At 42.7% G+C, this 111,771-nt stretch overlaps 2 protein-coding genes and 1 long non-coding RNA gene across 3 annotated transcripts; 1 reads left to right on the top strand and 2 right to left on the bottom strand.

The window, feature by feature from the left end:
- The first annotated feature begins 10,810 nt into the window (after positions 1 to 10,810).
- Positions 10,811 to 37,009, top strand: SLC5A9 (solute carrier family 5 member 9). Its single transcript, XM_061344873.1, has 15 exons — positions 10,811 to 10,985; positions 12,750 to 12,947; positions 14,276 to 14,347; positions 16,736 to 16,840; positions 18,664 to 18,828; positions 21,458 to 21,563; positions 22,118 to 22,198; positions 22,996 to 23,201; positions 24,200 to 24,335; positions 25,209 to 25,316; positions 25,492 to 25,642; positions 26,846 to 27,014; positions 27,993 to 28,208; positions 34,158 to 34,305; positions 36,238 to 37,009. The coding sequence occupies exons 2-15, from the start codon at positions 12,819 to 12,821 to the stop codon at positions 36,441 to 36,443; spliced, it is 1,998 nt and encodes a 665-aa protein (XP_061200857.1). The 5' UTR covers positions 10,811 to 10,985; positions 12,750 to 12,818; the 3' UTR covers positions 36,444 to 37,009.
- LOC133207748 (uncharacterized) lies at positions 30,829 to 33,420 on the bottom strand. Its single transcript, XR_009724151.1, has 2 exons — positions 32,790 to 33,420; positions 30,829 to 32,731 (listed from the first exon to the last, which is right to left on the bottom strand). It is a non-coding gene; the product is annotated as an uncharacterized LOC133207748 (long non-coding RNA).
- Positions 37,010 to 44,446: 7,437 nt separating the features above from the next.
- Positions 44,447 to 92,664, bottom strand: SPATA6 (spermatogenesis associated 6). Its single transcript, XM_061344872.1, is given in 15 exon segments — positions 44,447 to 45,089; positions 50,917 to 51,121; positions 55,828 to 55,916; positions 56,586 to 56,635; positions 59,621 to 59,721; positions 69,331 to 69,506; positions 71,244 to 71,284; positions 72,767 to 72,854; positions 74,494 to 74,772; positions 78,000 to 78,080; positions 82,571 to 82,695; positions 84,031 to 84,072; positions 84,950 to 84,998; positions 86,528 to 86,665; positions 92,502 to 92,664. Coding segments are annotated over 14 exon segments (1,488 nt in total). The 5' UTR covers positions 92,550 to 92,664; the 3' UTR covers positions 44,447 to 45,089; positions 50,917 to 50,940.
- Between the last annotated feature and the right edge of the window lie 19,107 nt (positions 92,665 to 111,771).

Below are 111,771 nucleotides of genomic sequence, written 5' to 3'. Positions count from 1 at the left end.
TGGGTCTGGGAACAATATGGGCCTAGAGTGTTCCTTCAGCACATGGCTTCCCAAACTCCATGTGTTTATAGGGAAGTCTGGGATACAGCAGTGGAAAACTCCTTGTGAAACATGGCTCATGTCAGACTGTCCCCTGCAGTCCTCTCTCTGGAGGGCACCATGCACAGGTTGCCCAGCCCCATCAATGTGCAGCCAAGGGTATGAGCACAAATACACCAGATGACCATGAACAGGGGAAGGTGAAGCACAGCATCCTTTTCACACATCAGATAGGGGGGAACAGGGTTAGCCTCAGAGGAAGGTGACACCTCCACTTCATCTGAGATCCCCTGGCAATTATTCCCTTTTGTTCTGTTTCTTCTCTGTAAGTGGGGTAGCTTACGTATTCCACGTAAGTTGATGTATGAAAGACAGAAGGGAGGAAGAGAAGTGAAAAAGGGAGGAATGAAAGAAGGAAGGAAGATGGAAGGAAGGAGAAATAAGGAAAAAAAGGAAAGAAAAGAAGGGAAAAAAGAAAACAAGGAAGAAGAACAAGAAGGAAAAGGAAGAGAAGAAATAAAAGGGAAAGGAAAAGAAAAAGAAGAAAAAGGAAAAGAAAAGGGAAAAGAAAAAAAAAGAAAAAGAAAAAGGAAAAGAAAAAGAAAAAGAAATAAAAGTAGAATGTGCAGCCACACATTTCTGATGACAGCTGCACAAATGTGCCTTATTCTGGCAGATCTCTCAATTAAAATCAAGCCACCCTAATTTAAGGGGAAAATAAACACAGGCCTGATGTTATGTGCTTTGCTTTCAAAAGGAATCAGCCTGAGGAGAGGCAGCAGGGCTCTTAGCTCGGGAGGGCGGGTTGGGAGGGAGAGGCAGATCTTGCTGCATCAGCTGCTGCCCCCTGATGCAGCACCTTGTCCCTGCAGCAATGCGGGTTCCAGGGGCTATGGGGATGGGGGAATGGGGAGGACAGTTCAGTGCAGTGGCTCACTGTTCCTTTCTGACTGAGTCCATAGCAGCCAGAGCTCAAGAGAGAGCTCAGTTTCTGCCCAGCACTGTCCCTCGCAGTGAAGAATGAAGAAGTTGAAGACACATCCATGTGTTCACATGTTTCTGTCCTCCCACGTTTTTAGTTAAAAATGAGGGCACTTTGCACGCAGCTGTTCCAAAACTACTGATGAACAGGATAAGGGGCTGCCTTTTGAGTGAGCAAGCTGGGTGTCATTCACGTGGAATTCACAGGGTTGCTGCAGTGCTCCGGCTCTACTGCAGTGCTCCTGCACTCTCCAGGATGGGAAAGATGAGCGCTTCCATGACTGCCTCATGGCTACAGCCCTACCTAATAGCAAAGCTATCTTAAAAGCCCCTGTTCATCCTTCTGCTGTTGTCTTTCTTGCTCTTCTCAATGTATTCATGGTGAAATAAAGAATCCACCTTTGGAGGAGAAAAGAGCTGAAATCAAATGAGTTACCTCACAAACTGAGCTCCAACTGTCTCCTATGCTGATGGAACTATTCACAGAACAGTAGACACTCTCTGTGCTCCTTAGGGACCAGATAAAATGGCATAGGCAAACATCTGTAGTTAACCCTGGAGGTCTTGCAGACCGGCACAAGCCAAGTACAACCACACCAGAAACCAGCAGCACAGGGATGCAGAGGTCCGAGGGTCTGGGGAACCCTAAAAGGGTCACTTACCCAGGCTGGGCATTTAAAATGCCCATTGGCCGTACAGAATGAATCTGCCTGAAGTTTCAGGGGAGGAAAAAGATGAAAGAATGAAAAGAAAAACAAAATGAGAAACGTGCAAACCCTTCAGCATGTGCTATCGTGGCTTCAGCTCAGGATTACAGAGGTTCAGGAGATCAAAGCAGCAATGATCAGAAGGGGCAAACCAGAGACAGCACACAGATAAAAGATGAAAGCCAAAGGAAGCTTGGATAGAGGGCTGCCATTGGTAAATGAGGAACTGGGGTTGGATTAAACTGATAACACTTGATGTGTTGTCTAGTCCCTTGTTTGGCTCCGTTGGTTTCTGTAGAGCTGAAGCTCTGGGTGTCAGGGGCGAGGGGATGGATGTTGATGAGCAGCACACAGTATTTCCATTTCTTTAGCTTGCCGAGAGAAGCTTCTGTGTCTGAGTTACCTCTGTGCTGCCTGCAGAAGGCTGCAAGGAGCCGGGATAGAAAGTACCCCCCTCGGTGTAAAACACTGCTCAGGGGGACACTGCACCCAGACTGAGCTGTGCTGCAGGCTCCCTGCAGACACCCTGTGGGATGCGCTACCTACTCAGCCTTACCCCTTTGTGCAAGGGTCCAGCTGGTGCACAGTGCTTCCTTACACCCTGGATCAGGTGTGGATCTGGTCCTTGGGCAATAGGGGACTGCTTTAAGCTGAGGGGGCATCTTTGGGAATGTTATGTATTGATATAAAGTGTTCCTACTGCCTGACCTGAGAGGACAACCAGTTGCATTAGCAGAACTAATCACAGCCTCTTGACAGAGGATCAATCAATCAGTCAGTGCATCTGGGAATGGGTGGATCCCCTCATTTGTGCAGCTCCTTAAAGAAAGCTCCTCTGGAAGCTCCCTATGGTTGTCCTGTAAGAGCTGGGATTTGCATCTTTCCTTTCTTTGTGACAGCCCCTAAAGGCCATCAGGTGGGAGGAGGAGGAGGAAGAAGAAGGAAAACAGGGAAAAGAAGGACAAGAATATTTCAGAAGAGGATGTGGAGGTGGAGATGTGGTGTGGCACAGTGAGATGGCTCTGTTGCAGCACTGACTGGGAGGGAGGGAGGAAGGGGCCTTTCTGAGCAGTGGGGACTGAAAATGAAAAGCAAGAGATAATGGCAGGTTAATTCTTGCTTCTGCATCTGGTGGTGTGGGGAGTTGCCCAGCAGCTTGATGGGGTGTGGGGGAGGCTTTGGTGTGGAGGGGGAGCAGGGATTGCTCCCTGTACTCTGAGCTGCTCTGCCTAAAATATGTTTGGGAAGGGGAACTGCATGAGTGAGTCTGAAGCCATTTTCTAATGCGATGCCACATCTAAATCATGGAATGGTTTGGGTTGGAAGGGATTTTAAAGCTCATCCAATTCCAACCCCCTGCCACAGGCAGGGACCCCTTCCACTAGAGCAGGTTGCTCCAAGCCCCTGTGTCCAACCTGGCCTTGAACACTGCCAGGGATGGGGCAGCCACAGCTTCTCTGGGCACCCTGTGCCAGCGCCTCAGCACCCTCACAGGGAAGAGCTTCTGCCTAAGAGCTCATCTTAATCTCCCCTCTGTCAGTTTTAAGCCATTGTCCCTTGTCCTATCACTCCATGCCCTTGTAGAAACCCTCTCCAGCTTTCTTATAGTTCCCTTTAAGCACTGGAAGCTGCTCTAAGGTCTCTGCAGAGCTTTCTCTTTTGAGTTACTTTGTGGTTCGAGAGGTCAGGTGTGTGTTGGTGGGAGATGTGGCCTGTGAATTGGTTGAGTTCCTTTCTCCTACGCATGGAAGGACGAGCACTGTGTCCTCCCTAGCCCGTTCCCCCTGCCCTTGCTGGGGCACCGAGTGCATTCACCCCCTGCTCGGGGTGAAGAGCGGGGAGCTCTCACCCCTGCGCGGCGGTGAGGCCATGCCAAGGTCACCCCAGTGCTCGCAGGCTGCGCTTGCAAGGCCAGAGGAACCCCGAATTCCCCCCATGTGCGTGCCGCTGGGCAGCGGCAGCTCCGCGATCTCCAGCTGCCATCTGGTGGTAGCTGCGCCGTGCCGGAGCCGGGCAGCGAGCGCTGGGCATCCCTGGGGACCAGGGACCTGCCGGTCCCACACGAGTGCATGGGAGATGGCAACGAGCTGTCTGAGCTGAAGGGACCTCGTCTCAAGGTGCTTTGGGGTGAATCAATCCTGTTCCACCGGAGCACTGAAGGACAAGTGGGGTTTGAGTGCTGCAGTGAACTTAATGATTTATTGGAGGCTAGCTTGCTCCTGGAGAGCTGTTAAACCTGCCTTGGGGGAAGTGGGGAAAAAGTGGGAATCTATCTGTTAAAGTGTGCTTCTGCTGCTTTCTGGTCACTTAGGTGCAGAAAAGCAAGCTGGCAGAAAGGTTATTGAGAGCTTGGGTCTTTAAAGGGTTTGGGTTTTAGGGTGTTTTTGTTTGTCTTTAATTGAATTGCGTAACTTCAGAGCTGTTCTGCTGCATATTTGCTAAAGATGACACAAGTCAGACATGTCCCAGGTCTATCACATGAATACAAGCCATGTGTCACAGTGTGAACAGTGGGTTCACTGCTGTTTGCAGCACTGGTTGGGCAGGAAACACCTTCTCCCTGCCCGCAGGCCCATACTGCAGCTGCCCCTCTTATCTCGGACCTTGTCAGGTACATCACGTAACGCGGTGGCCAGGCATGGCCTGTTGTGTGACCTGCAGCAGACACCCATCCCTCCACATGCAGCTCAACACATCACCCCTTCTGCTTTGGGTTAGTGGATAGAGCTAATGGCTATGCAAGTGTCCCAGCCAGCCAGGCCCTCTGACCCCTGTTCCCTCCTTCCCTGCATGCAGGACACTTGTAGGTGGGAAGAGAAAAGCAACAGATGCTGCCAGAGGTGATCTGAGCAATTTCTTTCCCTGGATTTGGAAAGGAGATTTCCTGGGGTGATCACAGGGAGGAGGTGGCAGGGATCCATTGGTCCTTCTGAGCATCGCATCCTAGGGGATGCATTGGTTAACACCAACTAAACATGATAGAGGACTAGTAGTTTTGAATGTATGAAGGCCTTACAAGCTTCATGAAAATAATTGATGGAGCAGAGGAGAAAGACCCTTTCAGTCCTACCAGCAAGGATACAGTGAGCTTTAGCCCTCATTAGCTAAGGGAAAATCCACAGCAGCAGTGTACTCTGACCACTAGAATGGGTGTGTGAGATCTCAGCCCTTCCTCTGACACCAGACCCTCCTATCATAGGGTATACATCCAAAGGAAAGCAAGTTTCAGCAGTTTAACTGCTCACAGAAGAGCTTGTTTCTTAGGGTCTTCCTGGGGACCTGTAATTGGAGCTGCAGCTTGGAAGGCTGCACATTGAAGAGCAGAGATTGTGTCAGGAGAGCAGGGGAGTGTAAGAGTAGAGCCTCCCCTGAGCACCAGCAGCATTCCTGTAGAACTGGTGAGGCTTATTGTTTTCCCTAAAGTCCCAGTTTCTGGAGCGATGGGACTGCTGTAAACATCCCATCCCCGGTTTCATGCCAATATGAGACTTGCTGCTAGAACTCCTTGTGGTGGAGGGAAGTGTAAAAAATGCATCCTTTGGGAAGAGAAACCAGAAGGAATAAAAAAAAACTTTCACTGCTAAAAAAGAGAAGAAATCTCATGATATCCAAGCCAATATCATCCTGTTCTGGCCCCAACTCAGGCATTTTTAAGGCTTGGAGTTGGCAGTAACGAAACTCCACTGACGTGTTGGCCAAGAATAAGGGCATTATTTCTTGTGTCCTGGCCACTGTCCCAAACCGGATGATTCCCTTTCCATGTACTCCAAACCCTTCCCTGGAAATGCAGCTCCATGTGGGGCTCTTTAATACATTTTGTCCTCAGCCTCTCCAGGGCATCATGAAGCAGCAGCTTCCTCCCACGCTAGGTCTCATCACACTGCGAGTTGATGGCAGTAGTTCATCAAGCCTGATGTGTTCCTGAGGACACAAGCTGCTCGACCCAGGTACAAGAGTGGTATGAGTTATTGCTGTAGTTGTTATTTTCATGGTGAACATTAGCACTGGGGGTGTTGCTGGGGAATGTCATAGTCTTTGCATCTCTTTCCAACCTCTTTTTTTATATGGCAGCTACAAAACACAGTTTGAAACTGGACCAGAGACTTCTCACTTTAATTTTAGTTTTGTTTTAAGGAATCTCATCCCTGGGGGGGGAGCTGTCATTTTGGGATGCTGATCAGCTTTTGCAAGTTGACAGGGAGCAAGGCTGCTTTCTCTGTAGCGGTCCCAAGTTCTTTCGCCTAATCAAGCTGGCGCTGCTGGCTGTATGTGGAGGAAGTGTAACCCTATCTGACTGCCTGACAACTCCTACAGTTCCAGGCTTTGTTTCCTCAGTCCCCACAAACTGTAACAAACCATTAACTTTGATTTCATTCTCCCCCTTCCTTCATTCTGTCAGCAACTATTTTGGCTCAGCCTTCCTCTGGTTCTTTTCTTTAGGGATAGGAGCTCTGAAGACGGTACTCACTTCATATATATCCTTCATCCATAGAGCTTTTTGACATCTGTTTTATCGACGAGTCAAAGGAAATGCAGCATCCTCCAAAAATTCTTCTTTCTATAAAAAAGTTGTATCTTATCTGTCCAGTTTGCTTTGAAAAGTGTTCCAACTAGAAATGAACAGACAGACTTTGTGGGAAGCTGTTGCTGAAGCTAAAAAAAGGGTCTTGGAGCTATAGGGTTTGACTTGAAACCCATGGATTTCATTTCCAGTTCTGTGAGTCCATAACAAAGTAGTTACAGGGAAATGACAATGAAGGATAATTGTCTTTGAGTGAGCCTGGATGTGGAAAGATATCAGCTGAGTTCTTAGACAGCTCATTGGAGCAAGAGGAGCTGCCCCAGACCTCAAGGCTGCATTCAAGGGAGAGTCAGCAGCCAAATCATGCTGGTGAAGATATTTTCCCTGGGGCCCTGATGCAGACATGGGAACAGACACTGAGCGAGAAGCTGCACACGGGGTAGGGAATGAAGGAGCACTGAAGACCAGGGGGAAGACCTTGTAGCCTTAATAAATGCCCTGCAGAGCTCTGAGGCAAAATCCCTCATAAATAAGATGGATTTTCTACATAGACACCAAGTGGAGATGGATCAAGCTGCTGATATCTGCCTGAATCCACAGTTCCAAAGCATCCAGAGTGTTGATGCCTGTCATTTTGTCATGGGGCATTTTCTCTTGAAATGGACCACAGTGGAAGTTTAAATGCATTGGATCAATTTAGTTTTGTGTAGGGAGTGCTGTTTTACATCAAAATCATTCAATAAGGACACTTTTCCCCACTGTGTGATCTGTAAAATGTTTGTGCAAGGTCATATTGGGAAGCGCTCTGTTCCCTGCCCCACAGGAGCTTTCCAGCTCATTGTGCACCACCTCCACTTTACCAGTGTTGTTCTAAGATCCTTGTGATTCTCAGACAATTGATTGCAGGAGAACATAAAAGGAAACTGGCTGTTCCTGTGGTACATACCAAACATGCACTTTGCAGAGGCTATGAAGCACCACTTTACCTGCTTTGCTGTAGAGCATGACTTTCCCAGGCAGTATGGCTTCCTCCTCCCACTCTCCCCTTTGGCTGGCTGTCATCTTCAGAGGCACTCAGAGAGGATAAAATGAGGTGGGCCTGTTCTTCCTGCAACTCCTCCATCTCTTTTGCTCATTGATTCATTATTACTGTATCTTCATCTTGCTGGAAGTGGATAATTGTCACAGCTCACAATGGAGCATCACCATGAACACAGCGATTCACAGCTTGGATCCTGGGGCTTATGTGGCTTTCTTTTCCTTGGTGTTTCTCACATTTGTACTCCAAGCCTGAGCCATTGCATTTTCCAGAAAAACAATACCCGGGCTCCTAATACAAACCATGAGTGGATCTCTTCATGTGTTAAGTAGTCTTATAAACAGATTTATTCCCGGGGCCTTTACCCAGACTCCTGCATGGAGTTGGTAGAGACATTATGTGATAGCTAAATCTTCATTAGTCCTATCTGTTTGCTTTGTGCCTTCGTGACAATGATGAAAGCTGTAAATAAGTATGTGGTCCTGTCTTAACAAGGATAGCGTATCCATCAATAAGAACACTTACTCTTCTGAGATCTTTCCAAGGCTGTACAGGGGAGTAAATTAAAGAGAGAACAACATCCTTCATCGAAAGCGTCCTTGTTCTGTCACTTCATGTTTCACCCTTGCTAGTATCTTTCAAAGTCTGGCTGTTACTCAGAAAAGTCACTCAGTAAATGTGACATATCTTATCCATCCTGAGTCTATTTGGTCCTGGAATGACTTTTCTAGGCAGCTACGGCTGGAAGTGCGGGTTGACACACCTGTGGTTTCCCACCTTCACCCAGCAGTCATGGAAGTTTCCCAGTGGAATGCATGAGGATAGAAGGGGTGACGAGGGGAGTTACAGCAGCTCAGCTGCGCAGGGAGGTGCAAGCCTGTGTTTGAGATGGCAGGTGAGTCACCTGAATAAAAGTACATGGGATGAGACTCCGCTCTCTGTAATGCTTGCTTCAGACTAGACTGACTGGTTGGTAGCACCATGCTTAGCCCAAGGCTAAGCCCTCCCACTTAACTGTCTCAGTTAAGTGCAGCAAAACCTATATGCTAGCTTTAAACTGCCCTGAATGTCAAGATGATCTTAGAACCATAGAATAGTTAGGGTTGGAAAGGACCTTAAGATCATCAAGTTCCAACCCCCCTGCCATGGGCAGGGACACCTCACACTAAACCATGCCACCCAAATTATCCTTAATATACACACAGATGACAGGGTCATGGGTCCATAGTGCTCACGAAGGAGTTATAAGTGATCTGTGGGATAGAGTGGGAGGGGGGGAAGCACTGGTCAGTGCTCACAGCTCCCTGCTGAGGAGAAAGCCCCAAACCAAGCACATCCCATCTGAGCCCACCTGCCTATGCACCAGCATTGCATGGCTGGAACTGAATAAAAGCACCCTCAGTGTGATTCTTCCCCCACCCCAGGAGTGGACAGGAGCAGCCTGCAGCACACAGAGCTGTGAGCTTTCTCCCTGGTGTGATGGATGCAGAAAAGGACCTGCTGCGGTACCGAGGTTCCCATCGCGGTCAGCTCTTCTGCAAGGCATTTACACCACTGCCTTCAGCACAGGTACCCCTGACTCACCCCAAGGTTAAAGCAAAAGAAATAATGCAAGGAGTTCTGCAGTGATGGACTCGCTCCAGGCTTGTGGGACCGTCCAGGAGTGAAAATCAGGATGTGGCCTGCAGAGGGAAGAAAAGAGCTGCAGTAGCATCGCCACAGCTTCCCGGGGGTCTGCTCTTGTGCTGTTCCTCGGGAGCAGGCTCTGAGCTGAATAGCTTACCTTTAAACATGAAATACATTTAAAGCCCATTCATATCAAAGCAAAATTAAACTGCTGGATTTCATTCAGGAGTCTTTCCCCCTGAGAAAGGGCTGAGAAGAAAGAATGGTTTAGCTGAATGCGTCACCCATCCAGCATGCAGCAAAAATCCCCCCAGGAGGTAAGGTGGGAAGTGAGGCTTGGCTCTCACCGTGCCTCATTGCATTGTTATCTGTATAGAAGCCAATTTCTCAATCCATTTAGAAATGCACTAATTGTCATTGGAGCTATTTGCTGACACCTGTGAAGCAGCTCCATAATGAAGAGGAAGTCCATTTATTCGTTAACATTTGGGGAAATAATTGCCTGTCACTTAACTGAGCATCCTTTGCCCCACAAGCACTTGCTCTCCAGCACGCTGTAGGGATGGGGTTTTGAGCTGCACACTTTGAAACGCCACTTACAACCTCCATTCACTGAAGGGCTCATTCTCAGCCACTGTGACACGAGCGAGGGAGCACACTCCACAAGAGAACACCAAACGTGCTGTCACTTCTGCTGCAAGGAGAGGGGAGCGTGTTAACTGTGCTGCGGGAGGGCTCGGGCAGCTCTAAGGTACTGCTGGAACTGTGATGTTTAACAGGGCTGCTGCTCCTCTGCAGCCTGCCCTGCGCCTCTGCTGCGCATCACGATGGTGCTGGGAGAGGTGGCTGCAGGGCTTGGTGCCCATGGAACCATCTCTGGCCAAGGAGATGACACACAAGGTAGCCCCAGCCCCACTGTGTGAGCTGCAGAGGCTGTCTCTGATCTGTCTTTGCTAGCCTTGCTCTCAAGCCACTATGAAGGCAAAGGAAAGGCCACATGAAGCCAGGCATGCACCAAGGAGTGGTGGAGGAAAGTGTTTTTTGGGAGGTAGATGAGGGATGGGGAGAGGATGGAGATCTGTATTGCCCAGCTTAGCCTTCTGTGCCCATTGCCTCCATGAGCCAACACCTTCACCAGTGACTGTTCATGTCCTGCAACCTCTTTGTGCCCTTTGCTCACCAGCTCACTCCTCCCCAGCATGCCCAGCACTTCTGCTACCACCACTGCTCCCACCAGCACAGATAACATAAGCCAACCCATCCCTTAGCTTTGTGGAAGCAGCATTCAGCTTTGCCTACATGACTGAGAGGCTTTGAGCTGCTCTGCTGCTGGGGAAGATGGGTTTGCTATAGCTCTTAACAAGAGCATTCGAGGTGCCTTGCCAAGCCCCCTGCAGATAAGCAGGAGCAAAGGAGTTGCCTCCCCCAGAATCAATAGTGATCTGCCCTTGGGCACCTACTGGGCTTCTACTGCTGCAAGATCTTTCACTCCAATGGCTGCCTGCTTGTTTGTCAGCTGTGTTGAATGTGTATTGTTTCCTGAGCACATGAATTACCCCCATCAGTTCCCAGGGCAAGGAGTGCCACCTCTCCCAGGGCTGGAATAGCTGCCAATATTGACTTCAAAGTGCACGGTGTGGGAGATAAGCACTGCCCTGCTGTTGGGACATACCACGCACCTCCGCACCTCGCACTGTGCACCCCACTTCTCATCCAGAGCTCCTGCTGGGAGCCAGGGTGAGCATCACACAACACTGGCATGTGTCATCCCTGCGGCTGTGGGCAGGGACAGCAGCCACATCCCATGGGAAGTGTGGGAGGAGCGCCCCTTTGTAGCCAGCCCCAAGGAGTGGAGCAGCTCCAGCCACAACAGGATTGAAGGCACGAGGGCCACAAGATCACTGAGCAGTGAAGAGGGGACTGATGCAGATGCACTTGAGGTATGGTCCGGTTTCGAGGTGCAGCCACTGTGATCCTATCCTGGTTCACGAGCAATGGGGTTGGCCATTATGTCTTAGGATGATCCAGTTGGTGTGGTAACACCCAACAGCACCCTGCCAACGTCATTCTGGTGAGTCCATGCACTTGCGATAGCACATAGCTGCTGGGAATGGCTCATGAGATGTATTTGCTTTCCAGGGGTGCAAGCTTTGGAGTGTTTGCAGATAGTAATTGCTGCTGGTACAGCACCTTGGGAAGGGTGTGCAAGTGCTTTGGGTTGGGCTCCCCGCAGGGGGCAGGATTCCTCATTTGGAAAGATTGGATATACCGGCTCTGTTTGCTTCCTGGTCAGGAATTCAATGTGTTTCAGGATTAGGTGACTGTCTTTTTGGTTTTGGGTGCTGCGGTGTGAAGAGGGAAAAGCGTGTGGGTGAGTGTAAATCAGCAGGGAGAGAGCTCTGTTTGCACCTGGGGATTTAGGCTTCCGGAGTGTTAATTTCTGGTAACTGTACTCCAGTGCCTTGGAGCATTTGAGTGTTGAAAAGTCTCTTGTGGATAATGAGGCTGAGGGAAGATGCTGCTCTCAGGGAGCCTTAGACTGGAGAGCAGGGATGGACAAGGGCCTTGTTTTAGCATTGCAGCTAATGAGCGAGTAGGTAACCAGCACTTGCAAGAAAACACTGGGAGAGAGGAGGATAAAGCCAAATGAGAGGTTCTGTTGCCTTTCTTGTAACAAACAAAGCTCACCTAAGTCTAAACTGTTCCAACTGATGTGTTATGGGGTGGGTGACCGTGAATGGTGGAGGGTGGATGAGATAGGAGATGGTTCTGCTTGGAGGATCAGGGGACTGCCTGCAGAAGGCTTGGGTCCTGCAGCCAGCTCTGTAATGGCTCTGCAGACCCTTGGCCATCCTCTCAAAGAAATCCCAGTGCAGGAACAGAGAGATGGTGTGTTTCAGTGTGCTGATAGTGCCAAGGAGAGCTGGGCTGGTGCCAGAGGGTCCCCACTTTGCCTCCAAACCGGGCTGGTGCCCTCAGCTGAGGTGTCCTGTCATGCATGACATGCTGCACCACTAGAAATGACTCTGCTGCACCAAGCAGTTGGTGGGATGGGGAGGAGGAGCTGTGGTTTGCAGCTTGCTGCTGTGATAGTAGATGGCCCCCTTCTACCAGCCTAAGCCTGCTGCTCCTGCTGCCACTGCTGCTTTCAACCCACATAGGTGACCTGGCACTGGCTCAGCTTGTCCCAAAAGCAGCTTAACCCCTTCCTGCTGGCCATGTGGATGCTGCAGAGCTTGCCAAGAAAACTCAGCAGTCTCCTCATGCACTTCCCCCTGTTGCTACCTGCAAAGTGAATGTGCAGTGTAACGTGCTCCTGTTCGCTGGCCATCCATTGGGGATGTAGGTCTTGCTGCAGTACGGAGTATCCCAGCCTATGCTGGACCAAGGGAGGAAAGGGACATGGTGCCCTTGCATGTGGCTGGTCCTGCACCAGGGGTTGAGTGCGAGTGCTGCATCCATCCCACACAGGTCAGTATCCTTACTACCTGCACCAGGAAGAAAGACCATCTCCCTCTATGGCAGCTCCTATAGGAGGATCTTTCTTCTATAGGATGCTGTGGAGAAGGCAGTGTAAGAGAGAGTTGGGGGAAAGGCAGTGTGACACTTCTCCATTTGCCATCCCAATGGCTGTCACCAATGGATAAGCAGGCACAAGGGGGGACCACTGGTGAAGGACACAGGAGCACCTGGGAGGGATGCTCACACCACAGCTCTATGGGGGAAGGTCCTCATTGATGAACTATGAAGCCAAAGCTCCTGCTGGGAAAACATTAGCCACTGTCTTGCCTAGGTCCTGCTCCCACTCACACCTTCTCCTGTTAATTATTACAAGGGAAGCAATGAAGACCAACGTGCACCAAAGTCCAGAGTAAGAGGGAAAATCAGCAGTTCACTTGTAGCCATGAGCCAGGAGACCCCGACCACCACAGAGCTGCCTGTGCTGCTGGGGGACACAACAGCAGCCTTTGGGGTGGCAGACTTGATCGTCGTGGTTTGCTACTTCGCCTTTGTCCTCACCGTTGGGATATGGGTGAGTCCCCAAAGCGACTGGGTTTAGGTCTTCATGAAGTGCAGAGCTTCTGATCCTCCTGGGTACAAAGGTGTTTGCCTGCAGAAGGCATCCTCTGTGCATGCTGTTATCCTGTTGAGCAAGTCTGGGGGTGACAGTGACCTTCTTGTGAACCTCCACATGGGAATAACTGGGGGTCATTCCCTGAAGTTCTGGGGATGAGATGGTATCTACCTCCCATGCTGCAAAGTAGTCTCATACCAGGAGCGGGCAGGGTTGGGGTGGAGAAGACTGAAATGGGACTTTAAACAGCTTTGGGAAGATTGCTGCTAGTTATTCATGTTGCTTTGCACAAGCCTCTTTCATAGAGACTCGTATTGTTCTGGTTGGCTCAGGTGTTTTATCTTTCCCAGTTGGCTCATTCAGGTGAAGTCATTAAATAGGTACAAGCAGCTTCTTTCCAAAGCTGGACTATTATAAACCTGAACAAAGAGGGGTGAAAAGAATGGGTGAAGCCTGGCACTCTTTACAGGTACACAGTAAAGTGTTTGGAGCTGATGTTGACACTAGACATTTGGGTTTCTCCTGGCCTGGTGGCAGTGCTGCTCACCACTGGCTGCTGCCATGTGCAGCAAGCCACAGTGTTGTGGTGACTGACTGCAGGTTCCTGCTTGCTGCAAACAGCAAGCACAGGCAGCATCAGCCACATCAGAGGGGCTCGCTGGCCTATGGACATCTTATCACTCTTGGAATCCCTGCAGCTCTCATGCAGTTCCCACATGGGGCTGTGTGACGTGGCCATACAATTGTGGGGCTGCTGGAAACCCTGAATCCACAGCAATAGGAAGAAGCAGGGCAGCATGAGTTGCAGCAGGGCATTGTTAATCATCCTGGAATGCCTTTGCATGTCATGCCCAATTGCAGTACTTTCTGGCATCCCAGGCTGTCCTCTGATTCTCACCCATGTGTCCTGAAGGTATTCCCAAGGGTGCGGGACAGCAAAGAGGGAAACGCTTCCTCTTAATGCACACCACCATCAGAAGGTGAGCAGCTTCTCTTGGAGCTGAAAACACTTATCTTCACATGGCTGAGAGCAGACAAAGCCCTACGTCTCTCAAAATCAGATGTCTTTCACAGGGGCCCTGCTTCAGCTTGTGTCAGAGCCATGCACTACATGCGCTGCTGGGAGTAGGGCGCGACGGGTGACTACAGTGACACCCAAGGGAATAGGGCTAGGGTGGTGCAAGAGGTTGCTATTGGGATGTTTCAAGGCTACTGGGATGGGCACTGGATCTGACTTGAGGGTGGGTGAATGGGGGAAAACACTTTTCTTTCTCCTGCGCTTGCAGTCATCGATACGAGCAAGCCGGAGCACCGTTGGAGGCTATTTCCTAGCTGGACGATCCATGACTTGGTGGCCTGTGAGTAAAATGCATCCCTCTGTTTTACATGGTTTGAAAGTAATTTTGGATGTAAGCAGGGCAGGTCTTGTAAGGGGCCCCAGCCCACGTGTATTTTGACTGTAGTGTTTAGATGAAGAGGATCCACCAGGAATCACCCCATGCAGCTTTGCTAATAGGCTACAGCATGGAGCTGCTGGGCCAAAAAGGATAGTTCAGAATCCTCAGGTTTTGTCAACTTGGTTTCTCTGCTAAAATCAGCAGTAAAAATGTTCACACTGATGGAAGCGAGGAGCACTGACTGCCTAGCTGGGTTTGAAACTCTTTGGCCCCAACTAAGCAAAGATGCTGTTGTCCCCAAGCCAAGAGAGCAGTAGGTAACCTCGGAATGTGCTATCCATTAAACAGCATTTAGAGACTGAAGAAAAAATAATCCCAAAGCCCAGGACTTTCTGAGCCCTTGCTATTTAGAGTGAAGTTGAGATTACTGACTAACGATGTAAAGGGTATAAACTTCAAACCACCAAAGTATAAATCTTCACTATGAAGAACAAACATCTATTGGAGATACCTTTCTTAGGTGTGAATTGTACATATAAAGATAGTTTAACGTTTGAAAGGAATAAAAACACCACAGGAATAGAGATGCCTCTCAGCCAGTGTCAGACTTCAGCACCATATATCTCTCCAGTGAGTCATGCGTAACAGAATGCACTTCTCAACCAAAACACTGTATTTTTGTCTTTTTAAACTTAGGATGTACGTTGCCCATAAATTCATTACGTTAGATTGTCAACCTCCTCCATCAGAGACACATACAGCTCTCTAAAATCTGTTATTTCTTTAATGTTCTTTATACTTCTGTCTCAGCCAAGTGACATTTAATGGAAAAGCTTAGCTTGATGCTTTTCTCTAATTCAGAGGAGGGAAATTAAAAGAACCAAAATGGAACATTTTTCACCCCAATATCGCTCTTTTTTTTTTCTAAAACAAAACAAAAAAACAAACTCCAAACCGTTCTCATTGCTTTTGGCTCCATCCACAAGCAGTCACAGGGTCTGTTTGGTACAGGTGAGCTCTTGGCCCTCCTCACTTATCGTTCTAGGTTCAAAGCCACCTCTAGTGCTGTTCACTTCTCAGTTCTGTTCGTCAGAGCTGATTCTGCCTCTGCAGCACTCCTGAAGGCTCAGCTCCTTGTGGTCTTCCCCTTGAGTATGTGACTGGCTTGCATGTGTTTTGTTAGTGGGGTGACAGATTTCTGCTGTGTGTCAGACACCCTCCACTAAGCCCTGATATTGCATTGCTGCTCCTGTGCAATGCAGTATTTCTGTGTCTGACAGAGGTATCCGGAGAACTGCTCGCCTTCCCTGAGAGCACCACCTCAGCTGCAAATTCATGTTGTGGCAGCCACCTCTCTAATCAAGGGTTTTCTTAGACAAGAAGGCAAACCCATTGGCGGGAATCAGTGTTGATGCCATATTAATGTTTTACCTTTCTCAAAGGTGAGAAGCAGATCAAATTCCTTCATTCCTTGTTTCTCATGAAGCAGTAGAAAGAGCAAGGAGAGAAAAGCTCGTGTCAATCTAGAGACAAAAAGGCTAGACTTGTCCTTTGGGTGACTTTACATTTGACCCTGCCAGGGATCTGATCTTGGCACACAGAAAGGTGAGGCTTTGTGCCAATAAACGTGCTAATTAAGTCACATAGCCTTTGCCCTTTTTTAAGTGCCTTGGTGCTTGCATTCTTCCAATTAGGGTGTCAATGAGCCATGCTAGGGACACCCTACCATGCCCACAGCCTACAGTTAAAGTTAACTTTAGGCATTAGCATTTTCCGGCTTACTGCAGAGCTGAGCATCTTTGAACCTGTGTGTAAACACAGAAGGCCTTCATATCTCTAACATCATCTCTGCTATGGTTCAGGAGCATCCTCCCTTAGGAGGAGGTCCAAGAGAGCGCTCCTGTCACCATGGGTGTGTAAACCACCACATGCATGTTCACTGCAAGACTTAAAGAGGTACAGCAAGGGTCAGCAAGGTTAGAGAAGGCACATTGCTGGCTGAGTAACAAGGGAATGGAGAAATCCTTCATGTTTCATGGACACTGAGGTGTCTATGTCTGTCACCAGACTTTCCTTACCCACTGTATGCTCCATAACATGCATGTATCTCAGGAGAACCACTGACAAAGTGAACCCCCATTCTGAGATTAAGCTTTGCATTGGAGTGGGGTTGTGGAATGGAGCAGGTACACCCGCTGTAAGATACAGAAACATAGTTTTCTTTAAAGGGAGAAGGAAAACCCACCTCTCCATAGCACCCAGTTACAAGGAGATGGGGCCCTTGGGAAAATGATACAGAAGCTCCTCAAGGTGACTTTGTGGGTTTTGTGCCTGTGCCATGTGTTTCAGATTGGAGCATCCCTGATGTCAAGCAATGTGGGCAGTGGATTATTCATCGGCCTGGCAGGCACTGGAGCAGCTGGGGGCCTTGCTGTTGGGGGCTTCGAGTGGAATGTAAGAGTTATTTACGTTGTCAACTAAGGTGTCACTGTTTACAGGGGGATTAGGGGCTTGTCTCCAAAATCAGATGCTAACAGTATCAGTGACTGCAAGCTCTCATGCCTCAGGAGAGAAGCCTCCAGACGTTCAGACAGCCTTAAAAACGTGAGATCTTCATTTTACTTTAAGGGGAATCCGCTAAAACTGTTAGCCTTTGAACTTCGCAGAAGCACATAGCCATATGTTTAAGCTTTAGTCTGCACTCATGAAGATGAATAAAAGAGAATGAATGCTGAAAAGGTGCCTGGATCATCACAGGATTCTGGGTATAAGGGATTTGCAGAACAGCAGAATGTGCTCCTGCATTCAGTGTAAAGCCATGAGAATCAGCAACATTGAATTCACCTGTCTCAGGGGTGAACATCTGGGTGTGAAGGCAGGTCTCATTCTGGCCTGTTGAAGTGGCCTAGAAAACAGCCACTGTCACCACAGAGAGCATGAAAACCAGGTCCTTTGTGTGTGATGCTAATGGAATTTCTCAGCTGCAGTGATGAGGAGTGAGATTAGTGCCAGCCTCACAATAAACATCACTCACCTAACTCTAAATCTCTTGTCTATATCTCAGAGACCATTAATAGGGCCGGATGCTTGCCAAGCACAGGCAGAGCCCACAAAAAGCTCTTTCCTGGGATATCTATTCACTGCATTGGGTTTTTTTCTTAACCGTGAAGATCACCTTTAAGTCCTTTGCAAAGAAAACAGAGCCTATGTTAAGCCTTGTGCACGTAGGACATACATACCAATATCGCTGTGCTTTAAGTAAATCTATTAAAGTCATTTTAGAAGCCCATGGAAACAAGATTATATGTCAGGGCAAGTCTAACTTCATGAGTTTAGATTCATTTCTTCCAGATTGGAAAGGGACCTTAGGTATGCCATTATTCTCTCCTTTTGTCGTGGGACATTACTCAGCTACAGGGATCATATAAGCAACCTTTTACATAAGCCAGTTTCCACCACTGCAGGAGCCATGGCCCTTCTCCTCGATCACTCACAATCTCTGCTCACAGAGATCAGTTTCATTTCTGATAACTTAGATAACTGATCAGAGTAAAATCTGGACAAATGTAAGGTACTTGGGTGAGAGGTGATGGCCTGAGACAGCCGGAAGGTAAGGTTTGATAATCCAACAAGCTTTTATTTATGTTCAAGAACACCTGTCAGCCTTTTGCTGGGTTTCAGAGAAGAAATACATGATGGGAGATGCCTTTACACCTTCCAAATACCCTTCACCCGTGGCAAAGCACCTGAACTGCCCCTTTATCTATCAGTGACAGAGGCACATCAGTGTCAGCTTGCAAGAACATCCCAGCAGAGTCTTGCTGTTGCTTATTTTTATGCCTCGCAGGGACAGTCTGCTGCCTCAGCCTCATCACTTGCTAATCAAGCAACAAACAGATGCTCCCATCCTTCTCTGAATCACTTAACTCTTCACAGGCACATCATCAGTGGTTTCAAAGGTCACCAAATACATCAGAGATCCAGAGTGATAGAATACACCACCTTCCCCAAAGAGACCAGTAGATGGAACAGGATGTGACACACCGAGGCACACACAATTTAGGAGGATAACTTCAAAAGCTTCTAACTATATTGTAATAATCCCTCCGTTTGTCCTCTCATCTCCTGAGCAGGGAGAAAAAGACAGACTGCTTCCCAAATACATTGCATGGCGCTGTACCTTTTTGTTTTCTTACAAAGTCCAGTGAAATAACAGAGGAGAGGGATGTTTCCATGTGTTGAATCACGTGCCTTTAATTTCCCTGTCTCCTTAACAGGCTACCTGGACACTTCTGGCTCTCGGCTGGATCTTTGTGCCTGTTTACATCGCAGCAGGAGTGGTCACCATGCCCGAGTACCTGCAGAAGAGATTTGGAGGGCAGAGGATACAGATCTACATGTCCGTACTGTCCCTCATCCTCTATATGTTCACCAGGATATCGGTATGTACCCAACTGAACAGCACCCTTGTGTCTAGGGCAGGGGGAGGTCATGCTGGTACCCTGCAGGGCTTCTCAGAGATAACTCCAATGCCCTTGAAACGACCATCTCAGCTATCAGAAACAGTAGCAGTGTGTTAGCATGCGGCTTTGCTCAAGTAAATACCTGCCTCTGTATTGATCATGGAGACCTATCCTAAGACAGAACCCTCATTAAACAGCAATGCACAATGAGAACTTTACAGGAACATGGCAGCTAATTATTAAACAGTGCAAGTACCATAAGCTGTCTGCCTGCTTTTTCTCTTCTATCAGAACAAAGCTTAGGCAATAGAAACAGGGAAACTGCAGCATTACCCCATCTGAGGATCTGCCTGTGTCTTGTAGATCTGAAATTATCCTAAGTTATCATAAATCTGTGGTTATTCTTGAGGCTGAATGCAATCAGCAAACTTGGTTAGGGTGCATCAATCCCACTGTCCATTTGCAAACAAAGATGTTGAACAAGATTGGTCCCAGCACTGACCCTGGAGGGACACCAATCATGACCCATCTCCAGTTGGACACTGAGACATCCATATCTTTCTTTCTGTCACTTTTGTGGCATAAAAATGGTATGGGCAAAGGGAGGTAGGTTCTAGCTTAAGATAAACCTCAGCATCTTCCCTGGATTGCTTGTAGCATTGTACCCTACTGGTAACCAAAAAAAGCAGTGTAAGCTGCTGGATATTTATCTTCATTTAAATGCCATTAGTAAACAGCCAGAACTTACGCATAAGAGATTTGTTAAGAACTACCTGTGCCCTTGGAGGAAGAGGACTGTACTTCAGACTCCATTACAGGGACGGAAAACGTCAGTCCTTTGTCCCTAGCTGATTGTCCCATGGCCAGTATAAGTCAGTTTTCCCTAGATCCTGATGAAGTATTTAGATGTCAAATTGCCTTGGAAGGCATTGACTGGAGATGAGGGACACATGCACAGCTCTCTTCAGGGTTCTTCTCACAGGGCTATTGTATCTCAGGTCCTGGGAGGTGAATTAAGAGGATTTCCAGGGTGGGAGTATGGAATAAATCTCCTCCTCTAGTGGCCAGCTCTTGGTTATGTCACCTATTGCTGCCACCACCTCCTCCAGGAGCTTTGCTCTGTGGGATTGAAGTATGGCCCAGGATGAAGTCTTGCAAAGAGGCACTTGAAGCCCCTTTACCCATGAGGGGTACAGGGAAGCTCTCTCCAGCATCACGACGTGCACAGCTACAGTCAATTTACGTGGTGAAAGCAGACCAGTCTTTCAAAACGACCTTCAGCAGAGCAGTCTTTGCCAGTGCCTCACAGAGCACGGCCCTGGCCACGGTCGCTGCTGTCTCATCTCAGTGCTTTCTCCTCTGTGCAGCTAATTCACGCGTGGCTGATGGATGTGGCTGGTGCAGTTTATGGGCATGGCAGGTGCTTTCTGTTAGGCAGTGCTTTTGTTTGTAGAGAGCTCATTTAGCGGCTGGCTGGACAGCAGGCAGGAGCTACAAGAAGGATCTTTCTCCCTATGCTTTTTGCCCACACGTAGATTAGCAAGTAGGGCACTGCAGAGAAAACCAGAGACCTCATTAAACAGTGTTGTCAAAGGACTGATCCTGAGTGGCTACAGAGGTGTTTGTGTGTCCTGCTGATAAGTCAAATCACAGAAGACACTGGGTTCCTGTGCTGTACTGACAGTGTTTGTCCTGTCGCAGGGTCAGGAGCTGCACTGGGTGCTTGCTTTTAAGGTGTTTATTTCAGGGACAGCAAATAGGAATCCTGCCCCATCTCTTCTGTCTCCCTTGGCAAATGTATTTACCTGTAGCTCACCAGATTTGCAGGTGTCCTTCAAATTGGTTTCCCAACATAAATATCTCCCATACCACTTTCAATGATGCTATCTGTATAACTCCAGGTCTTACCCAGTTTCTGGTTTCACTTTCTGCCAGTAGGTTCAGAAAAAGCAAAGCTGATGAGGGTTTGTGTATTTCCAGTACGGTCCTCAGCAGGTATAACCTGTTCTTCTGGAGTCATTCTGGTATGCTGAACTTCATGGATAGAAAAGTGAGGTGTTGACCTGTTCAGAGAAATAAATCATGGCACAAGACATCAGTGATTCTTTAGGGTCCTTCAAGCAGGAGTGTCTCCTGGCCACTCGGCCACCAAAATGTAGTCTTGGGAAGAACCCATTTCCCTCCCGTGTCTGCCTGTGGATTCCTGGGCTCCTGCTCCCCATGGATGGTCTTCACAGTCAGCAAAAGGAATGGCAGTTTCCACCAGTACCTCCCTGTGGCAGTGAGGGTTGCATGCCATAAAGGCTGCCTGTAAGAGAGTCTTTATTTTGATGGGTTTTTAGACCCTTGGCATAGGACCTTGATCTTTTTACCCCCCTGCTCCCCCAGCTTCCAGATGATGAGAACTGGAGGGATGATTTTCCTTACTCTGAGAACAAGAAGGTTCCCAGCCAACAGCCCCATCCTTTCTCCTCCTCTTCACCTTTGTGGTGTCCTCCCTGGTCAGTGCTTTCAGCCGCAGAGGGCTGCAGGCTGCTGTATTATATATCCCTTGCACGAAGCACTACTAACGCCCGACTGCCCTTGGGCTTGTTTTGTTCTATTCCAGACAGACATTTTTTCCGGAGCACTGTTCATCCAAATGTCTTTGGGCTGGAACCTCTACTTGTCCACTGTGGTCCTGCTAGCAGTGACTGCTGTCTACACCATAGCTGGTAAATAGCTGATTCTAAAAGAAACGCTATAAACTGGAACCTAGGATGGAAGTTTCTCCTTTCCTACATAGGGGAAGGTATCTGGGTCCTGGTCTGAGAGAGTAGTTCCTCTGGTTGCTGGTAGTACCTGCCCTGTCACTCCCAGCTATTGGAGACCTCTGAATATTCCTCTCTCTCTTCCTCATCCAAGGGAAACTGGTATGAGGGAACATCACTGTATCCTAGGGGATTTTCTACACTACAGAAGGCTCCCGACTCCCCTTGTGCATATTTGTTGTTATCTTCTCTTTTTGCAACATTAGCAACTTCAGATATTAAGATGCTGAACTGCCTCCAAGTCCTCTCATGAGCATGGAAAAGCCCTTCAGGCCATTCCTCATGGGAGGGCTTATGACACCTATAGGCTCCTGGGGACCAGCTCAATGCTGGCTTCTCCCAATGGGTCTGTCCTGAAATCACAGTGCTGGGGCCAAGGAAATCCTTTTCCCAGGTGAGGTGCCTGTTGCATTGTGCATGGTGATGCATTCTCCTGTTGTCTTTGGTTCTCCTGACAGGTGGTTTAACAGCAGTGATATACACAGATGTGCTGCAGACCCTCATCATGGTTATGGGAGCTTTCGTCCTCATGTTCATAGGTAAGGGGAACCTACAGTGGCATCATACACTAGTTTAATGGTCCCAAGGTCATTAGACCTTAGCAGGGTGCCAAGGTACTTCACCTTTCAGTACCCTTTCAGTACCATGAAAGGTGCCCTTTCATGTCTGGTGCCAAGGTACTTCACCCTTTCATGTATGCTGCAGAAATGAGTTTTAACAACTCTTATTTACCAGGTCATCAGACTTGCTTCATCCTTTTTAGTAACTGTGGAGAAGAGGTTCTGGTTCACCTTGCCAGTTTGGCTTTACTAAGGGTGGTAAAGCGCTTGCAACACTGCCCTCCCAGAGCCAAATTCAACTCTCACTGTGCCCATGTAAATCTGGAGTTATTCTGCTCATTTTACCTGTTTACTTTGGGAGTTACTGTGGAATCTTCTAGGTGTAACTGGGCATTATAAAAAAACAACAGGGAACTGACCAGCATCAGTCTCTGCTTTGAGCCTTGGCAAACAGTGTGTCTTTTTTCATGTCATATCTTCCTGCTTTAGCTCTTGGAGGGATATGAGCAAAGACTAGAAGCTGAGGACATTGTGGGGGTTAGGATCATGGAGTTTTCCTGCACTGATGCTCTTCCAGGATGCACTGTAAAAAGCACAAGGACTCTGGACAAAATCCAACTGACTCCTGTAGAAATCTCAACTGCTGAAAGTGAGGGTGGAATGAAAAGCAAGGAGATAAGAGGAAGACGGGAGAAAATAAAAGTAATTATGAGTCTCAGATAAGGAAACAACGTCAGGATGAGCCAGGCCTTAAATCACTGCCTTTTTCTTTTCAGGATTTGAAAAAGTTGGCTGGTATGAAGGACTTCAGGAGAAATACAGCACAGCGACACCAAAGGTCATAGTCCCAAACACAACCTGTCACCTCCCACGTGTGGATGCTTTTCACTTGTTCAGGGATCCACTCACAGGAGACATTCCTTGGCCTGGCCTTATATTTGGACTCTCTGTGCTGGCTGTTTGGACCTGGTGCACTGATCAGGTAAAGAAAGTCTTTCCCTCTGCAGGAAAACTGCCACACGTTGATTTCCAGTCCAGTCCTCAGCTGGTGGATCTGTGAGCTAAAACATGACTGTGTCTCACTGTGCAGGAGTTACTGCCTTCCTGCTGGTCTAGACCAGAATATCTCATGCAATTTAGTGCATAAAGAAAAGGTGGGGTTTTTCCATCTTTATCCCACTGCGGGCTGGTGCATACTGGGAGTCTTCACGCAGTTAGTGTGACAAGGGTATGAAAATGTGGGTCTGCAGCTGGCTCTGCAGTGACCTTGTGTAGAGCTCCAGACAAGGCATTCATGTTCTTAGAGGTCTCATGTTTCTTATTCAATTCCAAGCTACAAACAAGGAAAACTCTTGTTTCTTGAGACACAGTGCTTTTGTGCAATGAAAGGAAATAAAGGGATATAAGGAGGAAATTCTTTCCTGTGAGGGTGGTGAGGCACTGGAATGGGTTGCTTGGGGAGGTTGTGAATGCTCCACCCCTGGCAGTGTTCAAGGCCAGCTTGGATGAAGCCTTGGGTGAGATGGTTTAGTGTGAGGTGTCCCTGCCCATGGCAGGGGGGTTGGAACTAGATGATCCTAAGGTCCTTTCCAACCCTAATTATGCTATGATTCTATGATTCTATAACCTACCATGGAACTTTAACCGCAGCACCTACAGCCTGCTCCATTCCTTGTCTCTTGCTGCTGTGCCGCAGTGGTCTCCAGTCCTCAAGGTGGCTTCATTTCAGTCAAGGCTGAAATGATTTCTATAAAGGAAATTTCCACGCTGCCCTCTCCTACAGCCTGTGCACTGAGCTCTGAGCAGTGGCAGCAGGCTGCAGTCAACTGAGATGGGAAAGTTGCCATTGGCATGAAAAACACCCTGGGATTCTGATGGATGAAAGTCATCCATGAGAACAAGAGACAGGGAGAGAATGGATCCTGCTCTCTCTTTAGTGCTTTTGGTTTACTCTTTGCTCCCTCTCTGCACTGATTGCAGGTGATAGTCCAGAGGTCTCTCTCTGCCAAGAACCTCTCCCATGCAAAAGGTGGATCAGTGCTGGGAGGATATCTGAAAATCCTCCCTATGTTTTTCATTGTCATGCCAGGAATGATCAGCAGAGCTCTTTACCCAGGTAAGCCTTCCTCAGGGCTTTATACCTGCTTTGAATACTAACACCACACAGGCTCACCAGCACTTTTGCACCTCAGAAACTGCTGTCCTGCAGGCACACTCCTATAGATTCCTGTAGGACAATGGTGTTCCTGTGCCCTTCCTCTCCACCTCCAGTGCTTCCACAGTGTGAAAGTCACTGAAAGTATCTATATGGAGCATTTTTTGCCATTAGAGGTATATAGCTCCCTCCTGTGGACATTGTATGCGTCTATCTAGAGGAAGTCACTGAGATGGAATAGAGAGTGTAGTGAGGCTGTTCTTCAGGTCCTATAGGCTACTTTCATTAGGTGTTTGGTGGGGGTTTTAGCAACCTACCACACAGATTCATTCAATTCCTGGGGGACTATGGAAAACAGCCCTGTTTTCCTGTTGTCCCCTCCTGTTTTCTCCCAAGGAGGTCTCATTGCTGGATTCTCCAGAGCATGCCACTTCCCGGGAAGAATACCTCTATTTGTTAAGAGGATTGCTCCTGGAGGGAAATGTCTCTCTCCCAGTCTCCTCAAACAGGAGTAAGCCTGTAACATCCCTGGTAACAGGTTCATGGAAGTAGTCCAGTTCCCACAAATAACAAATCATCAAGGGCTACAATTATGCAACATCCAGGATAGTTATATCTGTACCCTGAACAGGTTGCAGGATGCCATCTCGAAGCTTCACCTTTATTTGATGATATAAGGCATTCTTCAGCTCCATTCATTCTTGCTGTATTCCAGCTGCACCTCTGAATTTATACAAAACCACACAAGGCATCAAGATCTGTTCCCTTGAATTAAACTGCTTGTGGCTCCATAGGGTTTGCACTGACCTCTTGTTCCTTTCCTGTCTTCTACAGATGAAGTGGGCTGCGTGGACCCAGACATCTGTAAAAGGGTCTGTGGAGCTGCTGTGGGCTGTTCCAACATTGCCTACCCCAAACTTGTGATAGAGCTCATGCCTGATGGTGAGAAACCTTTACACAGGTGGAGGTGGGGTTGAGCCATGTGCTGGTGGGGGGAATCAGACTGCCCTTACCCATCCTAAGGCTGAGGATGCAGTTACCAGACATAAGGATGAAAAGAGCGCTGAGAGGCCGAAGGTCTAATCCTGGTTTTCCCTTCCCTTTTTTGCTCCCCCAGGGCTCCGGGGTTTGATGATTGCTGTGATGATGGCAGCCTTGATGAGCTCCCTCACGTCCATTTTCAACAGCAGCAGCACTCTCTTCGTTATAGACATCTGGCAGCGGATCCGCAGAAAGGCTTCAGAGCAGGAGCTGATGATTGTGGGCAGGTCCTTACGTTTCTTTATGTCTCATTGCTCTCATCATCTGTTTCGAAGGCAGCATTTACATTCTCCAGTCTGGGCTCACTGAGGAAAATATGGTGCCTAAAATATAGAGTGGGAACACAGCCTGGGAAAGAGCATTACATTTTCCAGCTTCATCTCGGACAGACCTGGCCAAAGAGAAACACCGAGTGTACCACTGAGCTACCGAGATCATTGCCTCTCTCTTCTCTAAACTTATCATAAATACTGAGTTCAGTGCAACTTTTAGAGAAGCCAAAGGAGCTCTGGAGTCACTGCCACCAGAGGTCTTTAAGAACATATTATTTTTGCATCAGACAGGAGTGATGCATTGCAGCTACTCCTTTCTTTTTCAGGGAAAAGTGCAGAGCTGGGCCTCCCAGCTCTCTGTCGCTGTGGTAAGTTATAGTACCCTTTGCGAGCAAGCTTTGGTCCTGCATTATATCAGGAGCATATAAAGTTCTCCTCCTGATAGCAGAATTTAAGCTGTTTTCTGAATGTTTGTGGTGCTTTTGCTCTCCAGTCATGAGCATTAAGTTCTAAACTTTGCTGTGGGGTGGCTGAGGGCCGCAGGCAGTCTCATACTCCACCACCATACAGTAGTGAGAGGGGAAGAACATCCTTCTTGTTCAGCAATATGGAGAAACCTTTGTAACATACAGGGTAAAGCTGAAGGAGAGTTACAGTATGCATCTGAGACCACAGAAGCAATTCTAATAAGCAGTAAATGAGTTGGAATTTGGCAAAGACACTAGACTAAGCATCCTATCTGCTTGGAAAGGTAGCGGAAGGACTGCTTCCATGCTTCCACAAGCTTTCAGCTCCCTCTCTCTATTACATCAAAGAGCTAGTCCTTCAAAGAACGTGTCACTCTCATACCAGGCTGAAAGGCTTGCACTGATCCAGCCCACGGTGGGAGCCACCATGTCCTGTGGATCTCTCATGCATGTTGACTGGCAAGCCCTAGCGCAGTTCACTCCGAAATCTGTGAAGTTCACTTTGGGAGTTGGTTGAATTGACTTTCTAGAAGGGAACAATCTCCCTGCACAGGGAAAGGTTCTTCTTGGGAGTCTTATGTGGATTTTTCTCAGGAAATTCTGAGAGCAATTGGAAATTTTCCTGAAAAGCTTATTTTCATGTGTGCTCCAAAACCTGCAGAGCTAATACGGTTTTATCCTCATATTCCAGAGTCATTATCCTCATCCTTATAGTCATCAGTATTCTCTGGATCCCGATCATTCAATCGGCCAACAGTGGCCAGCTCTTTGACTACATTCAGTCCGTAACCAGCTATCTGGCCCCACCGATCACAGCTCTCTTCATCCTGGCAATCTTCTGCAAGAGGATTAATGAGCCTGTAAGTAAAGTGTCAACAACCAATTAATATACATATTTAGTTTGATTTGATAAAAGAGATAACTCTTCCCTCAGTGTCTGAGACTCCAAACTCAAAGTCAGTCCAGCTAATGTGTGACAATTAGACTTTCCCTGGCATGCATTCATAAAATCATACAATCATAGAATAGTTAGGGTTGGAAAGGACCTTAAGATCATCAAGTTCCAACCCCCCTGCCATGGGCAGGGACACCTCACTCTAAACCATATCACTCAAGGCCTTGTCCAACCTGGCCTTGAACACTGCCAGGGATGGAGCATTCACAACCTCCCTGGGCAACCCATTCCAGTGCCTCAGCACCCTAACAGGAAAGAATTTCCTCCTTATATCCAATCTAAACTTCCCCTGTTTAAGTTTTAACCCATTACCCCTTGTCCTATCACTACAGTCCCTATTGAAGAGTCCATCCCCATCATCCCTATAGGCCCCCTTCAGATACTGGAAGGCTGCTATGAGGTCTCCACACAGGCTTCTCTTCTCCAGACTGAACAGCCCCAACTTTCTCAGCCTATCTAGTGGACCTTAGCCCAGTCTCTAGTGTTGTATGTGTTTGTTTGCTTCCAAGCAGCCTCTGCAAGTGGTACTTCTTGTCAGTCTTATTGGAAAGCATGGATGTCAAAGTTGTTCTGCACTTTGGGGATAATGTGTCATTCTAGCTGGGGGCATGTTGTTAAGAGGAGACTCTTGCATTGTCTGTGCTCTATCTGTTCCATGTTCAAGGGCAGAAAGAAAAAATGAGGACTTTTTTAACTGAAGATACCCTCCTTTGGTGCATGTCAGTGTGGGTTTCCATCAGGTGTAAAAGGTCTTGGGAAAGGGAAGAGAAAGGAAAGTGAAAGGAGAGGAAAGGAAGGGAAAGGGGAGGAAAGGGAAAGGGGAGGACAATTTCAACCAAAGGTAACATGCAGTGACCTTGTCTTTATGCTTGCCTTTTCTCAGGGTGCTTTCTGGGGCCTCATGTTTGGGCTAGCTGTTGGTCTTGTTCGGATGATCATGGAGTTTATTTATAGTGCACCGTCTTGTGGTGAGGAGGACAGAAGGCCAGCTGTGCTGAAGGACATGCACTACCTCTACTTTGCCTTCATTCTCTGTGTCCTCACTGCGATTGTCATTGTCCTTATCAGTCTGTGCACCCCACCAATCCCTGAGGAAAAGGTGAGTGACATGCAGTGGCACCTTTCCTCAGAGTCCCCCTGTCTGGTTTCCAAAAGATATCTGAAATCTGTCCTTTTCTTTTCCTCCCATGGTTAAGAAATGGTGTGTAATGCATATGCTGTGAAGAAGCCCTTGCTCCTCAGCTTTCTATTCCCCAGGTTGCATAGTGTTAATGCTTCCTGAGGCACTGAGTGCTCCAAATTGAGTGTGAGTTCCCATGCTGTGCCTAGAGCTGGGCAGACACCACAGCCCATCATAGCTGGAAGAGAAAGGAAAGGAGAAGAGGAAGGAGATGAAATTGCATTACAGAGCACTGCTGAGGAGGAATTAAATATATCTAATTGTAGCATCTACCCAGTTTCAGCAGAGCCAGCATCAATCTTGCAGGCAAACAAGATTAATATCTTCTGCAACATGGGCATTTAGGAAAATAACATTTTGTCCCAATATGATCTCAATTACATTTAATAACTTTGAGTCAGGCACAACTTTCTTTTACTTAACGCATTAAAGTGGTGCAGAGTTGGGAGGCTTTATATAATAAGACCTTAAAGCAGCTATTCCCAGTCCCAAGTTTTAAAGCAGCTGTCAATATAACAAATCCTGCCATCTACCTCCAAACAAAGGTTACTGGAAAGGTTTAAAAGACCTATTTTTTTCCTGTCTAACTGCATGAGGAAACGCAGGTGATGCCATCAGAGCATTTTCTATCTGTTGCTTCCTCATAACTTGTAAAGCATTAACCAGTTCCATCAATGTTTGATTGAATGTTACCCAGCTCCTAAAGATTACATGAAAGCAGGTGCTCAGATAGAGAAGAAGGAGGGAGAGGGAGACTGTCTTTGTGTCTGCTTTGAGATAAAGTCTCAGCTTTTATTAGCTATCAGAGGATCCACATGGGAGAGAGAAATACTGACAAGGAGGCACCATTAGTTCTGCTGCTTACGTTGTTCACTGCTGCTCAGGGGTGGCCAGATGGTTGCCAGCAATTAATTACTGTGGTTTAATGAGTTCCCACTCATCATCTGACCTGTGATAACTAAACATGTGCAGTGCTCCCTGCCCACAGCAATAGCAAGATAAGATGCATTAACACAGCACTGGCAAATAGTGAACATCACACCAGCAGCTTAAGAAATGAAGAAGCTGGCCACAGTACCTACAAACTTTGTAGTCTGACCTTGGAGGTAGAACATTTAAGGTACATTTTAAAAGGGAGAGTTCCGGATGAAGATGTGCTGTAATAGCATCAGGGAATGAGAGGTTATGAGCATAAGGGATTCCTTAGAGTAGATTTTCAGTAGCGGTAGGTGAGTTTATAGGTGTGGGGCTTAAGGGACCTTATTTGACATGGTCTTCATAAAGCCAGTGCTCAGAAAAGGTGGATTTGGACTGGAAGTGGTCCAGGAAGGAAAGCCAATGGAACGGTCAGGGAGGATAGGATTTTGTCTAAAACTGTGTGCAGTTATCCCAGAGAAGCAAAGGATGAGTTGGTGGAGGTGGTGACTGCCCCACCAGGTACATGTAGAGATCCAGGGAGGGAGGAGAGCTTGCTAAAGGGGCAGAGGTTGCTATGAACAAACATAGGCTGGGCATTTTGGGGGAAGTTTTCCAACAAGGGATGTTCAGGATAACCTTTCGGTAGGCAATGGACCCCACGTACTGCTGAGCTCAGTGCCTGACCTCTGTATTAATGGTTCTGCTGAAGAAATTTAATGAGAATTAATGATATTGCCTGTGGCAGTGAGAGGCTGGACACAGAGACCCAGATAAATCAATCATCGGATGATAGTGATGACCATCCATGTCCCATGTGCCCCCCTGCCTTTGATACCTTCTTACCACAATGACAATGATATGGGCTGACAGGTAATTTGTGCCACACAGTGGTAGCTAATTCCCTTTTCCCATAGCTCGGTAGCATGGGAGAGCCTGCTCCTCTTTGGTTTTACTCTGATTTCCATTCAGGTTCTACTATTTATCCTCAATTTCAACAGCAAAGTTCTGACCTTGTTCTTCAGAGAGCAGCTGAAGTGAGGGTGTGGGTCTTAAGCTGAGGCAGATGCCAACGTTACTGGGTTATTGCCTGTGTGGCACAAATCAGAGAGGGCAGCATTAAAACCAGCATTGTTCATTTTCCCCTCAAACTCACCCCAAGTTTTGCCTTAAACATGAGTGCAGATGTAGGTTTGGACCATGGTTTCTCATGGTGTCCTGCAAGCAGGGCTTGTCTCCTCATCTCAAGCTAGTCTGTGGCTGTATTGAGATGGCTCAAGGACAGAAATGTTCTGGGGAATCAGGATGGATGTGTCAGGCTCTAACCCTGGGTAGAAACCAGCACTTGAACTTTGTGTTTGACCATTAGTGACCTCTAGTTGCTGGGGTTTGGCATGCAAGCAGGCAAACCTGTGGTGAAGAGCCACTATCACCCATGATAGTGTCTGAGAGGGGCAAGCTGGTATTGGGTGTCCTGGTTGAGGATATCTGAAGCTCTGGTGCTTCCCAGTCCCATGTGCTGGTCAATTCACTTTATGAGCCCTGGACATTTCCCCTGTAAAGATTGCATGGAACTAGTTCTGCCAGTGCAGTGCTTTGAGGTGTAATGATGAAAGACATCACATAAAAGCTAGGAATTACACCATTTATTTTGTCAAGGAAAAGGAAAAGAAAAACAAGCCACCAAAGAAAAAGCCAAGCAAATAGAGCGATAGATCTTCCTGCAGCAGATGTAAATCAGCATAGCTCCATTGTCTTCAAAGACCAGGAGCAGCTGTTGAGCACAGTTATGCCACTTTACACCAGCTGAGGATCTACCCTGGACAACTTTAAATATTGAATCTCAATGCTTTTGAGATAGTAAATGCGCAAAAGGAGAACAGAGATTTGTATCTGATGTTAGTGGTACAGCTAATGTGTCTGGCTTTAAATGAATTACAATCCAAGAACTGCAAGCTGTAGCATTTTCTCCTGCTGTTTTGGACACTCTCCCATCCCTGTGGTGATTGATGCTTTGCTGGAAAACAAGTATGCAAGGAATTTGTTTGGTATGCTCCTGAGTTCATATGTCTTCATTGTAGGTAGTCCATATTGTGTCGCACCGTCCTTGAAAGCCCTGAAAAAGAGCTTACAATTAGATTTGAGACTGTGAAGCTGAAACACAACTGTCAGGTGCCAGATGGCATTTTGGAACAGAAGGATTTATTCTAGTTTACAAACAACAAAAGGAAAACTTTGCTGAGCTCTTGCAAACTCCCCTGTGCAAGGAGAATGGGAGGTGGGGAAAGGGAGAGGAGCAGCCTACAAAACACAAGTGCTACACGAGTTAGGTGACATCCCCAGGGGTCAGGGCTCACTCAGGCTGATGGATTGGCAGTTCCACATGATGTGCTTTGGGATCGGGGATGTCTTCCCTGTGTCTTGAGCTCCGGCTTCAGTGACTCCTTTAGGTGTACAGCCCAGCACTGCTTTGGCTGGCCTGAACCCACACCGTGTACTCTGAGGTGCTGCAGCCGAAGGTCTCACATCATATTTAGTGCTATAATAGCAAAGCACATTCGGCTCCTATGGGAAACAGGCACTAAGAGAGGAGTAAACTAAGGTGGGGGGGACACAGGGCTCTCTGAGCAGTGCCCATGCCTGGTTCTGCAGCGGGGAGCAGAGCTACAGGGCTCTAGAGGACCAGACAAGCAGCTACCCCCTGTTCCCCTGCACTTGGGCATAGCAGGCGCAGGCAGCATTTCCAAGGTCAAAGTCAGTTATGCTAACACAGCTCCCCTGTCAGCAGTTCTTATTTATGTATTTGCTTGCTTTCTCCAGGCATGCAGAACAAGCGCCATCATCTGCTTCTCCCATCCCTATCCCTCTGTGGGTCTGTGCCAGGGAACTGTACCCATCTCCGTGGTGGCCTCTATGGCCACCCAGTGCTGCCGTTCTGCCTCAGCATGCATCCTTCTGGCAATGGCAAAGAGGAGAAAGGGGGACTTACTTAGGGAATTCAGCCACCCAAAACCCACACAGGCAAGTCTGAATGTTGGTGTGATGCTTCACCAAGGAGCCCTCTAGAGCGATGGTTTGCTTTATCTGGCCATGGTCAAAGTACCAGCACCTGGCTGGGTCACTGGGCTAATGTGTATGAGGTTACCTGTATGTCTATGCTGCTTTCAATTGGGAATTGCTCCTGCCTGGCAGAGTCTGGGCCGCAGGTAAACGTCAGCCCTTGCAGATTTTGCTGCATTATAAAGAGTCACTCATTCAGAGACGCATAGGAAGAAGAAGGAAAAGAAAGGAAAGTTCTGGAAATCCTCTAGTAGCCCGAAACTTTGCTGTGTTCCAGTGACATTTCCTAAGTGATTAAAAAGAAAAAAAAATCCCTGAGAAAGATGGGGATCATCAAATCAAAGCAATTTAGCACATCGTGACAAGAAAGATTAGCCCTGCCCAATGCTCATCTTGGTTGAAAATGATTTAAATAAAGCTATAAATCTTGTGGAAATTATGCAACATTTTGTGTCAGCTGGAAACTCCTGCCTAGATCTGTGTGTATAAAAGTCAGGAATTAAACTCACGTGTCAGGGACATCACTTTACTTTGTAAGTGACCCATTTGAGATGTTCATTTCCATATGGGCAGAGCAGGGAGGCAGCCGCCCGTCAGACTTCACCTGGCCTGTTGTCTCCACTGCAGCTTTGCTGTCCTGGTCCCATCCTGTGGCTCCTTTGATGGGCTGGAGCTGGGGGACAGTCCGTGGCCCTGGGTAGCAGCATTCCAATGGGACTGATGAGCATCATCCTTGGCCAGAGCATGCAGGGGTTAGGATGAGCTGGTGTGCCATAATCAGCCAGAGCAGCAGCAGGCCTGGCTTAAATTCCCACTGGAGCCCTGGGATGATTAACTCCATCCCACAGCTGCAAAAAGACCACTGTGAGGTTTCCAAGATTAACACCTCCTGTGCACTCTCTGCATCCCAGGGAGGAGAAGAGTTTCAGACCTGCTTTTGTAAAGCAGATTGCAGCCACAGCAGCCTGCTCATCATCTTCCATCATCTTCATTGACAGACTGCAGACAGAGGTAATGTCTTGTCTTGGCTCAATAGAGAAAAAAAGAGGAAAGGCTTTTGGACAGCCAAGTCTTACTGTATATGTCCAGAGATGATTTTTTAATGCTTTTAACTGTCTCTCTTGGTCTAATGTATGGTGTAATCCTGCATGTGAACTGAGACACAATACTGCTACTTTTCCCACTCAGAGCCCCGACATACACTCATTTGGAAGTCCACTTGTCCCAGCTGTGGGGTTTAATGTTCCCATTGGGTTTTCCTTTCCTATAAAATGACAATTGAAACAGAAGATCCTCCAGACCCTTCCCATGTCCCAGAGAAGGAGCTGCTCAAACACCAGTGTTCCCATGGCCATATAACTGCATCGTGCTCCTATAGCCATATACCTGCATGTTAACACCTGACTGCTCTTTCTCTGCTGATGGTACAGTAGCTGGCTGTGATTGACTGTAGCCAGAGAGGGTTATTTTGGCTGCTGCTTCCTTTTTTTAATTGATTTTATTACCCTTCCTTGTTGGAGAGCTGCCATTCTGGATGCAGATCATCATTATTTCATGTCAATCAAGTGACCCTAGCAAATGGGAAACTGCTTCTTCATTGTCTACTAAAAGGTTATTCCTGGTGAAGACAGCGATGGAACAGGTTAGTTATAAAAATACAAGGAAGGAAACTAGATTAACTCACATTATTTCTCAGCTTTTTAGCTCCAGCCTTCTTTTCCAGTGTTGGGACCTGTGCAGAATGGAGGTGAGATGAAGTGGGTCAACAACTGTCACCCCAGAACAGGTCTCTCAGCACCATCTTGGATATGCACCCCCAGAGAGGGAGACAAGAGGCATGCCAATTTGAATATGACAGGCAATAGCCTGTTTGTTCTCTGTCCCACTTTGCAGCTCGCTTCCCTGACGTGGTGGACAAGGCACAGAAAAGCACCTGCCATTGACCTGAAGGATTACAAGAGTGGAGGAGCACAGATCAACACAGCCAACGGAGAGAGTGACTTGGTCGAAAGTGCAGATTCCAGCGATAAGCAGGAGGCAGGTAGGAATACACTGAACAAGCACAATCATGCACCTGCGAGTGCACAGCCAAGATCTCATGCAAGTCCCTCTAAAGCTCATGACAGGCCATCTGTTACATTCACTGGAATTGGGGCATGGCTTTATGGTATACCAGTTATAAGGACGTGACAAATGTAAGTATTGTGGTTCTTGGTCCTCCCAGTGTCTCTCCTAGCATTTACCTCCATGTTGCAATCCTCTGAATGGCTCAGGAGAGCTACCAATCCTGGAAAGAAAAGAAAACCATTCAGTAAAATGACTTTTCCTTCCTCCTCTCTAGAACAACTTATTTACCTATGCAAACTACCCCATTCCAGTTATGCCCAAGTTAGTGGTAGCATTTAAGGCCTTCACACTTAATGGTGTGCTGGACTTCTTAAATGGGAGTCATTGGCCATTTATGAACACCCCTTGGGAGTGCTGGGACACTGCTCCTTGCTCCATTGACACTGGGGCTTTGTGCTGCATCTATCTGTCTGTCCCACCAACATGCTCTTGAGGAGATCCACAGCACTACTGCAGGCATAACCAAAGCTACCACTAGCACTACAAAAGTTGTGGTAGGCTCTGAAATTTCAGCTTTCAGCACATAAAAGTGGCATTTCATTGCCACATCATTGATAGGAGACAACCCCCTTGTGTATGTGCTAGAGATGCTTCCTCCTTACCTCTGTGTGGGCTCCGTGGACCAAGCTCACCCAGTGTTGCTGTAATGTACTGTATCAAAATAGCATCATGCCCCAAAGGGACGATGCGACACTAGGAGCAGACATGCACTTCGTGGATGTTCTAAGATAAATCCACAAGCCTCAGCTTTCTCATTTACATTAAGCCAATAATATCTTTTATCTTCCCTTAGGATATAAGCCATGGTTGAAACTCAGACCCAAATTGCTTAAATAGCTGTGTGTCCTACCAAGGGTACTTAGTAAGAAGACAAAGAGTCAAATGAGCTCAAAGAGGTGTCACGAGACAGAACGGTAGCAGGAGATGCTACATAGGCAAGTTCTTTCCAGAGTGGACTGAGGTTTATTCTGCAAATCCATTCAAAAATGCAGCTTTCTGGTTTTGAGCTTAACCTTCCAAGGTTACAGAGCAGAAATCTCAGAAGAAAGGTCTATACATCAGATGTCTTCACTCCTTCCTTTTGCTGGTCAGCCCAAATGACACCGGTACCAATCACAGCCAATCTAAACAGAAACAAACAACTAAAGAAATCTCTTAGTATATTTTTTGACCCAACAGAGTGAGTTTGGGTTTAAGATGAATGCAGCCATTCAGTGTTATTTATTATTTCTTATCAATTCCTAGCTCACTTAGCTAGCTCGGATTCTTATAAACAAGTGTCTTGGTATTTTGGTAATTAGTACTGATGGGAAAGGAAATGTGAAACACAGCAGCTGACAGTTTAATGAGGTTTCTTTTCCCAGGTAACACCTTTTACGAGGCCTTCTGACATTCTGCCTCTCACAAAAAGTTTATATTTGGAAAGAACAGGCAGTGAAATACACGCGGCGCAGGGCTGACAATTAAAGCGCGCACTTCACCCGGCATGTCACGTGTAATGAATGAGCCAGGGTGTCTCTAAATGGACCATCATGCTGTCAGGAGCTCGTGAAAGTGGATGGAAGCTGGGTCAGGGAGGAGGGGGAAGAGGTCTGTTAATTAACTAATGAACGATTGGTGTTGCAATCAACAGAGTGTAATCAGGCTGTGCTGTACATGGTTGAGCCAGGGAGCTCGCTTTACCCTTCCCTTCCCCATCTCCTGTCATCATCTTGCATCTCCCATGCAAGGTGCATCTTGAACCCTACTCCAGATTGGTTGATGCACTTCCAAACTAGTGGAAGGAGGGAGGGAAGAGTCCCAGCTAGATGATAACACCCAGTTTTTGGTCCATCTCTCACAACAGGCAAGCCTCCCTGCTGGAAAATGCTGTACTTGTGGTTCTGCGGTCTGTCCACTGGCCCCAAGCCCACCCTGTCCCAGGAGGAGAAAGCTGCCCTGGAGCAGAAACTCACCAGCATTGAGGAAATGCATCCATGGAAGACTGTTTGTGATGTGAATGCTATTCTCCTGCTGACCATTAATGTCTTTCTATGGGCATATTTTGGCTGAGGTAGGGCCAGACAGTGCGTGGCTTTGGTTTCTCTCAGGGGTCCTCATCTTCTTGTCTAAACTGGAACCATGCAGTGACAGAGACCCTTGTGATGGCTCCCAGATGTGCCAGAACAACTTAGTGCAGCCCTTGCTTGGAGGCACTGCTTGCTGGAAATGACTGCAGGGCTCAGTTTCTCTGTAACATAAGTTGTGAGTAAGACTCAACACATGCAGGATGCAGGGGGTCTGTGAGGCAACATGTGGTGAAATCAGGAGGCTTGGGGTCAATTTTAAAGGTCTAAGCCAAACAAGGAGCAAAGGCTTTGGAAAGCCCAGCTGTGGCATGGCTGAGTCCTCGCTCCCTTTGTGCACCAGTTCAGGGCTGATTTTGCACTGCTGTATTTAGGGGAAGGACTTTTGTTTTACACCAGTGTGGGGAGGCTTCCCACCCTCCCCAAGCCCTGTCACCCTGCCCACTTTGCCATGCGATTGGTCTTACAACAGCCTGAGCCTGTTTACTCATCAGGCCGCTCCTGCCCCTTAACAGCATTGCCAGCAATAAAGGTGCCTTAGTAACAAAGCCAGTTCTGACTTGGGGTTATTGTGGTTATGTATACTGCACTGATGCACAAAGGTCTCCCTGGGACAGCAGTGACCTGGCTGTGGTGGGGAAAGGAAATATCCAGCAAGGCTGGACCTTGATTCCAAGAGCAAGTCCAGGCTTCTCTGCCCCATCTTGTTACTATCACATAATGTGGCATGGCCATGACTTTTTAAACCACCTCCAGAAGAACAGAGCAGTACCCACTGTTAATATCTTTGATAGTTAGGATGCTCACCTGGAGACAGCTAAAAATGTCCATAGGGATGTAACCCTCCACTCCAGCATCCAAGGGACACATTCAAGCCATCCGGCATGGGCTGTGCAGGGAGGTAAGGGCACGCAGTGAAGCACAGCTATAAAGACAAAGAAAATGAGTCATGGTCCAGCAAGGAGAGGAGAAACACAGCTCTGTACCCACCTGGATACATGATTCCTTTGTTCATCATCAATTTGGATGGCAGCAACTGAATCAGCCGTGCAGATGGGGTCTGTGCTGTGATCGTGCAGGTCAATGCAAGCATTTTCTAAGGGGAAAAAATAGATTTCCTTTGAATAAGGGAGATCTCAGCCCCACCAGTCACCTGTGCACCCCCATGGGAAGAGGCATATGACACAGCTTGCCTTGCCTTTCCGCTACTCAGTATTGAGCAGGTGGTGCCCAGATCAGAGGGTGCCTCAACACATTTAGAGGAAATCAAGTTAGCAGCTGTGATTAATAGCTGGTAAATGTCTAATCATAACGGACACGTTTCTAATGCATTTAGCAATACCAGGGCTCCTGCCTCCTTGCCTGGAGCAGCGAGGTGCTGAGTGCTCCTGAGCCACAGAGCCCCTCAGCAGCACTTAGCTCAATGTCTTTATTAGCTCTTTATGGACCACACATCCGCTAAGGCCATGTGGAAAGCAACGCAGAACAGGATGAGGAATATCGGGGCAGGGTTTAAAAGGTTTGAGGTTATTCTTTTCCCCCAAGAAAACTTCAGTTTTGTGGCGAATAGAACTGAAAGTTACTAAGCCTTTTCTTTTTAATGACACAAATAGCTTTGATCTGTGGTTATATGACCCTGACCCATTTCACCCCATGGACCCTGGAAGATGATGTTTCTTTTAAAGTGATACTGTCTTATGTCAGTTAAACAAAGTAATTCACTTATGAGAGATGTGACTGCAAATCTGAGCTTGGACCACAGAAGAATGGAGACATCTGCATTGCCAGATGCAGCCAGCTGTGTGCCTACAGGAGAAACACATTTCAATGGGAGTTTTATTTGACTTGAAGCCACTAAATTGAAATGAAAGATAAAAGAATGATTGGAGAGGAGGAGGCTGAAATGGTTTATTGAAATAAGCCAAAGTTCTCTCAAAACATCTTGACCTTTGCTTGTATTATCTAGGAAAGCGCCATATTTAGCTAGAAAAAAAAAATCAAATAGAAAAAAAAAGGTTATGATTTTCCTTCTGGTTGAAGATTGGGGATGGGGGGTTTGCCTTTTCATGTTTTTTCTCATTTTAATGCCACTGCTCCTTCCTTTTCTTCTTCTACACCTATTCTTTCTGCTTATATCCATGTGTAGCTCTTCCCCTGCACCTCCCAGCCACTTGAACCCATGGGGTCCCTCCTGCAGCAAGCAGACGCATGCTCACCCCAGCAGCTCCCCATTAGCACGCCTGTGTGCTAAGGAGCTGCAGGGACAAGGACAGGGACTGGATGGGATGGTGTGGGGTGATTCTTGACTCCCTACCAGTGCAGGGTGATGCTGTGGCAGAGAGCAGTGCTGTGAGCACACAGCTCTTTGCACTGATAGGCTCTGAGGGTTTTAAGAGAGGAAATCCCAACAGAGGCTCTGCAGGTGAAGTGATTTATAAGCTCCAAATAAAGCACTCTTTTCCTAAGAGGGACAATCAAGGCCAAAAAAACCACAGGCCCATGACAGTCACATTCAACACCTGTGAAGTGCTTTATCTCTCAATGCACTGTGCACCCAGTGATGTGGGGGTACTTTCTAAAGCTGTCAGAAGACATACAAGTGCTGAAATGCCTCTGGCAGGCTTTGGAGGAACCTTTATAGAGATACATGAAGTGGGACAAGCGCAGACCCTGAGCAAAAGCACACATCAAACACCCGGTGCTGCAGGTGTTGTGCTGCGCTAGAAGCAGCTTTGCACTGGCGCTGCTCAGCCCACACCATGAGGACAGAACAAGGATCCAAGCCAGCCATAGCCCCACAAGCAAGTAATGAGCAAATTCATGGGGTCCAGGAGGGTTTTTAGCAGTGCCATGAGGAAATGCAGGTGAGAAGTAAGTCAGAGCCCAGCAGATCCACGGCTATGGTGATGACAGACTTACCCAAGAGTGGATGTGTTGGGCTGCAGTGCAGCCTTGGTGCTGGGTTCCTCACTGGGGAGTAGCTTGTCATCACCCCAGGAGCATGACACAGCCTCGCTCCTCACAGCACGGGATGAATTGCAATATCCTAGCAAGAACACATCGCTTTCAGAGCTGTAACCAATATACAAGTCCATTGGCAGCAGATGTTATTAATGATGCCAATACATATTTTCTTATTAATCTTCCATACTAGGCTTGTGTCTATCTGCAAATGATTATCATTCATTTTCCTGACAAATCTATCAAGATCATTTATTACTGTTCAGCAAAGGATCTTCTTTTAAACAGAGATTAATAACGTTGCATTTTATCTGGCTGGCTGAGCCAAAGGAAATGAAATTAACAATGAGCCCTACAAACATGTCATCACTTTAATTTACCGGAAAATACTTAAAAATGTTATTTAAAAGAATATACGCTGCGGTGGGCACAGCTCATTACAAAGGAAAGAAATGAAACCACATGCATTTTAGCAGGGTGGAGAGTAAGCTTGCTAACAGTGCACCCTGTTTCCTCTGGCTCCTTGCACTTGTTTTCTGAGACAAGGAGAAGCAGCTCCTACAGCCTCTGTTGGGCAGATGGGCACCTGCCTAGGTGAATTGCAGCTGATTGTCACTGTTCCTGGGTTAAAGCAGACCCTTTAAAACATGGGAGCACAAAGATCTGCATGCAGAGAAACAGGGCTTTATAACCATGGAAAGGCAAAAGAAGGGATAAAGCCAAAAGGAAATGATAAAAGACAAAATATAGAGGGAAACTTCACTGGGGTAAAGCTCATGGAAAGGAGGGCATATAGGCTACAAAGGCCCAGCATCTGCTGCACTTTTGGTCCAAAGGAAGAAAACAAACTCAGTAAATGTACACTGTTTAGATTCCTTTCTTATGCATTCTTTCACTTCCCTTTCCTTTCTCTTCTCTTCCCTTCCCAAGTAAAATAAGTATGCACACAAGAACGTATCAGAAACCCCCTCCTACTTTTACTGCCAATAGTAATGCAAAACCTTAAAACCAGCTTTGCCTTTGCATTGCTTTGTTCATACTCATGAACTTACATTTTGAGACCTGTATTTGTGTGGGTACCCACCACTGTGCCTTCACAGGACTTTCCCCACATCCTGGCTCTGGGCTGTGACATCTCCAGCAATGGCAATCCCACCACTCCCCTCCACAGCCTTGTGCCTGGGGGGTGCTTCCCCCCCATCCCAGATAATTCAGCCCACTTCTCCATTTCTCGGTGCACAGTGCTCCCAACACCAGCACCTCACACTCCTCTTCCTTGCCAAGGGGGGAAAGGAGAAGGTTGTTTGAAACAATTTCACATGACATAGTCAAGAAGCATCTCTCCTACAAATACCAAGGTTAACTTCTTACCTGTGGTGGATTCATCTTCTCTTACCCAGTTACCAGGTTGGGAGCAGTGTTTTAAGCCCCAGACTAAAGAAAATAACTCTGGTAACCTCAAGCTGTAGCAGTTTCAAACTGCTGACATATCGGCAAGAGGATTTCCAGGTGTGAATTCCTGTATCTCTGCAGAGCAGCAAAAGCACACTCACTGAACTGGCGGGTATTTAGCCAACACTGTATTGCTACCTAAGTCTTTCTAATTAAAAAGTCATCAACATAGCATAGGTCTTGAAAAGTTTATGACAAATAAGAAAAGCCTGAATATACCCCAAAGCAGGGTTTGGCTTCTCCTCAGATTAAAAGGTAATGAGTTCATAAGTGAAGCATGTTGCCCATCTGTTTAAGCTAGAGCCGTATCTCCAGTTACCCTGGGGACACTCTGTGGTTTGGTAAGTGGCAAGAGCTCAGCTGCACACGTCCAGGTCATACACACTGAAGTAGGACCAGAGTCAGAGCTTCTAGAAGGTCTAATCTACTTTGTCCTAGCATTTACTGGTAGAACTTGTGATCTTTGACTGAGCAATAACCACAGTGCATATGGCAGAATGTCCCTGCCTATTTCCTTACCAAACTAACATATTTCTTTTAGCGTAATTATCAATTTTGGCATAAAGACTGCAAGCTAAGAAACCAGTTTCTGGTTAAGATGCTCTAAAAAGTGTATATATACATATATATATATGTATATATATATAAAGCATACACTCCTTCCTTCTAGTGTGACTGCATCTTGCTCTGGCTTTCAACTGCTGGATTTGATCAAGCCTTTTATGCTACATTAAGCAGTTGTCTGTTATGAACTTACACCACATACATAAAAATCACAGACAGTGCATGCAGAGAAACAGGACTTTATAACCTTGGGAAGACAGAAAAGAGATAAAGCCAAAAGGGAATGGCAAAGGACAAAATACAGTGGTTGTGAAAACCACATATACACTTATTGGGGTACTTTTACTTTCCCCATTTCAGACCAGAAAAATGCTCAAGGAGTCTTTGTTGGTGCTGCCCATCGTTGCCCCAGGTTCCACCACACATGATGCTACTTCTTCCCACGTGTACCGTGACCGTCAGAGCGTGCATTTCTCCACCTTTCTGTAATCAAATGAGTCTTGAAACTCCTACAGGAGAGGCGGAGAATGCTTCTGCCCCAGAACAGCCCCTCAGCCTAAGTACTGGGCACTCTTCAAAGTCTGCTATGGAGTCCTTCGAGGAAAGCAGGGAAGTCTGTGGGCATCCACTGGCTCTTTAATTCCTGACTTTAGATCCCATTTAATACCTGAAGCCATCTTCACGCCTTCCCTCCCCTTGTCTCAAACACCTCTGCGAATCAACCTTCACCACAGTACACGGGGGGATGTTATTTAAGCATGTGCCATCTGGTCAAAGGCTGGCATCAAGGTATCGCTGTACCATTCAAACACAGCCCAAGATTTCATAAGCAAAAACTGAAACACCATGCAGTGCAGTATTACAGATAAGCTGTCCAAGCAAGACCAGATGGCACCACCATGCCAAGGACAACAGACAGATATTAAGTTGTCAGAGTACAAACCAAAGTCAGCCTGAGCTGCTGAGCTCATGCCATCTCTGTGCCTGGTTCCCAGGATCGACAAAGAAGCTGTCCCCTAGGACACTGCAGAAATAGACTCCTGCAAAGGGCACTTGAGCCACACGATGTACCCTGAGGAGGTCAGTGCCATGCAAGGGGAAGTGTGAACAGTACACACGTGTTAAACAGTACAAACATGTATACAAAACATAGGACCAACTGCACTTACAAACAATCAGTTACTGCTCCACGGTGTGGTTTCTCTACTAGACTACTATCAGGTTGGGTTGACGGCACTCCTGATTCAGTATTGGGCTGGAGATCATTGAGGACAATTCCTCTGCCTGCTCTCTGGTTTATACTGGTTTATTACTGCGTGTGTGCATGTGTGAGGGGGAAGGACCACGGCAACCATTTTAAGAAACCCCTAATTTTTGCTGCATTCTGTCAAAACAGGAATGTTGTCCAAAACATTCAGCTGTGACTCGCTGCTGTAGCTTCCACAACGCAACATCCAATTTAATATGTGAGCCTCATAACCAACTCATCCAGTGCAATAGTTCACATCAGTTTGAAGAAAAAAAATCCTGCTGGAAGCACAGGCAAGGAGCAGTGTCAATTTTTCATTAACCTACAGCCACTGTCTCTGTAGACTCACAGCTATAAGTAAGATTACTGTTATAATTTCTTCTGGTCCCCAAGGGGAGGGAAGAAAAACTTCCCAAAACTTTTAAGGTCATTAAACCCCCTCCTCCTGCCTTTAAATTGGAGGCAGTTTCAGTTTACTTTCATATTTCAAAATCAAATCTCAGCTTCAGCTTCACATCAAAGCAGAAATGTCAGTTGCTTTGTTTCTACATCTTCCATGAAAGAAGTTCCAGCTTATACATGAGCTGAATGCCAAGTAAATAGATTTTTCTGGGGAACAAAGGCAGCCTTTTTGTTTGTTTTAAACATATGTAAATAGAGTCCCAGGAGCTGAGCTGCCTGTCACTTCAACCAGGTTTACACTCATGTCACTCCAGCTGGTTATTTCTGACCGACCTTAGGTCAGCACTGCAGAAGTTCCCCTCCCTTCTCCTCCACACACTCAGCATCAAGGAGCCACTCCAGCCCTTTCCCTCCACCCTCATACCTCAGCAAAGGGGAAACAGCTTCATATGTATCCCTGTTTTTTGTTAGTTTCTTCTTTCCTTTTTCAGCTCCAGTTACAGAATCACAGTAATGCTCTGGTGCTCTGTCACAGTCCCCAAGACAGTTCTGAAAAGCTTTTGACAGATCAGATCAGTATCTGACAATATATGGCTACCATCAATAAGGTGTTGGGGCTGTGCTCCTACACACTAGTGTATTAAAGACTGATGTAACTACTCGTTCATGGTAGGGAGAGGCAGGGAAGAAACAGGAATGGATTGGTAAGAAAAATGGCAGGAGGGCACCATCAGTCTTGAGTTTTCCCTTTCCAGTATCAGGCATTTCAACAGTGGAGAGTTATTTTCCACAGAGCCAGAAGACAACAAACAGGAGCACAATCCCCTCACACACTCATCTTCCAGTACTCGCTTTTCTTTGCAAATCAATGCAAAATTAAGAGCACATAATGCTTGTCGTTTCCAAATGGCTTGGGTTATATCTCAATCTTCAGCACTTGTTTGGGGTGTAATACCGGGTAGCACTGAGGGATGCATCATTTCACAGGCTCCGCATAAGCCACAATTGAGAAAAATCCTCAAGTACACAAGAAACCTCAATTTTGATTGGCCAAGTCACCATAACTTATTGATAATTCAAATCACTTGAGTATTATTCAGTGTTTTCTTCTCTCTGCTTTTTTCATCTTTTGACAAGTTTACAAAGAAAAGAATGGAGCAGAGCTTAGCTGCATTACATCCAATATGCTGCCTACACAAACGCCAGAGAAGCTAAATGAACCCCAGAACATATGGCACTCTGCTGACAGGGCTCAGAAACTGGTTCTGCATGAGCAACAAGGAACATCTTGAAACACACAAGACATATGTGTTTTAGGAAGAAGATTGAAGTGTTTCATAATAAAACAGGACAAAGTGAAATACAAGTGCTGTATAAAATTTTAATTAAAAACTGGTTTTACCCCTCAACGTGAATATACAATATGTTCCCCAGATGGATTTCATATTTAAGTATTATCCAAACCAAAAACGTAAATGAGACAAATAAAGCCTTCAAAAATGGCACAGAGGCTAAAATGTATGTAAACACTAGATGACTGTGGTGAAAACAAGGCGGGCAGGGAAAGCAACCTCTTAGCAAATGCTTACTACTGGAGTTCTGAATGAACCAGTTCATACAACTATAGTTAACAACACAATTAGCTAACCGCTCAAAAATTCAAGTCAGTGTAACAATACAAATATAAGCATTAGAATTCACCCCCATTCAGCAATGTAAATAGTGCTTTTGTTACTTCAAAGTTTCACAGGTTATTTCACACATTGATTATTCATGGTATACTAATGCATAACTTGTGGCACGCCATGAGAAGCCACTCTCAAACCACTCTCAAAGCCTTCAGCTTCCCACCCCACCTCTCTGTGAAGCTCTGTCAATGGCATCAGCTCTGCAGGGTTACATAAATGCCTGACCACAGGACAGGGTTTTTGTGCTGTATTCTCAGGATCGGTCAATTCTTATGAACCAAGAGGGATGCTGTTGTGTAACAGCAAACTCCTTTCCCTGAAGAGCTGAGAAGAAGGCTCAGATCACCACTTCTCAGACTGCTAGGTCAGAAGCAATCACCCAGTGCTGAATGGAAATACACATGAAGAAAGAACACAATCTCCAAACTGATCAAGCAAAGAAAAAGATTACAGTTCCTTTATGTTGTCATCCTGACAAATTATCACTGCACTTCAGAGAATTTCTCACTCAAGACAAACAGGGAACAAACTGCAAGTTTTTGGCAAGCCAACACTGGTAACAAAAAGAGCTACAGCTTCATCTTTTAAGGGCTTTGGTTGATGATGTTTTGAATTCCATGGAGAAAGCAGTAGAAACCAGTGCACAAGTGGGGCTTGTGCTTAGTAGTTCACTATGTAATAGAAATACTAGCTGTTCTTGGTCACTTCCCACCACACCAGTTTATTCATTGAAACCGAAAGGAACTGGGCAAAGACTGGTTCTCTGCTGCTACCAGAGACCCTCACCTATCATAGAATCATAGAATAGTTAGGGTTGGAAAGGACCTTAAGATCATCAAGTTCCAACCCCCCTGCCATGGGCAGGGACACCTCGCTCTAAACCATATCACCCAAGGCCTTGTCCAACCTGGCCTTGAACACTGCCAGGGATGGAGCATTCACAACCTCCCTGGGCAACCCATTCCAGTGCCTCACCACCCTCACAGGAAAGAATTTCCTCCTTATATCCAATCTAAATTTCCCCTGTTTAAGATTTAACCCATTACCCCTTGGTCCTACCACTACAGTCCCTAATGAAGAGTCCATCCCCATCATCCCTATAGGCCCCCTTCAGATACTGGAAGTCTGCTATGAGGTCTCCACGCAGCCTTCTCTTCTCCAGGCTGAACACCCCCAACTTTCTCAGCCTATCTTCATATGGGAGGTGCTCCAGTCCCCTGATCATCTTCATGGCCTCCTCTGGACTTGTTCCAACAGATCCATGTCCTTTTTATGTTCAGGACACCAGAACTGCACACAATACTCCAAGTGAGGACTCACGAGAGCAGAGTAGAGGGGTAGGATCACCTCCTTCGACCTGCTGGTCACACTCCTTTTGATGCAGCCCAGGATATGAGATATCATTTGTCAGTGAGGTAGCTCATCAAGATCATCCACAGAAATATTATTCTATGTTCACTTATTTTCACCAGAAACAAGAAGCTAAGTTTCATTGACTTGAAAGTTTCCCCAATTCCTTTACTACTAACCAAATTTCTTGAGATACTCTCAGCATCCTGATAATGATCACTCCATAAACACTGAAGAAATGAACATCATGGTAGGTTTTCCTGTGACCCACAGATTCCACATTACAAGACTTATACAGTTATATGAAAGGTGAAGAATTTTGTTGCATAGCTCAGCATTTCAGCAAAGACTTTGAAGCTTGAAAATCAGGAAGAGTAGATTTAATAAGCTATTCCATGCACATGGACTGAAAAGGCAGAGATTCCTTTCAACTTACTTTCTCTGACAAACCCATGGCACACCACAACAAACTTTTCCACTGTCAAGTTGCACACTTCATTGCACCCCTTGCTCCTGGGGAGAAGATGAGAACAAATGATGTGATAGATGTTAATAGCGCTGATTAGTACACACGGCAGACAGCACTGAGACATCAGGATGACAAAAATGATTTGTATTAGAAAAGAAAAGATATCATGAGAACAATCAGTCTGAGTATGATGAACCCAAATCATGCAAGAGACAGAAGCTGAGCAGGATACCAACGGCAAAAATTAGCGCCTAAAAGCACATGTAGTAAAGTACTTCATTATCTTTTTCAGCCATCTCTTAGACTTAATAGATTTCTATCTTGATAAGATTAACACTTGCTTAATAACTGTCTAATTAAAACATAATAAAACTGGGAAAATTAAAATAAAGCCTCTTTAATAACCTGGAGATGAGATGGGACTTTTCAGCCAGGCTTCCACAAAATAATTTCTGCAACAGTCACCTCAGGATCCCAAAGCACTTCACAGTCATTTAATTAAACTTCAACAGAGCACAGACTCCCCATTTTACAGCTGAGGTAACAATGAGAGGGAGTTTGGAAGACTCTTTAATACTGAGCAGAGCTAAATGTTCTGTTACTTTACCAAAAATATAAATTCCCAACAACTCTAGGTAGAAATCTTTCTCCCCTCACCATTTTGGCAGCCTCTGAAGCAATAGCAAAATACAAACATGTGGTGCAAAATCTAAAGAACAGCTCTCATCATCTTCCAAGCTCCTCAGATTTGGAGTATAAACACTGCTGCCCATCTACAGAATCAACTAGATTGGAAAAGACCTTTAAGATCTGTCACTTCAGGACTGCCAAGATGCTCCTATGTGTCCCCATTACTCATCTTCTCCTGTACCTAGTGGATCAATTTAAGCTTCTCTTCTTCTAGTGGAAAACTTAGATAAGGGAAATCATTAGAGTCTGACATTTTTGCCTTCAATCCACAATAGGTCAATGACTGAGTGATTTCCAAAGCAACTACCACTCACCATCGAAGGATTTGCATTTCTACTGAACACAAGTAGATAGTTTGTGTAAAGCCACCCCAAGATCCTAAACTGTTGCAAGTTATTTGTAGGAATGAGGGGAGGGAGTAAGTAGGAAGCAGACTGACTTAATTAAAATGAAAGTGATTAAAATACTGCACTGAGTGCATACTGCAAGCAACACTGGATGCTGAATAGCATTTGGTGAGAATACTCATGGGTTATAATAACTTGGGGAGGGCAAGAGAAAGAGACAGACTCTACAGAAAAACACTAATTCCTTCTTAATCTAGCCCATTATTTCTAGATTTGAGTAGGCAGCTTTCCTTTAGGAAGTAAAATGATGGGGGTGGAATTATGCCATCCCACTGTCACTAACAGACCACTTTGTGGATGGCAAAAGATAAGGAATGAGCATAGAAAAATGCTATTTAAAGATCCACTCAGGAACCTGGAAATTTGCATTTGATAGAAGGGATTTAAATTGTATTAGAAGGCAAGGTGCACTAAACAATTACAGTTTATTACTACGTTGGTTCGCTGCCTGAACCTATACTTATCACATACTGCAGCAGCAAAGGAGCAGCAGTGCTCTGTGCACTTGAGCTGCATGCATATTAATAAGAGGGTTAGCTGAGCAAACAGGGAAGGGGCCAAATGCTTCTGAAAACAAAGTGGCTTGCAGATTTTATGGACAGATCGGAGTAATTTGGGTTTTAAGTCACATTTCAGAGAAAAGTTTTCCATTAACCAAACCAGATTTCCAGCACAGTGCTTGGAAAAGAACACTCTCTGCTGTATCACAGCATACAAGCTGTGGAATGACTCTGACCCAAGAGAGAAGCACATATCCTGCAGCAGCTGATTCAGAAAGACATTATACACACCATCTCCCCTCGCAGCTGGAGCAGGGCCAAAGACACTCACAGTCTATCTGCTTCATTTGTTGTTATGCTGCATACGAATGCTACACTGAGAATATTCATGCCAGTCAACAACTTCTTTTTTAATTCCCATCTAGTTTTTAACTTTGATGAAAAATTTTTCATCTTTGCTGACAACCTGAAGGTTGCCATATTACTGTATGTTTCCTTTCTTTAGCCAGGGGAATCAGACATACCCTAGCCATTCCTCTGGACCTCTCAGAAACACTACACTGTTTTTTCACCATGGCCTTCAACTTCCTTCACCTCCTCTTTGTGTCCTGACTCATCCATTAAAAAAACCCCAAAGCCTCAGCAGTCAGGCCTTCTAATCCATAGAACAAGGACTACAATCTGCTGGACTGCCAGGAATGGAAGTCATTCTGTCATAGAAGCAGATTAGGCCAAAGGCGAGCAGCCAATCTTCAGAAGACTGGAACATCTACTAAGCTATGATACTGGGGAGGGAAAACACAGAGAATATTGAATGAAAACTGTTGGATACCATAAGAAGAAGAATAAATCCTATGGCTCAAACTTATGTAACTGCAATAACCTTCGGATTTCAGTAGATTCACTTAAGCCAAAAGCTTGGAAAGTATCTCTTAGAATGTGACCTGCCTATTTAAGAGCCATTTGAATATAGGTACCTACTCTCCTGAGCAGCAAGGAGAAAGAAACTGTTCCTTTATGGACAAACATGGGGTCACAGGAACAGGCTGATGAATGAATACCAGGTACTGGTAGAACAATACTCCATGGCCACCATGCCTTCAGTGGCACAGCTTAAGTATGTTTTACTTTTCACTTCTGCAAAAAAAGTGCACTTCTACTTCCTAGAGTGACTCAACACTTATCCATAGCATAAGACTGTGCAACTAATGCCCTTTGAAAGCACTAATGTGCTAAATGGCATCAGGGACAGGAAGTTATCAGTGCTAATCCACTTCAACTGGTTTAACAGTTACGAAGAATAGAAATGTCTATATGCAAGACACTTCCTCTGAGAGTCCCCATTCCTGAAACAGAAGCACAAAGCCTTTCAACATGCTTTCCCACTAGCATAATTGCTCACCAACTGCTTTCTCAATTCAATTACGTTGTCTCAGCACTAAAGGATGGAAGGCAGAGTAGACCAACTTCTTGTTTATCTAGGCATGCTGGCAGGTTACAGTCATATGTTCTGCCATCTGTGCTGCTAGCTTTATCCTTTATCCAATCATAACAGGTAAAATGGCATTGGTGTAACTGAATCTGTTCTCTCAGACAGAGAAGGAGCCAGAACAGGCATTTGTTTTTTCCCCCCATTCTGAAAGGAAGCAGGAGATGGACACTCTTGCCCTTTTAAAACATTCTGCTTTTCAATACATGGGCAATTTGCCCTGGTCTGCTAATGTGGGATCTGCTCAATGTAAGGCTGTAAAGGTTCCATCTCTGGGGAAAGCATCGAACTGCTGATGAACATTTGGTGGCCTTTAGCAAAAATGATGCTATTTCTGCCAACAGGATCCCAGCAGACTGGGAAGGACAGGCTCCAGATTAGGTGGGATTGTGATGCAGGAACATCAGAAGGCCTGCACAAAGTATATGAGGAGTTTGCTGACTAGCTGCAGCCTTTCCCCCTCCACACTCTTTTGTTATTCATATTGGTTAAAATTACAAATATATTGGCAAATACTGTGGCTTCATTTAAGAGAAGCTGGAAGCTCTCAAATGCACAAGGTGTGTGAAGATGACCTTTCTTCGGATACAAAGGCTGCTGAGCTGTGTGGGTTTCTTTTAAAATTTGACAGTATTAGGAAATTTGTGACTAAAGGTGCTTGAAATCACTTTGAAAACAGGTCTATAGGTCAGTATCAGAGTTCTCAAAACTAAATAATCCAAAGCCAATATTCTAGAAAACAATTCCCTTTGTCCCACATGGGATGCTTTTAAGAGAACGCTCACATTCACCTTCCTTTTTAGACCCCCTCTCTGAACACTATGATATATTGCTTTCTTAGTCAAGTCTATGTCACTAAATAGCTTTAATTATTAAGTAATAATTGGCTGCAGCAAAAACCTGAGTTAATATCAGACAGCAACGTCCAGCAGACCTATTACTCTTCAAATGTTTTCAAATGAGCCTTCTTTTCATAGTCCCACAGGAGTAACTAACACTATCTTGCTTAACTGTGGATGGGCTTAGTTGCTGTTATTTCTTTGTCTGATTTCTTGTTTCGAGGGGGAGGAAGAGAAGGAAGAACAAGGTGAGGAGCAGAGTTAATAGTTTCCTTTGGCAGCCCAGGCCAAAACCCCATTTCTTGAAAACCCTGCCCAACCATAATTACACCTTAAAAATAGAGTACAAATATTTGTTACATAAAAATAGATCTCATAACAAATACGAACACTGCATGCTGTGCATTTCCAGGTGAACTGTTATTAGGAGTGTGTTTTTTTGTCTGAAGCAGTGCCAGCAGCTTTTTGGTACATGTTTCTGTATATTTTCTCAAGACTCTCTTCAAAGATGGCTCTGTGAGGCTTCCCTTTGTATACAGATGCACGATTAGACCAATATTCACCATTATCCAAGTGAACAGTAGTGCTCTGCTGCACTGGTGAACTGTCAAAAGAAAGGAGAGAACAAATAATGAACAAATCAAGATAAGGAATAGGAATCAGAAGGCCAAAATTAGAGCTGCTAAACACAGATTACCTTTCACAAATTGAAATGAAAACTGCACTGCAGCTACTTCTAAGAAATGGGAGCCTCATGTTATTCATACACACAAATTCTCCCCCACTTATCTGAGTGCACTTGATAATACCTCCCAAATAGAAAGCAAATTAATTTTCAAAGAGCATGCAGTAATCTTGCTGTATATTGATAGGCAGCGTGCTAGGTACTAAGCCTATGCAAGAGCAACACAGTAGGATTTTTGTGTCCTTTCAAGGTTAAAATGTAACCACAAGCAGCTATTTCAATATGAAGACAATCTATCAGAGGTATACTAAATTACTGTGGTTGCAGCTGGAAAGTGCTCTATCGGAAGCATCTTGGATTAAGTATTCTCCCAAATACATTATGATATAGTGGCAATCGAATGTTCCTTCCCCACCCCATCTTCTGTGTCACTGTTTTAATATTAAGCACAAATAACAGCCTCATATTTCAGCTGCTTTGAGAAATTATTTCCTAGATCTACGAAGTGAAATTTATTCTCTGAAAATCATTACAAAACACTGACAGAGCTGAAGTATGTATAGTGAAACTCCATGACTATTTGCCTTCTCTTAAAACTTTCCAAACAAAGGCTTGTGTCACATAATGAAACGAGCATTTTCCTGTAATAAAGCATGAAACAAGTAGTTAAAAAAATCATAAGCAGAAAATGGCTACTGAGGTGATATTTTTCACATTTGCCCAAAGGTTCAGTCACTTAAGACATGCAAAACTTAGGACAGTTATCTTCACCCTTACATGACTGTTCTCAGGCCGCAAAAAGAAACCAGAAATATGAAGCTTACAGTGTCCATCTTTGCTTAGGAAATGGATTACATATTGAAGGGAAGCTTTACATTTTCTTACACATATGTAACTTATTAATCTACTATGGTCAAACCAGTACTTAAAACATTGTCCTCAAGTGACATGGTGACATGGACAGTGGGATTGAGTGCGCCCTCAGCAAGTTTGCCGATGACACCAAGCTGTGTGGTTCGGTTGATACGCTGGAGGGAAGGAATGCCATCCAGAGGGACCTTGACACGCTTGTGAGGTGGGCTGATGCCAACCTCATGAAGTTTAACCATGCCAACTGCAAGGTCCTACACCTGGGTCGGAGCAATCCCAGACACAGCTACAGGTTGGGCAGAGAAGAGATTCAGAGCAGCCCTGCAGAGAAGGACTTGGGGGTGCTGGTTGATGAGAAAATGAACATGAGCCGGCTTCAGTGTGCGCTTGCAGCCCAGAAAGCCAACCGTATCCTGGGCTGCATCAAAAGGAGCGTGACCAGCAGCTCAAAGGAGGTGATCCTGCCCCTTTATTCTGCTCTCTTGAGACCTCACTTGGAGTATTGTGTGCAGTTCTGGTGTCCTCAAAATAAAAAGGACAGGATCTGTTGGAACAAGCCCAGAGAACACCACGAGGATCATAAGGGGGCTGGAGCACCTCCCATACAAAGACAGGCTGAAAAAGTTGGGGCTGTTCAGCTTGGAGAAGAGAAGGCTGCGTGGAGACCTCATAGCAGCCTTCCAGTATCTGAAGGGGGCCTATAGAGATGCTGGGGATGGACTCTTCATTAGGGACTGCCGTGATAGGACAAAGGGTAATGGGTTAAAACTTAAACAGGGGAAGTTTAGATCGGATATAAGGAGGAAGTTCTTTACTTTAAGGGTGGTGAGGCACTGGAATGGGTTGCCCAGGGAGGTTGTGAATGCTCCATCCCTGGCAGTGTTCAAGGCCAGGTTGGACAGAGCCTTGGGTGATATGGTTTAGTGTGAGATGTCCCTGCCCATGGCAGGGGGTTGGAACTCAATGATCTTCAGGTCCTTTACAACCCAAACTATTCTATGATTCTAAGTTAATATCAGTAAACACCTGTGACACAACTGAAAGAAACCTTTTGTCAAAAGACTCACAAATATACTTCTATCTAGCTTCATCAAAACACGAAGTTTTCACTTTAAGAAAGGAAAATGGTGAGGGAAGAAGAGGAAGACGTAGGATCAGTTTTCTAAATTCCCATTTCTAAGTTTCCACTGTCCCATGAAAACAAAAGAAGGAATAGCTTTTGCTTTCAGATTTCTAACATTCAAATATTAGGGTGATGCCAACCTATACCATGCAAAACAACAAGATCTCTACGTGGCTCTAATATCAAAAAGGAAGGCAGGCCACTTCCACACTTTTTCAAAAGAGCTCCAACATTTAACGTCAGTCAACAGCATGAAGCAAACTTAAACCTGTTCATCATCCCGGAGAGGGTGAACTGTGCTCACAGTTTGGACACAAACAACCCACCTACCAAACAGCAAAACTGAGAAAAGTTATACAGGCCCGTGTTAAACGTAGACAAGTCAATACCCTTGGGACCCACGAACAACTGAAGTTTTACCTCCTCTTTTCTTCAGTTGGTGTTACCTCACTTGTGATGAAGCATTCTCAGGCCAACAAATAAGCACGGTGCTAGAAGTGGCACTTGTAGCTATACAAGAAATGACTCTGACACTCTTTTCCCTGGTATTCATTTCCTGCAGGCAGCCTTGTGCTTGACTTTTCTTTCTCTTTGACTAAAAGCTTGATCTACATGTAGAGACACTCAAAATCCAAGCACTTTAACTGCAGTAAAGGAAATACTCAAAAACCCAACAGTAACTTTCACAGGTTCCTTATTCTGGTACTGACAAAGACTATAAAAAAAAGATATAAGCTTAAGTTTACCTTCTTTTTTTGGAGGGGGGAGTGTGTGCATTTCCATTAGTCAGATCTTGCACATGAGATACTTAGCACTGGTGTGCAAAAGGATACAGCCAAGCTAGAGAACAGTCCCTCTGTTGCCTCAACTGGAAATCAGCTGACAATCCAAGCTAAGCAATCTGGGAATTACACTTACAAATTGTATTAACAGCAAGACTTCTTCACGCAACTCTCTGCTCTGAAATACCTGTCATAGGCTTTTGTTCCCTCATACATCTCCTTTACGAGTCACAGAAGTTCTTTTCTGAGTGAATTATGTGCTAAATATTTCACAAAACACGGACCTTTTCCTTACTCGCAGTGGTTTTCAATCATCTATCTGCTTTACTGCCAACATTTGGTCAACAGTACCATGTCCTTCTATGAACTTTGTCTCTGTCCTTGTATCCTGTTTATGAGCACTGTGGCAAACACTCAGCAGTCACTTTCCTCGAGTCCTTTCATGTCTCACCCTTAGTGCTGCTGGCCTCTAAACCCAAGGAGCAGTCTTTTCCCAATCTGAGTGCCACATTTCATATCTCATCACTTCAAGATTCTGTAGTATTAAGGTTTGGGTTTTCTTTTTTCATGGTCTGCAGTTTCAGCATCAACCTCAAAGTCCCAAAGCTGCCTCAAAACAAAAACTTGCACTTTTTTTCTCACAAACACATCCTACAAAATGTAATTGCAGCAGCTGTCAGGGCCAAGGTTAAGGGAGCAAAAAGGCTACAGAAAGATTAAAGGAGTGAGCACAGGAATACCAACAACTTCAACAGCAACTTCACATACATGTGGAAAACTAACTAGCTCCCTTGCACCGAGGTGACTACAGTTTATAGGAATTAAAAAAAAAGAAGCCAAGAAATTATAAATGAACATCTTAGAGCTAACTGATTGCAAGCTGAAGTTTGCTACGATACCCGTATTGACTTACCCTCCTTTCAAGTGCGATTCGGGAAGCCTTTGTTACAAAATATTGCATCACACTTAATTATCAAAATAAACCCTATTTATTCTTATGTCAGGATCTCTCAAATTTAGCACCACAGTTCCAGGACTTCTCTCTTTATATAAAGAAAATCAGAAAATCCAAAATCCAAACAATCCAAATCCATACAATCCAAGAAACATTTTACATTACTTGGTACTTTTCCTCCAACAAGTACCCAAAGTGTTGTACAAAATCGTGTGCATGCACAGAGAACATCAATATTGATAACTTCTACTAAAGACGTTGTCAAAGTCAATTCAACTGGTGCTTTTAAGTAAAATATTCAAGAAAAACCCTAGTCATAAATGTGAGGAGTACACAGAATAATTAACCTACATAAACCAGGCTTTCAAGATCTCAGGCTTTCAAGACATCTTCTGAAATATGGCAAGCTGAATCACAAAACCATAGTATATATATTTGCTATGTATTTTGAAGCTGCTTCTCTTTTGCAAATGTGTTTTGGAAAAAAAAGAAGAAAACAACCAAAGAGCCTGAAGCCATATCACTGAATAAACTCCAATTTATTTTTGTACTCCCATAGGTTTAAGAAAAAAATAACTAATTAGTTATTTTTAAAGTGTCATTTGCTCTCTGGTTGATGAAATCTAAAACATGCTGCCCAAGGATCATTTTTATGACCAAGTCCAGTTCCAAAATGAGTGTTTTATGAAGACTATACTGACACACTGCCAAACAGCATGAAAGGCGTAATTATAGTTAACTGCATTTTGCTTTTGGTAGGAGTAACTCCTACAGAAGCTTTTCCCCAGTGCAATATATTACACAGCTCAAAATAGGAAGAGAAATTTTTAGCTAAATTTAAAGGGCAATATCAGGATTATGACTGTTCTGTCTTGGTCAGAGAAAAACTCCATACCCGTTCTGTTGTTCCCTCATGGATAAGGGTGCTTTAAGCGCAGATTCTCTCGTCTTAGTCAAGCCTCCTTTAGATGAGTTACTCTCATCCTGAAAAAAAAAGGAAGAAATCAAATTCTCATTACCTTGGTTTCTGATTACAATGATCTCATTTCAAAAATTCTTTCCATTTAGTACTATCTTTCCATTTTGACTATTAAAGTGCTTACATTTCTTGGGGGAGAAAGGGACAAAGTGTAATGAGCCAAATGCCATTTATGAACACTTTTAATTAAGTTCAGTACAATTCAGCTAATAATTTTCAGGTAATAAACTGGAAAGAATTTCTAGACAATATAGATCTAGAGAGCTATGCAGACAGCACAAGCTTTAGTAATCCCCAACAAACACATGGGTAAAATGCTATGAAACTGCTCACTGCCTTACTTTTGTTTCTTGCAGAAAAGGGGGGGAAAGAACCTAAAACTTACTATTTATTAGCTTTTCTGATGAGCCATCATTATCCATTTAATGCATTTTACCAGACTGAAGCATTCCACACATCTAAATACTTCGATTCCGTATACAAGGCTGAAAACATACTTAGCCAATTAAAAAAAATACCAATGATACACTTAATGACCCTTCAGTGGTATTCTTAGTAGTCACTAGAAAGCAGTCTGATCTTCTAAATGCTATCTAGACATTAATTAAGCCATATTTGCCTTCTTAGGTAAGTAAGAAAGACAACATTTCATGTGAAGGGAGCCAGTTGCTCACCTGAGGCAGGATGGTAGAAATTCCACCACACACAACCATGTGTCTTTACTCTGAAGAGCAAAGACACTACTTAAGAGGTGATACTAAGTGTGGCCTTCAGCAGAAGCCAGTTGTTGTAAGGATTAGTAAACAAAATCATCTTTCATGCTATAGAAGAAATAACTGGAAACAAAGACTGTGCAGTAAAAATCATCACACCTGCTGGTAACGCAAAACTGAGAGAAAAGACAATGAATATAGTGGAAGATGGCAGTAAGATGCAGAGCAAACTAAACGGCAGGTGTATGGATGAGCTAAAATGTAACATGATTTATTGTGGTATAATACGAGGTAATAAGTGTATTTCTAAACAGGAAAACTCTCTTCCTTCAGCAGTCACAAACTATAGAGCACTGAAGAGGAAATGGGGTACAGTGGTAAATAAAACTGCAGCATTTGCCAGAGGCAAATTATGTTGTGGAAAGCAAAAAAAGATGGAAACATTATGGATACTGTCAGAATGTCACAGCAGAAAGCTACAGTGGGCACCCTAAGGAATCTGCAGCAGAGCTCTAGTCACACTAGTTTTATAGAACATTATGGAAACAAAATTTTGGAAAACACAGCTGAATGCTTCTGGGAATAGTTATTTAGCAGAATGAAACAAAATAAGAGATATTTTTTTTAACCTTTCAAACTTTGAAGGAGAATCCAGAGTGAAGCCAAAATCTACTTGCCAGGCTGCCAGTGCACTTGCTTTACTATTCCTTCAACTTTCAAGATGACTCATTTACCTTATCCATCCACTCATCCTAGATTTTGTGCAGTCTGGGGAAGAACAAACCAATCCTGGTGTATTTTACAGTACTCGCTGCAAGTAGGCCTGATTTTCATTTTGTTTTAAGCAGGTCAGCTGCTGTTAGCACAGCTTTAACGAGTTAGCCGTACACAGCCACCAAACACCATGCGACTTCTCTGTAACATCCTCCCATTCCTTTTGGTTGGTGGAAGAAAGTGGAGTAAGAAAAATGGTCCTTTTTCAACACCGTTCTGACCATGTTGCTAATTAGACTCAAAAATATTATCCAGAACCCTGATTTTCTTGGGCACAAACATGTTGAGGTTTTCCAACAGGAAAGGAAACAGAAAAGCATCATCTCTGATTTTTAATCCCTGTGAGTATTCAGCAAGGGTTTGATTCTGGAAGTGACAAGGTGTGCTAACAGAAAGCCAACAGAAAGTCCCATGCTTCAAGAATCTAACAACATGCTTGCAAAATTGTGTGCATCTGTGCAATGTTGCAGTAACAACTGAGTATCTGTATGTTTTAATCATTCTAAATGTTTTAAATTATATAAGTAAGTAAATAGGAAGAAAATGATGGAATTCTCCTTTACCCATTATTGTACTTAATGGTCTTTATGACTTTCTGAACAGACCATATAATCAGCCATCCAGCTGTCCTAATAAACTAGTAAATCTTTTACCAAAAAGTCATGGTCTATTGCTCAAGGAAAGTAGTCAAAGACCACTGGAGGTAGTTCAGGCTGTGTAAACTTTCATTACATGTAGGTGCTAGACCATAATGAAATCCAATTTGTTATCTTAAATTCATTGAGACATCAGAGAAGCATTTGACATGATTTGTACCTATTTTGGAGTAGCTGAGACACAGAAGTGTGATGGGCATCTTCTATTTGAGAGGCAGCAGCTCACAAGATAACAATGGCAGTATACAAACCCAGGGAGGTACAGCATGAACTAAATCAAACAGTCTTAGCATGCACGAGAGAAGAGGTTTTGAGTTTAAAACAAAAAGCACGACAACTAAGCTGAAAATGAAGGTTGAACAGAAAAAATAGTCAGATTAAGAGAGCATGAAGGCAACACAAAGAGCTGCCTAGGACGGCTGAATTTGGGGAAATAGATAAATAAATAGAGAATTCAGAGCTAAGACATTTTTTCAGTACATCTTGAAGCAGTGGATTGAGGCAACACCCTTCACTCTGCCATGGGTTTACTGCAGTAGGTGGAGTCACTGTGTCCCAGCCAGCAAAACTCATGTGCCAATGTGTTATGTCTGCTGTTCCGTGTTGAAGTGTGAGGTGGTGGGGGAGGCTCCCACACTTCTCACTGACACAGTAAACTACATCAGAGGGGAAACGTGGACAGCTGGGGACAGTAGTAACTTAAAGTTGCAGGACCATTCAAAAGCAGATTTCTATCAACACTCCCTTTTTTCTAAGAGGAGAAACTGAAGCAAAAAAAGATGTCTTTCTCCACTTTGGGAGACTCGTGTGTCTTCTAACCGATCAATAACATTTGTGTCTTAAGACTGTCAGACAAAAATAGTCATTTCATCAGAGCTCCTAATCTTACTCATAGCTAATCTCACCCTTATATCCTTTTATCTTACCTTTCTTCTACCTCACCTCACACTTAAGACCCTGAGTCCTTTGCAGATGAGCACTACTGTTATTCAGTTTGTACAATGCTTTGGGATTGTGCTGGGTCACAACTGGGTTTCTCAAAATGGCAACAGTGAAAATTTTTAGCTGTCTAAAATCACACTTCAAGATTCCATCAGTCTCAAGGACGAAATATTCTGATCCCGGGCTATAATCTTATTAGATAAAGAGCTCTGCTCACCGAAAGTCATGTAATTAAGGGAAAAAAAAGCACACATCTGAAGAATAACATTAGCTCTACAAACAGCTGGATACAAGCAGCTGCTGATGTGCAGCTGCACAACATGTTAAGCCTTGATGTTCTACATATCTGTAACATATTTTTTTCTTTGAATTGGAAGTGGAGAACTAGATATATATATAAGAAAGTATTTGTTCTCAATAACCCATGAGAGGGTTACCTATAGCAACTACAAATAAGCAGGCTACTCAAAACAGTGTGAAACAGTTCAGCTTAGGGACTAGATTCATATTTCTACAACAAAGGCTGCCTCAAAAGGACAATGTTATAATAAAACCAGGACTGCAGGTACAGTTCTCTTCCTCAGCCATCTTGGAGAAAAGAAAGGATTTAGTTTGCAGTCAAACTCACAATTAGGCGCTGTCTAGCACTGTGTGTCCTCAAAATATTTTTCACTCTCGTGTGGATCTCCTCTCCATTTGCTGGTAAAGGCCAACCAGAGGTAAATCTGGAAGAGAAAAAACAAAGGGAAGAAACATTTCCTTGTTGAAAACACAAACATGCTTTTGACTCAAGTTTGTTTGTGTTTTTTTTATTCTGCTGTTGTTTTAAATCATGAAGCATGCATTACTTCTTTCTATTTGGAACATACACAATGTTTAGGTTTGTTTCTTTTGCTCCTCTGGGGTACAAGTAAAGAGTGATTTCAAAGCAGTGCACAATACCAACAAAAGATGTGAAACAGAAAATGTTGATGATTTTGTAACTTCAGTAATATTTCTGTAATGTTTGCATTGTCTCTACGGGATAGAAAAGTTATACAGTTATTCTGTTCTCAGTGATCAGGTTTTATTTTCCTCTCTTTAAAGGAAGTATAATACACATCAAATTCTTTTCACTGGAATAAATCAACAGGAACATAACCCCAACGAGTGCAAATTGGAAAGCCCATGGAGTAAAAAAATTGCAAATTCACAGTCTTCATTTCAGAAGATAGAACTGCATTTTAAGTTGCTTTTTTAAATTAAAAACCAGGTAGCTTGCTTGATATGAGTGACTTCAAGCTAACAGCTACTTTGGGATTTTATCCTTCTATGTTTTGCAGCACATTTTTTTCCACTTTTCTAAAACCCAAACTACTCATAGAATCATAGAATAGTTAGGGCTGGAAAGGACCTGAAGATCATCTAGTTCCAAGCCCCCTGCCATGGGCAGGGACACCTCACACTAAACCATGTCGCCCAAGGCTCTGTCCAACCTGGCCTTGAACACTGCCAGGGATGGAGCATTCACAACTTCCCTGGGCAACCCATTCCAGTGCCTCACCACCCTCATCTGTCTCAGCAAATTCAGAAGCTGGCTGAAATTATCCTGGGCTGCATCAAAAGAAGCCTGACCAGCAGGTCAAAGGAAATGATCCTTCCCCTCTACTTTACTCTTGTGAGACCCCACTTGGAGTAAGGAAGAAGTTCTTTACTGTGAGGGTGGTGAGGCACTGGAATGGGTTGCCAAGAGAACTGGTAAATGCTCCATCCCTGGCAGTGTTCAAGGCCAGGTTGGACAGGGCCTTGGGCGACATGGTTTAGTGTGAGGTGTCCCTGCCCATGGCAAGGGTTTGGAACTAGACGAATTGAAGTTTCTTTCCAACCCAAACCATTCTATGGTTCTATAAATTTCATAAAAATAGTTATTTTCAGACCATTAAGGGAGGCAAGTAGGATTTTAAGAATAGGATCATTTACACACCAACCACAAATTAGTTCACTCAAAAATATATCTGAGAAAAAAAGAGTGAGAGGGGTCAACAGCAGGAAAGAATTATTGGTATAAACTGACAAAATGATTACACAATCTCAGCACAGTGGATAGCAAAAGGGCACCAAAACAAGATTGTGCATCTTCATTTCAATGTTTCCTAACCTCTGAGAACCTGACTTGGCACCAGGAAAATAAAAACTCTCAGTGTGGTATCATGTTAGTATGAATGAGGGTCACCAGGAAAGCTGTGAGCTGGCAAGCCATACCAGTGCAATCTGAGCTGGTGAAACAACAGCCAACAGCAGTACTGGGCTGCCATACTCTGGGTGGAGTAGGAGCACAAGAAACAGTGACATGCTTTGATAGCTGGCTTCACAAATTTGATGCAGCAGAGAAACATCATGATCCTAAGGCCTGAGATTCCACAGTGGGCTCTGGATGGGGTTGTGGGACTGGGACTGCAAGCCCTTCTGCCCTCTTCTCTCCAGTTTATCATATTCCCTGCATTATCCAGCGTGTCACTCTGAAATCCCCAATCTGATCATGCCTGGCTTAGTTTACCTTCAATAGACTTCCAGAAATTTCAATACAGCTACAGAACTGTACAGCTCTTTCTAAAAAGGACAAGTCGAGTACACACAGAAAGCTTTAGTACAAAACAAGTAACTTGTCAATGTTAAAATTAACGGAAGCAGGATCCTGAAAATAGGAAGTGTCAGTCTGCCTTGAAGGTTAAGGCAGGGCAGGGAGTTCTTTGCAGTCTTTTGAATTATTCCTTCTATTAACAGAGAGAAACAGAAATGTAAGTAGAAAGTGACCATTTCTCTGCTTTTAAGTAACTTTATTCTATTTTCTTGTATCTTATCAACTTATTTGGACTTATTACTGCTTACCTTTATGAAACATATATCTCTGTTCCAAATAGCCCCAGTATTTTCAGACTATTTCTGAGTTTCTGTAAATTAAATTGCCTTTTTCTGAATGCTGAGAAATTACACAATATTGGAAGCATGAATCATATATCTATAGGGGGATGTATTCTCCACATTTCTAATGTCATTTAACATTGTTTATTATTGGATCATTAAAGGCAAGAATTTTTATAAAGCTGGTTATAACAATTGCATTAGCATCCTGAACACTTACGAATGATTTCAAACCCTACAGCATGTATGGCAAATCCATACTGTTCAATTCCTTTGCATAGTACAATCTAACGAGCTGTTGCATTAAAAGATCTCACATAACTTTTTGTAACCGAAAGCAAAATGGTTAGTGAATTTTGTTAGTGGAGGAAAGCATTGCCTTTAAAAGAAACAAAAGTCTAAGTCCCTTAAGCAGGCAGGAACATTCATTTCCCTAACACAGTCAAACCCAGTTTGATGTACTGCATTATAATGCATGTGCTCTATCACTGGCGGTGGTTTGAAAGAAAAGCCCATCCTTTTTTTCTTCTTTTTATAAAGAAGAGAGGTAAATGAAAGGGACAGAGAGGTAAACTGAAAGAGACTATCATCTTATGACTTCCCATTAGCATTTCCAAACATTTACTAATATTAAAGAACCCCCAAAATGCATGTTCAAAAATCTGCATCCTAGATGCGGTAAGAGTGAGTCATTTCCCATTTGACAAATAAAAGATAGACCCATGAAGTCATGGCATTTTCTTTTATTTATACAGCAGCTGCTGCTGCTCTTCCAGCATCTAGGTTGCTGCCACAGAGAAGTTGGAATAGATTGCCTTTGGGAAATAAATGTTATGAAATTCATATGTAAGATTCAGATCATTGTTATTAATCTTAAATTTACAAATATCCTTGGAGATAAATGTATTTACTTTTGGAAAAAAGAAAACCCAACTTGCCATTGTATTCATTTAAAAAATAGTGGCTGTGTCTGCAGAAGAAGGAAAAGATTTAAGTACTTCATTCAAGAACTATTAAATTTCTTTCTTCGGGTGATTTTATGGATCAATCCACTAGTGTGCGCTGCGGTATAAGAAACGTTAGGCACTCACACATCCCCCCCAACTTCATTTACTCCCCCTAAAAAAAGAACAAAAACGAAAATCAAAACCTGGACTGTGATTAAAACAGTACCAGCTTCTTTTAAATTAGCTCTTCCAGTATTGTTATTGTCTAATTTAAGTAATAACTACAGAGTCTAATTCACATTTAAAGTCACAATGTTAATATTTACATCAACTAAAACTCAAGCTAAAACAAAATCATGCCTGAAATCTAGCAGCCCTACTCTAAAGTGAAACCTTTTCATGATACTCTAACTCTCCTATTGGAAATATTGTATAAAACAGGCTTTATAGCACAGCCTCTTAGAGTATAAATAAAGAGATCCTATTTGCCAAAAATCACCAATAACGAGGTTTTAAAATGACTAGCTACCTATTTATGTGATTAAGGTGTCACTATCATATTGCAATGCTGAAAAGAAAGTCATTTCATTTCAATGACAGTTTGTCCTGATAAACGAAATAAACTTCTACAGCTGTATTCTTTGTCATACTTTCAATTTTCCTTGGGACTTGCAAACATTCTGCAGTTACATCAGTTTAAATTGTTTATTGATTCCAATAGATTGTATAAACACTTTGGAAATATAGCTCAGTGACCTAGAAAGAGCCAGATCAATCAGACAACTTCTCAAGATTAATTTCAAAGATGTTGTGTCGAGTCCAATTGAGGAAACAGAACCATTTTCCCTGTAATGTGACTAAAGGCATTTATTTTCTTTTATGAGATAAGGATTTTTTTTAAGGACATACAGAAAATATCTACCTTGATGAAAAATAAAACCCAAAGAAAACAAACAAACAAAGAAGCCAAGCAGACCGTTTAGATCCTCTGCTAAAGATTAAAGTTGTTTTCATATATAATTTTATGTATTAGGATGAAATACTCCATTAGAAGTACAAACAGGATACATCCCATGTACTGTAGTCAAACAGCAGCTTGCAAACCTGAGAGCTGTAATAAACAGGAATTTTCAAATGTCAGACAATCCAGTCATCCTCTTGCACATAGCCAAAATGTTAATATCACATTTCAGCAGGAGATACGAATACATTTCATATCAGTAGAATTAATGCAGAAGCCTACTGCAGAATATTTGCAAAGCCTAGCATGACCCCTTCCCCCACCATTACACCTTCTAGCCTCTGAATAACTCGGTGCATGTGGCTTCCATAAAGAATTCATCAGCTTCAAAGATACAGACTTCATGCTGAGCAAATACACATACAAGGACAAACTATCAGACAATGGAAATCAATTAAGTCCTGTAGTACCAGATTCTCAATTGGAAAGAACGCTGCTGTAATTGGGGGAAAGAGGGAGAAAGAACTCTAAAAGCTAACTATAACCTGAAGAAAACACAATCTGCAAGAACTTAAACATGGAAGAAGAGAGATTCTCAAGAAAGCCCAATAAATCTTATTCTGAAAGAGAAGAGAAACCTCACAGATTTTATATATAAGTAGGTACTTACGCAGCATACACTGTAAGTGGAGAAGTTGCTTTATTCTCATTTAAGAGCATGTGAAGTGGTAATTCAGTATGATGAACTTGGTTCTCAGTGTATACTGGTCTGCACAGAGGCACAACAGAAAGGTTGGGCTACACTTAAGAGTTTTACTGGTCTACTTAGTAAAGGATGCAATTTTGTTTTGCTTTCTCTTAAAATGACTGATTGCTATAAACCTTAGTGTAGATGCCGCACAGAAGTGGTTTAGAGACTATGTTGGTACATACCAGTTTCTGAATTGTAATGAAAATATGCCAACATAAAAATCCTTACATTCTCACAGTATTTGAAGTGGAAGAAGTAGGCTGGTTTCACAATATCAGAATACTAATATGAAGCTGAAACAATTACACACAGACAAGGCCTTAAATCAAAGCACAGAAGCCTAAATATTTGGAAGCAGAAGCTGACAGCTTAGCTGTATACCTCTTCAGTAAGAAATGGGGAAAAAAAAAAGAAAGAGTAAACATATCTCATCCTTTCTATATAGTTCCTCTTATTTTCACAAGCCCTGTTTACAGTTAGTCCTTCAAGTAGTAAAGATGCATTCAGTGTTGAGTTTTCACATCAGTAAAGGCTTTCTTTTCCCTTCCAAGTTTCAGATCTAGCCCTTAAAACTGTGATAGGATGAATCACCCTCATGTAGAAAGTGAAGCTTCTGAGATTTCAAGGAAGGCCAATACCCTAGCTGAGCAGCTGCCCCCAAAAAGGTTGAAGTTATGCTGGTACTAAATCATTAGTATGTCATAAATGGGCTGCAGCTCCTTATTCTCTTTGGAAGCTTTTCCATTTCTTTCTATCTTCTCTGAATGTATTAATTTATACACAAAACAGCTTTGACAACAATCAATTTCAAATTTACTTACCACTGCAGCAAAATTAACCAATGAAGATGACAAATCGTGCAGATGTTGCTCAAAAATATGAAACAAGGCTTAGGTACTGCTCAGTTTTGTAAACTATTGTATGAAATAGCTGATCTTCAAATGCTAATTCCAGAAGTTAACTTAAAGAATGCAAAATAAGTAAACTTCCCCAAAGAGGTGAGAGTGATAAACCCAAAAGATTCAAGAACAAGCTCACTACCAAGCTAAATTCAAAATAAAATCAGATATGATTACTTATAAATGACTAGAGACAGACAGGAAACCAAGCTGCAGCCTCTCCTTATAGCAAGCTTTTTTTTCCAAGAAAGCTAATTTTTTCAGTGTTCTATTTGTAGTGGAAACTTGTCAGAACATAAACATACACTTTCACAGACGTAAACCCTGTCTTAGGATGTATGCCACAGTCAAAAATACCAGGTGAACTACCTCTGCCTGGATTTTACTCTGCAACAAAATTAGTACCCTAGATCCTGGGGTGACACATTTCAAAATCACTGAAGCCAAAGCTTCTGAAAACTGGAGTTTTCAAGGCCTTCATGTAGGATCTAGCATTTCATTAATATTTAACTATTAGGATCTATCATTATATCTATCATCAGTAACATCTAACGATGCTGGTATTTCCCTAGCACTTGGAAAGAGATAATATAAAAAGATGGTAGTAAAACAATAGAGGAATATTACAGAAGGGCATCTGATCCAGACAGTTAACCTCTGTCTTACTTCAAAGAGAACTTAGGTTTCTGTTAAATTTTATAGTGGATAAGATCACATATCTGAAGTGCAACCAGGAGAACATAAAAAAAAAAAGACATTGAGCTGCACTTCACTCTGGAAACAAAAGCAAAAGCCTGCCATTTCCAGAGTAAGAAAAAGAATCCTTTGATCCCAAATGCATGAGAAGTAGCTTTGCCTCTCAACATAACAGAAATGGTCAAATACTTCTATGATTGCTATAGTCTCTTCAGAAAAGGATTTCTCTTGTGCCAGCACGTAGCTCCATTCATAGGGCTTCTTGACCTTACAGAATCCATTTCACTATTTCTCCTTTTCTTTATGAAAGGTACTTTGCTGCAGGTTTCAGTGCTGCAAGGAAGGCTTAGCTTGTAAGTCCCCAGGAAAAATACCGTCTTCTAGGAGTGCCATGAAGATGTATATACACCATAGATTTTGCTTTCCTGGAGCAGCACTGAGAGAATATAGTACTAATGCTCTTTTGCAAAGCATACAGGATACCTATCTATACACAAAAGGATACTTATGTATGCACAACCAACCAGACCATGGGGACAAGTATTGATATACTGCTGGCCACACATCATGGGCAGGAACTGGAGTGTGTATGTACCACTGGTCTGCACAGCAACTAGAATCAAAGTGGGAAGTGGAGTTATGCAGCCACACTCTACTGAGAGTCAGTTTGCAACACCAGCAAATGTTAGGTGACCTAAACAATGAAAAATGTAAAACTAAAATATGAAAAATAAGTATTCAAAACTTTGCTGCCCTGATTCAGCAGTAAATCTATTTACAGTTCTGCTTCTGGCTCAAACCCAGGGGAAAAGGGGAGAGGACTGTCCTTGTGGGCCCTCAAGCAAAGGGACTGGAAACTGCTAGAAAGGATACAAAATGGCTCAGAGGACCTTATGCAAGACCCCATTTTCTGTACCTCGGAAAAGTATTGCAGTGATTTCACAGTTATTCAGCAGCTGGCTTTGGCAAATACTCCGAAGAAGACACACATTCACATCACACTGCTCTTTTAAAAAGAAAAAAAGAAGGAAAAAAGGGAACTAAAGGTCAAGGTGGGGAGTCAAGCTCCATATTCACTCTGGGTTGACTAACATTAAAAATATAAACCTGGATATGCTAAGCTCTTTGTCTTTGTAATTCAAAATAAAATTGAGGAAATAAACATCAAATACTGTGAGATAAGACTCTATATTCTTGCGAATACACTAACACTGACGTACTTTCAGTAGTACTGATTTTCTCTGTATTTCTATGATCTGAACAACAGCGTTTGCATGCATTTCCAAACATTGACCTCTGCTCCATGTTTGTCATTCCAAGTATAACTCTCAGTATACAGTCAGCTAACTGTTCTCTCAGCAGCATGAAATAGACAAATTTTTTTGAGCCTATGCCCTTTACCTTCTCATTTTGATAATTTCCTGATGACAAAATTAAGTGCTTACATCTTTAACATAAAGAGTAACATAAAGAGATCTTACATCTCTAAAAAGCTGAGAACATTTGTTCTAATCAGAAGAAAAAAACATAATTTCACAAGATCACAAATCTCTTCTGAAGAGGGGCTCATAAAGAGAAAAAGCAAGAACATTCAGACAAGTTCAAGATTAAGTGACAGATGACTAAATTACCATGCATGTAACAGCAGCTCACAACATACAAGACTTTTCTGCTATCAATATAAAAGACACTTCCAGCTTTAAATATAATGCATTTTAAAATGTACTCCCCTTCCCAATCAAAGTCCAGCTAGAAAAAGGATTAAAGAAGTCCCCATTACAGTATCTCTTCCCCAGACATGGGGAACTAATGCACTGACATTTATCAGAAGAGAGTGGGGAGGTAGACAAGATGACAAAGAAACCTCCTCCAAACTCCAGCTGCATCCTAATCTCTGTATAACAGTTCTCAAGGAATACTATATACACAGATCACCAAACAAGCAAGTTTTCAAGCAGAGGAAGATGTTAAAGCACCAACTTGATCTTTATGAATATTAAAAATTCAATCCCCACCTGCCATCTGTCATTTTTCTTTTTAGAGAAAAAATCTGAGACAATTTTTCTTTGGAAAAAAGCATTAGGCTGTGTGTAGGCTATAAAAGGCACCTTGTGAGCATTGACTAACTGAAGTACAACTGGTAACATAGGTGAAACAGTCTGGAACGAGTGTGAACTAGCCACCAGAGTACATCTCCAAGTAGGGCCTCAGAAAACACTTCAGCATTTAGGACAGGACATCAGTTTGATCCTCAGCTTCTCCCAATTATTTTATGTATTTGCTTATTCAGGTCCAGCTTTGCATATAGATTTTCTGCTCCCAGAAAGCCATCCAGTTTTTTGCTAAACTGAATGTACAGTAGAGGCATTGTGCACCAAATACACTCAGCAGGAGGCAGGGAATACTTGCCTTGAAGGACTGGAGGAATTAAGCAAGAAAAAATCTGTTGGTTTTTGACATTTCTTCTATCTCATGAGACTGAAGCTGTAAGACTTACCCAAAATACTAACCCAGGGACTGAAATCCACTGAACACAGGGATACTGGAAATTGTCTCCATCCCAACCCCACTGTGGTCAGTGGAGACTAGTAAAACTAATTTAAATATAGCAATTAATATACACACAACTCCTGCAGAGACCCACACTTCGACTCAAACAAAACAAAATCTTAAGCTGTCAATTAATCAGAAAGACTGGAAAGTAATACTAGATTAATGCTAGCCCAAGCATGTTACACACACTAGTCATGCATCTGACTACAGCATAGCCACAAGTATGTGCTTACAAAAGGTTTCCAGGTACCACCCATTATGCCTATTTCACATGTAGCTACAGTCACATTCCTGAGATTCTAATTGACTATGAAACGATTACTTAAGTATTCTCTGTTTCAGATGGACATTTGGCAGCCCGAAATGTGGGGCTTCATTATTGCAGAGAAGGTTAGCAGCAGAGATGTTAAAGATCCTTTTCATTGCTGTATGATTCATTAAGCAGAGAGGGGATGGCAAACACTGCACCTGAAGAGAAGTCAAACAACAATACAGCTGTTGGGGAAAGACTTTTGGTCTCTTCAGCCTGCATACCTCCAAACATGCAAACTACAGTCATGCAAGTACCGTTATCATCTGCTCGTGTTAGCAACTCTAGAATTTCACAAACAAAACTAGGCCATTACCTTTCCCTTAGAGAGGATTGATTTAGCACAGAACTTAGAGAATGCTTCTGGAGTGCTGGAGATGCTGAATGCTCTAATGAACCAGCAGAATGGGACTGTCTGTTGCCTGGAGTTGAGATCACATCCTCATTGCAAACATCAGAGCTGCCAAAGTATTTCCCATGAGGAGATTCTGCCTGTAAAAAAACCCCACCAAACCTTGCTAAATTTTGTTATGAATATCAAGATGTACACATTTCATATTTCTTTTTTTCAAACCAAAAGGCTAAAGGTTGCACACACATGTGGGAATATCTGTCTGCTGCAGAAAGAACAAGGACCCTCATTTCATAGAAAGAGCCCTGGTCTAAATTAAATCAGCAAGTGTCAGAGGATTTTGCTGGTATCTTACACACCATCTTATGGCAAAATCTACTGCAACAGCCCTTTTATCACCTTGTCTGATTGCACAGTTTAAAGGCTTACCCTTCCCAGAAATCTCACAGATTCAGAATGATGCCAGAGAGTTTAAAAAAACACAAACCTTAGACTTCTCCTCAGTCTGATACCCCTTGTTCTTAGACTTTTTCTTCTTTCATGATTTGATGTTCCTCGAGGGAAAACTCAGGCCCATCTACTCATCATCTACTCACTCTTCATTACACTCATTACTCCTTTCATGACTCCCCTTAACATGTAACACACCACTAAAAAGTCTCTGTGGGTTACCACCTTTTATCTGACATGGGGACTTTTACAGGAGCTGTTTCCCAAATCTAAGGAAAACAAACAAAACCCACAACAAAACCAGACCAATAGTAATCAGGTTATTCATAAGCTCTTTCCAGGCTGCTGGGTTATTTTCTCTCAGCTTTGGGAAACAGCTTCTTTTAAACAAAGCTGTATTATATTTCTGGCAAGAAAAAGATACATTCTATTCAGCCCTAATTTTGTGAGAATCACAAGTGATTAGTGGCATCAAGAACATGATGACTTAACCTGCAGCTATCTGCATAAAATCTACTGCTCCTAAAATCTGCTTTCCCACTGGGGGAGAGCAGAGGGATGTGGGAAACGACATGACTTTAAAATGGCCACCTTAAAAAAAAACCACCAAAAATACATATTTAGTATATTTAGTAGAATTTCCCTGTTTTCTTTACAGTATCTCATTTACAGACATGGAACAAGCTAGAAGTGGCACAATATGTTAGAATTACATGGTAGGCAAAACTGCAATCCTTGGTAATAAAAGCTTAGAATCTGACAAAAGTGCACTTAATATATGGCAAGGTTTATCCTTATAATTCACCTTCTTTCCTCCTCCCTGTTATCATCAGTTTTCCCAGCCATTAGGAAATCCAAGAGGGCATACATAATTAAATGCCTAAACCCATGATTCCTACAGTACTTCGGGAAGACAGGCAAAAACAACTAAATGAGGATGGAAAGAATAAAAACCACCAAAACCAAAGGAACCCTGACATCATTCTTTAGATCCATGGAATACACGAAGCAGCTAAGATCTGAAAAAGGAAGGATGTGAAATAACAGAACAGTGACTGCCCAGTTGCACAAGTGCTACCCTTCTATATAATTCTAGAGTGCAGTTTGCTCTCATAAGGACCACAAAGGCAAACTGCCTTTAAAAGCTCTTCTATAGCCTTGCCAGAAGCCTTAATGCCAAGGAGAAGCAAGGCCTGTACTTACAAGCACAAACATGGAGTGTTAAGTTTCATTTTTCTACGTGTAAATAAGCTGTCAGCAGCCCTAAACTGGGTTAGATCAAATTTAACATGTCCCTTTGCTTGCTTTTGCTACTACAGTAGATAAAGTTTCAAAAATACCTATGCAAGAAAATATGCACGACAAACCTTCTCACTCAGAGCTTCCCAAAAAACAGTGCGTAAACAGTAGTATTTCAGAGTACTCACTTTGGCTTTCCTGGGTCTGTAGCTGCCAAGAAGAGAAGAATCTGGAGAAAGAAAAAAGATGTATCCCAGAAGAAAGTAAAAAAAAAAATATAATCCGAATGTCCTCAATTTTATGAAATCTACAAAATAGCTTACCTCTCCTCCCAAACAATATTAAAGTTGTTTCTATTATTATTACTATTATTATCGTTGTTATTATACCCTCTGAAATTCTAAACAGGCTCAGAATATTTCAGGAGATCACCCTCTTTAGCTGAAAACAATTCCCACGTTTAATGGAATATAATATTTATAATAATTAACTGGTGTATGCAAGTGTCCTGGCTTTTGTTAATCTATTAATTGCCTAAATCAGTACAAAATCAGGCTCCACCATTCCCAAAAATTCTCATGTACATTACACTACTTTACTAATCTTCTCTGGACAAGCTTCCTTATGACTGCTTTTCCCTCCTCTTATCATCTGTTAATTTCATCCCACAACTGATGCACAAACATGAGTATTAAGCCCATGGGAAAGATATGTGAGGAAACTATTAGGTCAATATTGGGTGAGGATGTTTCACCAATGTCAATACAGGACTCATCCCTGCGAGACTGACATTAAGTTATATCTGCTTTCTTGATCATTTCTACCAGTCTGTAGTGACCTAAGCTCAAAGAGGTACTTCTATGCTGTACCACAAGGTAAAGACACCCCTCTATAAGCTACTTGCACAAAAGCCAAAAGGACTAAACTGTACTGTCAGTATTAAGGGTTTTAATCCTAGGAATCTGTTTTGTTCAGAAGTTACAGTTAAGCTTCAAGACACAAGCAGGTAACCAGTGAATCCTCTCGAGGTAGATTCAGTGTTACTACAAAGAACAAATGTAAAATAACAAATTCACAATAATTTCCTACATAACAACTTGTAATTAGTGAGGAGGCACAATAAGAATGAGGCAGAGCACACATAATGAACAAATACTGATGAGATGTGAAATACATTGTCAGACATACGCAATAAAATCACATTTTAGGGTACTACTTTAAATTTTTGGTCTGACACTTCTTATCAAACTCTCACTTACTGACACTAATGAATAATGAAGCAGATATTGGAGCACATCCTGGATTATCATTTATAATGGCAAGTCACTGATCCACTACTCACAAATACTGCTGAAATAAATACTCCTTTCTGAAGTAAAAAAGCCCTTAAACTTCAAAATGATCAATACTCCAAGCCTGATCAACACATCTACAGGCTGAGGTGCAGATCTGCTGCACTATCCAACTCGTTAAAACAAGTGGAGTGAAACAGAGTCCTCACCTGAGCTTTGCCATTTTCTACTCCTGCTTTCATACTACACAGGACACATTTCAAGTTTCATGAAGTAGTATTCAAAACCACCTTTTGCAGCAGTAGCTTATGCAGTATTCTTCCTATTGCTTGGAAGAAAGAACAGCTTTTCTCCATTATAGACCAACATTTCTGCAGATAACAAAAGCATTAATGAGATGTATAGCAGAAAATACTGACCATGGTCTACCTTGTTCCAGGCTTCTGCTGCACTTTCTCGTGTGTGACAACAGGTATGAAGTTTAGCACCAGGACTTGGTTGTTCAACCTGAAGCAAAGATACTGTTAAAATAATCAGTATCAGATGTACAAGTTCCTACTTTTTTGTTTTTGTTCATAAGGTCATATCCAGTCCTGTCTGAAATATATTTTTTATTTAAATACTATTTGAAACTGATTTTACTACACTTTGCTTACATTATATATACTATTAACATTACTGAGCATAAACAGAAACAGTGCTAGGAAGGTCTAGAAAGCTCTGAATATCATATTGTTCAAAGAAAAAAAATGCAGATAGTTTTTCCTTCATCTATCATGTCTGCAGTTTTTGAACCAATTCTTGTATCTCATACTTAATCCAAACAGTTCAGATGTCACAAAGTGAGATCTGAATCCCTTCCTAATGAAAAAAGCTACATTTAACATAATCTAATTTTAATCTTCATTTAAAACAAAATCTCCAGGCCAAAAGAGTCCTTGGCAGTAAAGCTGCCCTAAGGGGAGCATTCTCAATCTACTAAGGCCATGGAAGTCAGGATACAGTACATTCAGAGAAAAGCTTTTTCCTTTTTTGTACAAATATAACCAAGCAACTGAATCAATAATCAGTGCTATAATTAAACTAAACTTCACCTATAGATCAAAACACTGAAGAATTGATTAAAAGGAGATAAAAGTAAAATATCTGAGAAATAGAGAGAGACAAACAGTATGTTATGAATGATTAACGGTTTATTAAGGCTAATCTGAATTTCTGAAGGTACCCATATATAGAACAAAACCTGGAAGAGTTCTGAAATTTGACAAGATATTATGAATTTATTTGTACATAAACAAAAAAAAACCTCCTTAAATAAAGTGAGAAGCAAACTAATTAAACACTAAATTCTCAATGGCTTTGACAACTTTCCAGAATTGTAGACAAATCATAATATCACAGCAGAGAATCAGAACAATCCCATTTCTGCCCCTACACAAAGTGATTTTCTAAAAAGAAAGGAGTGTTGCAATTATATGTAGTACTAAAAGGGGGAAAAACAAATATGAGAATATCATCCTCCAAGAGGAGGCGAAATCTGCCCCCTTCGTATTAAAGCACTTAAACACAGTTTCTTTAAATAAGTACCTAATTTCAGAGCAATTTTTCACATATGGTTAACAAAGCCCTTATGCGGGTGCTAAAGTCAGTTTGATTATGAACCAAAGTGTTAGTGTTATGAGTCAAAGTGTTAGAGATGTGGCTCTGAGCAAAGGAAGCGTTTCAAAGATCACAGGATGCCAACATAAAAAAAGTTGAAAGAGAGGAAGTGCAAATGTTCAGAATGTGACTAGACATTCTTTCTTTAAAGTCTTATTCAGGAATTTTTAATACCAATATCAATTACTTCCAAGCTGAATTTATACACCTATTATCCTGTCTAGTGTGCTGGAAGAAAAGAAATGGAGCCTTGGAGAATTTAACCAAGATATTCATGAAAGAATTTGATCTTTGTCTGTTACTAACGCGGATAAAAGAAATTTTATTTTAGTTAATTTTACATTTAAATCACTATGCGACAGACTGTTAAGGAGAGAAAAATTATTCATCTAAACTAAGAGCTGAATGAAATTTTGGAGCTATATTTAGCGAAAGAACAATATTTGATCTGAGCTTAAGCTGGAAGCACTTTGGAGAGAATACAAACCCGTCTAACTACAAATGGAGGTTTATCGGTATCTCTTCTGAATTCATAAGGACCAAGTTTTAAATGGGCCAGTCGTTGCCTGGCGTCTTGTGATAGCTCACACATTCGTCTTTTTGTGTATGGAGATGGAGAACGTGATTTAGAAGCTATTGTAGGCTGCTCGTAGCTCTTTGTTGCTAAGCTGTGCCTGTTTTTCTCAGGTGAAAGAGTATTTTTCTTTGGCAACTTTGTTTGCAATTTTCCATTTGGGGTTGAGTGATGTACCAAATTCAAATCATCCTAAAGTGAAAAAGAGAAATTATCTGCTTTGACAGCATGTGGAACAAAGATCACTGAAAATAATGTAAACAGGGAACTGATTTCCCCTCATACAACTATAAACAAACAGCAATTTAAAATGCAACAACGTATTTTCCATTTTCTCTGAAACCAAAAGAAGGTTAAACCACACATTACTAGATGTTAGTTAAGGTAGAGTGTCTGATTCTCACCCAGTTAGCTTTCTCACACAGTTAGTGTACAGAGACTGTGAAAAATTAAATTGAGTTTTGTTACAACTTCGTTTCACACAAACTCTACCTGGGTCGCACAGACACAAATTTGAAGTATTTTTTCATCTGTTTAAACTCTTTTTAACCTTTTAGAACTCTTGTCCTTTAAAATAAAATATATAAATTAAACTAGAAGCCTGTTTAATGTTTTAATTTATGTGCATTTAAAGTTGCCTAAAGCCTTACAAGAAGTCTCAGTGCATTCTCTGAAATTTGTATTTTCTTGGATCATAGTGAAGTTACTAGCTTTTCAAGGAGTTATAATAAAGAAGCTATGTTTAGTGAAAAAACAGCCAAACGGAAAACATCCTCCCCAAAAAAATACCAACAAGAAATGTTTGAAGACCATCTTCCAAAGATCGTCTCAAATTGTGTGAATGCTTCTGCCAAAGGAGAGGTAAAGCAGCTGTTTATTTTTACAGCTGGCACTTGACAACCACAATATGAATTTTGAGGCTAAAACTTATAAAAATCCCACTACTATCAAATATTGCCTTAAAAGTCTGTCTCAGAGTTGGCATTGCTTTTAAAACACCTACATACAGCAGAAACAAGTACCGTGGAGGAACAACCAATCTCGCCACCTCCCTTCCCACAGCCAGCAAAGCCTATCTAGCAAACAGGGCTGTCACCCCCTCCAAGTAACTATTAATGTCTTCAGTGACTGATTTCATATTCTGGGAAGCTGTTTCCAACACTGAAGTTTTGTTGGAAATACATTATCATTCCTCTGTAAACTCTAGCATTAAACGAGCAATAAATTATTCTACCAGCTTCATAGGTCAAGGCACTCCAGATTCTACAACTCTTATTAGGCTACTTAGGCAGCAGCATTTTAACTTTGAATACCACAGTACAGATATAATTAGACTTTTTGTTCAAATTTGGCACAAATTCACGAATTATAAAAGACAAAAAATAATAGTATAGCAAAACTCTTCTTCCTGTTGGAAATTCCTTTTCAAGCTTGAGGAAACTGACATTAGTCATAAATCTGAATGTTGCACAAACTGCTTTAGAAGAACTCAGAAATGAAATGTCCAGCTTGACTTCAAGCCTTTCTCTCTACACAGAATCACAGAATGGTTTGGGTTGGAAAGGACCCGAAGATCATCTAGTCCCATGTCCTGCCATGGGCAGAGACACCTCACACTGGACCATGTCACCCAAGGCTCTAACCTGGCCTTGAACACTGCCAGGGATGGAGCAGTTACCACTTCTTTGGGCAGCCTATTCCAGTGCCTCACAGGGAAGAACTTCTGCCTAATGTCTAACCTAAATCTCTCCTGCTCAAGTTTAAACCCATTGCCCCTTGTCCTATCCTCTGTCCTTGATGAAGAGTCCCCCCCCAACACCCTTATACGTCCCCTTTAGACACTGGAAGGCTGCCACTGGAAGGTCTCTACGTAACCTTCTCTTCTCTAGGCTGAACAGCCCCAACTTTCTCAGCCTATCTTCATACGGGAAGTGCTCCAGTTCCCTAATCATCCTCATGGCCCTCCTCTGGACTTGTTCCAGCAGTTCCATGTCCTTTTTATGTTGAGGACACCAGAACTGCACACAATACTCTAAGTGAGGTCTCACAAGAGCAGAGTAGAGGGGCAGGATCACCTCCTTCGACCTGCTGGTCATGCTCTTTTTGATGCAGCCCAGGATACAGCTGGCTTTCTGGGCTGCGAGTGCACACTGCTGGCTCACATTCAGTTTCTCATCAACCAATACCCCAAGTCCTTCTCTGCAGGACTGCTCTGAATCACTTCTCCTCCCAACAACAAAAGAGGCTGAGGTTGTGCGTTTGTTTTGCATCAACACAGTTTGAATCTGGCATCACTCGGACTATTCATGCCAGTATCTTTCTCACTCCTGCAGTAGCACTTGTGCACCTGTAGCGAGCTGGAGTACAGAACTGGCCCAAACAAACCCAGACCTAACTCTTTAACCTTAATTTCAATTTAATCAGAATTAAGTTGTGCTTCTGGCTTACACCAATTGTGAAACTAGGCCTTCACTGCAACACATACACATTTTATATCTCATTCATAACATATTAAATACTTTTAAGGACATTTTAAATTTCAAATCAAACTGAAGTTAGTTTTCTGACACTGTTTTTACTATTTTTTAAAAATTCTTTATCTAAGTGTCTCAATACATTTTGTTTGTCAAATTTGGAAGAAACTTCTCAATAACTAATTAGCAATGCCACAAACACTTTCCTGACTTTCTTTGCATGCAAGCCTTCCCAACAACCATTCCATTTTAATGAGGGTGAACCATGTTTCCAGTACTACAGCAAAAAACAGGAGGACATACGAATAACTTTACATGACAACTTGTGCCAGGAAACCCAACCAAAATTCCAATCTGTGAGACCAGAGTAAAGTGCTACCAAATGACCGAATACACAGGAGATTTTTTTCCCCTAGTCTCTTCAGCTACTTCAACTTTGATTGTTGCAGAAGCAGCATTTCCAGATTAATATTGGTGACAGCCATTTCAACAAAAAAATCTTCATTTTTTTCACCTTCATTCCTGTTACTGATACTGTTATGGAAAACAATTAAATTAATTGGCTTGGTTTTTATAAGATACCTTTTCTGACTTCAACGGGCTTTCATTGTCCTTAATTTTAAGTGTCAGTAAGAAACGGTGGGAAGGCATCTTCCCACCTATAAATACACCGGGGATTGACACTTCAGCTGATCATAGAACACAGCAGCTGATAATTGTTTCAGATTCAAGGAACTCTCAGCATTTGCTTGTCATGCACCAAGCCCACTCTTTACTCATACTTGATTAAAAATTTAATCAAGTTGTCAAGCACCCATGATAACTGCTTTAACCACAACAAAAGAATGAGAAAAGTTTGAAGTGAGCAGCACATGCAAAAATTGGACACAAGGCTATCAATATTAAATCTAAAAATTAAATTTCAAACAATTAAATTATGCTAACCTGTATGTGACTCCTTCCTGAGCTTAACAGGCTTTCTGTAATAAGGGAGCTTGTAGAAAATCTCAGTTTTGGTGCAATTCCCTAGAAGAGAGACAATAATTGAACATCAAGCTCCAACTCAAGATAAAGGGTATCAAAGAGGTAAATGTCACCTAATGTAACAAACCATTCCTAATTTTCAGCCATTTCCTTTGTTAATTTCAGCCTTTAATAAAGATAATTAGAAAAGACAGAACAGCAATGGTAAATGTCAAGATGCTAACATTTGCATTTCTGACAATTCAATTACAGATGATTATATTGCTTTCGTACAACAATTAAGGTCTGACTTTTATTTCAACACATATCTTAGTCAAAAGCACTTTTAAAGATTTTTCATGCCATGTTATATAGCATCAATAAAAATTCCAGTCATGCTCTGGAAGTTTCATTAACTCTAACTTTGGAAACTTATTTATAAACAGCCTCAATTGTGCAATCTTTTTTTGGTAAAAACATACAGAAAATTGGTCAGTTACACTGCAAATTACCATCAGTTTGTTAACAGAATGATTAAGAAAAGTCTTATTCTGTAACCATTAGATCAGAGTCTGATTTCTATGGATTGTCTCCCATATTCTATAACCACGTTTCACTTTCTCTCGATACCCTCTTACACGTGTGGCTGGCAAGAGGCAGCTTACCAACTTAGAATCAGTGAGGTCCAACTGGACCTCCTGGACAAGCAGCACACTTGTACTAATGGCTAGCCGGTGTCTCTGCCTTTATGTGGCTAACAGTTTCTGTTCAACTCATCTTTTTTTACTGCAGCCATGTCTAGAAACATAATAACTCCAAGAGCTCTGTCTCCTGTGAAATTTATCTAGAATTGACCAACATATACAAATGTACTGGGTGTAAATGGCAGACATTACAACACACAAGTTGAGTGACATTAAAAAAGGCATAAAAGAACTAAAGGCCACGTATGCTATAAAAAGTGGGGAACATCTATATGCATCTTATCCAGCTCTGCAGAAGCAAAGGCTGAATCAATCATCCCTAGAACTTTCTACCCTCTCTCCTTTCAACACAGACAGAGTTTGCTGCCCTGAGGCATCTGTGTGCATGGGCATCTGTGCACATGAATGCACAAAATCACCGAGAAACAAAAAGGAGCTGTTCTCTTTGTGACTCTGCCCTATGTTCTTAAGAATTAGTAGGAACTTCGTAAGTGAAGTCTACTGCTGAACCAAACTATGCTCTGCCACCAGACTGAACACACACTGATTTCCCACAAGGGAATATGATATGACTCCAGGTTAGATTACAGAAATGAAATGACAAAAATGCCACGAAATCTCAGTCATAACAATTAACTGAGCCCAGGATTCAATCAAGTCAAGTTATGGCACATAAAAGGGACTTTAAAGCTGACCGTCTTTAATCAACTAATTTTATTACTAATGAATTGTCAAATGCTATCAACAATTTAAAAAAGGACATATCAGAATTAGTAAGTCTTCTATAAAAAGCAACAACTGAGCACCTACTGCTCTTACAGAGACTGGAAATGATTACAGAATTGTTAAATGCTCCTACCTAAAATAAATAAATAAATCACGCAAAACTATATCTTCTTCAAAGAAATGGCTTGTGGACAGCAGATACGGGATGGCACTGGCATACACAGGGCAAGGAGATGTCAAAAGTAACTTATAGGCCAAAAACAATCAGAGAACTTCCATTTTCTGCAGTTCTCAAACTAGGGATTGCTGAAGGCTATTCAATATAGCATTATGAAAAGACTGCCATATGGCCCCAAACATATCTGTAAATGAAAATCCAGCCAGAAAGTTGTTGCGATCTGTTCTTCTGCCTCTGGTTTAGTGGTATCTACAGCCTTGATCAGGCTTCTCAATCCTTCTGTATCAGCCATTAAACAGAAGTGATAAGGATGTAATAATAATTTGCTCATAGAAAAAAAAATTAAAGGCGGTTCATATTTAGAAGAACACAAGTTAGAAAACAAGTCTAATATGTGCTTTGACTGTCAGGAGAATAAGTACAAGTTTGTAGCATAAAAAGGTATATATGAATATAACAGAACATCTTGCATTGGTGTGCTAACGAAAGCATAGCTAAAAAGAAACTGCTTTAAGTAACATGGGAAATACTGCATGAGGGTGGGAATGGAGATAAGACCATCTGTAAGAAGTCATCAACAGTCAAGGCTTAAACGTATCCTGCAAGGCAAAGGTTGCAGAGAAATACAGAAGAGCCAGCAAAAGCCTCAGCTGGATGACACTGGACCAGGAGAGATAACTCAAGGCATGTCCTGTATGTGTATTGTGTTTGTAAGCCTCGTAAGACATTTAGCCAGAGACATTATCAGGCAAGTGCCACATTTCTGGAGGAGTTCTGATCCTCTAAACTTGGGATTCCTTCCAACTGACAGATTAGCAGCGTTAATCAGACACTGCTTGTCACTGCCTATCTGAACTCCACAACCGTAACCTTGCTGTTGCTACCTTTTTTTAATAAGAGACAAATTTATTGGGAATCAAAGTGCTGCTGAAGCACAGCTGTCAGTCAAAAATACTCAACATCTCAGCTAGCTATAAATAACTTCCCATGAAGGAATAACATGGCTTTGACTGGCATAGGAACAATGTGAGGGTTCTCATGACCTTGTTTAACACTTTTGCCTTTTGCTTAGCATTCATAATTCTGGTGTGGACAGAGTTAGCAGGAGATACTTGCCAGTAAAGATTAAGGAACATTAGAAGATGGAGGCATTTGAGACTGCACTTCTACTGGAGGTAAAAATTCTCTCACAGCTATCCTATTTGGCAAGCAAGGAGAGGAACCACAAGTTCTTTTTGGGAGCTTCCCTCCAATTCCATCCAACACAGATTCTTTATTATTCAGAAAACTGGGGTCAGTGTGCCAAATTCCTTTCTTAAACTGTTTCTGCGATGGAGATGGTATGGAGCAACAGCTGCTGCAGTCCTCGTTCCAGGGCAGAGATGGATTTCATTTACACTGTTCCCAAGGACATGGAAGCACATTTCTGTCTTACATCTGTCTTACACTTCTTAAAGCTACTACAGTGTCATCATTCAGCTACACATCCAAATAACTCTGATCCCATCTTCTAGAGCTCACAAATTACAGCACCTTCTCTTTATTAGAAGGTACCTAGTTTTTGTATTAAAGATCTCAGTCCAACAAACTTCTTTATTGGTTCTGCTTGTACAAAGATTCCTCATATTGCATTCACAAAAAATCTGAAACCATTTTGCTAATACCATCTCATATATTACTGCCTCCCTATCTGTGCTTTTCCAACGTTAGGAAAGTACCTATTCTACAAGTAATAAGGAAGCAATACAGTCCCATCCCCTCTCTTGAGCCACCACTAACATGCACAGGATAAGCCGTATCAAACCAATTTTGCTATTTTTGCAGGGTCAGTTTAAGCTGCTGAAGAACCATACATTTTGTATCACAAAATCACAGCTTTCATTCATTTAAATGTAACACAGCATTAAGACAACAAATTAGCACTTCTAATTGCAAGTGACTGGGCAATTTCCAAGTTGCCCTTGCAGAGGAAAGATTATACCAGCTAAAAGGTACCAATGACCTTTAGTCATAATTTTCCTCCAGACATGAGTTTTCAATCCAATCAAAATGGACAGGGTAAGTAAGCCCCTGTTTTCCCAACCCAACTCTCCTGCCAATCCACCAGTAAAACTTAATGAAAATAGGATAAAACAAGCCACAAAACACACCTCCCACATCATCATCTTCAAAGTGCCTTCCTGAGTTATTCCACTGACGCCCAAGATTCAACAGTCAAACTCTACGAAAGGGCAGTGTGATATGAATTCATTTTCATTTACTACATACTTGAGTTGTTATCTCCAGAAAATTAACATTAATTCACTGCAGTCATTCTGCCAATTAGCTGTCATTTATCATAGCTTTTTTTGAAACTGTAGAAAAGGGAAGTCACTAAACTAGTGTGAATGGCCCAAACTTAAGAAACAGGCTTTGGAACTGAAAAATAATCATGCAGCACTAAGCTGAATTTCAGTTCCTTACTGTTTTTGTGGTGATGTTGCACCTCAGAGAAGCCCACAAGTCAGATGACATAGCACTATACATTTGTGCTGTCACTGCCTTAAAGAGTACCAAAATTGGTCCGAAACAAAATCCTTCAAAGGCAGACTGGGGAGGAGAGTTACATAGTTTTTGTGTTGAGAACTGTGAAGTTGGTGTAGTATTTCCCTCTTCTCTTGCACCCCTTCCACTCCCAACTGCATCATGGATTAAATTGTATGGAAGCCATGTCATGATGCCACACTGCAAACCAAGTGGAAACTAACTTTTTCTCATTGAATAATTTCTTGAAGCATTTTGAAAAGTGATTATACCTTCATCAAAGTTCAACTGTGAATTTGTACATTCAGCACCTGAAATGGCAAAATCTGTCAGAAGTAATCACTTTTCATTTGAAGTAGTTCAAGGGGCTTCTTCAGTGGAACACACTGTACCATAAATACAATTCACAGATATTCACTCACTGTAAAAGAAGAGGACCTCTTCATTAAAATCTCACGATCAAAACCATGGTGCCCACGGGTAAGCTTAGGGTCAGGAAACAGGAAATCTCTTGTATTTTCTTCATATGTAGCTAGAACATTTCCTACTAAAAAGAAAAATATGTACCTTAACTGGAAAATAGACAAAGTGACATAGTACAGACGCACACACAAGACCACACTGAGACTTGGTAAGCTTTGTTCTCTACAAATTAACAGCAAGGCTCTAAAACTCATATCACACTGGGAAATAACCTTATCAAGTTAAATCAGCAGCAATGTGCAGAATCTACTCTGAAAGTATGATTCATAATTACTGGAAAAAAATAAGTGAGATTGTCTTAACTGTTCTGTAAGAGACATATGAGAAGTCTTCTCTAGGCAATTCTTAATTAGTTTTCCCTTTTTTTTCACTTCCATGCCACAGAAGAAATCAGTATTCTTTTTTATGGCAGCAAATCCCTTATCAAAAGCTGCATCATTCCATACTGCGGAACAGTAGTAGTAATAGTGGGCACAGTAATAAGAAAGAAATGCAAGCAACATTCAAATAATTATCCCAAGGTTTTGTCACTATCCTGGTTTACTACTTCTCTAAGAAACCTGTTTTCTTTAGGGGAAAACCTTGAATGTATAGTACAAAAAAAAATAAAAATTGTGCTATTGCATTCATCAGCTTATGTTGGGCTGACCCCTGAAATGTAACTCCTTATGAAAGATCTTTTACCCACCCACAACAAAAATCTGTGTTTAGTACATTTCTACATGTAAAGAGCCTGGCAAGTCACCCAAGAGAAGAAACTGCTTCCTTGAAAGTACTAAGGACAGGAGACAGCCAGTGCTTTTAATACCAGTTTCCAAATGAGTCCTCTTTAAAACTTGACTTTATTTCCAATAAAATGCAGATTTACATTATTCATGGGAACACTTGAATTTCATTAAAATGGATTTTTATAATCACACAAACCAATAACGGAAGTATGACAAATCGCTATTTATTATCTTCACATATCCCAAGAGACCTGTAATACTTATAGTGAGGATAAGAGTTTTCCCAATGGTCACCATTAAAATGGAAGGAAAAAAAGTGCCATTCTGAGAACGAGATTATACACTCTGAAATTTCACAGACAGCCACTTTGCAAGTGAATTGTGATGCAGTTAATTAGTGTGCACTGGATGAGTTCAGTTTATTTTCCATTTTTAAAATATTATCACTTTCCTAAGCTTGAGTATAGTACATTTTAATATTCAGTTATTATTCTCTTTCAAGAATGAGATCCTCTTGATCTATTAACATTTTATATTCAGAGGACTATTTGTTGAAGAGCCTTCTATGTTGTTTGTGTCTTGGAAGAAGTGATTGTGCTGTAATGGGGCAATGTCCTCATGGAAATTCACCTATTAAACTGCATAATTTATGGAAGAGACTGATACAATACCTGGAGGAACAAGCTGTATTAGTTCAAGTAGTGTTGTGTCAACTAGAAAGGGAAAAAGTTTTTTCATGAGTTAAAATATGTAAGATGGAAAGTAATTCTCCCAGTCAAAACCCAAGAAAACTGGCTCACTGATTTAAGCTCCACAGCACTGTACATAGCTGAACTACCTCCACTACACCAACAATAAGAGGAAATTAAGAACAGCTTGCATAATACCACAGAGGAACACAATGGCATTAGCAGCATACAAATGACAACTCTAAATTTGACTTAGAACTTGGTAAGTCCTATCTGCTGCCAAGTTTGTCCTTCCTTTTAAAGATGAAGTAAACTTTGACGCCTTTCCATGTAACTCCCAATATGAAGGAGCATATTTGTGGAGTCTGAGTTCAGTGTTGTCTCATTACAATTCATTACGCTCCACATGTGGCAAGAGATAATTTTCTTAAGAAGTAAAATGAACAATTTTACAAAAAAAAACAAAGGTTTATGCTTATTTGAAAATTAATAATAATAATAATAAAAAAAGATCAGATACAGGAATCTGTTATCTATCTGGATAACCCGCTGCATTTTCCATTAATGATGACTTTTTACCCTTTTCCTGTTCTAAAGCATGTAGCACACATTTCTATAGAGGCATTTCATTAGATAACAGTATTTTGGGTAAGTCACTAGTATTCAAAGACAGAAAAAAAACTCTACCTGCACTGGCCAGGAATCTTCTGTTCTGAAAACCCAGTAATGTTACCGTTCTACTTAGTACATGATATATTGCATTGGTTACCCCTAGCTTTTCAGAGAACAGGATCCCGACAGAAAAATTATCACATACTTTAATCCCCAAAAAAGTCTTTGGAGCCTATACATGCATGACATTAATGCATACAACATAGTATAGATAAAAAGCAGAACCTACGTTCCAGTAACTCCACAAGGTCTCCAGGATCAACTATATCAGCAAATGTCTGGAAAAGAAATTAATAAAAAGTAATAATGGACCAAAGTAATCAGATAGAACTCTAGGGAAAAAGAAGTTAAAAAAAACACCTCTAAAAGACAATATTCTCCCTTGCCAAGATGGTTGCCAAGAGTCCTATCCCCACTGGTAAAAGAAAGGAAATTGAAATTATCATTTGGCACATGATCAAATTCATTGAAAGCTAGCAGCTCTTGTCATACGCTTTCTAGCCATTCAGGGTTAGCTCTCCATATTTAAATTAAGAGGTATTGTGAAGAGCTGAACACATAGAGATAAGTATTGTCTGAGAAAATTTTGAAAGAGAAAGAGAAATTGCTGAACGTACTAGAATTCTGATAGATGAAAAATATGTTCTTTAACATATTTACGCCTTGAGCTTTATTTCCATGGAAGTGACTATTCATGTACAGAGTACTGTTCAGGGCTTTTTAACCTGAATCCCATGTGAAATAGGTGGCAAGGAATAAGGGAGGATGATGCACTGGATACTCAGTAAGTAACAGATTTTCTTCTAATTCAGTACAAAAGTCTCAGCAGAGTGGTGCAGATCACTTTCAAGGTACCAGCCACTAAAAAACACAAAGTACTGGTGCTGCACAAGTATCTAGACCTGAGCAATAGCTATTTGTCAGAAGGCAGATATTCTCAGCTTTCTTGACCACCTCTTTTGTAAACAGATGGATCCTGGTGTCTTCCCCTAAATTAAACTGAAAGCAGTATTCAATACATCTCCCTTAAGCAGTCTGTGGTATGTTCGCCTTTAAAGAACTATGGTCTTTTCTACACTTCAGTAGCTGGTGAAATTATCATTGTTTGTATCTTACCCACATCACCAGAGCATCACTGATGTTTACTCAGTCTGGTTTTCGAAGTGCTGGGGGATGCTTAAAGGAAAAGAACTAGAAAGGGCAAAGTATTATTATTCATAGGTAGTCCAGAATCCAGATCATATCTGCAAGATACTGTGTTTCATTATCCCTGTGGTACTAATAATGAAGCTAGCAGGGACTCAGAATAAGTAATAAACAACTATAAATTAGAAGGCCATAGTACCAACCTGGGAATTCTGGTGACAAACCATGAGAAAAGTATCTCAAAGGGAGAAAGATGTCACCAAAAAGGCTTGAGTTGCTATTCTGTCTTTCTACTAAATTAAATTAACTCTCCTATATTGTGTAGCCTTTGTTCTTCAACTTGCCATAAGTTTTAAAACAACATTCAGTTCCTTCCAAGCCAGGAAAACAGGCACTGAGAATGGACAGTTCACAGAAGAATGAACAAACACTTATAAAGTCTCAACATACGTTATAATCTCTAGCATGCAAAAATCTTGAGTAAAACACGTGCATAACATACACACACCTCCTATGTGCTGAAGAAAAGCAGGCGTTATAATACTGTGTGTGACTCCCATCCTCAGTGTGACTGCTTGTGCCCAGCGGTTTTGCAGTTGAGTTTTTGTGGAGTTTGGGATAGGTTTTACTTGGCTTGTATTAGCTATTGACACTATCTTACCTTCTCAAATACTAGTTTTTCTTGAAAGAAGAGTGGAAACGCTGCCGGGACACATTGAGTTTTTTTGCGCTGCCCGAATACAGAGACACTGAGATAAAGCTCCTCTTTGACTTTCAGCAGCACTCCAGGGCAAGTTACCTGTAAGAGCAACACATTCATTAAACCACCCGAACTTCAATTACAGAAGTAATGGCTGTTTTCAAGACAAAAATGAAATGGTTGAGGCTGAAAAGGTTGATTTCCAAGAGTCAGATTATAACAGACTAGAGTGAAAAAAAAATCCTTTCTGAAGCAATTCTGTTTGTACAGACTGACTAAGAAAAATGATCACCATTTTAAAATAATCAGGACCAAATTCTTCTCACTGCAAGTAAACATACTCCAGTCTTCAACCACAAGTGAAACCTGGCATCCTAATCACAGGTTAATACGTTTAAGGCATAGACTAACTATACCAGAGTCAACCATCAAGGGTCACATGAGGTTCTATATGGAGTCATGTTGAATAAGGTCTACATGATGCCAAGATACAAAGAACCATTCAAATTTTAGTCTAGCTACAGGGAGAATGACACTGGTAAATGTACATGTTTAGACATTTGTACTCTGTTCAGTCACCAGAAAAGGCAAGTCCATTTGCAAACATTTTATTAACTTTGCCTTCTAATATGTAAATAAGAAAAACCAACTGTTCCGTTACTGTAGTGACAGGACAAGGGGTAATGGGTTAAAACTTAAACAGGGGAAGTTTAGATCGGATATAAGGAGGAAATTCTTTACTGTTATGGTGGTGAGACACTGGAATGGGTTGCCCAGGGAAGCTGTGAATGCTCCATCCCTGGCGGTGTTCAAGGCCAGGCTGGACGAAGCCTTGGGTGACATAGTTTAGTGTGAGGTGTCCCTGCCCATGGCAGGGGGGTTGGAACTAGATGATCTTAAGGTCCTTTTCAACCCTAACTATTCTATGATTCCATTAGACACTTACTTAGCACACAAAGCTTCACCTGAGAAGTTTGGCCAAAATGCAGGGTATTCAAGGCAGGGAAGAACCCTCATTAGTCTCCCTGATACTGCCACTTAACTTTCTCTGGACAATTCTTATTCTTTAAGCAAGAAGAAGTTGGTGTGTTTTGAAAGGTCTGATGAACATTAGATGTTCTTTCTTGAGTTTTCACTGCAAGGATGTACAGAACTTACTGTAAAACTATCTGCTGTTTTCTTCCCAGCCATGTGGTTTTATTCTATTAGCCAGCCAGAGAACTGTCACCTTTCAGTTCAGTTCTACTGTTCACTTTTTATCGCAATACAATAAATATGAGGTTATCTCTTCCAACATAAGGTTACTGGAGAAAGTGCTCAGACTTTCAATTGCCAGGTAGAAAGACAAAGGAGAAGAGTGACAGGAATGAAAATAAATTCTTTGCTTAGCTTCCTACTCCCAAATGAATGTTTTACTTGAGAAATTCTAACCAGATTTAAAAGAAAACTATATAAATAGCAGAAGAACAGCCTCAGGTGAAAGAAATACGAGAAATCAATGTGTGATAGGTTATTATAGATATAGTGTAAGAAAAAAAAACAACACCTGCTTCTACTCATAAAAATCCGAGGAGGAAAAAAAAGGGTTTCCACTCCATGTAAATGAGGGCTTCAAACCTGCAAAAGAAGTGCCAGAGTAATAGATATCCCAGTTGAAACAGACTGTCAAGCATGAAACAGCTTGTATGACACTCATGCAGTTGCAAGCGTGAATAGCAGGGCGTGAAAGAGACAGATTTCATTCATAGAAAGCAAGATCCTCCAAACTACATACTACATGTCATGTTAGCTTAGTTCTTGCTTTTCATCTTGACACTTCTGTAGAATTGACTATCATTTTTAGCTGGGGTTTCGTGCCTTTCACCTTAGAGAATGCAACCAATATTTGCCTATTTATTGAAATGAAAGGTTTGAAGACATCAGAGAGGACAAAACTGCAAATACCAGGTGCCATTTATTCTGGCTATCCTGCAAAAGAAGATTAATCCTTGCAAATTGTCATATGGGGCAAGATAAACCATGTGGAAACTTGTGCTTTTACTACCTTTGAGATAAACTGCACAATTTGCTGCCTCGCCTGGAACAACAGATCTACATGTTCATGTGACTTTAAAACAGCTCCAAAAACCGAATGACACATGTATTCCTGCAGTTCATGAAATCTATTTTGTAATATGTGATGCATGGAGCCTCACAACACTTAGGAGACAAACTGAAGCTCTCATCTGAGTGCAAACTGTTCAGGCAGGGACCATTTTAAAAACTGCCATAGTATTATCTATGGATTAGCTAAGGAAGAGGGATATCAATGCTGCAATTAACTGATCTTACTACTAGCCAGGAGGTCTATGATGAATGCCTAGGACAGCATTACTCTGGACTTCCCTGCAGCAGTTGCCAGGAGGATGGAAAATGTGTACTAGCCTTATTGTTGGGACATCACAAATAGCCATAAAGAAATCACTGAATTCACAGAAAGTTCCACCTGAACAGGAGAAAGAAATTTACTGTGAGGGTGACTCAGCATGGGAATATGTTGCCCAGAGAGGGTGAGGAGTCTCCTTCCCTGGAGATGTTTAAGAGCCATCCGGAGACAATCCTGAGTAACGTGCTCCAGGTGACCCTTCTAGCCTCAACCATTCTGTGATCTCATGATTCTACTGATCCACAACTCCCTATGGTATCCATTTGTCACATGCAGTTCTGAAACTGTAGCTGCCTATGTAACCAATGACAAAGGTAGGCCTGGAAAAATACCTTTAATTGCCCATTACCATCAAAACAAAGAGCTCCCTGTGAAGGGCCATGGCCAGTATTAACTTCTGCTGACTGCAAGCTTCCAGAAAGAACAGCATTTGGACTTAGAGTTGCAAAAATAATCTTCGTCATGTGAAGAGATTTTAGTCTCCTTACCTGACAGTAATCCACAATGCTATTAATTCACCTCAGTGCTTAAGCTTTACCTACCTTCCCTGCTGCATTTGTGAGTTCGCCATGTAGCAATGACATGAAGAATAATGTGAATTTCATTCTGTTCCTACATGAGCAATCTAAATGCCAGCAGCAGAGGAGGGCACCAAAATTAGTCTCAAAAAAACAAATAACAATGAAATCTCAGTCTGAGCAATCATGAATTATTCAATTTTAATTAATGCCAGGGTAAACCAAATAAGGCCTTTAACTGAAGTTTTCCATTTTAGAAGAGCAGCCTTTCAGAAATGAAAAAAACTAGCAGTAAGATAAACCAAAGAGCTGGCAGAGTCAGGCTGGAAAAGATCTGGGAATTTCAGTAAGTTAAAAGGAGCAAAATCCATCTGCATCCTAAAGTAAGGGAAAACCAGAGAGGACAGAACATCTGACACAAGTGGATAGGTTTCAAAGAGGTTTAAGAAATAGACAGAATGCTGTAAAATAATAGGAAAGGTAATCATAAATTTGGACTTTAGTCACAAACAAAGTAAACAAGGAAAAAGCAATGGAAGTAGCATAAACAACCAAGATATGAAAACTAACAAACCTATGTCCCAAAACCAACTGAATAATTTACCCTGGTTTTAATAATACTTAACACAGGAGCAAAAACCCAAACAACTTAAAGAATGAAATGATGGTAACAGAAGTTACCCAGTATGCCATAGGCCTGGACCAAGCAGCCACAAGGAGGCTGAATCAGAGCCTAAGCTCTGAAAGCATGTAATTTTTCTTGTGGAGTCTATACATAAAAAAAGTCTATGTTATGAAAACAAGGATATCACCATCTGTTGAAAAATAACAAATGCAAGGACCACGTGAGGCAGAAAAAGAGATCTGAAAAAATTTAACCCCATCAACCAGAATATTTAAATATATAAAAGAATAAAGATGTGAGGGAAAACATGACTAGAAAAAAGCCCAGCAGTGCATTTCATAAAAATAGATCAATCAAGCAACACCTGACAGCTTCTTGGAAAACCTGTTTCCTGGACAAAGGATATCATTCAGTGCCACACAAGAAAATTTTACTTATGATGCAGAAAATGGGAGTTAGTATGAAAGTCCTAAGGTGCTACAGAACTGTTCAAAGGACAGCATCACAGAATCACAGAATGGTTTGGGTCAGAAGGGACCTTAAAGATCATCTGGTTCCAGCCCCCTGCCATAGGCAGGGACACCTTCCACATCAATTATGTGCAAATCTGTCAGGCATCAATCTGAGGGTTACTATTAAAAATGTTGCTCTGTATATGCTGGGATCCATGTCTTTCAATATTTTAATGACCCTGACACAAAAAGTCAGAGTATCCTCATGACATTTTCCAATTAAAATTCAGAAATCACCAAAGGTCAACAAAATGTTACAGAAAAACCTGTTTTGTGGGACCACAGTGACAGAGATGAGATGTACTTACTGTGTATCAACAACAGGTTTTGGTTTCACTGTGGGGGAACTAACCTTCAAACGGGCTGAGGGGAAGATGAGTGTGTTAACAAATAAATGACAGCACAACAGCAGCACAGCTGTGAGGAGACTATCAGATTAAGAAATATAGGATGAATGTTGGACTTTTTTCCCTGATATAACATAAGCAACAGTGAGACCACATCTGGAATGCTGAATTCAATTCTGATCCTGATCAATGCAGTTTTAAGGAGGAAAAGTGGCACCCATCCCTAAGATGATCAGAAGACTGCTGAGTCAATCACACAAAACTACCAAAAGAACCAGGTCTTTCTAGCTAACAAAGATAGCTTGTGAAATGACAGAACTGCTGTTCAAAGATACATCAAGAGAGCAAACACCAAGGAAGGAAGAAAATTATTTAAGTGAAAGACCGGTGTTGATATTTTCATAAGAGTAGGGTGTCAACTAACCACAAGGAAATTCAGGCTGGAAAGCTTTCAAACCATCACAGGAGTGAAATGCCAAATTGTCTCTGTAGCTTTCCAGGAATCAAGTGGGCCTCTGCATTATGAACACTAACTGTTGGCACAGCAAAACAACACCATTAGAGTGCTACCCTCATAGTCTATGTGTAGAAATTCACAGCGCGGTTTCAGAGCAGCCGCACGAGTTTGGGAACAAAGGTGACTCAGCAATTGGGGTCCATTTCCCAGTATACACTTTCTGGACCTGCACCTAAATGTTTTGGATGGCACCTTGGGTTTTCCTTTCAGAAGCAAGTATTCTGACAACTCTTGCCCTGTGAGGAGGCCAGACCTCTGGATTACAGCAACCAGGGTGTATGAAGCCAACAACTCCAGAGTGACAGTTCACTGATTACTTCAGTTGCTCCTTAAAAGTTATCAGGAAAATGATAGTCATATTTACTCCTACGTTATATATCAGCAAAAAACTTTGCAAAGTGCACAAGGAACGGTCCTAACATGATTAATGGGAAAACTTTCCACTTTCAAACCTACTGACCTCACAACTTCCTTCAGGTACTTCACAACTGCCCAGTACCACATCCTACTCTCACAGGGAGCTCACCACTCACAGAGATGTATATGCCTTGTGTAAGATGCTGTTTCCTGGGATTTATTTTACTTCGTTCGGTTCAAGAGTGCTCTTCCCACACCGTACAGCTCCCCAAGAATCAGTGTCTCTTAAAAAAGCCCTTTAACACGGAAGTGAGGATGGTGAAGGCGCACGACTGGTGCTAATATCACCGGGGAGCCTGGGGACCGGCTGCCGGGGGATGCACACACAAAAGAGCACAAGTTGCCCAGGAGCCAGCTGGAGCTGAAGACCGAGGGCGACTCCCGCTCAGCTACAAAGCCCAGACCGGTCTCCCAGTAGAACCACCAGGCCGGCAGAACAGGGGGCGGCGGGCGGCAGAGAGAGGTGAAGCGGGGCGGGAAGCGGCACCGGAAGGGCAAACCGAGGCTTCTCCTCCAGCCTGCGGGCCGCCGAGCCCCGGCTGAGCACGGCGGGTCCCGCGAGCCGGGCACTCACCGAGCGGACGTCCAGCTGCAGGACGCAGAGCAGCGCTTTCCGCGGCATGAGCGGCGCGGCCCAGGGGGTCCCAGCCCGCCCTGGCTCGCCCGCGCCGCGGGGCCGACGCCGTCGTCACGGCAACCGCAGCACTTCCGGCGCCTGCCCCACCCTCTGGCGCCGGTACCGCCTTCCCACAATGCCCTGCGAGGCCTCGCCTATCCTTCCCACAGTGCTTTGCGGTAATGGCCGCTCGTGCGGCGGCCATATTGCGGTGTCTGTGATGCTGCTGGCCTCCCTACGGTCGCTGCCCTCGCTCTGCTGACCACAGAGCTCTCTGTCCTTGTACACACAGTATGCGGTTGTGCGGCCCTCATTGCTGTTCCTACAGAACGGGCTGTTCTGGCACTTCCCTCAGGGCTGCTGTGGTGCTGCTGGGGTGTATGGGAAGCGGACTAATTCCCAACCCCTCAGCGTCGGGAGGGACAGTTACACTCATGGGTGCTGTGTTGCGGATGTACTGCTGGTGCAAAAGCTGAAGTGGGCAGTGAATCAGGCCGCATGTGAGCAGTGGTATTGTGGGGTATCCAGAAGGAGCTTGTGATAACGTCTAATACCTCCAGTTGCTTGGTCCTACTGCACAAAGGTACCCAAGAGCCTTACTTCAAAAAGAAGGGAAAACCAAGTTCTACACAGTTCCTGGGCTGAATAGCCAAAAGCACTGAATTTCAGTGTGTAAAGTCTTGTGGGACACAGAGTGAACATGATATAATCTGGCCAGTCCATCTTAAGAGTCTTGTCTCCACACTCCATACCTGGAACTGTCTTTTCAGGCCTGCCTTTCTGTTACCATTACTAGAGTCATTCAAATTTATGCTGTTGATCTTGAGCACCACTGTGATTTTACCAAGGCTATTCACCAAACTCTTTGCTGCTACGTTGTTCTCAGAGTATTTGCAGTGATGTGTAACACCAAGTCAGTCTGACTTCAAGTTTTGGCAGCTTCTGTGCATCTCGGTCTCAGGCTGTGAGGGAGTTTACGCACTGAAATACTCTTAAAACTCACACGTACAGCTGTATAAAAGGGAGGAAACCGAGCCTCAAACTTTGGTTGCCTCCAAAAGAGAGCAGTGGCTCAAATGCATCCCATGGATTGGTTTATTTTAATGTTACCATGTCAGAGAAAAATCGTACTGAGTGATACAGAAAGCTACTGCTGCAGTCTGGAAAGAAACAGCATTCTCAAAATCGTTGAATTTTGATATTTATTTTTTTAAAAGGAGACTAAGCAAAGAACAGAATATGCCAGTGCAGAGAAAAGTGAACTCTATAGATGGATTAAATACCACTGCTAATACCTGATACCAGTCTTTTAACATAAAGAAATGATTGGGAATGCAGGCTTTATTTTTAATAATGGGGCTTTTTATTTTCCTATCTAAGCAAAGAACAGAACTCTGGAAAAGACCTGGAAAAGACTCATTTTTGAATCACAGACCTGTAATAGATATATTAAGGAGGGCTTGCCACTTGGATGTAATAAATTTCTATGTATCATCAGCCTCAAGGTTATGAATAGCATTCCAGAGTTAATGAGAAAAAAATTCTCGAAGATCCATAGCTTCAGATGGGAACAGTATTAATATGGCTTATTTCTTATTTTTGGTTACCTTTCACATACATGCTTTTTGAAGGGGTAAGTAATGTGTTAAGGATTGTAAAGTATGAGGTACTGTGGTAAGTGTGGCCATATAAGAACAGGAGATAGATAAATGCTGAAATCAAAAATGGCATCATGTTTGTGATGAAAATTTAATATCCATGTGCAGTGCCCTGGAACAGAAGTACTTTATAACCCTTGAAAAAGGAGCACAAGGCAGGACAGAAAGCTCCTCTGAAGTGATAAGGCAGCGATGAATTTCAATGCTTTTCCTTGGTAAGTCAGGGAAAATTTGAGGTAGACTGGAGAGCAATGCAGTCTGCACAGAGACGCTTCTCCATCCCTCTGTCTGCAGAGCTTCTGCCACTTCACCCCACTGGGTCCTGGAAAGAAAGGCTGCTGCTGCAGTGCTTTTCCTGTCCAGCCCTTTCTGCAGCAGGGGGACATCCATCTGGACCTTCTCATTCTGTTGGAATGCACAATTTATTTTTACATTTGCACTGCAGGAATTTGGGGGACAGCAAGGGAAACTCTGGCTTTCAGCATAAATCCATTTGCTAATAGGCAAAACTGATAAGCAAATCCACAGAAAGTGCATGCTACTTTAATAGACCTGAGGTTTTAACTGCTGTAAAGTTTCCTGCTGTGAAAGCATATGAATTCCTTTGCTTTTAGAAAAGTAAATCTGCTTGTAACGCTACTTATGCTTAGTTCCATGTAATAAAAAAGCCTGGATGACAGCTTTGCATTATGCTAAGGTTTTTGCAATCTCCTCCATTTGAAAGCTTCATCCTTTTCTGTCCTCCAGGCCCTCCAACATGCCTGCTATGGAAGAACCCTGTTGTCATCAAAATATTCAATTCTGCTCCTATTTCTGTCATTACAGATGAAGAGTAACTGTCAAAAGAGTGAGGTTGCACTGATTTAATGCAATTATCACAAGATTTGTACCTTATTGTTGCAGTGCTGGTGACTGTCAGGCCTCAGGAGTTTCAATGTATGAAAACTTGCTTCAAAATAAGTAAAGTGAGGAAAACTGGGAAGAGTGAGGTTTGCAAACAGTGGATATTCTGAAGTGCAGGGTCTGTAAAATTACGTGAATTAGAGTTAGTTCATATAAGATGGAGGTCAGTGAGCAAGTCTAACATGACTGCATTTGTCAGGAGTCGCTTTCGGCTAAGAAGCAAAGAATGATTTTCTCCTTAAACTTAGGAAGTGTTCTTCTGGGTGCAAAGTGGCATTGCACAATCATTCTGGCAATAAGAATGAAGGAAATAAAGGAGCTTTCCACAGTTTTCCACCCTCTGCTGCAGTTCTTACGGGTGTTGTCAGAGAGCCATTTCTGCCTACTTCAAACCCCTGATGTTGACAGAGCTGCCAGAAGAGACCTCTGTCTTACTGCGCATCCTTTATTTAGATATCACCAAGTATGAGTGTCTTGTCATTAATAACTGTGGAGAATTCCAGGAAGACATCTGCTCAAATAACAGCAATGAATTATGAGATATGGAAAGATTTCCATATTAGAAAAGGCAAACAAACAAACCATTAAGACTGTTTTTCTTTGGAGAGGAGAAAAATAAGATGTAATACAAAAGAGGTACATAAGGGATTAAATAATATGTAGAAATGGGTTCTTCTATTTATCCATGCCTATTTATCCTTTCAGAGGACACATGCAATGAAATTAAAAGACAACACAATCAAGACTGATAGAAGAAAGTACTTTAGATAGTGGAACTCATTATAACAAGATACATTCAGCAGTGTTTAAAGCAGAATCAGAGCACTGTAGGGAATGCCATAGGAGAATACCCACATCCATTACTTATTTTGATCTCCCTCTGGCTGGGTTAAATGTGCAATTTGCAAGTCAGTTCCTGTGCAGAGAACCATAGTGCAGGAAAACAGGCAGCAGAAGTTAAGACTAAACAATCCCAGTTTGCTATAGAGTAGAGCTGGAAGAATTTAGTAATGTGAGAGGTTCTAATAGGAGCTAAGAGGACCAAAGTGATTTGCATTACTGCATACAGTAATGTAACGGGAAGCTAGAGTGTAAGATTATTGGTAAGGACAGAGGATGGAGATTACCTGAGAGTGTCAGCACACTCTTTGCAAAATAAGTTTTCATCTAATCTTTCTACTTTAAAGCAGGAAAAAGTTGCCCAGAAGTTACCATTCATTAATATCTACTGCTTTAGAAAAAACACACAATGGTTTTGTGTGTCCTGTTTTACTGAGCGCCTGGCTCTTTCTTAATGTGCAAGGACACAGCTGGGCAGAGCTGTAGGTTTCCTTGATGAACCTACAAGTTGCTACAGGCAAAAGGCCACCTGCTCGTGGCGTTATATAGGTGAAGCAGTGACCTTTCTTCCCTGTGCCCTCCCAGTCTCACTGGTGCCTATTGAAGAGCATTTTTCATTACACATCTGGAGAAACACAGCGCTTCTCTAACATTTCAGTATGGCTCAGCCATGAAAGAGAAATTCCTCTGTACTGCTGCTAAGCCAATATGCTCTTTAGTGGATGTGACCATTAACTTCACTGATTCTTGATGTAGGTCATGCCTGCAATAACAAGAAAAAGGCAAGCTAAAGACTCTGAGGTTTATCTGTTTTCCAGTTCTGCTAAATTCTGTCTTGGCTGGCTGCAGGTAAAACAGAAATCAAATCTGATTTGATTACAGCCACTAGAGGAATATTCCAGACGTTGAATTCAGTTGTCCTAATTGGAAACTTGCATTTTAAAGGAATGGTCTAAATTAATCTTTGAGATAACTTCTGTGGATACAGTCTTAAGAATTCAAAAATGGTACAGATACAATCAGCCAAGACAGCGTTACCTTTGTACCCCTAGACAGTTCCCGGGCTCTCCCTTACTCAGTCCAAAAGAGTAGCACTTTCCTTTGTGTTTTACATTGAAAAAATAAGTGTCTTAGATAAAGACATTGCCCCAGTGAAGTTTTTGACTGAAACAAAATTCTTCTAACCAAGTTATAAACCCCTGAAAATAGGGGTTTATAATGGGACTGCTGATAGACCCTTAACAATAGCGTTGTGAATGGCGCTGCTATAATTAATGGTACTTCAGAAAGATTTATGGTCCTTAGACAGAGATAAAACAGAAATATCCTTTGCTTCTTTGCCTCCCATCATTTTATCCTCTATGAAATTTTATGTGAAATAAGTCAAATGAAAAATGTAAGCTCTTAATCTTTTCCCAGAGTCCTGTCTCTCACTTGATGAACACTTTTGCAGAATAAATTAGAGCTTTTATTCCTTATGCCTGTACAGCTTTGTATTTAAAAAGCAAAGAGAAGAATATTGTCAGGTTGGCAAAGCAACTCAAGATGATGGTCATGGAGGAAGCCGAAATCACCACCTACTCTAATCCATTCCTCTGCCATCCCAGAAACAACAGCTCTGATCCAGCTGGCTTGGAAGTGTACAAAAAGGCACCTGTATTCTGCATTGAAGAACCATCGCTCGCAGAAGGTTAGCTGTGATGGCTCCAGCTGCAGCAGCCATAGCACAGCGGCTTTAACAGCCAAAAGCTGTGGCTTGAGTACAGTTCATAGTACCTTTGTGTTGAAAAATGCAGGGTGCTGTATGGATCTTTAATATAACTGGGAAAAGCATAGCAAAAGGCAATTGCTAGAAGATGAAGCTAAAAAAAAATTATTAGATTTTGGCATTATGTCCTAACAGAGAAAGTGAGTAACCTCTGGAACAAGCTATCTAAAGGAAAATGAAGTTTTCATTTTCTGACAATACCAAAGGAAAACAAGGAACTGACTAAAGAAAGACTTTTGTCAAAACAAAACATACTGTAGGTGAAGAGTGACAACAGTATTTAATGGTCTGTGATGTATAGGAGGAACAGTATGTTCTGTCTGTAAACATTGTTACTCTAAAAGATACTGAAAAAAGTAAATGATAAAGTATTGCTTATTGAGCAGAGAACAAAGGAGAGGGCTCTGAAGAATTTGCTTTTGAGCCTGGGCATTGCAGCACCTGGCATGGCCAAAGGAAATGCCGGAGGGTAGCAGGGAATGCTGGCTTCTGAGGCCTTGAGAGCAAAGGCACAATGTGGCTCTAAGCTTGTCAGAGTTTTACTGACTTCTTCTGATCAGGGCCAGGAGGCGAGCATCAGACCCCAGTCTTCAGAGGGAAAATCTTCACTTCTGGGCTGCCAGGCTGAGGCAGCAGCTGAATAAGGGGCTGAGGAATCACAGTTTTGGCATAGGCCACCTGAATGGCATTTAAAGCTCAAAATCCATGACATCCCATGATAGTCCCAGGCTCTGGTTTCTCTTAGCCTCATCCAGCTCAGATGGCATCTAGGCACTTGTTTTTCAAAAACCTCTCTGCAGTGTGTCAGGAGTTTTGTCCCTTTGCTGATTAAAGCAGCAGCGTTTTAGCATCTTCATGTTAATTTGATTGACAACAGTGAAGTCACTAGAGAACCTCAAGGATTTTCTGGTTGGCTTGTTTTCCTGTTACATACTGTAGCTTGCTGTTGTATTAGAGAAGAAAACTGAAATGCTTTCTTTAAATAATAGCTGAAGTTACTCTGTCTAATAGGGAGCTCTGAGATCTGTGCTCAAATTCCCTGTGAATTACAACATTGCTCCTTTAAAAGTTCTCCAGTCCATCAGGAACAGAGAGGGAGATGTTATTTTTTAACAAGAACTTTTGGTTTTCAATGGAATTCACTCTGGAGGGAAGAACTTTTTTTTTCATTCTGAGGACGATTTGTAAAGGGGCAGGATTGTGGCTATGATTAGAGTTCTTCCTAAAGAAAATCGTCAAACCCTTTACAGCAGTAGGCAGATCTGGGCTAGAAAGTATAACAGGATGGCATAGAGCAGCCCAGATAGCAACAGAGAGAAAATGGAGCAGGAAGAAAGGAAAAAAATGGAAACCCAAAAAGAAGAGCAGATGCCAATTAGAATTCTTGCAGGCTGCAGCAAGGGGCGAATATAAGAAGCTGTAGGAAAAGAAAGGGTAGAGTGGATTAGTGTTAATCAGAGACACAGGAAAGTAGGAAAGGTTTTAAATGAGCTTTAAAAAGCAAAAATTGAGTTAGCAGCTCAGAAGAGAATTCCAGATCCATCACGTATAGGAGCAAAAGTAAAATGCAGAGTACCAGGAGATACCTCTGAGTCCTAAGCAATTAACTTCTGAAGGTAAGAAGAAATTTTTTGGGAAGTGGAACCTTTTCTTTATGTCTAAAGACAGCACTGTTTTCCTTATCCCACTGAAAGGGTGCATTTAGTATTAGAAGAAAGTGACTCCCTCCTGATTTCTTTTTTACTGTTCTAATGGTATATTCATACAGCTCCCTGTTACAAGAAAATTAACCACCAAGGAACTAAAGCTTGCCCAGTCTGGCAATAAATTTGCCCAAGCACATAGTTCAGATGAATTACCTCTAGAGTTGGGCAAGTTATACCAGGTAGCAATGAGCAGTGTTCGCACCACAGTCTTTAGTTGTCTGAAGACACTGGGGTTGGAGTTCCAAAATCCACTAAAGCCATCATTTACTTCAGTAGACATTACAGCAGGATGGCTGGACTGTGAGGTTTACAGCTCTGAGATATGAAACACCACTTTTTGTGCTGCCAGTTTAACTACCTGTGAAATGAAGATAGTAACAGTCACTAAAAAAAAAAAAAAAAGAAAAAAGAAAAAAAAGGGTAAAAAAAAAAAGATTAAACCCCCCCCCCCCCAGATTATTTGTTCTTAGAAGCTGCACAACACTATCATAAGAAATCCTATTGCTAGCTTTAGCTTTAGCTGCAATATAAGGAAGAATAGCATGGTGTTTGGGTTTCTTTTACATATGAATCATAATTAAAGGTTAACGAGGAAACTAACACTATATGAAAAGGTTGTTTTCTCCTGAGTTAAATACTTTCTTTTTAAATACTATATTTCTAGAATATTATGACTTCAGTTTTTGCTAAACAAAACCTTAATCAGTCCCTTTTTCTTTCCGTAGAAGACATAATTTTAAGCAAATGCAATCAGTGTCTTAGTTCCAGTCATCAGTTCTGGATCTTTGCACCACTGGATCGCCAGCAGAGCAAACTTCACCCAAACAAAACTCACACATATAAATCAAATCAGACAGAGCTCCTGACAGAGTTTGTGCCAGCTTAGTGCTTTAGCATTGGCTTTGCACTGGCTGCCGAAGGACAGATGATGCTGGATCCAGTGTAACGTTAGACTAGCACAGAGAGTCAATGCCTAATGGAGCATAAAACCTGCCAGCACCATGCCAAACCTTCCACGGGTTTTTGAACAAATTAAAACAGCAGAGTGAGCATAGATGAGATCAGTGGTTTACATCCCATTGCCACAGTGGCTTGAATCCAATACTAAGAGCCTAAAAGTCACAGTCTGGTCACACTCAAGCCTGCAGTCAGTTTTTGCTCTCTAGTTACAGACAAGGAGTGCTGTGATAAAGCATCATTGAATTTAAAGAAATCCTAAAAGACATGCCCATTTTCTATGCCCTGGGTGATGAAATCAACCCGTCTGGCATGGTGGAAAAAGAGGAATCCTGTGTTACACCATGCTTGTGGCCACATGGGGAAAACAAGAACTCTCAAGGAACAGGAAACCAAAACTTTGCTCAAGGTTCTTGCTCCATGCCAGGGGCGCACATGACAACTTTTCCATTCGGATGTGACTCCCTTAATGACCAAAGTTACACAAAAAACCTGCTCTGAAAATAGGGCTTCGTGACAGAAACGCCTGCACAGCTGTAACAGCCACGTCTCAAACGCGCTGCTGCTTATGAACCACAAGAATAATATCGTGAAATGTGCCGACTTCTGCAGTTTTTCCCCTCTTTTGTTGAAAGTAATGAGTCACGATTAGAGTAATGCTTTTCTGTGACTCCAAAAGCATTTTGCTTAATGAGGTACTAAGTCTTTATAATTAGACCCAGAAGGGAACTGGGACATGGCCCCTTAACAGCAATAATTATTTAGGTTATTTATGGTAATAAAAAATTGAAAATAGGAATTCTCCCTCAGAATGTGACTATTTATTCTTTTACATATTGCCTAACAGGCAATTACCCTATTAAGGCAACGTTTTGTTGCTAAAGACATTAATTGAAATGTAAATTAAATGTAAATCAGCTAATTAAATTGATATGTAATGAACTTGTCATGCAGGCCTTTGAGATCAGATGCATTTTTCTAATAAACAAGTGTTACAGTGGTGCCATTGCTCGCTGGAGTTAAGGTTGTTTAACGTGTTGCATTGATAAGACTCTACCTCCTCAAATTCAAAGGTTTGGATTGTGTCTTTAGAGCCCAGAATGCAGCTGACGCTGGGAGTTTCCAGATTTATCCGCTCCAATTATTTCCTAATCAACTTCATTGCAAGACAAGGTGTTCCCCTGATGGTGAGTGCTGCACATCCCATCAGGGTGCAGTCCAAGCTCTATCTATTCCTTCTGCGCCCCAGAAATGATAAAGCAGTTTGTAAAATCCCTCGCCAAGACCAACGCTGCTGTGTTAGATGGCTTCTAGAGGGTTTAGTGTCATTTCTTTCTCCGTGTGCTGTGGCCAGTTCAGTAGGGGTAGCGAACCCTCATGGCAGTGAGAGGATAACACTAGGCATTCCTGAAATACAAAGAGAATGAGAAATGAAGCAATCAGAATTCGCTTGGTGATTATGTTGACAACATACAAGGTAAACATCAAACCCAAGATCAAGTCAATGCAGCAACAAGAGATTGAGCCAGAATAACCTTCTGCACTGTCTGTAACACACGAATAACCTTAATCATCAAAGTGTGGGCTTGTGTCAAACTGTAAATTAAAGGAAAGGAACATGAAGATGTCAATTCTGCTATGAACTGATCAGTTTTCTTGCTACATTTTGAGCCAGACCTACTAAAATTTCTGGCATAAATTCAGGTCCTCTATTGAAGGTATTTTGGACGACAGAAGCCTCTCCCTGCCAGATAATGGACAAAACTCACTGTCTACAGTTGTACAAATGAGGCAGACATCACTTGTTTTACTTTTGAAAAAGCTCAGGTTGGCACCTTATAAAATCAACTGTCTACTCCCACTGAAACCATGAAGACATTATGTGTGCACAGCATTAGACTCAAGCCAATGTGGCAGAAAGGGCTGCAGAAGTCAGAGAATAGGCACAGTGTTTGGTTGCGGAAATGCTTTTGCAGGAAGTTCTCCTGGATCCATCGTGCTGTAGTTTCACCTGAGCATTCATGCATAATTGTTCTATCTTGCATAAATCTGATGCTGCATTTATAACTTCTACCCAGAGAACCTTCCACCCTGCAGTTTGGAGCCTGGGGGTATTTAATAAACATGTCAACTACCACTCTTCTTTAGCTTGAATGCAGCATCCTGTTTTTCCCTACTGAAGAACACTCCAGTTTGAAGTTTACAGAGCAATTAAAGACCCTCATGGGGCCCCTGATATGCAGAGATTGTCAGCATATGTAGATTAGTAATTGTCAAGTTTCTCCCTAAGGCCGAAGAGCTCTTAGTCAAATTCCAAAGATCATCAAGTATTCAGATTTCAGTGGGCTTTGTGTTGTACACAACATAGTGGCATAATTAAACTACAATGCTTACTTTCTAATAAACTTTTGGATCTGGCTATGTTTCTATTAATTTCTTATAATTAGCTATGAGCACAGAATAAAGAAGAACATCAATCTAAAGCTGCAGCTTTGCTGTTTCCAAAAGGATGCCCAGGGAATAGCTTTCCCTTCTAAACTGTTGGGGCCTGGGGACCGCACTTACTGCCATGACTTGCAAAGGCCTTATGGAGGACTAAACCAAGCAGACTGAAGGCACAAACTTTCTGTGACTCCTTTTCAGCTGACACATAGGCACAGGTGGGTGAATGATGCTGCCATCTTAAACTATGTCTCATTGACCTGTTGTCAGCTTGGACTCTAGCTCAAATCTTGGTGTATTTTAGTCTATTTTTCACTAGTTTTGGTGCCTGTGAACACTGATTTAGATAGAAGCTGGAAAAAAGTACAGGTCAGAGAAGAAAATTAGTATAAGGATCCTCACAAACCAGGCTGATGCCATAATGACTGTCTCCAACATCCCCCATTGTTAAGCCCTGATGATATTAATTTGCTTGAGTGTAGAAGAGGAATTGTGCTTGCTGGCTTAGCATCTTGCATGATCCAGCCCTTGAAGATCAAATCACTGCTCTAATATTGTATTCCTTGGAAGCCACAGGGTAACAAGAGCAACTGGATGAAGCCTTCATGCAGTATGACTGGTCTGTGTGTGTTCTGCCAGCTGGATTCTCTTTTGTGCTTCCCACAGGGCTTGGAAGGTACAAAGCCTTGGTTATTGGCCTGCATCCATCATTTTGAGTCCCACTCCATCGATCTGTGACTCTGGACAAAGCCTATGGCAAGGAGAAGGTTATTACAAATTTCTCTGGTGTTTCTGACCTACAAACTGAGATTTTCAAAGGCATACATGGGATCTGAAAGTTTAATTCTTAATAGAAAAATAATTGGACTTGGAAATTGTGAAGGCAGCTTTAATAATATTCATTTCATCATGTAACATAAAAGAGCTAAATGATTACTAATGAAGAGTAGATCTGCATTTCCATGCTATGGCTACCATGCTAGGTATAGCAGAGGACAAACTGGCCATGCTTGGGAATTGACAGAAACCTTTTGTTAATCCCAGACTGTCCATGCACACATCTGCATGCTCTTCCACACACGTGTCCAGATAAGCTATGTTCTTCTCAAACTGGGCTAGCAAGTAAAATCCTGAGGAACCCCTACACCATTTATGCATCCAGGAGGAAACACTTCATTGCCTCCATCACTGTTCTTGCACAGCACTTATTCCTCTGTAAATTCCATTTTATTTGTCACAATTTACACATACCTTCAGTGCTGGGATATTGACAGCTCTGAATCCTGAGATCTCTCACTAGCCCCAGAAAAGACAACTGAAGCATTGGTGAAGTGGCTCTTCTCCACTTGGCCCACTGCACACGGCAGAATATAGTGCTGCATTCCTTCCAGAGGTTTGTTTTCACGTTAGGATATAAAAACTGAATCCAAGCAGCACGAACAAAGTTGGGCTTTATATAGTAGCCCTTGAGGAGAATCTTCTCAAGAATCCCAATAAGAAGAAAAAAAAATTCCTCACATTATTCCTATGATGATGTATCTCAAAATTGTTAATTTTGCTTGTCCTGTATCATATCTTAGGGCAAGCTGCTTTCCCTGCCTGAACTGCAATGTGGTGCTTGGTTCAGCGGGTTTAACTGAAGCGTGGCTATCTGAAAAAGGCAGTGTTATCTGTAATAAAGTAACTCCCTCAAATTTACTTTCTTGATCTTGTACTTTGGTTAGGCTGTCAGAGCCTTAATGCCTGGAAAAGTATCTGTCACCCAGGACCCTCATTTTAAAGGACTGTAGGTTTTCAGGGGCTGGACAGCGTCATCTCCCTGCATTGATTTTGTCAATGTATTCCTGTGAGCGAGCCAGCCTGAGCCACATCCTAATTTCCCATCTCCTCTTCAGCTGACGCCAGTCCCTGGCTCACTGAGATTTCAGTTTAGCTCACTGGACTCTTCTTACCTTACCCTCCCTGAGCTATGTTTTCTAAGCACCAATTTCACTCCAAAATTAAAGATGAAATTTAAAGATTAGGGACTGCAGGGTTGTTTTTTTTTTTCCAAAGGCATTTCGATGTCTCATACTCACTGATTGAGTTAGGTATCTAAATCATCCCGAGCAATCTGGCCTCCATCCCAAATTATGTGATGTAAAAGGCCAATTTGACTTTTAAAGTGCTCTCCATTTTAATCGCCTGCTGTGCTATTAGTACCATGCGTAATAAATACATTGTGTGTGGCACACAGAGGGCAGGTGTGGGTGATGGAATGGATCCCACTGACTGCCTTGAATAAAAATGCCAGGAATACCAAATACGGCATGCACCAGTCTTAGTCCCAGTCAATTCTAGTTACTATAGTGGTCTGACTCCAAATTCAGGCTTGCTATGGTGTACCTGACGTCAGGATACAGTACATGATTCTTATCTTAATACCACTTTAATGCTGTAAAGTTCAAATCGAGCATCATCCAATGAGAAGAGGTAAGGTCTCTGTTAATTATTCTTCACTCCGTGAACAAAGGGATGAATATTGTGTCTTTGCTGAAGAGTATTCTGCCATGCTGCATGTTTTTAAGTTAAGAACAAGAAAGAATTAAGGAGCCAGTCCTGCAATAATCCTTAAATGAGCCTTCCTGAGCTCTACCTAAGGTCTTGCAGCACTTGATCTGCCAGTCTTTCAAGCTACAACTGCACCAGAGTCAGAGGCCATGGAGGGCAGCATTCCCCCTCCAGTCAGGGGTAGGTCCCAGTTCTGACCAGAAGGAAAAGCCAACTTCATCTGCTGAGTAGCAAGATCAGAAAACTTTAAACCCCCAGTTTAGACATACCTACTGTCAAAGGCATCACTGTCTCAGTGGGGCATGAGGTTGGAGTCTCCCTTTTCCACTTAATTATGACTTTGCCACTTGAATGGCTGTGAAGCACCCTCAAATAGGAATGTTCCCTGCATGCCAGTGGTAGCATTTTGTTCCCTCTTTTGCATTAGTTTTAATAAGTGTATTAGGTAGAGACAGTGAAAATCTGGGTTCATAGCTGGTTTTAGTTGAACTAGGCTCACTGTTCTACTGACTGTTATGTGATGTTATCAAAACCACACTCATTTCCAAATTACCTTCCCAGAAGCCCACACTCAATGAGACATTTTGTTCCTTCTCTGAAGGCAGTAAGCAAAGTCATCGCTAAAACCAGAGTGCGATCCCAGCCCACAGCCGTTCTACTCATTTTGTTTCCTGGTATCTCTGAAGTGTTAACTACTGAAAGCAGAAACATGAAAACCTACCAACTGTGAGAGCTGATTAAAATTCAGCCCACTGTATCACCCATAAATAGGAAATAAAGAATACATGGCTGTGATTAATCGCGCATAAATGGCCACTGCTTCCTTCCTCTATTCCATAGAAACACAAGCCACATATTTATTCAGCTCACCAAAAGAGTAACAAGCAGATCATTCCTATTTGTCAGGATCTGGGATTTAAGCAAGTACTTAAAAGTGGGGGCTCTGTGCGTGTGTCTGTAGACATGCACGCACATCTGCTCCTCTCTCTGATTTTCAATATTCATGAGAAAAAATTATGTTACTTTTTTATAAAGGTGTACTTGTCAATAGATCAAAATACATTGAGATGCAAAATCACAGCAGCGTGAGCTTTACTTAAGGAATTCTTATGATGTTAGAAACATCAATCGCTAAGAATTGGTAATAATAGTGCTATTAAGGATGAATATTTCTGTTGTTATGCATTGCAACTTGGCCAAATCTGAGACCTATAGTAGAAGCACTGGAAGAAACAAAGCAAATATGATGTGAAATACAGAAGCTAGACCTGCAGTTTGAAGCACTGGTGGGTAAAGACTATCTTTACCGGTGGCAAATATGCCTTCATTAAGGCACCAGCTTGCTTGTTTGTGGTTCAGCTGAGCTCACCGGAGCACAGCTGCCTGCGCCGTTGTCTCCCTGGCAAAGCACAGAAGCATTACTCCTTTGCTGTGGTTTACAATCCAAGGGCTGCATCCATGGATAGAGTGCTGCATCCGGTGCTTTCGGCCTCTCCTGTCACTGGGTGCTAGGTACACCAGGCATCTCTCTTGAAATACCCCTTACAGAGGCATTGCAGTTCTGATCCAGGAGCAGGAGGTGACACTCGGGGAATCTCATCCCTCTGTCCCTATCTTCCTGAATGCCTTTAAGCAAATTGGTTGTTTTCTGACTGCCCCAGTTCCCCTAGCTGTTAAAAAAACCTCATTAACAGCATTGCAGATGAAGGAGAGGAAAAAGCTGCAAAAGAGCTAAATATTGATATTACACTGCTGGCTGCAAAATGAGCAGTAAAATTGTCAGAAATGGGTAGAAGAAACAGAAAAAAACAGCATCACAGGGTGGATGGTGTTAGAAAACATCTTGCGATCATCTCATCCATCCCCTCTGCTCAGGCTGGGTCCATCTGGGTTTTGAATATCTGCAGGGATGGAGACTGCAGGACTACCCTTTTCCAGTATTTGGCCACCCTCACAGTCAGAAAGTGTTTTCTTGTGTTCAGACAGGATTTCATGTATTTGTTACAATCTGTGCCCATTGCTTCTTGTATAACACGTGGGCTCCATACACCCCTGAGCAACCAGCAAGTTCCAGGTGGAGACTGCATGTGATCAGGCTCAATCTGAATCTGTCTTGTCACCTTTGAAATCCTCCTATTATTCCCTTTACCCCTGTTGATCTCCCTGAACATCATATTTGGCCACTTTTGCTAGGAGACCGGTATCAGCTTGTTAAACCAGTGGGTTAACAGCATCACACTTCCTGGAGATGCTCTGGCACCATCCTAGGGGCCGGTACAACTAGGGAGTGAGCAGAGATTGTGTAGCAATAGGGAACCTTCCCTGGGCCAGCCTTACAAATTGTAAAACACAGTGATTACCTCTGCCACCACCACCACCAGACAGCTCTTTCAGGAGAGAAAATAAAGCTCATGCCTAAAGATGTTATCATGCATAATTCAGGGAAGAAATCCATACTGCATTTAAAAGATTACATCTTATCATCCAGGGTACTTATTAGCTTGATGATTTAAAAGTACATGGGGATAGAGACTTTCATGCTATTCTGTGCTGGCATCAGTGCAGTTGTGCTGATGAATGGTTAGCCTTATGGCTTGGTTTGGGACTGAACTGCTTTTCTGATGCCACAGCTGGCCCAGATGAGATTAGGATGTACCCAGTTCAGTAGCCAGCCCTGTCCCTGCCTGGGTATGTGGTCCCCATGGGTTACACCAGAGTGCCTTTGATGGTTACACCAGGGACCACTTCCTTCCCTCTGTTAGGTTTGGTTAAGTTTGTGGCAGGTAGTACCAAGGGGTTAGTGGTGTTCAGCTCCACTGATTAATCCCCTCTCCAGTAACACACAGCACTCTAATCTTCCCATCAGCACAAGAAAATGCTTTGGGGCAGCCAAGGGCTGAATATGTTGGTTGTGCTTTTTCTCAAGTATGGAAACACAAGGCTCGTCTGCACCGCTGCTGATACACACGCTTGCAGCCATCATTATGGTTTGTATTAACTCACCTGTTGCTGCTCACCCAGAGGACTCTCAATAACAAAGCCTTTTGGCCTAAATGCATTTGAAAGTGGGGGATTAAAAAGATGTCTGAGGGTTGTTGGTACCCCCAGGCACTCCCTCTATATTGTGGAAGCATGCAGACAGGATACTGACCACAGACGTGCTGGTAAACACACCTCAGAGACACAGCAACATGCATCTCTTTGTCTCTCTCAGTTGTGCCTTCAGTTTTGAACTTACAGGCTGAGTACAAACATGTTTTTATGTAAACTGCAGGCATTTGAATACTGAAACAGTGAGGAGGCTGGAACCAAATTCAAGTAAATTTACCCTAGATAGCACTAGTTACACTGATAGTCTTTGATGATTCCTGAATACAGGTCCCCCTCCCCAGAATGTACCCTCCTTTTAACCTGGCATGTTCCATACTACGTGGCACAAACCAAGGCCTGTGTTTCCACACTGGCCCCACACCACGCAGACTGCCACCATTTGTCTAGGTCAATGAAAACCATGAGATTTTTTTCCTTTCAGCTGGTACAGGGGCTGCTCTAAACCCAGTTACAGATTTGAAACCTAAACTCTTTAAAACTGGCATTGGCACTGGGGAACAGTTTCACTCAGATACCACGTGCCTCAGGTCGAAGGGAGACCTTGGCTGTGACCGTTTGTCTTTGCACCATCATCCTGTCTCTATTATGCATTGCACCTCCCCTGTATCAGGAGGCAGGACAGTTGGTATTCAAAGCAGAACAACTCCAGCTATCTCTGTATCTATCTGCAATGCCTAAATGAAGCACATTCCTTTTAGCTTGTTGTGTAATTATGATGAAGTTGGGCAAGGAAGCTTGGGAAGTCTTGATTGGCCATCAAAGATACCTGAAGGTTGTGCTGGGCAAACAAGAATAACCCCAAAAGGTGGCACCTACACTGATTATAGCAGGTGGCATAGGGGTTCTTCTGTGTGTGGCTTTCCACAGATCCCTCAATCACATTGTAGGCATGGAACTAACTAATAACTTGGGGACTGTGATGTTTACATCTGTTTCAGTCAGAAATCCTCAGATGAATGGTTTGGGATGTCTCAGGATGGCTGAATGACAGCTTGGTTCGGGGAGAGGGTGTAACAAACATGCAGTGCGAGCATGACAGAAAAGGAAGTATTTTGCAAGAATCTTTCTCCCTGTTTTTGCAAGGATGAGAGTTATGAAATACCTGCATTTAACAGCCATTCTTAGTTACTGCTTGCTCTCTGCCAGCACTGCCTTGGGAGCGTCTGTGATGATTTAGCCAAGCACCCACTGCCATCACTCAGCTGGCTGCTGTGGCTCAGTCTCATTCACTTCCCTCGCTGGTCCTGTGACCCACTTCTGTTCTGCTTAGGTTCACTTCAACTGCCTGAGTCTTGGGCCATCATGTGAGGAATGGGTGTTTCCTTGCATGAAAAAAGGTATATGAAGAGGCATTAGTATGAGGTAGAAATATCATGGGGTTTGAGATAAATCACACAAATTAGTATTCCTTACCTTCTCCTAAGTCTTGCAACATCCAATCCATAGAAGAGCTGTGAGTCGCAGTCAAGATTTCCAGGGTAAAGTGCTAGCCTTGTTTATAAGAGTAGCAAAACTCTTCTTCACCTAAAAGGACCAAAGGTTTCACCCAACCCTCAAGTGTTGAACAAGCCACTCCTATGCTAAAGAGCACCTCTATGCTCTAACCAGTTTCTTATCTAAAGTTAAATCCTGCTTCTCCATCTTCCTCCCCTCTTCCTCCTACTTCTTAGTGAAGCCTCCCTGGACATGCTGTGTATTTTCCATCTGGTGACTCAGGATCAGCTGCTCAAACTCTTTGGGAGTGTGACAGGGCTGTGACACACTGAGAGGGAAAAGAAATCTGCCTCAGGAGATAAAGAAATGCAAGTGCTGGTGTACAACATGGATTTGCCTAAAAACAACTTCCCACCAAGGGCTGGCTGTCTCCCCTCAGGACTGCACTCTGCATTCTGCACAGCAAGCACCAGTGAGTGGCCTTGTTGTTTATGGCAGCCCAGCTCTGTAAAGGGGGGTAAAGCAACTGCATGGGTAACACTTAGGGTCTAAAAACATTACACCTCTATAAATGTAGTAACCCAGCCTTAAAATGGGTTATAAATGCGGCAGAACCATGCTCATTAACTGTAGTGGCAGACACATGGAGCAAAACCAAGAAAAACCCCACCTTTGCCTAGCACCGAAGGGAATTGTGTCCAAATCCTCAGTGTTTGCTCAGGCTGCTTTGGCTGAACGTACCAAGGGTAACAGCCCTAAACATGCAAAATGAACAGGGGACTCTTTATACTCAGTATAATTTTGTGCATCTAACAGGCGATCACAGTAGGATATTGGCTCCCTTATGACTGTAAGAAAGACTTTGTCCCCAGTGGTATAATTTGCTGTAGTTGGCAAGATCTTCCTTCATATACCCAGGCTATTGATACTGCAACTGAAGGTGGATGGTTTCTGTTCTCACTGCTTCCAGACTGTAAATTTCAAACCTTTCAGGAAAAGCAGCATTTTTATATTTTGCCAAATTGGATTTTTTTAACATTTTCAATTATAAAGAAGTTCTCCAATGAACGACTTCATGAAAAACAGAGTGGGGAGGAAGGAGGCAACACACAACACTGATTTCAAAGTTCTATATACCATGTCCATCAGCACTCATGATCTCAGCCTCCTCTGTGTTCCTTCCATGCGAGGATTCAGACCCCTCCAGACTCGCTCTCTCAAGAGCATACCTTCCTTCCACGTGCAGTAGGCTGCCGTGGGGAGGTGCATGAAACACAAAATAAATCACTGCTCCCTATATTGACCACCCATGACAGCCCCTGACGGCCGTGCTGCTGCAATGCAGTTCATGTCAGGTGCCTGTGGACCTCTGCTCAGAGCAACCAGATGGGGAAGAGCATGAGTAATGAGAGGTGCTCCTCTATTCCCAGGCAGAGCCACAGGAAGATGTATTGTGTCTGATCCGATCTGAAATCCCCTCTCACAGAATCACAGTATCGATTGGGGTGAAACTTCTTGTGTTTCAGTTTATGGCCACTGCTCCTCATCCTGTCACTGGGTACCTCTGAAAAGAGCCTGGCATCATCCTCCTAGCACCCACCTTTGAGATATTGATATGCATTAATGAGTTCCCCTTTCAGTCTCCTCTAGGGTAAAAAGGCCCAGCTCCTGCAATTTCTTCTCGTAAGAGAGATGCTTCAAACCCCTGATTGTCCTTGTGGCCTCTGCTGTACCCTCTCCAGTTTCTCCTTGTCTTTCTTGTACTGAGGAGCCCCAAACTGGACACAGTACTCCAGATGTGGCCTCACCAGGGTTGAATAAAGGAGGGCTATCACCTCCCTTGACCTGCTGGCCACACT

The sequence above is a fragment of the Neopsephotus bourkii genome, unplaced genomic scaffold, assembly GCF_033783945.1.
Source record: "Neopsephotus bourkii isolate Nb327-2 ecotype Australia unplaced genomic scaffold, CSIRO-AGI_Nbou_v1 NB_234, whole genome shotgun sequence".
NCBI lineage: Eukaryota > Metazoa > Chordata > Aves > Psittaciformes > Psittacidae > Neopsephotus > Neopsephotus bourkii.
Note: the sequence above shows the minus strand (reverse complement) of the source record. Positions and strands in the feature narration are given on the sequence as shown.

Coding starts and splice junctions, on each gene's coding strand:
- SLC5A9 (XM_061344873.1), top strand. CDS start 12,819: ATGAGCCAGGAGACCCCGACCACCACAGAGCTGCCTGTGCTGCTGGGG. Junction 25,317..25,491: donor GATAGAGCTCATGCCTGATG/GTGAGAAACCTT, acceptor TTGCTCCCCCAG/GGCTCCGGGGTTTGATGATT. Junction 34,306..36,237: donor CAGCGATAAGCAGGAGGCAG/GTAGGAATACAC, acceptor CTCTCACAACAG/GCAAGCCTCCCTGCTGGAAA.